Source organism: Epinephelus fuscoguttatus, linkage group LG21 (assembly GCF_011397635.1).
Source record: "Epinephelus fuscoguttatus linkage group LG21, E.fuscoguttatus.final_Chr_v1".
Lineage (NCBI taxonomy): Eukaryota > Metazoa > Chordata > Actinopteri > Perciformes > Serranidae > Epinephelus > Epinephelus fuscoguttatus.
Genome location: NC_064772.1, coordinates 31,102,930 through 31,247,108, shown reverse-complemented (window position 1 = coordinate 31,247,108; position 144,179 = coordinate 31,102,930). Strand labels below are relative to the sequence as shown.

The 144,179-nt window shown below is 42.9% G+C and overlaps 4 protein-coding genes and 1 long non-coding RNA gene across 8 annotated transcripts in view; 4 read left to right on the top strand and 1 right to left on the bottom strand.

The window, feature by feature from the left end:
* Window positions 1-44,807, top strand: part of ccny (cyclin Y) — a 45,593-nt gene extending 786 nt beyond the window's left edge. Inside the window, exons 2-12 of one of the 4 annotated variants that reach the window (XM_049564884.1) lie at window positions 27,920-27,994; window positions 29,324-29,344; window positions 30,559-30,593; window positions 30,765-30,788; window positions 31,333-31,433; window positions 31,548-31,583; window positions 31,988-32,045; window positions 32,456-32,575; window positions 36,225-36,391; window positions 39,106-39,268; window positions 41,493-44,807. In XM_049564884.1, the coding sequence (XP_049420841.1) occupies window positions 27,920-27,994; window positions 29,324-29,344; window positions 30,559-30,593; window positions 30,765-30,788; window positions 31,333-31,433; window positions 31,548-31,583; window positions 31,988-32,045; window positions 32,456-32,575; window positions 36,225-36,391; window positions 39,106-39,268; window positions 41,493-41,609 (917 nt within the window). In that variant the 3' untranslated portion in view covers window positions 41,610-44,807. The remainder of the gene's footprint in view (window positions 1-27,919; window positions 27,995-29,323; window positions 29,345-30,558; window positions 30,594-30,764; window positions 30,789-31,332; window positions 31,434-31,547; window positions 31,584-31,987; window positions 32,046-32,455; window positions 32,576-36,224; window positions 36,392-39,105; window positions 39,269-41,492) is intronic. The other 3 variants (XM_049564885.1, XM_049564886.1, XM_049564887.1) reach the window with 3 other exon arrangements.
* Window positions 44,808-50,866: 6,059 nt separating this feature from the next.
* LOC125881652 (gap junction delta-4 protein) lies at window positions 50,867-52,340 on the top strand. The gene is made up of 2 exons (XM_049564883.1): window positions 50,867-50,930; window positions 51,115-52,340. Exons 1-2 carry the CDS (start codon window positions 50,867-50,869, stop codon window positions 52,338-52,340), a joined length of 1,290 nt encoding a protein of 429 aa, XP_049420840.1.
* A 3,316-nt stretch (window positions 52,341-55,656) lies between these two features.
* LOC125881651 (cytochrome P450 2F2-like) lies at window positions 55,657-60,962 on the top strand. The gene is made up of 11 exons (XM_049564882.1): window positions 55,657-55,849; window positions 56,869-57,028; window positions 57,148-57,300; window positions 57,380-57,540; window positions 58,740-58,808; window positions 58,885-58,989; window positions 59,070-59,205; window positions 59,304-59,389; window positions 59,513-59,614; window positions 60,003-60,144; window positions 60,222-60,962. The coding sequence occupies exons 1-11, from the start codon at window positions 55,688-55,690 to the stop codon at window positions 60,407-60,409; spliced, it is 1,464 nt and encodes a 487-aa protein (XP_049420839.1). The 5' UTR covers window positions 55,657-55,687; the 3' UTR covers window positions 60,410-60,962.
* A 5,845-nt stretch (window positions 60,963-66,807) lies between these two features.
* fzd8a (frizzled class receptor 8a) lies at window positions 66,808-69,540 on the bottom strand. Its single transcript, XM_049565719.1, has one exon. It carries the CDS (start codon window positions 69,126-69,128, stop codon window positions 67,383-67,385), a length of 1,746 nt encoding a protein of 581 aa, XP_049421676.1. The 5' UTR covers window positions 69,129-69,540; the 3' UTR covers window positions 66,808-67,382.
* A 6,279-nt stretch (window positions 69,541-75,819) lies between these two features.
* Window positions 75,820-108,672, top strand: LOC125881805 (uncharacterized). Its single transcript, XR_007448257.1, has 3 exons — window positions 75,820-75,986; window positions 106,894-107,016; window positions 107,234-108,672. It is a non-coding gene; the product is annotated as an uncharacterized LOC125881805 (long non-coding RNA).
* Window positions 108,673-144,179: the final 35,507 nt, after the last annotated feature.

The window sequence follows — 144,179 nt, the reverse complement described above, 5'->3', positions numbered from 1 at the left end:
GTTATTGCCCTGCAAACACCCACACCTCTTAATATTCAGGCTGTATTAACAGATAATAAGAGCTTGCAACATCTGTGCAAAGGACCCACCCACCCTTTACACCAATCACTACAACCTCCCTTTGCACTTCCTTTCCAGCATTTTGGAAATCAGCCTTACAATAGAGGTTCCCAAACTGGGGTGCAAGAGTGCCAGTGTACTTTTGCAGGGGAAATACTGTAGGCCCAACTGTTAGTTTCACCATTATCTTCCACTCTTTGTGTGCTATACACCAACTTCACAGCGTCCAGGTTGGCCTGCTGAGCCCCGACCCTGATCTTGTGTCATCTCCACCTTGTGTGTGTGTGTGTGTGTGTGTGTGTGTGTGTGTGTGTCAGGTTGGCACAGTTTGTCGAAAGTGTGCATTTGTGTTCCTGCGGGAGGGGATGTGATCATGGGTGTCCATTCACTTCCCACAGGGCACTGACTAGGAAATGACGCAGCCACACATTGCAGTGCTCATTAACACCAGCACAGTCACATGCTGCTGTACATTTTGACTCTAATACATGCGGCACATTGGTTGGTTTTCGGGGCTTCCCCAACAAAAAGAGGAATAGTTCGGCTTGTAAGATGTTCACACAGTTACTGGAGACATAATATGGTTTGATCTGTAATCTACCAAAACAAATCTGTACTGACACACTCTAAAAACAGTTTGTATATCTCAATTTGTCTGACATGGCAGACTTTTCCCCAGAAGCTGTATTGCTCAGTGTAAATGATGTGCTGTAAAAAAAAAAAAAAAAAAAAAAGGCCAGTCAACCTCAGTGTACCCCTCCCTATGAGTAGTGGGCTTCCTGCAGTGAGTAATCAAGAAAGCCTCGAGCTCTGAGTCTGATCTGTGCAACCTTCAGCAAAGAGTGCAGGGAATGGGTCAAATGTGTGTTGATCAGTGTGTTGTTTGAAGCACAGTAGAGATATTTGTAGAATATTTTTTGGACTATAGCTGCAAATAAATAGATATTTGACACCAATGCATCCATCCATTCTCTGCAGCTTTTCTGGGTCAGGGTTGTAGTAGTCAATTCCAGGGCATTCCCAGGCTGTATGAGATATATAATCCCTCCCAGCATGTTCTGGGTCTACCCAGGGGTGTCCTCTTAGTTGGACGTGCCTGGAATACTGGCACAGGAAGGCATCCCGGGGGCATCCTAATCAGATGTCTGAGCTACCTTGTACCTGTATCTTGTGAAGAAGCAACAGTTTTGCTCCAAGCTTCTTCAGGTAAACCCAGACACCTTACAAAGGAAACACAAGTTTGGGTGCTTGTATCTGTGATCTTATGCTTTCAATCATTATCCAAAGTTGCAACAGAATTATATGCTAGAAAATTCCACATTTAGTATGGTAAAGCCAACATATAGGGCCTGTCCCAATACCCACACTTCCCCTAGAAATACCCACTTGCACTTGGTTGTGCGCGTTCACGTTTAGGTTACTGGTGTCCCACAACAGAATTGAGGTAGTGGAAGTGGTTTCCGACACTTAAAACCCGTCCTAGATTCCAAGGGAGCCCCGACCCACACTTTCAACGAAGTGGAAGATGAAATTTCCCAGAACACCTTGCTACGTCAGCAACTTCGGCAAATTTTGGAAAACAATTTGTTACTGTACGATCTGAATGTAGGCTATACAAACAACAGATGGTTGCACTAGCGTTAACTCATCAGCAACTCGGTTGAACACAGCGTCAAAGTATTTAAACAAATCGACTCACCCGAACAAAATTGATCAGAACTAGAAGACTTTGTAGGCGTGACGTATGCCTGCATGTCGGCCATGCCGATTTGCATGAAGTGGTGACTCATTTCTTCGGGAAAGATCTAATATTTCCCACTTCCCTCATCAAGGGTTATCTCGCAAACGAGGGCACTCAATACCAAGTGGAAGATTTAAGGGGTAGAAATGGGATTGGGCCTTAGACCATCATGAGACACTACTGTAAATATCTCATGTTGACCTCATGGCAGAGGAATTTCTAGAGTAGTTTAGAGCTGCAGTGATTTGTCAATAATTGATGATTCGCTCAAAAGAAATGAAATCAACTGCAGTCAGTGAATCATTTCAGGCATTTTCACGTAAAGATGGTTTTTCAGGTTTCAGCATCTTAAGTGATTATTTGCTGAGTCTCCTTTGCCACGGTGTGAGTAAAATACTTGGGTTACTAACCAGTTGTTTTTCTTGATGAAGTGTTTGGTCATTCAAATCAGAAACCTGTGACAGCTGGTCATTTGAATCTCCCAAAGTCCATGATGACGTCTTCAGATGTCTTGTGTTAAGATACTCAGTTTACAGTCAAATAAAAGAAAGCAGTGCAGTAAATCCTTACATTTGAGAAGCTGGGACCAGCAGCTGTTTGATAAACGACAGTCAAAGAGGAAGAATAGTCGATAGAATAGTTCATTTTCGGTCAACAGACTAACTGATTTGACTTCACTTTGTGCTCCCTGAAGTTGTGATAGATGCTTTCTTTTCTATTATTTTGACATTTTATGGATCAATGACTTGATAAAGAATGAAAATAACTGTTAGTGCAACAGATTGATGTGAAGCTGTCACGGTGAGGCAGGCCTTATCCAGATTGCTTCTCTTGTGTTTAAAACAGTCACTGGACAAGAGGACCGAATGACTAACAAATCCAAACACAAAGCTTGGACTTGTTCCTCTTGGTAAATGTGATGATGGAAGGAATGGGAGAGAGCAAGAACTGGTTTCAAGCTGTTTTTTTAGTGTTTGTCCTAAGCTGTTTGCACAAGTCTTAAGGAATGACCCTTTGTGTCACTGGACCTCTAATAACACCCACGGCCAGAAGACTCCTGAACCTATCCTGTGGGGTAATACTGCTTAATTTAAGCAAATAAACACAAGAAAGTCACACATACAGTCGGTCATCATGCCATAGCCTGGCTACTTTTAAGAGCTGGTGACTTTGTTGAACAGTAAACGTGGAAATGTGCAAGGACACAATGCGACGCAGGGTGATGTGATATCTGGAAACAGTGGGTCGCTCGAGTGTTAATCTTGCTTCACCATGTGAGGGCAGTTTGATTATAATGATATTTGAGTTGGTTGTACCTGAACAAATAGTGTTTTCTATTTGCTTAGAGTGCATGCCATCATCTGCTTGTGTTGTGTGTTTGTGTGTGTGACCCCGGCTGCCTTGAGCATGTGATTACAGAAAAAATCTGCCACGAGAACTGCTGACAGTGGTGACGACACACACAGCGCTCATTGAGCAGCTTCGTTACAAGTATGAGAGGGTCTTTCAGGTGGGCCCTTCTACAATGCAGCAGTATAATCTGATTTGCCTGAGTGATTGCTCGCTCTCTAAAGTGACCCCGTGTTTTCTCATTATAGTGTATACACCATCAGTTAGAGATAAAGAGGCTGGAGATTCAGGCTTCACTTGACAGTGTATCCATCTCTGTTTATGTCTGTTTGTGCTCAGCCTGTCATGCTAAATAGGTTGCACTTCAAAGCATGTATATCTGCTTGTAAGAACATAGAGTACCATGCCAATACCGTAGCACAGGCCTCTCAGGGTCAAGCCCATCACTCCTCTTAGACTGTGATTAAGACATGTCGACTGTCACTGATACACGGACCTGAAGGGTAGTTAAGTTTTATGGTTGCCATCAAAACAAAGGTTAAGTAATTGATTCCCAAGGGTAGGAAATCACTTGTGAAATACACCAAGCTCTGCACGGTCATTCCACAGTCAAGATGCTCTCCAGTCTAAATGCACTGAATATGAAAAATGCATAGGTAGTTACATAAAGATGTGTTTTCTAAAGTCTATAAATGGCTTTATGGAAATTGGGTGTTGTTGGCTGGCAGCAGTGATGTGGGTTTAACGGCTTTATGGGCATGGCTTCACAAAGCATGAAATATCTCTCAACACTTTTATTTGAACCTTTTTTTAAACCACTATAAATCTAGCAACAGAGAGTGGCACTGTAATTGAATTAATTTTGAATGCAAATAGACAGAAGGGAGTAATAATTTCTCAATTTATTGATCATAATCACAGTTTCACTTGAGCCATTTGCTATATGTTATGAATGAAAGCGAATCAGTAACAACCCTTTCCTATTCCCAGATCCCATCGGCTATAATCTGACAACGATAAAGCCTCTATGGGCAACGGCCAAAATATGGGGAGATCTGATGTAGCCAGCGGATATCCAGGCCAAGACTTCCTCTAATTGTTTACAGTTCAATTTGCAACTTGAGACAGGTTCAGACAATATTTCAGATGATCTCTTTAAACAGATGCCTGCTTATGAATGCAGACAATTAGTGAAAAGCTAATAAAAAGCTAAGTCATCGTCGAATGATAGCCTGGGGGTTCCAAATTGCATTTTGGCCAATGCATTCCTTTGCTCTCCACACAGACCTACAGGCAACCAAAACTGGCTCAGGCATGATTGGTTAGTACTTCTACTACAAACACAAACCAGAAGACTTATGATACCAAAATCTTGTAATAATAATTATAATAATAGTAATACATTGGATTTATATAGTGCTTTTCAGAGCGCATTCACACCAGGATAGTCTGGGGGACTTGATTGGGCAGGGAATACCAAAGAATTTCACACCTTCATTTGCACTTTTTAAAGCGGACCAAAACGCCTGGACAGCGTCACGTAGTTACAACAGCTGCTCGTTTTGGGGTGGTATTGCCCGAAACGACCACTGACCAGGACGAAAAAAAGCATGAGGAAGAGAAAACCTGCTTATGGATTGCCCAGGACCGAAAACGGAAATCCATCCCCTTCAGCCGGTTTGGTCACCAAAACATTGGAGCAACACCAAATATATGCAGTCTTGCCCAGTATGAGCAGCGGGCAAGGCAGTGAGCTATGTCACTTCCTCTCTTTGGTTCACTGGATAGTCGGTTTGCAGTCGAACCGCACCGGGGTTCACTTGCAAGTAAACCGAGACCCCCTGTTTTCAAGCAGACCAGGGTTCGCTCGTTTAGTCCGCACCAGAGTTCAAAGGAGCATTCACACCACTCCAAATGAACCGAACTATCCGTGGAAGCGGACCAGGGTTCGTTTAAAGCGTACCAAACAGCGCCAGTGTGAATGCGTCCAAAGACTCTTTACAGAGAGCAACAACAGCTATTAAGAAAAAAAGAAGATGAGGAAGATGAAATAATCCATAGAGAGGTAGAGAGGGAAATGATGCAGAAAGGGCGAAGTACACTGATTTTAGAGGTTGTAGGCAGTTTTGAAAAGGTGTGTCATGAGGGTTTTCTTGAAGGTTTTCTTTCTCATGTCTCCAGGGAGTGAGTTCCAGAGGGTGGGAGCAGCAGTTTTAAAGGCCCTGTACCATTGCCTACAGATTGTGCATGCATGTGCAGTTATCTGTGAATAGATATTACCCTTGTCATAGCTCTGTATGGGACAAAAAAGATGCAAACAAATCAAATGACTTGCTAAATTGAGGTTTTTTCAGTTTGCAAAAAGAGGATTTCCCCCTGGAAGACGAATAGAAGAGGAATATGGAGGATAGGATGATCAGAGATTACAGATTGTTATCTACATGTGCATGTGATCTATGCTGCTCATCATATCTAGGTTCACCATCATTGCAGTGCTCAAAAGAAAGAGGCACTTTTTTTTTTGCAGTTTCCAGGCCCTCCAAACCAACAGCTGAGCTATTTTTAGACTAATTTGATCAGAGAACATTGTAATGCTGTATTGCTGTGCTGCAGCTCTAAGTAAAGGTAAACTGAGGCCACTTACGATGCCTCAGAAATAAGAGAGACAGGAAGCCGAGATGGAAGATGAAACAGATGGATCTCTCACCCTGTTTGGGTTTTACTTAACATAGACATCTGTAAATGAGCAATGGCCCCAGGCCCAGCATTCGTCTCTGTCTCATCAGTGTTAAAGTTAGTTATTTCTGGAGTGTGCGCACACACACACACACACACACACACACACACACACACATATTGATGAGTCTTGCTTGCAGGCTAATTGAAATCTGGACATGGATTATTCATGCCTGGTTGATGAGCCTGGGGAGTCTCCTAACTATGAATTCCAGACGAGTTGACCTAGATGTACGGTGTATGATATGGTTATGTTTTGATTGTTGCCGAGGTGAAAATGCTCCTTTTTTGTGTCATCCCATGTCAAGATGTGAAAAAAGATAAACATTTGGCTAAACAGTAGAACTGATGATGGTTACTCAGTCAACATTTTGGCATATTCCCCATTTACAGGTTTTAACTGAACCAGCTCCTTTCAGATTGCCCCTTACTACAATTTGATGAGCTGTCTAAACCAGGGCAGCAAATGTTGCGTTTTGGTGTCAGCCTCTGAAATCTGGCAGATTCTTTGTATACCCATATTTTTATAGGCATTCAATCATCACTCTGGGACAAATCAGTCATGAAAGAGGCAGCAATAACTGTTTCAGTTTTGGGTGGTGCTTTTGATGGGGTGCGATTCTCCCTCATTTTACGCAACTTGCTCTTTCCAACACAGTGTCATCATCAATGCTGTCGCTATCACTTTCACTATTGCCCTCCCCATCCATACTATAAACAGCTACAACATGCATGCTCTTAATCAGCAGTTTGGAAAATGAAAGACATAAGTACACAAGATAGCTTCAGGGAGAGCTAAAATACAAAGAGCATTAATTGGACTATCGAACTGGATAAAACAATGAGTAGGTGGACAGAAAATACATCTGCAACAGTTTTTATTATTGCTTAATAATTACAGGCAATTTTGAAGCAAAAATGCAAAACATTTGACAGCTCCAGCTTTTTAAATCTGAGGATTTGCTGTTACAGTAAACTGAATGTTTGGATTTTGGATTGTTGGTCGAATAAAACAAATCAAATACTGTATGTCACCTTGGGCTTTTTAAAGTTATATTTAATTGCAATATTTCAAATTTTGTTTTTCTCCATTGTCTCACATTTAACAGACAAAAAATGAAATAATTGGCAGGTTAATCAGTAATGAAAATAATTTTTTAGTCCCACGCTTTGTAAAACAGTCTAGGGGAGCTGAGATCTTTACTCTTAAGTATATTGTATTGGGATTTTTAATGTCCAAATAAATGTACCTTCCCTCACAGTCACTGATTCAGAGCCATGGAGCAAAGGTGAAGGCAGCCATGTCTGCACTTTATGGGCACAACCAAAGCAACAGCACCTATAAATGTGTTCCTGTGTTTCGTATTTAGTATTTCATATTTTATTTACAGAAGACAGCGCACACACCAACTCAAGCTTGTAGCTTACCTTTAGATAGATAACAATGGCGGAGAGAGCCAAACGGTCAAAAGTGTGGCTTTACATTACAAGAGGTGATGCAGACACAGCGCGTGGCAGCAACGCAAGTAATTTGTCAAAACACCTTGTGAAAGTGCGTCATATTCAGACGTACAGGATTTGACTGCCCTAGCACAGCTAGTTCATTTACGTCCAGTCCAGGTTTGTAACATTATGCTAGCAGCCAACACGAAACGAGCCGTTCACATTACTCTTTGTGGCAAGTAACGGCCCACAAACCTCACCGCTCTTTAGGGACTGTTCGTTACTTATGGAGGGACTGTTCTTTACTTGTCAGAGGAGGAGGGCGGCTGGTTGATTTTTATTTCATTTTTTTTTTTATTTTGATCCCCCCTATGTTAATCACTTATTGATGCTGTTTTTGAAGTATGAATAAGTCAATAAGTAATTTATGCCATTGAAATATCAGTGATGTATTATAGAAAAGTGATTTATCTTTTTATAAATGACAAAAGGCACATCTGCCTAATTTTTGCTGTGGTATCGTGATACTACTCAGAAACATGATATTTTCACTGGTATCGTACCGTGGGTCCCAATTTTGGTACCGTGACAACACTATTATTTTATGTATTTTACATTTCAAGTTGTAAAGAGTAAAATGTTTTGTTAAAAAACTATTTTGTTGCATAATGAGAATTGAGAAAATAAAGCAATTTATGATCTTAATTTGTTTTTTGTTTTCCTCAAAAAGTATTGATAAGAGTACTGTTAAAATACCGGATCGATAAGCAGTATCGATAAGCGTAGTAGTACCGTTAAAATCTAAATCTAAACCTAAAGGAAACTGCTCCCGATGCCAGCAGCCATTTTATGATCTGATAATGGTGTTCACACTGTACTAGTCAGTGTAGTAGAACCCTGCTAACATATATCTATAACGCTGAAACCATTAGTAGTGCCCATTTAATGGAGTGATAACATTCAAAGTTGGTGCTAACACAAAAGTTGATGCTTATATCCATACTAGCAAGAGTCTTGGTACAAACATGTTAATCAGCACTGACTGGTTTTTTAGAGTTGCAGTTCCTGATTACTTTCCTTATTGAGTAATCTGACAATTGTTTTCTTGATTCATCATTTTAACAGTACATTTCTTTGCATTTTGGTGCACCTCTACCCCAAATGAAGTGTTTTGCAGGGTCTTGGATGCTCCTCTCTATCGCTAATGGAAAATTTTGTTTCCACCATAGACTTTCTGCTGGGATTATTTCCCTTCCCATTGCATTGTGCTAAATCACAGCAGTTGTACCACATTCAGTGGGTTATCTTATCAACGCAGGTGTGTGAAACTTTGTTTATCCTGGGACAGTGGGTGGAACACAAATAGCAGGCCTTCCTTCACAGCCTCAGAAAGGTCAGACATATGTGACATGTTGCTGACCCATGCAACCTCATTCCTGTATTGTACAGGTGGGTTAAGTTCCTCTGACAAATGCAGGATTATGTTTTATTGAACACACTGTAATAGTCTTGATAAGATGTTGTGTTGGTTATTTTGTATCTGGTAATGTTTCCAAAAGGACAAGACAGCCACAGAAACTAAAATAGGAGACAAACTGGAAGCATGCTCTCAGCTGCCAAACCACTTGTACTAGGCATCGTAGCAACAGTAAATAGCAAGTAGCAGAAGTGGTTGTGAGATTCTGAATCATGTCTGTTTGAGCGACTCACAATCATCGCCCTAAAAACAAATCCATCCACTTAACTACTTTTTTATTTGTACTCACAAAAGCCAACAATTTCTCAAAAGGAATAACAAATCATTTCACAGGGAGTGGGTCCCATTTCAGAAACAAATGAACTGATTCACAGAGTGTTAATGAAAACGCAATTGCCCGTGACAATCTCATTCTGGTGTCTCGTTTGGCTTGACTCGGTCTGTGTGTGGGAAGATGCATCTACTGCACCACAAATTACCTGCTCGTGTGTTCACTCATGGTGCCACTATCTCCTGAGAGATTCACATTGTAATGGTCTTCTGCCTTGTCTAGTAAAGAGAGCGGACCCAGCCTCTGGATCACTGATCAGGAACACACATTAGAATAAGAGAATGTGTCTCTGTTGGAAAGAAATTCATTCGTTTTGAAAGCTATTGAGTGCTCACAACTATCACACTTCACTGTTTGTGGTATGGAATCGTGAGATTCATAGGCTACATCCACACGTTGGAGACGCATTATTTTTGCTGCGTTTGCGTCTTGCATCCATGCTACTCCAAATGTATACAAACCACAAAAACAATGACTTAGACATTCACATTCACTTTCTGACTCGCTCTTATCAGTCACGAGGTGTCAAACCAAACCACTATAGCAAGGTCGACATACCTGTTATGATTTCCTCCTTCTTGCCTCGTTAACCCTTTCATTTACAGGGTGGCTGTGGCTCAAGAGGTAGGGCAGGTCGTCCACCAACTGGAAGCTCAGTGGCTCGATCCCTGGCTCCTTCAGCCTGCATGTCAGAGTTACTGAACCCCAAATTGTTTCCGATGGCTGTTCCATTAGTGTGTTAAAAAAGTAGTAGGTGGCGTAGCACCCCGTATAGTAGCCTTGGCCACCAGTGTTTAAATATGTGTGTGAATGGGTGACCCGCTAGAGTTGTTTTGAGTGGTTGGATGTCCGTTTACCACTTAACATTTACATCTCCATGGCTTCGTCCAGCAAAAGATAATGCTTCTAGTGCCACTCTAATAAGTTTCTGTATTTGCTTTGCAATGACCCCCAATCCTTGTTTTCAGCCAGCTTGACTAGGGATGGACTGATATGGCTTTTTCAGAGCCGATGCCGATACCGATTATTATTAAAACAGAGCTACCGATAGCCGATATTTACAACCGATATATTTCTGCTGTAAAAATCATAGTTGACACAGAATTAAAAAAATAAACACTGACAAAGCACTGCATGCAAATTATTCTGAGAACTTTTCCAATGAAACAACCTGTTGGATGAGTTTGCTTTTAAGACCCTAGAGTGGTACGTGCAGCCAGTGAGAAGCACGGCAGGGGCAAGACAGCGCAGCTAAGGAAAACAAAACTGTATATCGGCATATCAGTGGGAAATAATCACCGATACTGATAACTCTAAAAATTCATAATATCGGCCCGATAATCTGCCAGGCAGATTATCTGTCGACCCCTAACCTTGACAGCCTCATACTCGTGTTACTTTAGACACACAGAGCCGGACTTGTCTCACTTGTCATTTTTGTCAGGGATTGTGTTTGTGGAATTATTATTATTTTTTTATTTTATTTATTTATTTTTTTCTGTAAAAAAACAAACAAACAAAAAAAACAGAGGAAACGTAACTGTCGATTGTCAATTTCACTGTTTATTGACTGGTTTCCCAATAAACATATTTGAAAGAGAGACACACAGAGCCGGATTGGTGAGTTGATACGAGGTGCCCAATTTTTCGCCTCGTAGGGTAGACATATTGGCGGAACCCTTTTAGTTTAAACAGACTGAGGCGCCCCTCCGCAACGGGAGGAGCTGTTGATGACGCCGCGTGTGCGAGCCACTGGCGGTGGATAAACAGGAAACGGCTGATAACAGGAATGAGCAGCTAGTAGCAAGAGGGAAACGCAAACCTGAAAGACACTGTAAAGATGAGCAACTGAGGGGGGGCAAGGAATTTCGCAGCCTCCTTGCCCTCGCAAAAGGAAGAGGCCATTAACTGTCAAATGACGGGGATGGTGAAGAACGGGTCGACTTACGAGAGAAAGCACAGAGCTCCCGGAGGACTGACTAGCTGCAGCTTCCCTCCTATATCACTGTTTATGTCACACGCTGAGCTACACGTTTTGTTACTTGCTCACGCCCCCCATTACCCCGAAAATGGCACATTCTGTATGAACAAAAGTAGGCAGGTGGCATTTTGCTGCACTCCCCGATTTTGTTTTTATACTGCCAATGCTGAAAGAAGACTGATTGGGCCTTCCTGCATGCATTTCAATTAAAACTGAAATGAAATCATTCAAAATAACAAACAACAATAACAATAAATGAGTAGAATACTTGTGTGTACGGAAATCGTCTTGATTTTAAAATGCTGTTTAAAAATAAAAATGTATTAGTTCAGATTACAGGTGAATGAATGTAACCTGGGGGAAAGAAGAATGACAGCAAAGGCAGATGCTGGATGTGGAATGTCCACATGTGTAAGAGCTTATGAGCAGAAGACCTGTTAAAGTAGTCGAGGTCCAGCCATGTCCACACAGTTACTAATGGGTGTGTTTGAAGTCTGATGCTCCCCTGAGACGAAAGGGAGCTTAAATGGGTTTCCCCTCAAGCCTGCTGTTCCCCCTCTGATTGTCAGAGCAGGTTGATGCTGCTTAAGAGACAGAAAAAAAATCCCAAGGGTTTGTGCAATACAATTTCTTAACCTCTGTTTGTTTTGGTTTTGTGCTGTCAAAATATTAAGCTCGGGTTTTGCAAGACAGCTGTGTAGTGAAGCGTGGGAATGCCAGTAGCCTTTGTGATCCCAGTCTTACCGTCATTCGGAGCGTGGTCCCCAAATCCAGCTTGTCGAGACTGTGTGCCTCTTGTGAGCAGGTCAGACAGAAATGTGTGAATGAGTGTCTTTAAGTAGATTCCCATCAGTGCCCTTGAATGGTATAATCAGGAATCAGCTCACATAATGCAATCTGTGTGTTTACTCACCAAAGTGGTGCTCTCAACGACATGCACACTTGGGAACTTGATGGCAATTACATGTGGTGTTTGGGAGCTCAAGAGATCATTTGGGCACAGCTGTCAGCAGGCGACTTACATGACCGGCAAATTTGTGCTGCAGGATGGCAGAGACGACTTGTCTCGCTTTGAGCGGTGAGGACAGAGACATCCACATGCTACAGACAGATCGAGTTTACGGGGTTAGTCTTTGTGACTGTGTTTGACCTCACTGAGCTCTTCACAATAGGATTTAAGGAAAAGATTTACATTTATTATCTCTCTGTTCTGATCAAGTGAAAGAGACAGTGTGTGTCTGACCAAAAGCCACCTGTTTGAGCCTGAACAGATGAATAATTAGCATTTTACCTGCGTCATTACCTGGGTTGGAAAAACTCTTTAAGACACTTAACCCTGACTTAACTCCTGTGTTACCAAACAGCGCTTAACAGACGAGACAGTGGTTGTATTGGGCTTACTATTATGAGACACATGGTATGAAGGTCACACCTGTGTCTAAATAAATTCCAAATGAAATAAGGTATTTGAACCTCACTCAAGAAACAGCAGCTTCTTCCCTGCACTACAGAGATCTACAGTGTCATGCCGACGGCATTGCACAGTCACACAACTACTCTCATGACATTACATCAGCCCCACGGCTGCTGCTGTTGGACTCTCTGCATACACTGTAATGTGTGTATGAAACAGCATACATTTTTTCCCCTAGAAAAATAACCTCCTTGCTGAACCAATGAATCATAATTCTCCGAGTAAACTGATTAGTAGCAGAGGCCTTCTGCAAGTCAAGACGTTTATTTATTTATATAGCACATACAAGCGTAAACTCAATGTGCTTTTAAACGAGAACACTATTGTAGCAGACCGTAGTTCACGTTGAAGGGAATTCCAGAGAGTAGGACCATAATGTAGATAAAGTAGACCTTTATTTGATGATCTAAAGCCCTGTTCGGACGGGTTTAGTTTAACGTGGAGACGTGGGGTAAAGTAATTATTACCAGGGATTATAGTCCCGTCCGAACATGCCATGTCTGTAATCATTACGGATAATGTCAGTAAAAATTACGGCGCCTTTTACCTTCTGTAAAATGGTCCGGAGAAAATACCTCGGGTAATAATAATCCCGTGCGAATGCGATCCTCTGTAAAAATGTATGTAAATATTTTGTCATGTCCTTACAACCATTTTTCCGCATTTATAACTAGTTTTCCGTGTTTTTTCGGTGATGGAGGTGCTTGAAGGAGCATTTGGACACAGTGGACATTCTCCTAATGATCACGTAGCCCTACGTGGGAGACCAATCAAACAGGTGGAGAAGAAAGCACTTTTCAGAGCCATGAGACTTCTGGTTGTGTTAGGTAGGCCATGGGCAATATTTCATATTGGGCTGATCATTAATTATTATTATCCTTCAGCTAAACGTAACACATACAGGAAGCAACGTGGCACGAACATGCCGATAGGGAGGTGACGCCAGGGTGCAAACCGAGTTACCACTCCCATCTCTGGTAGAATTACGGGGATTTCTTGTCCCGTGTGAATCTTACATTTATATAACAGACATCCTGTGGTAAACTGACAGTCCACATCCCGATGTAAAACTAATCACGCACACAAGTGCACACATTTACATGTTTATACCAACATGTACTACTATACAATCACATTATGTCTCCTATAGAAAAATAAATCCCATCTGATTTAGTGTGGAAAGTATCTAGTGGAGTCTGGGCTCTTTTAGACAGATAATTGAGCATACAGCTATCCGACGGGACCACTAGAGTTGCTGGGGGCTGTTTGGTGAGCAGGTGTGGAAGTAATTATCTGCTGCTGATTGGCTGTTAGAAGTTGACCTGGTCTGCCAGCATGGCGCAGCAACACCTGATAGGCTGTACAGACAACAACAGATAGCTTGACTGCGCGTAATGGTTTATTGCAATGGATTGATTCAGTGTGATTATAGTGCAGCAAATGTGCTATCTGTTCATATTCAAAACAAGGGACAGTTGGAAATGCTGCTTGTCATTTCATTTTAGATTTTGAGTCACAAAATGACAGACAGGTAGGTTTGAACAACTCCCCTGGACCATAATAACAATAAGACTAGGTTTATTTTGGTCCCTTGGTAAGACCCTGCCCCAGGCTCCTGGCACACCTTATGAGTGTTGCCAGTCTGTGTCAGCTCCCCAAATATCTACAGTACTGATAAAATCCATTATTATTCTGCTATGCTGACTTGTGTTTGTGTTGATTCATGCACTTGTGCTCATGCCTGTATGGGGGCATACGTGCGTGCGTGTGTGCGTGCGTGCCAGCATTTGCGTGCGCGCATGTGTTGTGTGGAAATGTCAACACAGACGGAGTATGACAGAGCTTGGCACAGATGGCCTTCCTGTCATCCTCGGCTCCTTCCACGGCTTGACACCGGATGAACCTCGGAGAGGGAGAGACAGTGGTTTGGATTAAACAAGGACCTGCGAGAGGAGCGTAGGGTGGTGGCAGGATAATGCATCACAGCTGAACAGCTTTCATTGGTCCAGGAAACATGTTTCTAACCTGCAGGGCAAAAAACGCACTTCATAGATCCAGAATAGTTACACATTAGTATGAAAGAGAGTATACAGTAGTTACAGTAACGTGTAGTATGATTGGCTGTTATGTACTAGGTGCTGGATAGTGGCAGTTTTCTAGCTGTAATTCCTCTGCACTGCAGTTTGCATTTAGATACTTGCATGTAAATCCAGCTAAGGTTGCTAATGAGCATTACCCTGCAGTATGTGTGTCCAGTCTGTAGCCTGCAGACTTTTCTCCCAGATGTACTAAACTGATGCAGATTAGGGGCGATAAGGCCCTAAAATAATGTCATGATATAGCATGAATACTATACTAATAATCTCCAGGAAAATGTGATTGATTTCGAGCAACCATGTAAAACATCTGTGCGCTTCCTTTCTTGAATGTTGTAGCTCCTAATTGGCCATCTCTTTTCCATCTGTCAGCATGTGTAGGACCCTGGTACTGGTCTACCCGGCTGCCCCTTTGTGCCATAATTGCTGTCACCCAGTGTGTGTATTACTGATGGGAGTGTCTTCCCACTCTGTGTCTGTGGGTTTACGTTTGTAAGAGTGTCCATGTGTATCCGTCTGTCCATAAAGACACATTAAATGTTTTAAAGCTGTGACATTCCTCAGCATATTGGACAGTGAGGCTCGCTTTGTTATCTTCATCTCTGCACGGCCTTCGTTTTAGTCCTGGCTCTGTGTGCACACATTCCTTTTATGCTGTTTTACCAGACTGTGATTGTTAACACACAGTCCCTGACCCCAGAGCAGTGCTGCAGAGCTCTTTCAGCTCTTCTTTGCTACAAAATTTGAGAAATCCAATGATTCTATCGTCTTTCTGCAAACCATTATCAGTTTTCTCCCCCCCATTGAACAGGACTTCCTGCCTGTGCTAGTTGGACAATGTGTGAAGGTGTGCACATGGTGTAAGAAGGCAATGCAATGGATTCTGTACTAGTAATCTGTGTCGTACAGTGTCACCGCATCATCAAGCACAATAAGGCTCAGCTGCAATTACTACAGTGTACTGTACGAGCAGGTGGGAGAGGCAGACAGGGAGAGACAGAGCAATAGAGAGGAAGAAAAAGACAGCGAGCCTGGCTGCCTGTCTGTCTCTGCCTTTGATGGGCCTGCCTCTACCATCTGAATCGTTTCAAGCCGGCGTTGCCTAGTTACAGTGAGCAGACGATGCAGGGATGGGAGGGGAGAAACAGAGGGATGGTAGGTTTATGACTCTCAGCTGGGTGCAGAGTAAATGAGTCCACTCCCTGACCATGGGCTCTTGAACCCCTGACATCTCTTACCTGCCTCTGTGTCTCACTCTTGCTTTCTTTTGATTGCTCTGTCACAAAAACACACGCTCACACACACACACACACACACACACACACACACACACACACATAACGCTTAGAAAAAAACGATTAAGCTCACCATATCTTCTACTTTGGAGGAAGGTTAAATGACATACTTCACAAATATGAACGAGATGTTTTGATGGTGCTATGATTGTAAAGTCTGTAAACCAATCACTTAATTGACTTATCCATCAACAGAAAATTAATTGGCAACTATTTTGGTAAATTTGCTGTGTCTAGCTTCGTTAAAAACACCAGGGGTCTCATTTATAAAACAGCGTGTAGGATCCATACTAAAAATGTATGTACAAACAAAAGCCAGAAATGGCATACACGTGCCAAAGAATATTCAATAATTTCTATCCTCAGGCTTCCACCTTACCATCTGTGTTGCCAATTTCCTGTCTCCGAAATGTTCGTAAGCGTCCGTCCAATTCTCTCCCATTAAGTCTGTTTTTATAGATCACAACTTTTACTTGGGAAGTGGCGTACGCCTTTTTCAGGCCTCGTTTTGTGTGTATGCAGTGTTTATAAATGAGACCCCGGGACGTAAACTGAATATCTTTGGATTTTGGGCAAAACAAGACGTCTGAAGATGTCACTAAGGAAATTATATCAGCCATTCACTGCATTTTATAAACAAAATACTTAATCAACAAACTAATCAGCAGATTAAATGATAATGAAGATAGATCAGCTGACATACAACATTTTAAGAAAGTCAAATTTCATCAAAGCTACATGTGATTTGCGCCTTCATGATTATGCGTCTTGGTGAAAGTGGGATAATGTTTCTGCTCTGCACTTCCCAGAAATGACTTGTAAATTAAAAAGTTTTGCCACCACCGAGGTGTCTTCTCCCCTGGCACCTCTGATGATAAAGTTCTGTCTGTGACACTGATTTCATTTATCTCCTCACGCCCATTGCCATTTCTTTCACTGTGTTCCAAACCAACTGTTATTCCTGCTGAACAAAGCACACAAGACTTTTTCCCTGATAAACATCAGACTCTGGGAGCTCAGAACAGCAAATATAAAGGCTTACATAAGTAGAGGCTGAATCACCATAGATTCAGAGGTGAAAATAGCAGAGTAGAAGTTAAAGGTAGAAAACTTTAAGTCATCAGTGTTTATACATGGCTTCAACAAGCAGATGGAAGTATAGTAGCTGATGTTGCAATGTCATTATATTAAACTGCACTGTCAGATCTAAGTGCCTGGGGAAAAAAATAAGCTACTGGCCTCACTAAATGAAATGTCGATAATAATTTGTGAGTGAAGCCACTCTCTCTTTGCCTTTGCAACATCATCTGTCTGTTTTTGCAACATCATTCCCTGCTGCTTCTTTGTCCTCTTGGTTTATCAAGATTACTTTTGAGCATGTGTTGAGAGCATGGGTGGGAATCTTTGGGAAGCTTCAGATTATTTGGTGTTTGATTCTTGATTAAATGAGTATAAAAGGAGGCACAATTTTCAGGCTCTTTCTCCTGTTCACTGTGTGCCAAACCATTCACTGGTGTCCCTATTACATTGAAATACTATATGAAACATAACTGGCATTTAAGATAAATGGTCCACGGCTTTTTTTTTTACTTTAAACAAGTTCACTGCATATATTAATTTGGAAGCACCTTACAGTCTCCTGCCTGGATGAGAGTAACAGAATGAGAGCAGGAGAAGTAGTTGCACAGTACATGGTGGGATTGTTGGGGCAAGTTTGGAGGAGGGGTTGTGGTGTGTTCTGCAGTCTGTATATGCATAAAGTAGACTAGATTCAACCTTATGCAAATGAGTCCATCCAGCACTCAAGAAACTTGGACCAAGCTATCAAACGAGGCGAGTAGAGAGCCATAGACCATCAGCTAGTAGTGCTTTTATCCAGTCCAGTCAGGTACATTCTACGATAGGGTATGTCACCAGTGGGAAGCCCATGAAACGGCCAGCTGAGTGGATCACTGACCCCCTTGTGTCCTCGTCCAATATGGTGGAAATGCTGTAGTAGTCTCTGAGTGATGGTGCAGAAAGTATTTGAAAGTTACTTCAAATTTGTCCTGCGATCACTGCCTTATCTTACTATATAATGACAAAAACTCTGTCCTCCTCATGAGGAACAAATTTGCCTCAAGAACCCATAACTTCCGGTTATATAGATTTTCCGTCATTTTAAATTTTTTGAAAAACACTTAAAATTGATTTCTTCCTAGGAAGTTTGACCGATCTGCATGAAACTCGGTGAACATAATCTAGGGACCAATATCTAAAGTAGGGATGGGTCACGATTTTCGAATTTCGAATAGTCGTTTTATTTTTGAAAAATCGATTTTTTAATGCAACTATTACTATTCGCCGTCTTATTTCCCCCCTTTATTTGACATGCAATTCAGCTCCTAACCGCAAGAGGGCAGTCTAGGATTGCTACAGCGATGTGAGATGGGCTACCAGCTAGTTTGATGCTCTTCTACAAACAGCAGAAACATGCAGAGACACTACTCCGTGAGGAATGTCTGCAGTCATTCGGGCTTTCATAGTCGAGCACACTTCTGCGTTGTAGTTTCCTGTAAAAATGTCCGAGGACCTCCGCAGAGTCCGTTCCGCCCGAGTATGTTCGGGCCTTTAAAGATGAATGGATCTCTGTGTCTGTGGCTCCGGGGGGGCCGGGAGGGGGGATTATTCGAAAAATTGTCGAATAGTTGCCACGATTTTCAAATAGTGTTTTTGCTTGTGTTGCCCATCCCTAATCTAAAGTTCCCTCTTGGCAAAAGTTGGAAAACTTGCTAAAACTGAGCTTCTATAAGGCAATGAATATTGCGGAGGGCGTGGCACATCACATAAAGGTGTATAACATCTCTAGGGTTTCACCGATCACCACGCAACTTTGTAGACGTATGACCACACATAATCTGAATCTTGCCGGAAGACCCTGCAGCGCACATGCAGCGAATCCTACTGTGTACAGTAGTTGTTGTTTTATTTATGCTTCAGCTTAAATGTTTCTTTATTTTATAAAGACATTACTGGAAGATTTAAGAGCACTGAACTCTTTTTTTTTATTTGAATGTATAATAATAATAATAATGATAATAATAATAATAATAATAATAATATTCTACCTGTTCTACCTCAACTTTCCATCTTGTTTTAGTATTTTTTACTGTTCAATAAATGTTTCTTATTTTAAACTTGAGACCTGTAATATTTGTTATCATTGTGTCATTTTTTTTGATGTAAATTGAGGGAGCAAAAGCAGTATCAGCCCCAAATATCGGCTCAAGAAAATCGGCAGTCCATAATCAGTCATCGGCTAAGGGTGATGGAAAAAAATCGGCATCGGCCCTAAAAAAATCCATATCGGTCTATCCCTATTTTCTACTCACTGACATGGTCAATCTATGTGAAACTGCACATAGGCATTGAGGATTGGCATAGGTAGAAGGTGACAAAGCTACTAATGGGTATGGACTAGTATGAAGACTAATTACAAGGCTAACTTTCACCTGTATGTGCTTTCGATTGTCCAGGTGCTGCACTGCCTTCTCGGTTGAGTTCTTCCTTTTTTGTTCTGTCAACATCACATTATTTACTAACATTTAGAAAACTGATCTTTGATTCAATGCCAGATCTTCCATGTCTGATTTCGCAAAGCATCGGAAAAGTCTATTTTAACCCCACCCCTAACTGAGTGGTTTCCATGGGAGTAGTTTTCCTTCTCTTTACGCCTCTTCCACACTGTGTGCTGTTTCCTTTCAGCTTCACCTAATTACAGCCATCCGTCAAGTGTAAAAGTAATCAACAGCAGTGCTCCACATCTGACACCTAAGTATACATAGCCAGGTGCACTACCAGGGAATTTCACCTCAAGGAATCACTGTGATGGATTGTGGGGAGTTTGGGCTGGTTTGACTCTTGTCCTCTCAACACATAGCTGTAAGGCTGTTGGTTATTGTGGCTCCTCGCATACGAGTCTGTCTTCCCCTCTCAGGACAGGATGTGGCTGTGCAGGCAGACAGGAGGTGTGGTGTGTGTTTGTTGTTTGGTAATGTGTGACCTTTGGGTGTCTGAACACTTTTACTTTGTTTCTTTTTTTTATATTAACTATGATATAATGATGAATAAAAATCCCTCTGACTTTTCCTGTGCACATTTTTATCCAGTATCTCAACTTTTAAATGAATTGCTCACCAGTTATTTTTAGCGCCGTATGACTGCGGCTCAGAATTCTTCACATTTTCACAGTGAAAAAAAAAAGGCCCCTCAGCATTTCTTTTTCACCAGGCATTTCACTCAAGTGGCCCAGCAACACTTCCTACACTTGTTGTTCGGCCACTCTGGCTTTGACTTATCGACTGCTGCTTGTTATCTTGTACACATATGCCTCATCTTAAGACATATTGAAGTGACAGAAACAAAATGTTACGGCTTCTTTGTTGTGTCAAGTCGTATTGACTGAAACTGAAATGTTATGACGAAGTTTTAATGGTGTGATGCTTGTGAACACACACGCTTCTGCAATTGAGTTCTGCTGAAGTCATCAGAATTGGAATATTTTCTGTCAGTTCAGGTGAAATTTCCCCATCTCATCCCCTCCATCTTTTGGTCCCTGTTGGCTTTTCTTTGATAAAAGCTCAGCTCTTTCCCTCTGATGAGTCTGCAGCACTGCGCTGAGTTTGGCAGATATTGTCAATCAATGATACGAGCGCAGGGGCAGTTTAAGCTGTTGGGAAGAGCGGTAATGATGTTGCAGGGGGTTTGCTTCATTGTTGTGTGTGTGTTCATATCTTTGTATAGAGAGAAAGCTAAAAGGACGGTGAGTCATTCAAGCATTAGTCTTTTATTCACTTGGCTACCCATTAATTTAATCTAACAGCCTTTATCGCTGTCTCTTTTTTGAGCTTTAGAAACTTGAATTTTGCCATTTCAGAGTCCAGAATTAGGTGACAGCAAATTAAGTGACTCCACTTTAGTGATTGCTGAATATTGGGGTCATAAAAAAAGACTGTCTGATTTATCTTTTCCACCAAACAGAAAAGATTCCCCTGACTGTAACCACGGGAATGTGCGCAGATGGGATATTGCTATAAAGGTGTTTCTCTACATAAAATCTTATCAGTGCAGCTTTAACTACGGCCAGCTCCTTCTTATCGCGCACGCTGTTCAAATGAAAACACAGCGGCTGTATCATTAACTGATACAGCCGCAACACAGATAACAAACTTTCACAGAGGTGCAGGGTTAGCAGAGTCGACTCTCCTCTGTGCTCTGCAAAGTGCTTTCATATCCAAGGTGAGAGCCACTTAACGGTCAAGACCTGCCCTCTTGTCGCACATTTACAGCCTATACCTTCGCTAACAATGCCCACCGAGCCACGTTAAGGTCTGCGTCCTCTCTGTTTGACATCTCACTTTACTTCTTTCTCACATTACAAGACACAAACACACTTTCGCAGGAGCGTTATCAGGGCCTACTCACAGTTATATTTGGTGCAGCAGTCATAAAGGTTCTGCTGTGATAAGTATTACGTGAAAACTGTGTGCTTTGCTGCACCAAACTGCACTCTGGAGGCTGTTTTATACCAGGAAGCAGATGGATGAGATTCAAGGTGAGGCAGGAGCAAGAGCCAGAGAGAGTGATACAGTAGTCAAATGCAGCAGGGGTTTAAAGGTGTACTAGGCAGGAATTGTCTGTGACTGTATTTGCATTTTTACAGCGCTGTGTCTGTGATTTGTTGTAGCTTCCTCTTGGATGTGTGCTGCTTATGGTCTGGTGGCCCTGAGCTCACCTGTGCGCTCAGCCCGGGAGCATCCTGTACACAGCAAAATAAGAAGGAACAGTTGTTTTCACAGTAAACACTTGGAGCGACATGCTGTTGTTTGCAAATTTACTTAACATGTATGTAGTTCTTCTTAATGCTGATTCTTGAGGCACAGCTTGACTTTGCTTTGCTTTAAGGAAAAACATTTAGTGCGACAGTGTTTGAGTTAAATTATTTTAAGATCCCAAATCGTCACGCATCAATGGTCGAACCAGATTGCATCATTTCAAACAGCACCAAAACAGTATAGAAAAATAGACTCCAGTGTCACACGAACTGTGACCGTGCAGCAGCACGGTGTTCCATCTCATATCTATTTTCAAACAGCAGCTACATCTTGTGCTCTATTCTCAAACACCCCATTACAAAATGTGCTGTGTGCTTCTTATCTTAACCATGTGGGCGTATTGTTTGATAGCCTGCTGCTGACAGGCGGGCGGTGCCGTGCCATCTGGATCCCCTCAGGCAGGCATCGCAGCTGGGCAGCCAAAACTCAGCGAAGGGCCTTCCTGTCTGGGCTGATGTTGCAACCCGAGGCAGCCCTCATGACAGGAGCAGAGGGCAGGCAGGCAGCGTGCCAGCTAACCGCTAACCACAGTAATACAGATATTCTTGTTCACAATGTAACTTAGAGCAGTATAGAGTTTCCTCTTGTCCTGCAGGTGGTTGAGGTGCATGTCTCAGGGCTCTCATGGGTACAAATGAGGCACAGGTTAGATAACATTCGCCAGTTCCTACAGAGAAGAGAGGTGTGGGAAAAAATGTGTTAAAATGTTGCCTGTAAGAATTTCTTATCTTCTATCTAGAAGAGTCACTAGTTAAAAAAAAAAAAAAAAAAAAAAAGATAAATGTAAATATATAAAGAAACCGACTCTCTTTGCTGAATACTCTGTGCTCACATACAGGAAAAGATGGATCTCAGTGATGTAAGCACTGCATGCAGGCAAGTGTGGCAGCTAAATATAATGCTATGGAGGAGGAAAAATTCATTCCACCAACTCCATTTTGTGTTTGAATGAATTTTGAATATTGATAATCTCCTAGAGAAGAGTTGAGTTGAGCAAAACATTTACAAATAAATACACAGTTTTTTAAATATGATTTCAGTTTCATTTATCACCAGCAGTCTCAACACAAATGGTGACAATCTGTCATACACACATTTAAAATATGTATATTTTTAAACTGTTACACTGATAACAATGCGAAATCAATCGGCTTGTACAGTTTATACAGATTCCCACCTTTATAAATGAGTGTGGAAAACAACTGGATATAGTAATGAAGGCAACCCCTCTGTGAGGAGCAGGCAATATGGATAAATCCTTGCCATATTGATACATATTGTGATAGCGTACATGTTCGCGAAAATCAACCAAGACATGGTTTATGGATAAATAATAGAGAAGAGTTTCTGTTATGATTAATCCATGAATCCATTGCTGGATTAATCATTAGACATTTCCAGCTTCATCAAATTGATACAAAAATTATAGAAATATATAAAGCAGTCCTGCTCTTTGATTTGCAACTGGGACTGTCAGTTGATTAACATATTGCATTTTATTGCATGATTGTCCATAGTTAACTCATGATTAATCACACATTTATCTGTTATTAATGTACCTTTAAGGGATATTTTTAAAGTTTTTAATCGTCTTACCAACATGGGAGTAGATAAATATGCTTACTTTATGCAAATGTATATTTTTTATTATTACAGCAATTCAAAATTATAAGAAATACTGTCCAGAATATTTTCCAGAATAACCTCAAAGGTTCTGCATGCTCAAAAAAAATGCTGAAAGCATACCGTGGCAAACTCAAGCCCAACAAGCAACAACAGACGGACATATTAATCTGAATGTATCACAATCTAGTGTCCATCTTTATACTTGTAAAGGTTAACTAAACATCCCCTTTTTTTTTTTTTTTTTTTTTTAGTGGCATTAAAAGAGGTTTGCGTTAACTTGTGATTAATGTGTTAAAGTGACAGCCCTATTCCCAACATTATATAGCCTAGGGGTGGGAATCTCTAGGCACCTCACGATTCCATTCAATTCCGATTCCGAGGGCAACGATTTCGATTATAAAACGATTCTCGATTATAAAACGAGGCAATTAGAAAATTTACAGTAGATGTTGAAAAACATTATTGTAATAAAGCTGGGAATACATATCCAGTGCATACAAACTGTATTACTTACTGTGGTTGAGATGACTACACTCCACTGGTCCATCCTCCTCATCCACAAATCTCAACGGGACTCTCCTGTCCCTCGTCGACCTCCTCGACATTTCTCCTCCAGTATTTACAAAACTTTATCTGACTGTAACTATCTATGACCTAGAAAAACACAAACTATTGTGAAAAAAAAAAAAGAACGGTGGCAAAACTACAAACTATGGTGAAACCACGACGAAAACACGGCAAAAACACTCAAAACACGGCATAAAAAAAACTCAAAAGCTCTAAAAAAAAACACATACTATTATTTATAACACTAAATATTATTTACAAAAAAAAGCCACCTAAACTCCGCTAAAACACTGCTAAATCACTCTAACTTGCACTCTCCTCCTGCTGTGCTCACTTCCCTCCCCTCCTCCACAGGTAATGACGTCACTACCGCAATGTACCGTATATCAGCTTTCAGAATCCATTGGAATTACGTCAATAGCGTGAATGGTCGAAGAGTTACGGTAATTTGAAAAAGAAATATAAAAATGAAATTAAAATCGATTATGAGTTTTCCACATAGATGCACGCATCGCTCAAGACAGAATCTCGATGCATCTAAAAATTACTACTAAAATAGTCACTGATTATTTTAATAGTCGATTAGTCATCGATTAGTCGACTAATCATTGCAGCCCTACTCTCTGGTTGACAAAACTATATTGTCAAATGGTATCATCATGTTACCCAACCCTACCCTCTGTTTATTATTGTATGACTGTGCAGCCGCTTGACGCTGACAAGACAATGCCCAGGTGATGGATTTCCTTTGCTTTCAATGAAACTGTGAAATGGGCCTTCAGCTTGCATCGGGGAAACACACAGACGTGTATTCATTTATCAGAGCACAACTATGGGAATAAGTGCGATGTGCTGCGACTGCTTTAGTGTCCATCTTCTTTTGGTTTCTATTCTTACGTCGGTGTGTTCATGTGTGTGCTGCAGGCTTTCTGTAGGAGACTGAACAGTGAAACTTACAACACATCTGGCTTGCATCCACACACTGACCTATTCCCTCCACTCCTTGTTCAGCCTGCCTCCCTAACAATGAGTAACCGTCACCCCCTACTTAATTTCCTCTCCACTTCCTGAAACGCAGGAAGTTGGGTGCTTTCGTCTACCCCAGGTTGGAGAAAACTGGGGATGGGTGGAACCGCAGTAAATGTCGCTGACACGAGCCGTGTAGAGGGACACTCCCTGGGTCTGTGGTCAGCCGGCTTCCTGTGTTGAACATATGACATCATCTGGAGTCAAGAAAAACAGCTTTAGGGAATTTTAACATAGACATTTGTTCTGCTGTTATTTGTGACTGGTGTGTTGCAGATATGTGTACTGCCGACGTCACTAATGGATGAGCAGTGTGCACAACCTCATTAATCCACCTTCAGTTCTCCTCCGCTGCTCTTTGCTTCTTCCCACACACCCATCTTTTATTCAACACCGTGTGTCACATCCTCCTACATCACTGCAGTGTGTGTGTGTGTGTGTGTGTGTGTGTGTGTGTGTGTGTCCTTTGAGGCTCTTTAAGTGGCCCTCAAACACAAAAAGACAGTAGTTCAAAAGAGTTCGGACACAATAGCAGTGGCTCGCATGTGTAACCCGCAGTGTAGTGAAAGAGGCTGTGTGATCTGAAGTATGTTCTGCAGTCGTCATTACATCGTGTGTTTTAATAACTTAAGTTTAACATCAAGCATGCTAGTTCTTCAAGGTTTGCACTTCCTTCCTTACATCTTTCTCGACTCCTTTCCCCCATCTCTATTTTCTTTTATCATTTCTCTCTTCTCCCCTGCTGTCTTCGCTCTCCCCGTCAATCATGTTTGAAATCCATCACTCTCGTCACTTCATTCTCAGCTCTGTTGTCCTTTTTGCCCTTCTCTCTCTCATTATCAGCTTGTCACTCTTCTTCTGTCTCTGGGCATGGGTTTCTCTTTCTCTCTATTAGTCTGTCTGGGTGTTGGTCCCGTCTGACCCTTCCTGTTTCACTGACATCATCGGAGAAACCAGGAAGCTGCTGATGGGGTCGCCACCCCACACTGTTTTTGTAGTGGCTGTGTTGAGATTTTAAGAGTTACAGTTTTAGTCAATGATTAACCTCGACCAGAATATGATAATAATCATAACTTTATGTCAACAAAGATTTCATCTAAGGTTGTTCAGGATATTAGATCCCTTCACCAGGCTATCATAAAATTCAAGCAGCCGTGGAGATGTAATACCAATCAACTGTTCAAACAAAGCTGGTTCTCTGTGTCACGAGCCGCAGCTATGAAACACACAGTGCAAACAAGTGTAAATGTCTTGTTTAAAATTTAACAATAAAAACTTGCCTATGGGATTTAATCAGGGCAAAGAAGTAGGACACAAAGCTGACGCTGATATATTCAGTGGTTTTACATAGCAGCTGTCTGCCAGGCAACAGCATCTGTAGCTGGTTCTGGTTTGGCACATGTACATCTAACAAGGGAACAGGGTATGTTTACGGTAAAAATTAAAAGCTGGAAGGTAATCTGCTAAATGGAAAGATTTGTGACTCTGGGAACTTTGGATGGGCATTTTTAAATTGTGTTTTTGGCATTTTATACGCTAACAGATACATCAACTGATCAAAAAAGTCAATAGCTCAATCATTAAAGAAAATAAATCACTTTTTGCAGCACTGTCACACATTGGGAAACTCCAGTTAGCCTGAGGCAGTCATCAAAGGTTAAACATGTGACGTGCATTCATTCATTCATTTTCCGTAACCGCCTATCCTTTTGGGGTTCACGAGGGGGCTGACATTGGGTGAGAGGCAGGGTTCACCCTGGACAGGTCACCAGACTATCACAGGGCTGACACATAGAGACAGACAACCATTCACACTCACATTCACACCTACGGACAATTTAGAGTCACCAATTAACCTGCATGTCTTTGGACTGTGGGAGGAAGCTGGAGTATTCATTCAATTCAATTCATTTTGTCATCGGGAGTCTCGCCAACTGCGTTACGACCTGTGTGCACACCACAAGATTTCTCCATTGAGCCCTCGCCGACAGAGCCCCAGATAATGCGATGACGTCACCAAACGTGTCAGACTTCTCCAGTTTTCTAGCATGCCAGATATCCAGTCCCAGTCGCAGACGAGGGGGCGACTTGCTTGTGGGCTTGTTCACACTCGTTGTGGCAGACTATATGCCGACTCACCTCCGACCCAAGGTGGCTCTCAAGATCTTCTGTGACGTCAAAATCACGGTGGAAATCGTGTAATGTGAACTAGGCTTTAGACTCACACACACACACACACACACACACACACACATTAACATCTTAATCTGATAATATTCAATGGAGTTTAGTCACTTCAGTTTAGCGTCAGACTCAGAGTGTAGATGTTGTACAACCCTGCGATCAGAGCTCCATCGAAGGTCTTTCTCTTGTGATTTATTGCCGTCTCTCTATTGCCAGCTACTGTCTGATATGCCTGTTGATCCTAGGTGGTACGTGTGCGCAGACAATGATCTAAAACAAATCTATACCTTTCTGGTGTGTTTGCTTAGCACATCGATTTACAAACTGCTGTTTACACAGCGCTGGTGCAGCAAACTGTCGGCTGACAGATTGTTTTTCCATTCAGTTCGGTCCATTGCGAGAGAGGTGGTTAACCCCTAAAACCAATCCCACACGTTTAACCTCAGGATGAGAGGTTTCACTCCACGCCGTGTTTTAGGTATTCATATATTCTGCTGAGTATCATTTTGGCAAAAGACTGAAAAACAGATTGGTTTTGTGGCTGGTTGTGAGGTTTTTGAGATGGTTTACAAATCAGTTTTGAATTAAACTCTCAAAATCGAATGTCTGATTTGAATGCTGCCTGTTAAGGCTCATGTTTTCTCTCCTCTTTTTTGCAGATCTGCCGATGGAGTACAATCCCTCAGATCATCCCCGGGCCAGCACCATCTTCCTCAGCAAGTCACAGACTGACGGTGAGCATTATAAACACCTTGCTGCTCTCCCAAACCTACTTCTGAAGCTTTGACAGTTACGTAGGGTGTCTGCAAATGTTATGTTAAATATGTCTAGGGCCACAATAATTTTAGGAATACACAGGGCCTGCCTTGGTGAGGTCGATGAAGTGTGAGGCAAGGTTATTGTGTAATTGTGTTGGCTGTATTGAGCCTAGAAACTCACGTAAAAGCAATGGGATTAGGACAACACTGTAATGGGTGATTTTCAACCGCAGCTGCCTCAAAAGAGTTTCCGATCACCATTGCTTTTGTTTGATTCAGTTTTTTGGCCTCTGATGGCTTCAAGATCAGTGTGTGCATTCTGCCTGAAGACTGCAGTTTGAAGAATTTGTTGCCACATCCAATACCTTGATAATATATCACACGCAACAAGCACCAGTCTAATGCAAAATTTGTGAGGACATCGTACTGCTTGGATACAATTCAACACAGCTTGTAAGTGTACATCATGACACCTACAGTAATGTGGACGTCCCATGAATGCATCAGACACACACAACTCTTTAGTGTATTTTTCAGAATGTTTTCTCGCCACTTTACATCAACTCCTCCAACTCCCCCAGGGCCCGTCCGACCATTCATGCCGACTGAATGCGTTTTTATCAATTGCCATTGATTCTCAAAAACCGTGCTGAGAGACGTCATCCAGAGAGCAGCATTGCCATATGGCAGATTGCACATTAAGCAATACCGCAGCTTGCAAAAATAATTTCAAAAGTATCCTTATGTTTTCAAACTCAAGCGAGTCAAACAATGGCATATGCCGCCAGCTTCGCAGGAAGGCAAGCTGTTTCATTGATGCAGGGATTTCAGATGTGGAGCACTGTTGATCAACATATTTTTTATCCACCACAAAGGCTCCTGTGGAAATTTTCTACCAGCTGCCTTTGCGTCAGATTTTTTTGAGACACGCTGCGGCGTTTTGATCATCTCTATCAGGCAGAGAGACTGATCCTGGAGCCGTCCAGACCTTGAGTGACAGTAATGCATTTTAATCAAGCGAAATGTGATGAAGTTGGCTTCTGAGCTCCATTTTAGCCGTAATCTCTTTACTTTGATGATAAGAGGCTTGATATTGCTCCATTTTGCACACACTGGAGAAAAGCTGCTTCAGCTGAAGAGTTTGTAGCCTGAAGGCTGATGGATTGATCCGATATCAGGCGCTGATGCTCTTTTATTAGCCTTATCAAGCTCTTGTGTGAATGTCTGCTGGCCTGTTCTCTCAACATATTGTACATAAATACCAATGCAGGACACAGACACAACTTGGACTTTGTGTTTTTTCAGTTGCAGTGCCCAACAAGAGAGGTAAGCATGTGTGTGTCTGGTCTCAGTAGGCGGGTAGCTTTATGCTTACTGTGTGTTTGGCCTCGACTTTTTTATGTGGTCTCAAGCTTTATTGTATTTTTTGTACTTGATCTGTTTGGTCTTCTGTTAGCGGATGACGTGCCTCCACTGCTGCGCTGCTGATATCATTCGTTGTGTGTGTGTGTGTGTGTGTGTGTGTGTGTGTATGTTCCCATGTGCATGCCGATCTATAGGGTGCACCAGTGTGAATTGGGCTGCAATTTACTTGTGTTCGTGAAGTAAAAAGTCAGGATTCAAACGAGACACGAGCATCATAGCTCATCATTAAGGAGAATATTAAATGTGTCAGTACTGATTTGTAGAAAAGACAACACGATTTTCGCAATTATTATTTCAGAAATCCATGTTTTTTCACGCCCTAATTATGACGCAAGAGCCGGCTGCTTTACTAGAAAGCAGTGCTCACAGTCACGACTGCCCAGTGGAAAAAAAAAAACATGTGCATTAGAGCGTGTGTGTGTCAGAGAGGTGAGAGACAGACAGCGCCAGGATGAGAGGCGCCAGACAGCTCGCTACATCACTGTATGTGCGATGCTGCGCTCTGCATCTGCTCCAGTTTGCTTTGCCAGCCCCCCCCCCTTGTGTGTTCTGCTACATCACAGAGAACATACACACATAACCACACATGGATGCACACACAGACACAATCGTGTGACCCACAGCTGTGTACGTGTGTGTGAGCGCTATAAAACTAACAAATCATCACGTCCATTAAGCAGAATTAGCATTGCAAATGAGCAGATCTGTATGAAGCTCCAGTAACAATCTCCTCTGGAATAAAACAGCCACCATGCTTCAGTTAATTTCATGTAGGCCAAAATGATAAATGGATTAAATAATTAGCTCATACCCATTTCCACACATTAAAATACAAATTCTAGTGTCACAGGACAGAAAAGCTATTTGCAGGCTTGGAAATGTTCCTTTCTTCATGCTACAAATGCTGTTTGCCAAAGCTGCCATGCTTTGTTTAATGTAGTGTAGAATAATTAGAGGAGAAAAAGCTGCTCATCCAATATTTTCTCAAAATCCGCACTGATAGGGAACTTATTAACCCTGGATAAATGCTGCTCCCTGTCTGTGAGGGTTGTGTACTGCACTCATACCCAGCTTGAAGGCAGCACTGACTCTTGCTCTCTCATCTTCCTTTTCAGTTCGAGAAAAGCGGAAGAGCCTTTACATCAACCATGTGAGTACGATAAAGGACACTGTGTATGATATGTTAAAACAGCAGCAGTGGATCTTGCACAAAAGCCTGAAACTATGACGTTAATTTTGTCATTTAACTGTCAAGTGTGATACAGTTGTGAATTTTCTAAGGGTGCAACTGGTGATTTTAATGTCTTGTATTTTTTGCAAGTTCACACACATTTCGGAGAACAAGGTAAAATCCTTGAAATGACCCTCAACCCTTTAATCATTGCCCCTCCCTCTTCAAACCACACACTTACAGCTGTAGCCATATGTGCAGAGGATGTAGTTAAGTCATTATTTAGACGTAGAAAAATAATGTAGCCACAACTATTTCATCACATCGTGGTGTAGTCCATCTTTGTCCTTCACTCCCTCTGCCCCAAGTGCAGGAATTATTGAATTATGCTGTATTTAGTGATGAATCAGTGACATGTTTATCCCTAAAAATAATAAAGATTCATTTGATTTTGATCATGCAAATTACTTTGAAAGAAAGCTCATCACTAAATCAAAGTCTGGGGCCTCTCTGAAGATGCACTCCACCATAAATGCCATTCCTGCATGCAACCATGTCCAGCGCTGCCAGAGGACACACAGAATTAGTTTGTGGGCTCACAGGTGCCCTGCTTTCCATGGCTGTCAGCAGGCCTCTTGGCCGATCCGTGTACGACTGAAATATAGATTGACGCATATGTGTGTCTGTCTGTATGTCTGTATGTGCGTGTGAATTCCAGCATCATCCAGGCCCAGTGAGACGGAAGTACAGCTCCTGTTCCACCATATTCCTCGACGACAGCACTGTCAGTCAGCCCAACCTCAAATACACCATCAAATGGTAACTGTACTCGCCAAAGATGAGAGAATAATCATAATGTAATGATGAATATCTGTCCACAATGAGAGGAAATGTTTTGACTCTTTGTTGTGATGTCTTTTTTTCCTTTCACAGTGTAGCCCTCGCAATATACTACCACATAAAGAACAGGTACGACAAGTGTTTTCACTCATTTATGGGGAACTTTGTCTCTCTATGTGCGATTCATCTTACAATCCTGCATCAGATATCAGTGTCAGAGGTTAGCAAACAAAGATAGAAAGAAAATGGCCCCTTTTGACTCCCTAAGCTCACGTTGAAATGTCAGACTCTTTAGATATTGTGACATGTGAAGCCTGCAATAAAATGTGGGCTTGTTGAATGATGTAGAGACAACCTTTTCTTTGTGTCGTTACATGATAACCTGTAGGAATCCTAGCTGTTTAAAGCGCAGATAAATGCCCATAAATGGCGTATTGAACAGGCAATCTGACATCAAATGATATGAGTCTCATGCCACCTGTTTTTTATTTCTATCAAACCCTGATGTTCCTCCAATCTGTTTGTCATTCCAGAGACATCGACGGAAGAATGTTGCTAGATATTTTCGATGAGAAACTGCACCCGCTCTCGGTAAGGCCTCAACCAAAGATAAATTTCCACGATGCGAGCGCTGTAAAAGTGTCAGGACTCATCAGCAAGACAAACCGCACACGCTGATGAACAGCAAATACCCAAATGGATCACATAGAGGGGGGAAATCTGTCTTGTAATCTTGGGAGCCATCTGGATCATTGAAATGTATTTTCAGTTCTTTTTTTCTTTTTTTTTTTTTTTTTGGAAGTGTCAGTCCAAAACATTACATCACCACTTTGCCTGATGCTCCATTTCCGAAAACTACAAAGCACTCCGTTCAAAATTAATACACATTTGTAAGCAGTCTCAACTAGCAGCTTGTGTTTTCATTTTGGTCACAGTCACATCAAATGTTGCCAGCACAGCGACTCTTTCATTTTCATTTTGTTTGTTATCTTCTGTTGTAGAAGTCTGAAATTCCTCCTGATTATGACAAACACGACCCTGAGCAGAAGCAGATCTACCGCTTCGTCAGGACGCTGTTCAGCGCCGCACAGCTCACCGCCGAGTGTGCCATTGTCACGTTGGTAAGTGCGTGTGTGTGTGTGCGTTTCAGCGCTGACACCAGGAGGGAGTGTTGCTTCCTGATTCTCTTTCCCCCTTCCCTTGTGTATTCTTTTCTGTCGCCTTCCTTAGGCTCCTTTCTCTGATTTATTTTTGGACCTCATTTCTTCCTCCTGAATCCTGTGAAATGCTCGATAAATCTCTGCAGAGATTGTGTCCCCCGAAAATGTTGGAAAGTTAACTAATTCTCACAGGAGAGAGCAGAAAATTGGAAGGTGATACAAAAAAAGTGACAGGATCAGTTTGATCTGTGCAATTTCCTCTCAGAATTACCTTGGTGTGTAAAGTGTGTCTGCGCCTGTAGCAAGGATATAATTGGTGCTTTACTGTACCACAGGTTTTCGGTCCAGCTCACCTGGATCAAAAACGTCAAAAACGTCAACGCTTTACTCCCCGTTGCATTTAATTTCTTTCCTTATTTACTCCCTTACTTTGTCTCTTAATAATAGTAATCATTTTACCAGGTTAAGACAGACATATCTAATCTTAAATTGATGCATAAGGTTAATTAACTTGTGCTGTTTTTCCCAACTTTTATCAGCCACATTTAGTCGAAATTTAACTCTCCCTTCTCACTCATCTGCCCAGAAACATCTCTTTCCACACTTTGTCGCTCTGGTCAACGCGTGTGTCCCAGGAGACAGGGAAGTGCAGGGTTAATGCGCTGGCCCGGTGGCCTCGTATTGAGTTGCACTGCTTCCTGACAGATGCACAAATGTGTTAACTGCATGTTATGGGTGGACCCTTGTGGCCGGACGGTGATGGGAAAGCAAGCGAGCGAGCTGACGTACAGTGTCTGTCGTGTTTCTGTGTCTTTATCCGTGTGCAAGGGTGCTCTAACAAAGATGTGTGAGACAAAACTAAAACACACACGCACACACACACACACACACACACACACACACACACACACACACACACTGGCACATGTCCTGCCACTTCCACCCAGAGTAAAGTGTGGCATTCCATCACTAACTGAATAGCGCTGTTGGCTGGAGGTTGTGGGGTTAGCTTAGCTGACACAGCTAACTTTAGATAAGGGAGTCTTCCTTCTCTTCCCAGCAGTGACATCATCACAGGAGAGGAGAGGGGGTGTTTCTGTATGGGATGGAGAAGTCAGCATGTCTTCCTTTGTGAAGACGAATCATTGTTCAAGATTTCCACGAAAAGGCACCAAGAAAATGACACTCACTGGAGACACACTGCACTTTGTAACATGTGAAGCTGCAGCTCAGTTACCACAGCCATTTTCAGGGGGCAAAGGTCATTCACTGGTGTGTCACACAGAAACTTTTAGGCATTTATTAATTTTAGCACTCTGTTATTAGTTATTCCAGGAGAAAGTGTTTTATTGGTTAGTTGTTTAAATGGTTTGGAGTTTAAACTTGGGATGCTGACCTATGATTTAGAGTAGTTAAAACAACAACCACCAGTCAGGATTGTGGATATATTGAACCTATGTATTACTGAGTGAACTATAAAGTGCTTTAGCTTCCCATTGTTATGAATAATAGATGTGATTTGACACTCGCAGGATACTTTTTTTTTATTACAACATTTAGTCCAGTTAGAACATCTTCAGTTTCAGAGATTAGCCTGTTCCTGGGGTTAGTTCAGGGGTAGACAACCTGCAGCTCAGGAGCCACATGCATCTTCTCGAGTGGCTCCCTGTGACTTTGACAAAAAATATATGGAAATAATATAATTTTTTATTTATCATTGTTGTAGCCCTTACGTTACTCTTACATTCTCCAGTTGTGTAAATGTGTAGCCGATACACTGATCATCAACTATGTGCATCATATGTCTACGATCTGGTGCCTTTTCCTAAAATTTGCCGAATGACAACGGCTAGTGTTGTGTCTCCTGAGTGAGGTTAGCTTTTGATCCCAAATCCAAAAAAGAAATTTCATAGTGAGAGGACAGATTTGTTTGCCCTCACCTCTAATGCTGCAAAGTATAAGTACCAAATAATCCTAAATAGCTGCACCACAGAGTCACTACTTTGTTGTAAAACATATTAACGAATGCTCATTTAGACCTACTAGGAATGATTAAATAGGATGTATTGTTGTCACTATAGGGTAAATATATGTATTGCGGCTCCAGACAGATTTATTATAATTGTTTTTAGCCAAAAATGGCTCTTTTGACAGTAAGGGTCGCCAACCGCTTTGTTAGTTTAACCTCTGAGCTCCATAAAGACCAATTTCTCTGTGGCTTCAGCCCTACGATCACAAAATTAAACCATCTGGGTTTAATGTATTTGCGCAGGGCTGCTGTTTGCCATCCACACTGCCTCTGGATTATTTGTTGTGCTTGTTTGTATAGTTTCCCTCTCTGCTGTTGCATTCATATCGCTCAGCATGCGGCCTGGCTCTCATTTCATGCAGGCTTTCTTCAGTGTTTGCTGCCTGCTGCCAGATGAGTGTACAGTACATGTGGTGACTGTTGGCGGACTCTGGGCCACGACAGAGATAGGTTAGCACTGCCTGCAGGCACAAAGCCCAACCCTGCATGACTTGTCCAATTAGCCACCTGAGCTGTGGTGGTGGGCAAGTAAGATGAGATTATATTTTTATTTCTTTCTCAACCTCTCCTTTCTCTTTGTCTCTCTATTTGTCCAGGCGACAAGGTACCATTTTTTGTCCAGTAATTAGACAGTAATCATCATCATCTTGCAGATGTCTACTTTCCACAGTCTTCTAGGATTCTGTTTAGGTTTTTAAATCACAAAACACTGACAGTTCTGCCACTGTGCGGATCCAGACAGAATTATAATAAGTCGAATGCACAGTATATTCCACTCTGCCATAAAAAATACAGCAGCTCTGCAGAGTTTTTTTGTCAGACTTGTCATCTGAAATGACAGATTTTGGCGCTTTAAGCTACTGTAACTGGTCTGAATTCAGTTGAGCCTGCGGTACATTTTATTTATGGAAAATGAAAAATGTGGCCCCCCGTCAGCCAGGGGAAACTAACGAATAAGATTAATTATTTGTGTTCGACCATGCCTACTACAAACATGTTTAGAAAGTCTGCTGCTTTCATTAGAAAACTTTAAGTTATTCTGTTTCATATCCATTAGCAAGCCAGACATTTAGTCGTCTCCATGCAGCAGATCACTGCAGCTTTCATGCTCCACAGCGACTTTCTAACAAAACGATGATCAGTGGATCAGAAGAATCAGCTTCTGTACAAGAATTCCAGCTTGTAAGGAAGAGGTGCCTGCGGGCTCTGCGTGCTTTGTGATCTGCAGACTGTGTGGGAATTGTGGCTACTGACAATGGGAGAGAGAGAGGCAGACAGATGGAGTGCTTCGATCCGCATGGATATTTTAACGAGTGAGCTCCAGGAAAGCTGGATTCCATCAGCTGCTGACATGTTGTTATTGTGGTTTTTACCTGGAGGAGGAGGCAGGAGACTGTGAGACAGTCTCTGCAAAGGAATATAGACAGGGAGAGGCTGTTAAACACATGAACACAAGCTTTGTTATATGGTGGTTTATTATATGGAAGAAAAGACAAATTATGTGTATAAGCTTGTACGTTCAAAGAAGTGGAAAATATAGGTATTTATGAGACATTTATATTTGACATCTCTTTGCCTAAGGTGTATTTAGAGAGGCTCTTGACGTACGCTGAGATCGACATCTGCCCTGCCAACTGGAAGCGTATCGTGCTAGGAGCAATCCTCCTGGCATCTAAGGTGTGGGACGACCAGGCGGTCTGGAACGTGGACTACTGCCAAATTCTCAAGGATATCACTGTGGAGGACATGTGAGTTGCTGCATACACATCCACAATATTGCATTTTATTAATAGGGAGGTTGTCAAATGTGCACAGAAATGCAGTGCACACAACAGAAATGTCAGGAACGCTAAATGTTAGCAGCTGCTGCCAATGGTCTGTTTCCTCTTGCACAACAGTAATTATTAAACATTAAATGTGTTAAAGATAATTAAGTGTCTGTGTAATGAAGGTGACAGGAGATGTTTTTTATTATTATTTCTGCACTCAAAATGTTACTTAATAACACATAGCCTTTATAGCCAACTTTTCATTTTCATTGCTTAATCTATTGAGAGCGAGCCAAAATAAATTACAGCAGATAAATTAACTTTATAGCTAGCTGGCTCAGTTCGTGTGTGAGAGACGATAATTATCTGGGTGGCGAATGTTGCCGAGTGCTTCCCACCCAGGTAATTTCATTTTGTTTAGTCTGATGAACTCAAAGGTAAGTGGTTCACTCTCATAGAAAACTTAAAAAGTCTTTGTTACGTCCCTTTCCTGCCCTGTCTCTACCCTCATTTAGTGGGCCGGTTGCACAAAACACTTTTCTTTAAAGTCCCGGTTAAGGTTTCCTCAGAATAAAATTGGTTGTACAAAACACCCTCTTCTTAAGGTTTCATTTAAATGTTCACTTAAGTTTTTATGGTTTCCTCCTTGTCTTGGTCTTATACTTAAGGAATACCTAGACCGTTGCACAAAAGACCTTAACAACCAAAGTAAGGTTAATGAGAAAAAAACAACTTGCAGCATTGCAGTTTCTCCCTGTAATCGTTTTTTGTTTTCTGGTATTTGGGGATCAAACTTATTTTGTAGTTTGTGCTTTCTATGATTGTATTCCTCCAGATGTATAATCTTTTCCTCCTCTGACCAATATGGTCAGTCTGGTCTTCCTTTCTTCTGCCATTTTTCCACTATCTAACCATAAGCCAACTTTGTGAGACGATGACAGGCGTCACAAGCGAGTCTAAGCAAACAAACAATCTCCATGGAAACTTTTACCACGGTAAAATCTCTTTCAACGCAGTAAATGACTTCATGAAACCTTTTAAGGGATTCTGTGCGCCTCTGTGTGTTCCTCAGCTAAGGAGAAATTAAGCCTTAAGTGGCATACTCAAGGTGAAAACTTAAGGTGTTTTGTGCAACCAGTCTTAGTGTCTTTCTATGCTTAGAATAGTCTGTGTGTGTGGGGTCAACCTGGGTCCACGAGGTGCTCAGAGTCACATGTGTGTGGCCTGGACACGCTCAGGGCGACCTCTGCTCAGTTTGTCTGACACCCTTTACTGCTTCCTGTTGCGGCTTTAGATTGGTCCTAAAAAAGCAGGAATACAGTAGGTTGGCTCAGTTAAGTACAACTCAACCTTATGATAAACCTTATTAGATGTTGTCTTACTGTGTTGACGTGTTGATGTTGTACTTACAGCGCCATAGCTGTATCGATTCGTGGTGTTTACAGGCCTACATGCATAAATATCGCTCTGTTTATTCGCTGACAGAAAGAGATGCACGGCTTTAACTGGATGTCATCTGAACTTACAAATGAAATTGCCATGTGTGACACAGGCAAGAAGCATCTTGAGCATGAGGACCCACTAGTCTGCCCTACATCCGTCCTAAATCCACAGGAATCTTGGCTGGATTATTCTGAGGGGGAACATGATGCTGTGGACGTGTTGCCGCTGCCGAGACCTTTGAGCTTCCTGCATTCACATGCTTCTGCATCAGTGGCTGTATATTCTTGTCCCTGGGCTCAGATTTTACAGAGCAATGACTGTAATCCACCTGTTCGGGACTCTTTCCACTGAGAGAAGCCCAGCATGTGGTTCTGCTGTGCGCCCATATGGCATTTTCACCCGACGGTGACTCAGTGCTTGACCAAAGATTGCCTCAGATCAATTTTACTCTTTTTAAATCCGTTTTCGGGAACATGGCCTGCTGAATCCCCTCTCCACCCCCCAGCAGACTCGAGCTCGACTGCGAATTAACTGCAGGGGAGTCTGGGAAGAATTGTGAGGAGCGGAGACGCACAAAAAGAAAAAGATGAGAATAGCTGAATGAGTGCCACAGCGAGATAAAAAAGAAGCAGCATTATTAGGCTGAGTTTGGCTACAGCGGAGTCTAAATTTAGCCCGTCTGTTGCTGCATGCCTGTAAGTGTGCGTGGGTGGGGAACAAAGGCTAGGAAGAAGGGATGGGTAGTGCTTCTTATGCAGGTTACAATGCAGAATGAATCGGCCGTGACTGGAGATAAACAGATGAAAGCATCTGTCAGCGCGCTGCAGAAGGGATCATAGAGCTGTGCTGCATCAGGCAGAGCATGACAATAGCATTTTCAGGATGTGGGATTAATTTTCTTTACACATAATGCTCAGAGCCCTTTTGCCTCGATATCATTCATTCTCAGTATGAGGAAAGGCTTATGTGTGGTGGGTGTACTGGGGATTTACTCGGTGCATGTGTATTGGTGCAGTACATGTGAACATAACACCCACCGTCTGTGTGAGGTGATGGATTTGCCAGGATGGTCTCATGAGCACTAACACCCCGTCTCTTGTCTCTTTGTCTCCTTCAGTCTCTCTGTACTGAATTTATTTGTAGACAGACAATTCAATTTCAAAGATCTATCTTAATTTTATTTTTAGTCTCAGTTAATATCAGATTTTTTGAAGCTTCTCGACTCACACATCTTCTCTCTCTGACATCAGGAATGAGCTGGAGCGTCAGTTCCTGGAGCTGCTGCAGTTCAACATCAACGTGCCGTCCAGCGTCTACGCCAAGTATTACTTCGACCTGCGCTCCCTGGCTGAGGCCAACAACCTCAGCTTCCCTCTGGAGCCCCTCAGCAGAGACAAGGCCCAGAAACTAGAGGTGAGTTATACACACACATACGAAACACTGGAAACAGTTTTTAATTTCAGGTTCAGGTCACACAGAAAAAAATTAAAAGCAAAAGAAATCGTAGAATCTGAACCCCATTTATTGTGGCCTGAGGATGTGCAACACAATGAACTGAGGCCATGCGGCTAATTAGTGTTTTGAAGCGCCTCAGCTCAACACACACACACACACACACACACACACACACACACATACTGCAGATCATCTGCAGGATGAAGGACGGGATGTAGGACTGTGCTGCTGTGTAATTATCTTCACTGCCTCAACATCTGTCTCTCCCTCCTTATCTCTCTGCCGTACTACAGTCAGCAAACTAGACCTTTCTCACAGAAAGAAAAGCACAGGTGTAGTAAATAAAATGTCTAGTCTCAAATCTAAAGACGGTGTGAGTTTTTAGTCACACACTGTAAGATTTTGAAAAGACTCGGGATCTTACAACACAAGAGCTAGATTCCTTTTGAGATTATTTTCCATCCTCCCCCTGGTGGAAAATAATATGCCAAACTCTCTTTAAGAAAAATATTAAGGAATATTGCTGCTTTAGAGAGACACAAATACTGAGAAGACGGACACTTTTGCTCAAGAGGAAGGGAAACGTACATGTGAACACGTCCCATTTAAATAGAAGTGGCCAGCTGGCAACAAACGATTCATTCCTTCACAGTTAAACAGTAAGCTAAAACATGTTTCTGAAAACATTTGAGGTTAGATATTAGAAACTCAGTTACAGAATCTTGGTCTATATTTGATCAGCACTGCAGAGTTTTACAATTTCATCTTTGTTTCTTCGGCCTCTATTTTCACTGCAGGAAACAGTATGGCACCCACTTCTTGTTCATAAACGCAGGCAATACAGTAACATATTCTTGATATGTGTTTGATCAGTGCTGCTTAGATTTACCGTTTTATCAGATTTTAGTCCGAGTTAAAGAGAGAGGGGTGGGTCTGTCTCTCTACCTGCTGATACTCTTTGTGTCCACGGCGACAGCATCGGTGGTGAGCAGTATGAAAATGTGGAAGTACAGCCTGTAGTTTAAGCAACACCCCCGAGAGCTTTGCCAATGTTCATGTCATTGAAATTTAGGTAGACTAAAAACTAATGACAATATTAAACATGGGATTTTGTTTGAATGACAAAACAAGAAAAAGATTGATTAAAGAAAGCTGGAGTTTTATGACAGCCTTACACCAAACGATCAAGATCATGGGAGCGTGCACTGGCTGAGGTAAAACTCTCATGATTTTATTCCTACATTGGAAGTTTGTCTGTCATTTGGCGTAAGACAGGTATTAGTTGTTTCACACTAAAAGGTGCAACAAGAGGAGAACTTAAGACTTGAAAATGAAACTCCTGATTTGTAGGGGGGAACATTTGTGTACTTCATACTTAAATTTTGGATTAAAAACCTCTTTATACTTTGTTTTTTCAGACAGAAATTAACATTTGTTTATTTACTTTTAGGGTGCAAATACAGTTAGTTTCCATTTGATCCTTTTAAAAATATGTGTATTCTGTGTGTTTAGGTTCTGACTTATCACTTCAAACTGTAATTTACAGTCATTTCATGTTGCTAATGCTGAGAAATTGTCATCTTTTTTATGTTATATTTTCAGTTTTGACAGGAAAGTCATAAGAGAGTAACGGTAAAACAAAAAGAACAAACACAATTAAAGATAAGTAAAATAACTAACCATTTGAAAATAAGTATAAGAAGGAAGGGGTGAGCTGTCTCCATAAAAATAGATTTAATTAAAAGGATCAAAGACAAATCTAAAAATAGGTCAGAAATAATCCAAAACATCTGATTAACCGAAGAGTAGAACTTTTTGCGACGGTGACAGCGCGCCACATTAATGCTCGTTGACGGATCTTTGTCGTGTCAGAATTACAGAGTGCCAAGAACAAATCTGACTGGATTTCTTTTTCAAATACTCATGAAAACCATCTGAATACTTTAAGCCAATAATCACATAAGACAGGATGAAACCAAAATAACTGAGTGAGTGACCGTCCAGCCAAAAGACTTTTTAAAGCTTGATTATCTCAATTAAAGACGACAGTGCTTCTTGTGTTTTGACATATTTGCTGTTTAGTTGAGATTGTCGTCTCATATCGTACTCACAATTACAAGGAACTCAACACAGGGTACGCCTCATTATCTCTGTCTGACGTCTGATATGTTTCGTCCTCCAGGCCATCTCACGGTTGTGTGACGACAAATACAAGGACTTGAGGAAACAAGCGAAGAAGCGGTCAGTGAGCGCAGACAACCTGACGGTGGTGCGGTGGTGTCCGGCCATCATTTCCTAACACTGGCCGCCTGCAGCACAGAGACAGACCTGTCAGACATACTGTACTGTAATTCTGCCTGGTAAGCGGGCACACCAGGTGGGCAGCAGTCCTGTGGATCAGCACACACACACATACACACATATACACACAAGCGGGCACTTTTACAAGTGTGATTGCACCCTCTCTGGTTGTACATAAAAGAAGTCCCACTGGCTGCCTGCACTGAACCAAACAGAGCTGAGCTGAACCAAACTGAAGTGTGTGAGTGAACGTCTTGTGAATGCAGAAGAGGAGGCCGAACTACAGAAGAAGAAACACAGCTGGCAATATGAGAGACTGTGTGAAGTTGGGGAAAAAAATAGGAACAAGCTTAATGCGAGAAGCGACAGACGGTAGCGACAACAGCGTTCCACAATTCCCTCTTAGGCTCCGCTGGCTTGTACGGTCGATCGAGGGAAGCCGTGTACATTCCTTTAATTTTTAACCTTCTGACTCAGTCACTTTCTTAGCTGAAGCATGAGATGATTTTTTTGACAGCTTACAGGCACATTTGAATTTTTAAAATGCTCAAATCCTCGATTTGTTTCAGTGTTTTGTTGGTGTTTATCTGTTCCTTTGCATTCCCATGCAGCAGAAAGCTCTGCCGGCAGATCCAAGCGAAGACGTGTACATTCCACCGCTACCTTGAGTGTACAGTTCGATTCGACTGGACCACATATCGTCGCATCCATTTACACTGTGGCCATTTAATTGAAGTTTTCATTCGGAGAGCTAACATTGAAAACGCAAGTCGGTGTTTAGCTCAGGGGCGCTTTGGCAGGACCTGGGAATTAAACGTGTACTATGTTCTCACAGCGAGGCCATCCAGCCGCCGTTCAGACACTCACTTAAAGCAATATCCATGCATCGCTCTGTTGTTGTGATCGAATACGATGAAGCATGCATACTTGGGAGAAGACTCGACCGGAAGACAGTGGTCCACTACTCTCAGTCAGACGTGAGACATACTGTAGAGCTTTTGTTGTACTTAATTCACTGCCATTGTCCTGACCTGTGGTGCCTGTAATAAGCTACGTTAACACCTCTCCCCTTTCTACTGGAGGAATAGAACAAATAATTGAAGTATTTTTTTTTTCCTTTAACATTTTTGTATGGTTCTTCCAGCTTACAAAGAAACAGCACAAATGGACCATTGACATTTAGGTGCCACTAAACGCATGACTCTTCAGGGTTGTTTTGTGTTGTTCTGAGAGGAGCGGAACGAATGAGGAAGCATTAAAGTGACGATTCAAACACTGCTCACGAAAAGATCGATTGTATACATTTTGCTAAATTGTCTCTGTACAGTGTAAATACAGCGCAGGTGTGCAGATCTGTAGACTGAGGTCGTACTGTAAAAAAAAAACAAAACAGAATGATGTTAGAAGATTTATATTGGGTCAGTTTTTACTGTACATGACGGGGATGGTAAATATGTCGGATTCTTGTTCCTATGACAAATCAAGTAAAGACAAAGTATTAAGATTTAAAATGGGAGACACCACTTAAGAGTTTTTGTCTGTTCTCTTGTTACGATGTTTTCACACTGCAGAAAATGCCAAGTTTTTTTATGTGTTACATACTGTATATGGTATATAGATAATACGAGACAATTCAGCCTTGTTTTATTATTTGTTGTCATTTTTAATTTTTTTTTACCCCAGTCTGTGGAAGCATTGCCAGATTCATGTGTTCAACGATGCCTGTGTTTATACGGAGCCTCGTAACTGGGAAATGATAGGAAAAGGTGATCAGGCAAGTCAAAAATACATCAATGAATATTTTTGTTGATGAAATAATTACAATTGAGCTTTTGGAAAAACCTTTAAAGCTTTGACAGTTTCCTTCGATTGATGAAGTAGATTAAAATTTAATTTGTTTTTGGTTTTGGCACACATTCAGTCAGTTAAATGTTCCAGTTTTACCAACATCTCTCTTATAATGGTGGTCTATTGGGAAATTGCTGCTTAAGTACTGCAAGAGGCTACTGGGACAAACTGGCAGCATGGCTGAGTAGCAGCTGGGTATCAAGCTCTCTTAATTCATTCATGGTTTAGCCATTCGTGTTTTCAGTTTAGCTACCTAGCTACACAGTTGTTTAGATTAGACTGATAATAACGACAGATGACGTTTCTCTCATTTGCAAAAATGAAGCCAAAGTATTCCTGATATGGGCGCTGCCATCTTGTGCTGGTGACGTCATTTGGAGACAGAGTATGCGCAGTAGCAATCGGGATGTGGAGCCATGGTATCAAGTTGAAAATTAAAAATTGAATTTCCCCTCGGGGATTAATAAAGTATATTAAAAAAAAGTTCCTGCCACACACCCATCCGACCCAGTCGCAAGCGGCGCCATTGATTGGGAACACACCGGTTGACACACACAGCTGTCAGTCATGATGCCACACCCCCTTTGCATTGCATCAGATAACTAGTTGAAACCAAACTTGAGAAAAAGGAACACTTCAACATAGGTTAGCATAATAAGAACTACCTAAAATGGCAGAAAACATCTTTGCGAAAAATATTTGACTTATTAGTTTGGCCCATGTCCCATTCCCTCACATGCAGGGGGCAGGGTTTATGATCTATACTGCAGCCAGCCACCAGGGGGCGATTGAGATGTTTTGGCTTCACTTTTGGGGAGCTGTCATGTCATCTATCTTTATATACAGTCACTGGATCTTACACACACAGGCACAAGCATACAAATGCTGGACCAGTCACATGCTGTGGACATACACAGTCAAGAACATCTTCTTTTCTGCATCATGAAAATAAAATACAGTGAAATAAGTGGGAGATGTTGTGTAGAAAAAATAGAGAGCAGAAAAATGATTAAATGTATGCCGAGACCAAACAACTGGAAAATGATTTGGTGAAAGATAATAAATAAAGTGTCAATCAACTGAGGTTAGAAGAAAGTCCTCAAACTTTATATTTCTTTTTATCTAACTAACAATACTACTGTATTTTTGACTTTTCTGATCTCCTTTTACAAAGTTTTGTCAGTTTTGGGGCTCCACACTTGTTGTATTTACTGGAAATCAGCGAAACTATCATAAGCATTTTTCTCATGAACAAATCACCTCCTGATTTGCTCCTTTCTTGACATTTCTCAAATCAGAACAAGGAAAATGTACAGGGATGTCGTTGAAAGTAAACCTATAAAATCACTGAGTTTAATCGGTTTGATTCATTCTAGCAAGCTGATGTATTATTCACACTTCGACGGGTTGATAAAAGTGTGAAGTAATGTTTTGATTATATAAACTTTATAAGTGGTTGTTTGGCTTATGATCAACTGGACTCACATTTCCTCTGTTACATAATTAAAAATGAGGCACAAACGTAGATTTTTAAAAGCATTTTTCTATATAACGCAGAAGTTAAGATGAAGGTCCAAATTCAGACGTGACATCAATGTACCCTCTTTCTAGCCGAGCTTATTTTTCGCCTTTCATTGGCAACTTCCACGTCTGTGACTTCTGTTGTCTGTCGAGCTACTAGAGAATCAACCCGTCAGTAAGTTAAGTGAGATTTCCGACCGCGAGCAGCAGGTGTGAGAAGGGACAGAACTGTACCAAAGTCATGGAGAAATGAAGGACGATCCTGTTGGACGTGTCGCTCTGAGCCAGCCCTCTTGCACATAAAGTATATGAACAGGTGTTGGGACTTGGGAAAGAGAGCTGTTGTTTTGTATGGTGCTTTGAATGAGTGAAAAAATGAAGTGCAAAATGTGTCTGTAGGAAAGTAACGTTACTGGAGTTGCTGTTGTGAGTTCAAACTGTTAGAGGTAATCAAAGATTGTATATCCTATTTATTGTATGTGTGTGCATACAGTCCAGTCTGGCGTTCTCTAGACGCAGATGTGAGCGTTGATGCCATGTGGTCGACGATGGGGAGTCCTGAGGTGGAACATTTGCTCCGACAGCAAAGACCGTGGGCCTGTGGCGTCCTGTCGGCTGGTTACTAGGTGTGTCATAGCCTTGTGCACTGAACTCTACCTCTGCATAGAGTTTTACTTTTCTCGACTTTTCTTCCTCTCTTCAACGACACTTTTTTGGATTTCACACATTCAGCTTCGATCATGACGACTCCCCCGTGCTAACAAACGTCAACTGCTGTAGCTGTGACCTTTTTTTTTTGTTGTTTTTCATTGATTGATATTTTCTACATGTGCTGTGTTCTGTTGTTGTTGTTGTTATTGTCAGCGTGTTATTTTCTTTTCAGTGAATCATTCTGTTCCCGTTCTCGGTTTGCCAAACTCACATCTGTTCTCTCTTTTTCTCTCTGTTCTCTATGATTTGAAGATCTGCTCCCAATTCTTCTCTTACGAAGCAATGTTTAGAAAAATCTGTGCAAGAATTAAACTTTAAAACCTTGCAGCAAACCCAGCGTGTGTCTCTTGTTTAATCTACAGAATCAACTCACCCAGACACTCACACATTTACTCTGAAACCTCAAACCATCTTTCAGAGTGCTCTCCCCGCTGCTATCACAATATTTCAGTATGCACTGTATTGTAGAGCTGATGTGACTCAGCAGGGTTTCTTCTGTCAGACAGAACCATTTAAATGGCTTAGAGCAAGTGGTAATACAGAGATTACACTCTGCCATATTGTCACTGAGGGACACATTTAATCCTCCGTGTTGGCCTTGATTTGCATTTCAATTGCTGCTCTGGTAATTGCAATACAAGTCAATTCAATGCAATGAGGAGGTGCTGTGAGTGTCAATGAGAGCAATTGCGAAACATCTCTGCTGAACCACATCAAACATTTACATCTAACATACTATACACATAAACTGAGCTTTGAAATCACATCTTTTGGGTTAATGAACACAGACAGCTTAGACTTTTGTGTGTTCAGCTGTCAGATCATTATTTTGAGAGAATTAAATGAAGTCCAGTTTTATTCTGTTTTTAAAATGTGGGCCAGAAAACACAGGTAAAAAGCACTGGCAGGCATCTATAGACTGTTACACCTCATTATACACTGCAGTTAAAGGTGCAGTGTGTGACTCTGGAGCAGGAACCAGAATGTGTATTTAACCTCTGCTGTTTATTATTTTTTTTCGAGCTGCACACGTTCTTTTGGTCACTTTCACTTCCTGTACTTGTAATTAGCACGGGGGTGTGGCTTCACAGTATTCTACCTGCTCATTCACTGTTGTGGCGGCTCTCAGACAAAGAGGGTGAGTTTTTGGCTCCGATGTTTTCCTTTGACCGTTATATAATGCAACGTAATATTTCATTTCATCTCATTTTACCAGTTCTTTGTTTAATTAACTGGACTTAAGCATGAATTTCTTTGAATGAGTCACAGTTACAAGCCTACTCAGCCTCCTAGCGGCTTTAGTCATTGATAGTCGCCACAGACTATAAAATATGGGATGTTGCATTGGTTTGTGGACTGTCGTTTTGAAGCCTCGAGTTCTGCATTTTGGCCTTTCCCATCTTGATTTAGAGTGAGGAATAACCATTTGGATGAGAGGGTAGAGCTGTGGATAACCAAGGCGTCCAGTTGACTCACAGACTTTAGTTACTCCTTGCAGAGAGCACGTCACTCAAGCGGCCCTGCTGTTGAACATGCACAACTTTAAGCCTTACAACCATTTAAACAGGTGAGCTATATAAAAATGTACCCCACCCCCACCCCCGTACAGGTGTCAGAAAAGGGGAGATTAGCCATTGAAACCAAAACTGTTTTTTTGTACCAGGCTGTAAATATTTTTGCATGTTTTTGTGTGTCATGCATGTATACTTTTGCTTTAAATTTGAGTGTTTTAACATGGACGTCTGTGGGGATTGACTCGCTTCTGGAGCCAGCCTCAAGTGGCCATTCAAGGAACTGCAGTTTTTTGCATGTCCATGTTGGCTTCATTTGTCAGCCGCGTATTTTGCTGCTGGTTGGTAGTTGGACTGAACCACCGACCCAGAGTGTCAGTATTTGACGACCTGAGAAAGAAACCTTCAGCTGGGGTTATTTTTCATTCGAATTGCATAGAGGAGACCGGGGTAAGATGAGCCACTTTTCATATTCAGGATCACTACATCAAGGCTATTATAGTTTTGTTGCTAACTAATATATGTGCATATATTTCAGGATGTTGTGCATCCCTACAAAGACGTGAATCCTAGTTTGGTGTCCTTGCTAACAGGAGGGCCAATTGTGGAAATGACGGTATTATAATAATTTGAACTTGTTTATTAACACATTTGAGCATTCTGAACCGAAACTCTCGTTCTCTCATCATCCTTCCTCTATATGTCCTAAATAAATCTCTAACCACTTAACTCATGTGGTTCTTACCTTCACAGACTCCATAACATGATGCCTTCCTCCTAAATATTTGGTCACATGCTCAATTTTATTTACAGTTTCCTAGCAACAAGAGGTGGCTCAACTTACCCTTTGGCTCAACTTACCCCAGTCTCCCCTACTGCACCTTTAAAGTAATGTTCCATTGTCAGGCCCAGGGTACGGCAACCGTTACTATCACAAGAGCCAGTTTTAGCCAAATAAATGTTTTTTAAAATTTTGTCTGGAGCTGCAGTGCATATTTGTGCCTTACAGGGACGGCAACACAGCCGGCACTGTGCTGTCGGCACTGTGTAAATTTCACAATGAGTTCATCATTTCGAACGACTCCTATCATTTTACACATTGTCATCTGGCCCAGTGTTCATATAAAAATCTTTTGTGTGGCTTTAAGATGATGAAACCATGTGTGATCCCTTAAGACTGCAGCATTACAGTGTTCCATGACTGCCGAGGGAAAAAACAATCCATCACCAGCATCTTGTTTCTTGTGATTGCTTTTCAGCCTCAAGTGGTTTTCTGTAGTCCTTTGTTGGTAAATTAGATCACGAGCAGTGTGGCTAAAAACAGACATGATAGAGAGGCAATAGTGAAGGGGATCAGTTTCTCATTCTGCATCATGAAGTTTAATCAAATCACTGCCTCCGTGCCCTTCATTCAGTTGGGATGTTCTGTGTCACACCTGTGCATTGACAAGAGAAAGGCTTTTTAGGCTTAACAGAGATGCACCTTAATACTTTGCAGATTTTCCACCCTTCTAATTGGGAAATGGGGACGATAAAGTAATGACTGAGGCAGGAAATCTTCCAGGTAGCAGCTGCTAGACTTGTGGGAAATAGCAATGCCTGAAATGAAAGGATAGTTAGTATGCATGGAAGTGGCACTAATGGATAAAGTTTTAATATTGTCAATGTGGCCTCAAACACAGCCATGAAGGGCGTTCACACTCCGTTATAGACACAGTAATCCATGAGCTGAGCGGCAGGTATTACTCTCTGAAAATAAACTAAGGCTCAGATGCTTTATGGGAACTATTACTACATTTCTTTTGACTTTGACGCAGCTTAAATAAAGATAAAAATGAGTCAAAGCAGATGAGACAGCAAGGACAAAGAGTTCTTGCCTTCTTGCTTTGTGTAACAATGAGGTGTGCAGATCAGTCACTGTGGTTGATATCTACTCTACCGTGACACTGTGAACATCTAATATATCTCTACTCACAATCACAGACATGTCTACTTGCTGGTTCATAGTTATGGGTCATAGCTACAGGGGGAAAACAACTGTGGTGTTGCAGGTCATCTTCTCAATCAGTGAAACTGGAAACAGGTGTGCATCATTATCATGTGAGCAGTAACAGGGCCCTCCCAAGTAGTTGAGGGACGGGGTAAAACCATTTCATTGATGACACTGTATTAAAGTTGTTGTGCTTGTGTGTGTGCTAATTGCTAGCTTAATATGTTGATATCACTGTGACTACGTATCTTAAATTAGCCGTGTATTTGTTGTTGAGTATTCTTGGATTAGTTGCACCTGTTTTGCTAACCCTGGGCTCATTTTAGCAGGTGGTACGTTCCAGTTTAAATGAGGCTGAGGAGGTAACAGTGCCAGTCACTGCTCTGTAGTAGGGGTAAGGGTGGCAGTTTGTTGTGGGTTTCATTTTTAGGGTTTTACTTGATGACTCCAGCAAATAAAATGCTCGTCATTCCTTTCAAACTTCCCCAGTGCCACACATCTAACGCCTATCTATGCAATGTTAGCCCTACTGTACACATGTAAATGAACTGTAGGTGTAAGTTATTTTCTGTCGTGTGTTATCAAGCCAAAACTTCAATTTCCCACACTATTTATTTTCAGCGGAATCCATTATACATTCCCAATCTTTGCCTTGCAATCCATTCAAAATGAGCCGCGTGGGATTGGTACTGTGAGCCAGTATGGAGGTGCTAATGACCATTGATCTGTAGTGATTATGCCAAGCCAACTGTCTTTAGCCATGTGTCCCAGCAGAGACCTTGTCCATGAGCGAAGGTGGATACAGTATGTGGGAAGGGAACTGATGTCCAGTGTAAAATCATTTTTATAAGGGAGAACGACACTAGGTGAGCATTTGTGGAAGTGCAGAAGAAGAAAACTTATTGTGTAGAATCTATCTAATCTTCTGATGTATTTAAGATTAACAGTTAAAGATAGTTTTACTTCATACCCATTTCATATACACAGTAGGCACCTACCGGCCATAAACTGGCATCAGCTGTGGGGAAAATACAATTTACAACCTACTAACCTTTCACGAGACCTAATCCACAGCCTGCATATCTACGTGCTACCTTGATTCATCATTGGAAGACGCAGCAGTAAATGTTTGTATTTTTATGATGCAGTCAGTTTGAACATGCTTGCCCATTGTGCCTGAGAACTTAATACAGCAATTTAGAGTGAGTAAGCCTGGAGGCTTGTTACTCTCCTGTAAGGACGACCAGCAGCACAAAAATATCTCTGCAATTCCAGGATGGCGACGTGCCTTTGGAAGTGTGTTAAGAATAGACCTACAATGGGGCTCGCTCCCGTCTTCTGTTGTCTGAGGACAGACAGTTGTCTGCAGGGGGACAGAGGAAGAGGTAAGAGTATTTACATGGGTCTGTCAGAGACTTGAGTGAAGACTCAAATGGATCACATTGGATTTTACCCACCGGAACTTGGCACATGTTCCCTCAAGGAGAAAGGTAGAGAATCAGCCTGCTGAGGGAACACTGTGCCCATGAACCTGGAGGTTATTGTGCTACTGGAAGCCACTGTGCCCCTTGGTGGAAAGGGTCAGGAAGAGGTGGCTGGATAGAGGGTGAGGTTTAATCTGTGGCCTGGAAGCGGAAGACTGGAAGATTTTGGAGGGCCTTGGGCGCAGCAAGCATGGCAGGATCAAGTGCCTCTGAGGTCATCTTTATCTCTGTCAATCACAACATCACTTTGATGGGTGAGTTGACTTCACTGGTTTATGTTTGTGTACAGTGACATGGTTTGGCTTTTATGGTGATCTATAAACCTCAAGGTGAAATCTCAAGCGCTTTCTGCTGATTTCTGCAGCCTCAAGTTCTCACCCACCTTTATTCATGATTCACTGTCAAATCACTTTTAATCCCCATGTCCTTATTTTTCAGGGAAGGTGTGGCTCATTGTGATGATCTTCCTCCGTCTCCTGATCCTCCTCCTTGCTGGTTATCCTCTCTACCAAGACGAGCAGGAGCGATTTGTGTGTAACACCATTCAGCCTGGCTGCGCCAACGTGTGCTATGATCTATTTTCTCCCATCTCTCTATTCCGCTTCTGGCTGGTGCAACTTGTCACCTTGTGTCTCCCCTCCATCATCTTTATCATCTACGTGGTCCATAAGGTCTCGAATGGCCTCAGTGTGGACCTGAACTCATCGGGTCACCCCAAAGCCTTGCCGCTGTTCAAGATCCACCAGGAGCCGTTCAGCAAGACATCTGTAAACAAGATGCCTCTGGTGGCTGAGCGAGGGTGGGCACGGTTCTTCACGGGAGCCTACTTCCTCCATCTAATGTTCAGAACATTGCTGGAGGCAGGGTTTGGGGCAGCTCACTACTATCTGTTTGGTTTCTACATCCCCAGGAGGTTCCTGTGCCAGCATCCGCCGTGCACTACCCAGGTGGACTGCTACATCTCCAGGCCAACTGAGAAGACAGTGATGCTCAACTTCATGCTCGGTGTGGCTGCTCTGTCCCTTTTCCTGAACGTGTTGGATTTCATCTGCGCCATCAAGCGCTCCGTGCAGCATAAAAGCAAGAAGAAGATGATGGTGGAGAAGGTATATGAGGAAGAGCAGTGTTTCCTTTCAGCTAGAGGAGCCTCCACAGGAATAGACCCAAACGCCTCCCTGGCCCGGCAGGATTTAGAGGCAGAGGCTGGTCACAAGGGGAGTTTCAGGAAAAGGCAAGGCAGCAAGGGCTCTTGTGGAGGGGGAGTGCTTGCTTTAGGTCAGGAACCCCCCTGTTTGGAGCGCTCCTCTCTTCCACGCTCTCCAGGACCTTCAGGCTGCAACACTAACGGGAACAACGGCTACTCTTTCTCCCAAGAGGAGGCTCCAGAAAGGAATGGCAGCGAGGTGGCTCTCTGCCCCCCAGAGCCAATGGGAACACCAAGATCCATCCGTGTTAGCAAACGCAGTCGACTCAAACCGCCGCCTCCGCCCAGACGAGACCTTGGTTCATCCCCTAGTGAGCCAGCAGTGCCTTTCGGGAGTGTTTCAACAGCGACAGCAATTTGTTCCAGAAAGGTGGGTCAGTATATGCTGGTTGAGCTGGGTAGCGGCGCAGAGCCACAGCCCAATGATGATGGGCAAGATAAAAGATCAGAGTGGGTGTGACGGTTGGACTGATTTATTTCTAGGTTATTCCGCAACACAGGGATGGGACAAATAAGTGTGGGAGCAATATGAGAAACTGACATGGAGATGACCCAAGGCTCACTAAGTGGCAGCAACTGTTGGAGCTGACACCCTGCCATGCTCACTACCTCATTTCAAAATGCAGACTGCACTGCCACTTGAGGAGAATCCAAAGCGGCAACACATTCACCAGACACCTTACTCTCATGAGGCGTAATCATATTTGCTGTGATGTTATCACGCCATCAGATCACATTGCCTTTGAGGAGCGGTAACAGAGTGATGCAGAGCGACAAGAATTCAAGTCCTGAACAGCAACTCTTCGTAACAAAACAAGTCAAGAATGACGGGACACTTGAGCCTTAAGTGTCCTTGACCAAACCTCAACCTTGAGAAAATCTAAAAGAGTGCATCCCACCTGTTTCTCCCCTTGTTGGCTTTTCCCCCGACTCCCCGGATACACTGTCCATAAACAAAGACAGGCCTTGACCTGCCTCAAATATACAACCCCACCCTCTGCCACAGTCACTCTATATGACACGACTATCTCTTTTGTGTTTGGGTCACAGAGGTCAGGGGACAGGGGTAGCCTCTAGGCCTTGTGCTCAGGTGTTCGGCTGACCTTTTGGAATACGAGTGTCAGGCCAAAATGAAAGGCAATAATCTGGCTAAGGTGGCGTTATCGAGCTCATAGGATGGAATAGGATTCCTCTGTCAGAAGTGAAGGACACTATGAAGGCCCCGAAAGCCGACATAGGCTCACAAAGCAATTACGTTCCCCCATAGGGGCTCTGTATTTATGGAGACGGCTTGTCACTCTATTTCAGGGTCTCGCGGAGCTTAGGAGGAATACAAGCCTTAACATACACTGTCACTAGAAATAGAGCACAGCGGAGCTCTGCAAAGGAGCAGTGCTGCCTGTTGCCCTTCAGGATAAATGCTCTCTGCTCGCTGTGGCTTCAGTTTCACCTTGATCAAAGCTCAGATTAATGCGGGTCAGACACACTGTGACACGTGTCAGTCACAGACAGTATACATAATGGCTGCTGTAGTGTTTAATCAGCTTGTTCCTCTCCAGTATTTTAGTGTCAGTACTGTATTTTTGAAATCTCTGAGAACACATTTGGGTCTCTTTACACAGGTGGTTGTGAGGAGACTCTCACAGGAAATCATCACAGTTGCACCTGCTGCCCTCTAGCTGAGGGGCCACTCTGTGTGTAAACGGATAGCTCTTGATCTTCCTCCTTTTGTGGTGTCTTTGAAGGTGACACCAAAAGCTCCCCGTCCTCATATCTCACCCATCTACTAAGGGCTGCACCCTGACCGTCATAAGGGATGACCACGGGGGGGTTTTCATGAAACCACAGGAGGTCTAATGGTGCCGCACCTCCTATACATCCAGCGTTAGGTGTCGAAGCCAAAGGTGGACTCAGTTACACTTGTGTTTACTGGTATTCTGTGCTGTAAAGTCTGGGTAAATGTTCATTTGTCTGATGATAATGTAAAGTGGACCTAACAGGAAGTGATTTCCTTCAATATATATTTAGTTAAGTGCTTTTTTTGTTGTAATAAATACACATACAACACAATATTAAATTGATTCATGTACAGTTTCATGTCATTCTATGTAAAATGTTTCTTTATAAAGTGAAAGCTCTTTGATAACTTGTTTGATCTCATGTCTCATTGACTCATGACGATTGCACTGAAGATGATGTTACTTTTTTGAGCACTTTACTGTAACTGTTGTTGTCTGGTGCTGCAGTTGCTTCACCGCCACTGTAGTTTGAGATCATGCTGCCCCCCGGTGACGCAACCTGTGAAATGCTGCCATATGTTGAACCCTGAATCAGAATCCGTCTGGCATCTTTATATGAGAATATCTGTGTCTCAGTGAAGCATTTGGTTAGTACACTTTCCTTTAATAAATCAGGTGCAGAAGGGTAAAACTAAGTTGCATGTGCTGCAGATTTTCTAAACATTATCGTGCAGTGTCACTTACTTTACAGTTTCATTTCAGGCCATCCTGAGCAATGTTAACCTGTTCAGCACAACAGTAAATTTTGGAGATTTAGCAGCAAGACACTCAGCTGAAGCACAGTGACAGACAAGGCACACATTGAGAGGTTTTGGGGTGCTAACAGCTGTGTTTCAAAATGCAGACATACAGGTCAGACTGGCACACAGGGCCGGATTAACCAACTGAGGGGCCCCGGGGCAAAAATGATCCTTACCTCCTTGTGATTGAACCTTTGTCTTGGGTGAAAGTGGGTATTTTTGTTCAGTGGGAAATGGGCTTGAGAATTTATTTTTTCTTTGTAATTGAGCAGTGTCTTAATTTATAAATGTTTCCTCAAAAAATTGTTTCCAGCAGCAATGAATTTTTCCCAGAACAAACTATTTGTTTAGTACATTTCATACACCAGATTATTTCATAGGGCTTTTTTTGCAATAAAATATAAAAGGTAAAAACAAGGATACAAATATACAATAGAAGAGCAAAGAAAAAATATTTATAAAAGGTCAAATTAATTACTAAATAATTTACAATAAAACAAAAATCACCATTAAAATTGTAAAAATGCAGACAGTGTAAAAAGGAATAGTTTTAGCTTTGACTTAAAAGTGGTCAGAGTCACATCATGTGGGAGGGTTACACCAGGTTTGTGCTGCATGATAACTAAATGCAGCTTCACCGTGTTTTTTTCTTAAAGTATATATTATTTTTATTTCACAATTTTGATTAAACATTAATTTCTGGGAAATTTCTTTAAGAATAAGCACAATTTAAGGCTTGTTTGAGTAATTTTCTGGCAGACAATTATTAATTTAATTTAATTTAAGTTATTTTAATTTAATTTAATTTAATTTAATTTATATTTTTTCCGTTAATGCCCTGTTTATTTTGCAGTGGTTAACGTCCACCCTTAGCAACCATAGCAACAGTGAAAATTCATATGTTGTTACGTTTTCCAGGCCCTGAGCACGTTGCTTCATGTAACCAGGAATGCAGAGAAACATAGCTTGCCTGCTGTCACAGGTGTGTCCCATGCTGCTGATCATGATCATGCTGCCTGACAGAAAACACAGCAGCAGCAGGGAGGCCAGGTGGAACATAGGGGCTGTCACAATGCACACATACAGTAGTTGAATAAGCAAAGCGAAGCCTGTCAGAACCTGCTCTGTTGTGTCTTTCCACGTGTCTTAACAATGTAGAATAGGCTTACATTTAGACAGCCCTCAGGAGGCAGGACTGAGATTTGAGCAACTCTTTTTAAAGCCAGTCATACAGCTAGTCTCTTTAAATCAGCCTAATCCGTTCCACCATGTTTGTGTCTTTCATTCTGCTATGGATCTGTGTGATTTTCTTCATTCTCTGTCTGAAATGCCAGAGACCAAAGAACTTTCCTCCAGGGCCTGCTCCATTGCCGATACTCGGGAACCTGTTGAGCCTCAGCCTGGACAACCCCATCAGGGATTTTGAGAGAGTAAGACAAACACAGACATGGGACTCTTACATTGCCTTTGAGTGTTAAGGTGCCGAGCAGCAGTAGCATAACCACACTCATTCACATGCACACTAAGGGACTGTTCTGTATTGATCAGAGGAGGAGGGTGGCTGTGGTGTGACTTGATTTTTCTTTTCTATTTTGACTCTCCCCGAAGCTACAAATATTTTTCCTTGAGCCTTGCAAGACTAGCGGAAAATGCGTGACCCTCTCGCCATCTTGAATGAGATGTTACATTTTTAAATTGATGTTTGTTGGTGCAAACAATTTATGTTGGCCAAATTTTAAATGATGAGTAGAATAAAATGATTTAGATGAAATATCACTGTTTTAAGGTCATGTTTGGTTGTTTTTTCCTGACAAAAGCATTTGTTGCACATGATGTGTCCAAGAAACGTCAGGATATTTCAAAATCCACCGATACTTTCTGTTATCGTAACTTGCGGCTGTGATAAATGGTGTCATTTTGGCAACCCCCCGGGCAGGCTTGGAGGGCATGTCTTCTTTAAAAATCTGCTGTTAAAAAAACACAAAATACAACCATTTAAATGTGTAAGCCAAAATAAAAAACACCAGTCCCTCCCTCATAAATAACAAACAGTCCCTAAGCATTAAGTGTGAGTAAGTAGCGCCATGGCAGAGTGGCTTTTAGCATGTTGCGTTAGCTAATTAAACTGTGCAGATTACGCATTGCCTCAAGGCTACAAGTGACACTGATTGACAATAATTGCTGGTTATTAGTTCATCTAGATGTTTGCAGGTATTTTATTTCTATGGGCAAAGTTTGCTCAGCAGTGATAGGCTAATGTTTTAATATAACTTCATTTACTCCTGTTTGCACAGCTTTAAACTATACTTGAGCAGTCACTCTAGAATATTTGAATAAGTTAGACATGTCAATACTCTTAGTAGCTGACTTTTTTAAAGGAAGTCATCTTTATGGGGGTGATTAAAATCTAATACATGATGCATTTTAAGATCTTCTTTCTGTGCTCTAGCTGAGGAAGTGCTATGGAAACGTCTACAGTATCTTCCTGGGACCCAAACCGGCCGTCATCATCAATGGGGTTCAGGCCATGAAGGAGGCGATGATGACCAAAGCTGCTGATTTTGCAGGACGACCCCAGGACATATTTGTCAGTGACCTCACACAGAGTGGTAAGACAGAGATGAGGCGTCAGAGTGTATGTGGCTAAATATCACTTGAAGTAAAATAAAAAACACCCTTGTTTAATTCAGCACACTCATGGGTTAAGCAAAAGCCTCACCTGTTGTAGGAATGGTTCTGGCGGACTACGGTCCCAGTTGGAAGGAGCATCGCCGCTTTGCTCTGATGACCTTGAGGAACTTTGGTCTGGGGAAACAATCGATGGAGCAGAGGATTCTGGGAGAGATGCATTACACAGTGGACACACTGGAAAGGAGCATTGGTATGCCATCTGTGGGAGCGCTCACTGTGACCTTTAATACAGCGTTAACAACGTAACGTCATTCTCACATCTGCCACAGGTACAACGATGAGTCCTCAGGTTATGTTCCATAACGCAGCCTCCAACATCATCTGCCAGGTTCTGTTTGGTACGCGGTACGACTACGACGACAGCTTCATCAAAGTGGTCATTCAGTGCTTTAAAGAAAACTCTAAGATAGCTAATGGACCCTGGGCTATGGTGAGTCACAGCATGTTTGTAAGGTAACAACTTTAGCTCGGACATCTTGCTTCTGAGAGTGGTAGAGATGAAATGAAGAAATTAATACAGATATTCAAAGTTCATACAGCTCTGATAGTATGCTGTTCCAGTGGAAAGAAATTAAAAAAGAAAAGAGATGCATGTTAATGACAGGGATGCAGGGATTACTTTTTTTTTTGTAGGCCAGTCTGGAAGTTGGCATCGCTCTGGTTCCCTTGACAAAAAGCCAGTGGAATTTCTCCTCTGCATTTTGGATTATCGCAGAACATTATGTAATTAAATGTTGCGAGCAAAAGTTTATTAAGATATTTACAGGTTTTCTTCAAGATTACCTTCACAGACAAATACTAATATGAATTAACAAGCAGGCATTTACTGACGTATTTTATGTTGTAGAAAAAAACGTGAACCGTATTTGAGGCATGTAACTAAAACCCCATCAAAAAATCCACTGACTTTGAGACAAGGGAACCAAAAAAGCAGGAATGCTGATTAATTTCCAGGTTTTATAGACTCATTGCTGGAGCAGTCTATCGAGCTTCTGTAAAATGTGCCGACTCTTTCTTGTATTGATGCAAGGATACATCAGATCTTATCTGTTGGGAGATGAAAGTCATAAAGCCTTGAATCACATTCCCTTCTTTAGTTTATCACAGTTTTTAATTTCCAGTGTTCATAAACAGCCTTTTATTTCACAGTAGCTGTGCAGTTAAATGTTAGCTGAATGCTAGCTACATTAAGTAGTAAGAAATTGGGTTCCCAGGCTTTTTTATGCCGAGGGCACTCAAGTAGATATTCAAGCTTTTAACTTAAGTCCGTGATTTTCTGTTTTCACACAGCCAAGTTACCCAGATAGTTTCCTGCTTAGTTTTAGCTACTGTTGGCTAATTGGACGTTACGTAGACTAGTCAGGAAGTGACCCTCCTGTATTCCTTATAATCATTTGAATAGGAATGGACAAGCCTGCCTAATGCTATTCCACAAGAATAACAGTGTTTAAACTGACATTAAAACTTTCCCAAAGGAAAAACTGTTAATTTTTTTTTAAAAAAAGCATGGCATATCACCTCTTTGACGTGCACAGAAGTGATCGACAGCCAAAGTTTAAACATCTCACCTCTTTCCTTTCCACTGTTAAACTGAATGCACCTTCACAAAAAGTTTCTCTCTCCTCACAGCTGTATGACTCCGTTCCAATGATCCGAAACCTGCCGCTGCCCTTCAAGAAGGCGTTTAAGAACATTAAGGTGGGCCTGGAACACTTCATGTTATCCTTATTTATATTCCCACTGTTTACATCCTGTGTCTTTTCACCAAACTCAGACCTGTAAGAAACTCGTAACTCGTCTGCTGACTGAGCACAAAGACACCAGGATCCCTGGGCAGCCACGAGACTTTCTTGACTGCTATCTGGACGAACTGGATAAGGTGTGTGTCATGCAAATAAAGTATATTTAAATGAGAGATAAGGAAAGATAAAATCCAACCGATCCCTTTTCTTCTTCCAGAGAGGAGATGGCTCCTCTTTCTGTGAGGATCGACTCCTCATGTTCATTCTGGATCTTCACTTCGCTGGGACTGACACCACGTCCAACACCCTGCTCACCGGCTTCCTCTACCTCATGGCCTACCCACATATACAAGGTACATGTAACTACTGTGCTTTTAATCCATCATTTCTGGCATCTGTAGTCTTCTCTTATCTCATTTCTTGCTCTGTCTCCTGTGTCTCTTTCTATCAGAGCGATGTCAGCAGGAGATAGACCAAGTGCTGGAAAAGAAGGATCATGCCAGTTATGACGACCGACACAACATGCCCTACATGCAGGTACATCATCAGACAGATTTCTGTGTGTTGTCTTGTTTCGATATTTATTGCATGTCTGGCAGCAGAGTACACGAGTAGTTTGATAAAGCAAAAGAACATGTTGTCTCATTTCTTGTACTCCAGGCTGTGATCCATGAAGTCCAAAGGGCCGCCAACACCGTCCCTCTGAGTGTCTACCACTGCACAACAAGTGACACAGAGCTCATGGGATATTTCTTACCCAGGGTGAGACTGATGATGGTTTCCTTACGTCATTTTACAGCCTCCAGGAGATGCCTTCGATTGCTGATGTGCAATGTTGCAAACAAACCTAGACTGAAAGCAGACTGATTAATGTTTTAAATTAATTTGCAAGCAAAAACACCCACTGTCCTCTCTGGTTCCAGCGTGTCCAATATGAGGATATACTGCTTTTCTCTGTTTGATATCACTGTAAACTGACTACTTGGGTTTGGAGATTTCCGCATATTGACCCAAGGAAACTCACTGAACATCTGACCTCAGGAAAAACATTACTAAGAACATAAAACCCTTTGAAAGGTCTTCATGAGTCATATTAAGAGGATATTGAGCCAGGAACGTGGGAATATATCTGCCTCCTTTTCCTCCTCAGGGTACATTGATCATCCAAAACCTGAACTCGGTGCTGAACGAGGAGGAACAGTGGAAATTCCCTCATGAATTCAACCCTGAAAACTTCCTGAATGACCAGGGAGAGTTTGTGAAGCCAGAGGCGTTTATGCCTTTCTCTGCAGGTATAAGAGACACCATCTATCATCTTCTTTTCCAAGAAATGTACGTGACTTACTGATCAAAATGTGCAATGTCTCAGGTCCTCGTATGTGTCTTGGCGAGGGTCTGGCTCGCATGGAGCTCTTCCTCATCATGGTGACTCTGCTGAGGAAGTTCAAGTTCGTCTGGCCCGAGGACGCAGGGCAGCCAGACCTCAGCCCCGTCTACGGCGTCACTCTGTCTCCTCAACCTTACCGCATGAAGGTCCAGCTCAGGGCCATGCAGTAGACAACACTGAGGACACAGTGAGGATTGATTCGTGGAAACAAGAGGTCTGGAACAATACACCAAATACAGTAAAAAATTATATTTTCGTAAATTCACCTTAAATGGACAAAATATAAAAATGTTTTGCCTGTTTCTTGACATAATAAAATTACATGACATTGTCCATTTGGAGAGCAAAGACAACATCAAGTGATTGGCTCCCTCAAGTGGACAAAAATGTGTACTGCATTTAATAAAGTTTTATTTCTGAACATGAGCAATAGGGCACAGGCTGCTTCAAGAGGGAAAATATTAATGTCGTTGTTACATGAGCCAATTTGTCTTATATAATGTGTTGGAGAAATGCATTTTATATACCGTATATTATCATGAAATTAAAAGCCTTGTCCTCTGATATATTACATGACTTTCAGCATACTTGTTAAAACAATTTCACTGGGGCGTCAGTGGCTTAGTGGTAGAGCAGGCGCCCCATGTACAAGGCTGTGGCCGCAGCGGTCTGGGTTCGAGTCCAGCCTATGGACCCTTGCTGCATGTCATCCCCTCTCTCTCTCTCCCCCTTTCACACTTAACTGTCCTGTCCATTAAAGGCAAAAAACCTTTAAAAAACAATTTCACTATGTGCACAAAATTTCATATTAGCAGAAATTAAAATTGTATTTTCTTTTTTTTTGTGAGGTGACCTATTGAGACTGCTAGGAAGTAACGAACTGACTAACTACAACAATAATAAGCTTTATTTATATAGCACTTTTCATACAAGAAATGTAACACAAAGTGCTTTACAATAAGGGCAGTTTAAAATCAAGTGAGATTTTAAAAGAGTTGCAGCTGTGTGAAGAGTAAAAATAAAGAGTTTCAGACCTGGATTGGGAAATCAGAGCTGGTTAAAGGCTACTTTTAAAGATATTCAGCGAGCAGCTTCCCTGATGTACAGGTAGTGTGTTCCATAGCTTTGGGGCGAATGATTTATGAAAGCTGCAAGGCCGATGTGTTCATTCATTAGATCAACATTTTATGTAAATAATCGTGTAAATACATTTTATTGTGTAAGGAGCCTGAGGTTTTTTCTTATTCCCTGGTTCGTTTGCGGGGTATGTGACACATGGTGCACAGGCTGTTGTCAATCATTGAGAGACACACCCACAGCTGATTAATTCACTCACCCCTGTGCACACCTGTGAAATGGGTGGAGCAGTTTCTATATAAGCTCAGCGTTGGAAAGAAAGGTGTTGGACACTCTTGACGAAGGTGCAGGGAGACTGAAATGTTAGTGTTGCTGATAAACTGTTTGCAGCAGTGTGCAGGATTTTCTGTTCATATTGATATTTTCCAACGCACCTGCATCTGACACAGCTGTATGTGCAAATACCTTTCTTCAAACAAATCTGAATTTGAAAACTAAACTTGAACACACTGGGCGTCAATTAGTCATAAGTATATTTTGTTATTCATTAACGAAAGGTTCAGAGAAGTTGTCGGTGCAGTCCTCCCACCTGGACTCTTAGATTTCTCCCCACATGATAGCTTTGCTGTAGTTCAACCTCCTCCCATGTGATGTAACTGGTATCCTGCAAAGCTGTGTTTTCAAAGTAGCTTCCCCAACACTGCATGTATGAACACATGGCACTGAGCTGCAGAGCTGCAGGTTGTACGCAGAAGTAGTTTCTGCACATCATCTGATTGTTGTGCTGCTGTTTGTTTATTATCAGCACGGTGACATCACACCCATTTACGATGCTGAGTGCGGGCATGTTTGTTGGACTAAGATCCTCACCCTCTGCCCCCCCTGATGTGACCGTACCCACAGTGAATCTGGCAAAACACTCAGCGCTTCAGATGAAAGAAGTTTTTCCTTTTGTGTACATGTCAGTCAGTCAGTGAAGGACTGAGGGAACACAGTGTTCTGCCGCTGTGTGTGTGTGTGTGTGTGTGGAGGTGGGTGGTGGTGGGGTCCTTGGATTGGATGAGGCAGCAGGGGTGCACTGTAAGGACTACTAAACCACAGAGGCATTGTTGCTGTGCCAACAGGGGAGCCGGCCATTTATGCTGATATCTTTGTCAGGGCTCGGTCATAGCGCTGAAGTGAAGCAAAGACTTCAGCATGTTATTTTAGTTTGACCTCAGCTATCTTCCTACATTTTTATACGTGCAAACCAAACTGCAACAGCTTCAATGACAGCCGAGTCCCTCAGAAACTATAACCGTGAAGCCTGAGCGTCAAGGCCCTCTATTTTCCAACATCTGCCGTCTCAAATGGCCAGCTGGGAATAATGTGCCTGAGCTGCAGGTCAGGAGCTTCAACATTAATCTAAACGGGTCACAGGAACCCGAGGTCACCGCTATGCTTTATGCACGGAAGAATACACTCATGGAAACTCTGGGGTTTTAGTGCTGATGCTCATCTTCCTCTAGCGAATGTGGAAAATAAAGAGAATAGTAGTAACTGGCATATTTAGGAAATTAATGTAGGTGCTTTAGGCTTCAATTTTTTGGCACATTTGATTCCCTATCATTGTTAACTCATGTTTTTTTAACTTTAACTAAACACAGTCAGCTGTCTGTTGTAATCTTTAATTAAAACAACATCTAATGCACATCACAAGATGCCTCCACAGCTGCAGCATCGCCTCTCGTGCATTAAAAGATAAAAAACAACAACCTTCTCCCAGATGCATCACAAGGATCAATAGTATTAAAAAGCATGAGCTGCCCATCATCCCTCTCCGCTGTGTCTGCCTCCCATCAAACGCCGCCATCAATATTTGATGGGCAACAATGTGTGAACGTTCCTCCCGACCCCACAAATCAGGCTGTAACATCTGTATACAGAGAGAAGACAATTCAATCAGCTGCACAGACGATCAACTCCTGGATTCGTGCGCTGATTTGTTTACCTTGCTTACACCTCTGCACCAGTTGTTAAGGGTCAAGGGTGGCGGTGAAGAACAAGCCCTGACAAGATCAGACGAGCAGCTGTAAAATGCTCCCTCGTAAAGTCAGACTTGACCCTGCACTATTACCAGTTAATACCCAGCAATTCTGCGAGCCCTGCCCTGTCTGTGTGAAGCCTCTCCTAATGGCACTCTCATACTTTCTCCTGTAAACTGCACTGAGTCGGGCCGGTGACCCCTGTGGTGACCCCTGCTGAGGAAACAGGCCGTTACCTGTTAATTACAATGTGTGCAGAACAGCCAAGCCAGGACACGCTGCTTTAAAGACCTGGACAGTTGGTTTGTGGAGCCAGGTAGTCCAAGATGGGTCAGGGCAATGTGTTCAGCAGTAAACATTCACTTTAAAATGTCTAATAAATGCTCTTAGGAGTGGCCTAAACTTTGGCTTGTGTGTCATAAAGTTGACGTTAAGAGCAGGACGTTAGTGAAGTTAACGTGGGATTCTTCAGGTAAGCAGAAGTTTTGATTGACAAGGACTACAGATCAGTTTTCAATTTGGAAATCCAATTTGGGATGCTATTCATAAAAAATAATACACTTGTGATTTTAAGTGATACTCATCTGTCAGGGCTCTATTGTTATTTCCTTCTGTGGAGTTTAATTGATTCTGTTTTGAATCTCTGCAGGTTATTTTTCCGATTAAAAATGTGTCTCACAACTGTAGTTGACGATTTTTAAATGTCTGGTTTCACATCTGAGAAGCTGAAACAGGGGAAAGTTTGTCATGTTTTCACTATTTTTGCTTGACGATTATCAAACTAACTGATGATTATTTTCCTATTGACTGACCAATCAATTAATCACCAAATCATATCAGCTGTGAAAACCATACATTTCCACTGACGGGCAAGTTCATGTGTAGATCTGATTGTTTTCATGCTGAATCCATCATGCCATGTGCCGATACTTTGCTTGTATATAAAATTCTTCCTGGCCTTCATTAAACAAAATCATCTACCAGATCTCATCCAGGGGGGATTGTAAAATACCACAGAGAAAGAGCAACTTTGGACAGTCAGACTTTTCCAGTCGAGCAGCACACACCTGGAACACTGTGGACACAGACCTCAGGAACATCACATCTCTTACGTCATTCTCCAAATTAATAAAACAGCGGTTACTGGACGATCAAACGTGCTTTTGTCGAGTACCTTTTTCTTATTGTGTTTTGGTTTTATGGTGATGTCACTGTCTTGGTAATTGTGCTTTGCTTTGTGCCTTTGTGTGTTTGTTTGTGGCTTTAGTCTATGTTTTGTGTTTTTGCATAGTATGTTCATAATGTAACAGTGCTTATGTCTTGTTTTTGCTTTGTGCTTTTGTCTATGGTTACGTGCTTGCTCTGTGCTCATGTGCCCCTCTACAGACATGCCATCAGTCCACTTTTATCTGTGCGTCTTTATGTCATTAAAACGTCTTTTTCTTATTTACACATGTACCATCAACCTGACAGGGACTGCAGATGAAAATAAGCCTGTGTGGCTAAATCTGGCACATTTACGTGGCTCATTTGATCACGTTAATTAATGTGCACTGTCCCTTTCTAAATAAAACAGACATAATCATAAACATATATAAGAGCTTAAGAGTATTGGAGTTTCAGTTTATCATTATACACTGATGGAAAGTGTGTAGCTGAAACCACCCACTTAAAGTTGCTTGACAGCTGTGGGTGGGCACAATCAGTGTCAACACTGCACTGTCCCTCTTTTTCTTCACTTTAAAATGTATTAAAAGTGGTAAACTAAAATATAAAATAAATGTTACGAAGGCTAGATCACTGATGACTGTTACGGTTCTTGTAAAGTGTTAATATTTCATAAAAAAATGTCAGGAAAAGTCAGTTTATGTCATAAAAATACCAGAAAAACTGTCATAATTTGTGCACTTTTACTGTCTGGCTTCGATCATGTGCTCGCTCCCTAAAACGGCACTCACTAACCAAAACTTTGAGAATGCCTGTGCCAAGATTTTGCTCTCAAAATGCTCTAAAAATGGTCCGTTTAGGTGTTCAAATTTTCCCAGAGAGATAGAAATGCTCCATGATCCCACCCCTGGTGCCAAACAAACCTCTCTCTTATTAAAAGCAAAATTACATCATTCCCAGACACTTGTGTGGAGACGTGTGGAGGTGTACAGCTCTGCTTCGACCACTAGGTGGGGCTGCACATTAATGTCACAGCAGAGGGGCTGGCAGTGAGAGCTGGAGCTGCACACTGACTGAGGTTTCTGAGGTAAACACCAGAAAAGCAAGCTACAAGACTGAAAGCAACCGTAACTATTTGATGGAAATATAACAGCGAAGGATTTAGAGCATGAACTTGTGTGATAGAGCGATTCAAAGTTTATGTTCTTATGAAGATTTACACTTCTAAACGTGACATTTAGTAAGTTTACACACACACTTAAACTACTGATGAGCTTTGTGGAGGCAAAGAAGAAGAAGCCGCTCTTCTGATCTTAAGAAAAGCACATTTTTGTTGTGACTTCCATCTTCATTGCCTGGTGTCTTCACTGACAGCACTGATGCAAGATTTATATGGCTGATTTACACTCCCAACAGATGCACGTCTGCACTCCACTGAAAAGAAGCTTTGGGGGTTTACATCTACAGTCTGAGTGTGAAGGAAATAAAGCAGGAACAAAGCAGTCACTACAAAACCCACTGTCACCATTGACCACCAAATCAAAGGCATTTCTACGCTGGGTTACAGTGTATCATCTTATGCCAGCGCATTGGGTTAATTGGGACCAAACCAGATACATTTGTGGCAAAAAATGCCTCGATTAGGGGGCCCTAAGATGTGAGATCATGTGAACAGACCACCTGTGGGGCTTTCATTGCTATTTCAATATCATTCATGTCAAGGCCCCTGCACTCGCTGACACAGCTTGAGCCGAGGGAGAAGATGTTTCAATTGAGGCTCTGCGAAAAAACCAAACACAAGACGCAGGGGCTCTGGCAGGTTTCAGCTCTGACAAACCCAGAAAGGCGAGGGGTTCCAAAATGCTCTTTCAATTGTAGGACGTCCATCAAAGCATCCAAATGGGGACGTTTAGGGGGAACCTTGGCACATCAGACAGACACTCCTAATACACACCACCTTTATTCTAGCCTGTTAAAAAAGAAAGATCAAAGTTTCTGCAGATGAAAAGGGTCTGTTCCCTGCATTTATACCCCCATTCACCCACTCCCTCTTTTACTAAATTAAGAAAGCGGGCTTCGGCAGGCATGTGAAGAGGACTTCAACAATTATGGAGATGCTCCAACTCAACCCCTGCCTCTAATTACTGGTCTCTGATGGTTAAAAAGGGCTTCCTTTTTAGCCGGGGCTCTCGAAAAGCTGCTATTGCTGCTGCCATCCTCAACACGGTGACCACAAGGAACCACAAAATATGCCTGAAGAACAGCCTCCCTTTTTCTTTTTCCTCGGCATGGGAACACACTGCAACAGATGTTTGAGATTTATCAAATGTTTTATTGTCAAAATAAAGGTCATATTTGCTTTTTTTTCTCACAAAAAGAGACATCTACACTTTGTACAAATTTACAATAGCTTATAAAGTTTTCTTTTATACACAAATGTACAGGACTTTACATAACTTTTATATAAATACATTTGAAAATTACAAAAAAATGAACGACCCGTAAAATACTTGGGCACTATTAAGGCTTAATTTAAACCATCTTTGATGTGATTGAATTATACAATGTTGTCTGGCACTGTGTAGATAAAATGTCAATAAAAAAACCCAACTGCTCTTTGTATGAAGCTACGTAGGAACAAAACTGTCTCTGTAATGCCCAGTTTGCGTAAAAAGCCTCAGTCTGCTCCTCTAATACATATAAACAGGGAGGAATTAACCTGTGTGAATGCCAGAGGTGTGTGGATGTTTAAGGGGGGGGGGGGGGGGGCACCTCAGCAGCAGTTCATTACCATGCAAATTGCTTAAGACAGGGAGTGATGGGTTATCTCCCAAACAATTAGCAGTCCTCATAAGCTGCTTTTTCCCCCCTTCATTCAAACCTGGGACAATGGCATCTGCTTGGGGCAAGACACGGAGCTGGCCGTGCCTGACCTCCACGTTAGTCCGGTGCTCACGTCGCTGTACATGGAGCCGCTGGTGCCTTTACTGCCCCAGCAGCACCTGGTGCAAAAAGTCCTCCAGGAGTCCAAAGTTTTCCCAGACCAGATCCACACTCCGGACGTGATGCCCACCAGAAGGCACATAAAGTACTTCAACATAAAAACTGCATAGTCCGGACTCCTGCGGTCCCTCTCTAATAAACAGTTGGAGCAGTTGTGTGTGATCTCCCAGCTCTGCCTGTTGTGCTGCTCATAAAAGTAACAGGCGACTATGATGGTGGCTGGCACCGTGTACAGCACCGTGAAGATGCCTATTCTGATCATCAGCTTCTCCAGTTTGTCAGTTTTGGTGCCACCTTGTTTGATGACGCTGCGGATCCTGAACAGAGACACAAATCCGGCCAGGAGGAACATAGTGCCTATGAATAAATAAATCACCAAAGGGGCTAAAACGAAGCCCCGCAAGTTGTCCAGGTTCTGGTTCCCCACGTAGCAGATGCCAGCCACAGAGTCCCCGTCCACGGAGCTCAGCGCCAGCACCGCGATGGACTTCATGCTGGGGATGAGCCAAGCTGCCAGGTGGAAGTACTGGGAGTAACTGGCGATCGCCTCGTTGCCCCACTTCATCCCGGCTGCGAGGAACCACGTCAGGGACAGTATGACCCACCAGATGGAGCTGGCCATGCCGAAAAAGTAAATAAGGAGGAAGACCACGGTGCACAGCGCGGGGCCGGTGGTCTCATAGTGGATGTGCTCCAGGTCGAACTCCCGGTTACACGCCACTTTCTCGTGTCCAGCGATCAGTCTGACAATGTAGCCCACTGACACGAACATGTAACACGCAGAGAGGAAGATGATGGGTCTCTCTGGGTACTTGAAGCGCTCCATGTCGATGAGGAAAGTGGCGACGGTGGCAAAAGTTGACACGAAGCACAACACGGACCAAAGTCCTATCCAAAAGGCGGTGAACGCTCGCTCGTCGTGCGTAAAATACGGGTTGTGGCACGGCATGGCGCAGTTGGTGATCTGACCCGTTTTGACACGGTTGTAGAGCGGGTGACGGTCCGTGTTCACCGGCACCATGGGCTCCAGACACTTGCACCCCGGCTCACATGGCGCGGAGGGCGGCTTGTATTTCCCAGGCGCGCCGGGTCGACTCGGCTTATTTTTAGGCGGATTGTAACCCTTACCGGGATGGTTGGTGGGTTTAGACAGGACAGGGGACACTGTGGTGGAGTCGGTTCTGTTGTAGTCCATACACAGAGTGTCGGGGTTGCCTTGCACCGGCAGCAGGTCACACTTCATCCTGTCCGGCCAGGGGAAGCCGTACTGCCTCATGAGAGGCGCACAGCCGGCCCGAGCTCTCTCACACACGCTCCGGCACGGCGGGAGAGGTTTCTTATAGTCCTCCAGGCAGATCGGTGTGTACATGCTGCACAGGAAGAACTTCAGGTCCGGTGAACACTGGATCTCCACGAGAGGCCAGAACTGGTGCACCTCCAGTCCAGCCTCGTCCTGCGTGTCGTGGTTAAACTGGTTAGGCATGTAGGTGTAGTTGTAGCCGATGCCTTTGCACAGGGGCACGGCTATCTCCTGGCAGGTGATCTCCTTGGCCGTGGTGCAGCTGGATCGGGGAAGGAGAGCGAGTGAGAGGAGCAGGTAAATCCCAAACAGGTCCATCCCTCCGGCGCGTCGTGTCCCCCCTCTTCAGCTCTGGTACCAACAGCGATAAATCCTCTCAGCTGCCGTGTGCTTTCGCCTCTGCTCCGGTTAGATGTTGCGCAGCGAGCCCATCTCGCTTCTCTCGGGATCTTGCACAGAGTTGCAAGCAATGTGCAAGCCGTGTTTACTTTCAGCTGAAGAGGAGGAGGAGGAGAGAAAACAGCCTTCAGGGCGGCGAGCAGCACTCAAGATGGCTGAGAGGAGAATCCACCTTCTTCTGGAGAGCGCTTTCTGTATCCTCACACAGTCTGGGGAGAAACACACAACAAGTGCTGCTGTCCGATCGCTGCAAACGGAAAAATGTGGGCCTTCTTTCTTTCGTCAAAACACAGCGACTACATTCAGTCGGCTCGTCCCACCTTAGACCTGGTTCCCATACAAATCAACGGCTTGGAGACGAAGCGGTGCCAATATATACCAGAGCCTGACAGGCTGCACCCCCACAGCCGCTCCTCCAATCACACAGCAGCAGGGGCGGGGCTTTGTAGAAGTCAATCAAGTTTTTTACCTAACGATGTTTTGTTATATCGCTTATGATCACACTAGTTGTGCCAGTGTGTGTGGCACCGGGATACAGGATGCTCATGTGGATGAAACGCAGCGATGGCGCATAACTTCACCTCCTGCTGATGATGACCACAAATCAAACACCCACATATTGAGACTAAATAAGCACTTCAACACACTTTTCTTTCAAAATAACCAATTTTCATAACAGTGCAGATTATAGGCAGCGTGTTTATGGAATATGTCAACCCCACAGCCACGGCTGGGCTAAAATAAACTATAATAACCCTGCAATAAATCCCCCCACAAACCTGATCCAAATACCAAAACTGTCATTTCAAACATTATAATCAGAGTAATATAAAGTCATTATAAAGACACACACCAGGCGCGCAGCTAGTTGCAATAAAAACCTACTCATTCCAGAATCTGTCTCAGTGACTGAACTTTCTGTTCACCGTCTGGTAACTTCCTTTAACAATCTTTGATAGTGCCACAACAATGGTCACACCAGGCAGAGTGAGGATGCGTCTAGCTCCAGATGATTGTTTCTCTGTGTGTGTGAGTGTGTGTGTGTGAGAGACAGGGAGAGAGAGAGAGAGAGAGAGAGAGAGGGGGAACAGTTTGGTAAATTGGCTAATTTGCGCATGATAAGACTACCCAGGGAGCTGTCTGTCCTTGTGAAAAGCTGTTTTATTTTTTAAATGAGGTGCTAATGTTTCGTTTAACGCTTGCATAGAGCTCCGCGGGAGGCGTAATTGCGCGAGGCAAAGACCAAGCAGCACGGCACACTGAGACTGTGGCAGCAGAGCACTCATATCAGTGTTAACATGCTTACACAGGGTGTCTGGGGACCTCGGGACTTATTTGACAGTAATCTCATTGTAGTCATTTTGAAAGTCTGATATTGTCCTATCCACTGTGAGCTGTAGAGAGTGCCTTTATTAAACTTATGGCACTCTTATCTCCTGTGAACATATTCATACTTTATGGATGTTTGTTTACTTTTGCAGTGGTGGGAAGCTGGGCATACTGTACTTTTTACTCCACTCTAGGTTTCCAACAACTATATTTTCTTTACAGATTCAGTTTCACACACACAAATGATGCTTTGCTACACATTAAACTGCACAAAATTTCAATTCACCTCAACCAGCAACCAAAATAAATGACTTCCTACATGGTAATTAATCAGTAACGGAAATCTAATAATAAAATGTGAATAAAAATATAACTTAGAGGATGTTTTGCTTTATGATTGTTTCTTTTACTTTGGGTGGTGTGTAAGAGGTGGACAGGTCAAACAAACTCTGGGGTTTGACAATACAGTTTGCCTAATCTAGCAATGTATGTCACTTGACATAGCCTATGTGACATATGCCAGGTAACGTTACATTTATCAGTGACAACTGAACTTATTATCGCAACCAGCTGAAATGTTTCCTGGTTAGAATTCCTTATTTGTTTATTGTTCAGGAGGTTTTAAGTGGGAGCTGAATTATTCACAAATATCTGTACGTCTCCAAAACCAACCTGGTCTCACTCTGAAGTCCTCAAAAACCGGCGCTTGGGCTGTGACCTCCAGCGTCAGACACCAACGAAGAAAGCTGTCCCTTCATGATTCGCAGCCAGTTGCCATTATTGTTAAACATTGTCTGGTGGCATCAGTGAAAGTTAAGGCAGCGAAAATCTGAGTTGTGGTGGATTGGTCCAAGAACTACTGTTGGTGGTCACCTCCTGGAAGACTGTAAAGCCAAACCCTGCTCCTTTTATTCTAAACCCAACCATGTGTGTGTGTTGTTGAAGGAAAAACACATCAATTTGCTGAGTTGTATCGACGTAGTGAGTTTATTTTGAAAGAGACTGTATGTAAACTGTAAATTTCCTGTGAAAAGAGAAGTGTATTTTGGGAAAAGACAATGCATGTAACAGGTAGAACTTGACACGGTGTCCCAGAACGTCAACAAGCAATCGTATCTGGACGTGGAAAATCCATGACCAAACGTCAATGTGTGACGAGGTCGGAGTGAGAATGTGTTGGCAAAACAGATGGACCGTGTGATTTAAACCGATAAAAACACTGAATAAAGCAGATTCACGTCTCTAGAACCAGTGTTTGGTGTGTCCGTTCTGGGCCACTGTAAAAACATGCTGATGCAACATGGTGATTTTTTGAAGATGAGGACCTGCTCCCTATGTAGATTTAAACAGCTCATCCTGGGGTCACAAACACACAACGATTCTTATTTTCAGGTGATTATAAACTCATGAAAACATACTTTCTGGCAACATATCCCCCTAAATCTTCCACACTAGACCTTTAAGTACAAGTCCATTATTTTTTCAGTGTGGTATTCCTACTTTTATTTAAGTAACACTTTATCCTCTGATGAATATTTATCTAATGCCCCCAACTTGTGTTACACAAATACTAAAGTGCTTTCAAACATGAGCAGAACTTGTGACTGCAATAATAACACTCATCACTTTAGCTTAGAGGGGGAATTTACAATGAGTTACTGACACTTAATAATCTTTGTCTGTGATGTTTAAAAGTTGTTTCTACACACAATTATTTATATTTTTGTGATTTTTCTCAAACATCCTGCAACATTATGGCACAAACAAACTTTTCCGTGGTAGTTTGCAGACAGACAACTGAGAGCAAACACAGCATCACCATTATTATAATATTATCTGGAATATTATTATCACAGACTGTTCAAGGATGTGAAATCATGCAGCTTTGGTTAAAACGAGGCATGAGAAGCCAGCCATGTGATCAGCACATCTGTTCGACACTCAGTATTCATTTCACCACTGAGATGAATGAGTTTGAATAGATATTTTGTCCTCTAAAATGCACACACTTGCACGCACACAGTTCGTCTGTTTGGAGGCCAATGTGTGGTCACAGAGTGTCAAAGAAAGTATCTTCCTCCCTGTTTCCCATCCAAACATAATGCAACACTGTGTGCAGAGGCCGTAGTCTGCTGGTGTTGGAGTTTAAGTATATTGGTATTGTGTTTGGAGTGGAGCCAGGTCTTTATCATGTGAGGCAGCTTTTTTTTTTTCAGGCCTCCACCCTCGGAACGAAAGAAATAACCCACAGTGAGCTGAGTATCAGGAGAACACAGATTGATTAAGTGACTCGCCGGTGTGAGATAACAAGGAAGGAGCTCTGTTAATGGCTGTTTGCTTTTGATTAGGAAACAAGAGTTCGGCTCGCCAGTGCCACGGAGTCAAGTGAGTGTATATGTTTGTGCACATGGAGGATGGCGTGATATTCTCTCAATAATAAACCCCAGTGTTTGGGTGAGTGAGAAAGGACACATGATAAAAAGGGAGTTAGGGTAAGGTGGTGGTCACAGTGTGGGAGAGTGATGGAGGGAGGGCAGACGAGGGCAAGGGAGGGCGTCGAGTCTGCTCTGTGCAGAGATAATGATTTACTCTGAGGAAATCCACTCATCTCCTGTTTGCAACGCAGAGCTGCCCGCTGTGAGAAAATATCTCCCCAGACCAAAGCCTTACACAAACCCACTGTGACCAATGAATAAAATCCAGAATCACATCAAGATCCGAAGTTAATGTGTTCAGTTTAAAGCCCCATTCTGTCCGTCAGAATCAAGTGCTCCCGCTGAAGAAAAGGAAGCCCATCAAGTGTGACTGCCTGCCAGATCCTGGACTTACCTCAGAGATGGTGAGACAGAGATATGCTAATGCAACTTTATCTTGTAAAGGAAAGCTTCGAGGAGATTTAGCCAATCTGCTGGACACAATTCCAAGAGCCTCGGTGGCATTTAGCGGGCTCGCGCTAACCCGGGGCTGCTTGTTAAGACTTCATTAGCTGTGTTTGCTCAGGCCTCTTCTCTCCAAAGAGGTGGAGGAGGGCTCCCCAGGCTCCAGCCTCAGCCCCACTATAGACTCTCCATATGGGGCTTGTTTGCTCACGGCTGGCCTGGTAATCACTTTCAGGTGGAGCTGGAGTAGACGGAGCAAGGCTGAGGGGATTTTGGAAAGAGCCAGAGAGCTGGAAACCTTCCCCTCCAAGCCCCTGCCCCCACCGGCAAGCTCCTTTTCCACCGGGGTACTCCTGAGGTGACAGAGCGTGGAGCGTGTACCCTGTGAATTAGCTCACCTAGGGCCCATTACCTTAACAAACACAGCCAGCCCCTCCAATCAGCCTACTGCTGGGAGGACAGGCAGCCCCTGTAAATCCTTCCTTACAGCCACTGTCCCTCTCTGTGAGAGCAGGGAGGACTTATGTGTTTGTGTGTGTGTGTGTTTGCATGTAAAGTAAGTACTATAAAACTGAGTGAGAGAATTAAGTCTTGTCTTGAATTAGCACAGGGCAGCTTAATGATAGCAAAAGGCAGCTGCCTGGGAAAATTGAACTCCACTACCCAGAGGTCATACAGGACTTGGCATCAGCAACCTACACACCTTACATTCATGTTTATAGCAGTATGAGATGTCTTGTACTAAAGGAGACAAAAGAGATAAGAGACACTGCTGCTAACATACTGACACTTGGTGAGTAGCCTTCAGTGTCACATACTGATGCAGCGGGGCACCCTTTAGCAGCGGTATAAGGCCCTGTTTATACAACAATGATTTCAACTGAAAACGGTAAACTTTAGTTGCGGTTTGGCCGATCGTTTACACGACAGCGGCGTTTTGGGTGCCTGAAAACGCAACGTTTTGAAAACGGGTTCCAGAGTGCAATTTTTTGGAAACGGCACTGTCTAAACTTGCAATATGCAGTTCCTCTGAAAACGGAGACTTTTCTCACATGCGCATTACGCTTCCAGTCACTAGGCATGCGCGAGAAAGTCGACCATCACAACAACAACAGTGGACTCCCGAGCTTTGCTTGTGCTGCTCACCCTATTGAATTTATCAACGCTTCCTCATCATAGTGTAGATTTACTGTAGCAACTCCACCTCTTCGTCCGTCCAAACAAACATGGTTGCCATTGTGATTGTTTATACATCGCCACTCTGTAGAAGGAAGCGTAAGCATCACACTGCCAACTATTGGCCTGGCATGTATACTGCAGCGTTTTTGGTCATTTTTGCGGATCCGTGTGCACGCCGATTGTTATCAAAACGTTGTCGTCGAAACACGGCACTTTTTTCAAAATGAAAATGAGAAATTATTCTGTTTTTCAGTGGATATCGACAAACAAGTTAGCTATGGTTAGCTAGCATCAAACTGGTACCATGGTGGACAACTTCACAGCTCTGTACATTTCATCTGTCCAAAAATGCGCAGTGTTGGATGTAGATCTCACCATGTTGTTACCAGCTTCTTCTTCATCTGTTACGGATTTAATACTTTCTACTTCTGGATCAAAGCCCAGGGCGGACACTGCTGGTGAGAACCTCGGCCAGTTTGGGTCTGAATGACTTCACACAGGAGTAATTTGACACCCAATCGCATTATCTGGGTGTAGGTGTTATCTAGTCTGACTTTGAGAAATTTGATTTTGTACAATTTCTGTCAGACTAACATGTTAACACGTATTTTAAAAGTCTGGCTTTCGTCGTGCTAACACAATAAGTCAATTTTTTTTCTAATGTCATGTTAACGTACTGAGTGACAATACCAAATAGAAAAGTTTAACACAAGCCAAAGGCATTTTTGACAACCTGACAACCCCGAAGCTGTAACTATTATTTGTTTATAACTGATCTTTAAAGCATTAGTGAACAATTTATTAACTAATAAAGAAATTAGTTACAACATACTGTACTTTACCTGTAAAGGGTGCCTTATTTTTGTAATGTCGGTGAACCAACACTTTATAGTGCTGATAAAACACTGCATTGTTTCAATTCCTAGCTCAGCTTTAATCCTGTGACAATATATTTTGTTTTAAACTGGCCACTATTATGTTCACATAAACTGTGAAACTGAATATAAGTTGCGACGCAGCCATGTGAACCTCTTACATAATGTGACAAACATCTGTAGGATGGGTTACACCTAAAATCTGGAGAAAAGCAGATCCACTATCCACTCGCACAACTAATTAAAAAACAACATTGCCTCCACGAGGAGACTCTGTACCACTCTCCTGCAGCCAAAAAACTGACTGTTGTTGGCTGCCATCCCTGAGCCCAGTAAGTGTGTGTGCGTGTTATCGTGTGATTGTTTGGAGTTTTCAGCCATCCGATGCCACAAGAATCTGGCCAGCCAGCAGAGGTCTGCTTTTGGCTGCTATGACGCCTGCTACTTGACACTCCCGTCAGATTTATCTCCGCTCTTGTAAAACAGCATGCGACTTGTTCTCTTCGTCCAGAAAGGTAAGCGAGCCCACAGAGATTTCTCCTACTCAGGAAACACATACATGCACACACACACTGGCCCATATAATAGCGGGAGCTGATTTTTTTAACCCCTACGTGTAACCGGAGAGGGGGCCTGCGTGCCTGGAATGACACATGGACGGCACTTAAGCAGGTAGACTTGCCATCTGGTTCCAACACATGGGGTGGAACACTTGTCTTAGGATCCTTAAGGTGGTAATTTCATTTTCATGCTCTGCTGCCTGTCGTTGCTGTAGCACACAGCGGAGAAATACTGCGGAGGGGTCAGCCTGGTTGTGTCAGTACTGGCTCTGACCGGACTGCAGAGAGGTCACAAGGTGTCTGCATACATATCTACAGGGAGGAAGAGGAAGCGAGCGCTGTTAATTAACTCATCTCATTATTATTCATGCAGTCTTTGAATACAGTCTCTACCTGTGCTCCAGCTTTAACCTCGTGTCTCCTTGTGTCAGCTGCTATCGGCTCAAAATTCCCTTGTTTAGATCTTGCTTTGTCAGCTAGGACTCTTGGGATGTTCGTCCAGCTCTATCACGTAATAACACTACGTTTAAAATACCGCAGTGGAAGAATTGACATGCAGCTTTCCTAAATTCATAATCTGCAGGCCTCACAGACATCTGACATATTTAGTTGGGAGATTTTGTTCTAGTCTTGTGCAAGCTCTGGTGCAATATAAAGTGGTGCCCCTACCTTTGATTCAAAATGAGCTATGGTTGATTTATCCATAATGTAATGGAGACAAAATGGAGGCCAGTTTGTAGTGTACTGTGTAGGATCCCTGTGTGGCCTCTGATACATCCACAAGTTTGAGAATAGCACCATTAAAAAAACAAGTTATCTTTTTAAATGTTTGCTAATAGTTTCGTAGCATGTTAAATCAACAGCTACATTTAGCCTCACACATAAACAAACCTGTGTGTGTAGATTACCATGCAGCTAGCCTGGTTAGCCAGCAGGTTACACTGGAGGTAGATTGTTTGCGGTTAGCTACATTAGCTGATCTTGTGATGTAGACAACAGGTGCTGGTTTCACAAGATATGCATAAGACTAGTCTACAAAGTTAAAGAAATACTTCACCCACAAAATGACCAATTATATCAGTTGCTCACCCTGTGTTACCTTGGAATTGTGATAAAGACTTACTTCTCACTCATACAGTATAATCCAAGGGCCTGTCCCAACACCCACACTTCCCCTAGAAATACCCACTTGCACTTGGTTGTGCGCGTTCACATTTAGGCTAGTGGTGCCCCAAAACAGAAGTGAGGTAGTGGAAGTGGTTTCCAACACTTAAAACCCACCCTAGATTCCAAGGGAGCCCCGACCCACACTTTCAATGAAGTGGAAGATGAAATTTCCCAGAACACCTTGCGAAGTCAGCAACGTCGTACTTCCCAAACATGAGTTTTTGTTTTCTAGATTAGCAAAGATATGACCCGCCCTACTCTCTCTTTGATTGGCTAGTACTTGTTGCCTTCATTGGCTGGGTTGGTTAGGTTTATGCAAGATGAGTGGTATGGTTAGGATTGAGGTAAGAATGTCAGGGTAAGCCAATCAGAGGCAGAGTAAGGGGGCGATCACACAGAAATGAGACGCTAGAGACGCGGATGCTTCAAAGACGCTTGAAACGCTGGAAGCGCTTATTCAATGCGTGACTAGCTACTGGCGTCTGACGCTCAAAAAGTTGAAAATATTTGAACTTTTCAGTGTCAAAAAAAACCACACGTCTAAAAAGACACCGGAAAAACGCCCGTCTAAAAAGATGTTTGAACGCCGGTCAGACGCGCCGTATCATAGGAAAACAATGGTTTTACTGGCGTTGTGTTTCTAGCGTTTTATCTCGGTGTGATCGCTCCCTAAGGCAGAGTAGGGCAGGTCAGGACTTAAGTGTGCGCTCTCCAAATCTATGCTTTTTCACTAAAACCTAACTATTTTGCACCTCGGCAAATCAGTGATTTGCACCAGCAGAATTCAAATGCATGTACTTTCTGTACTTCCTTTATTTCTCTTTCTTGTCTCTTTTTCTTTCTCTTTCTCATCGTAGCAAACCACAACTCAAACTGAATGTTATAATCAATACACAACTCAAATAAGAGTGGTCTAACACCAAATCTACGGCTGTCTTAAAAGAATACTTCATCTGCAAAATGACCATTTGTATATCAGATACTTAGCCCATGCTACCTTGAATTCATGAATAAAACTTTGTTTCTCTTGCATGCCTCTGCAGTGAACGGAGAATCCAAAAAAGGCAAACATTCTTGATGAACTGGAGTAAAGAGGGACCACATTTACCAACAGCAAAACTACATCCAAACATCCATTTACAAACTCTCACACAACTCCTGCACTATAATCAAAGTCTCATTTACCAGTGCATCGCTAAATCTTTGCTATTTAAAACACTTTCCCAAAAGTCCTTATTAATTGTCTAAGATCGTCGAGAATTAAACGTCTTTGTGCGACAGGCAAACTTAGATGTCTTGTCTTTATGAAAGCAGCTTGAGAACACGACCCCAGAGATTTCAGAATTGTCTGTGGAATCATGTACTGTATACCCTTCATGTTTTCCTTCCTCACTTATCCTCTCTTTAGCACCATCTCCCTCCTTACCTCCCTCCGTCTCTGTGTGTGGCGTACTGTGAAACAGATGGCGAGGGCAAGGATGACCGCCAGACAGAAGGAGGGAGAGAGCGAGAGGCAGAAAACGACATGGTAGGGAAGTGGGAAACCATATCCAGAGGGTGAGAGACAGAGAAGCAGAGAGGTAGCAGATGTGTAAAACACAAACGACCTTGTGGAGTTTGCGTCTCGTTCTTGGCGCGCTCCGATCAAACCCCCGTTCACTCTCACTGTGCACATCAGAGGCTGAGCGACGCCCCGAGTGTGCTACCCTGGGCATCCTATACTGCTCATTAGCAGTCCGATTAAGACATGTTTATTTATGTAAACACAGGCATTATTTGCAGTATTAACCCAGCCTTCACACTGGGTTTACATAGACAAGTCTCTGACAGACTTGAGATCTGGGGAGCAGTTCCAGGCGCGCAGAATATTATTTGAAGCTCTTTGGCAAACATCTGCGTCAGGCTGGGTGCATGTGGAGACTCTTGGGTGGGTGGTGTTTGTGTAAGTGTGTGTGAGATAGTGGGATACTGATGACCTTATCTGTTACATGCTTTTTGCTCCCCCATCTCTCTGTGGACTGCAACACCTCAACACCTCATCAGGCTTTACCCACGCCTTCAGATATAAACACTGACAGCCATGTCGTTGCCAGCTAAGTAATTAATATGAATTGTTAATGATCATCATAGCTACCAACATATGATGCTCACACAGTGACAGTCAGTGACACTTGGTCAGGCATTGTCTTACACTGTAATGTCACGTGTGAACTACCAAACCTTACATATTTGGCGCTCTAGGCAAGCTTCCTCTCGTCAACCCCCTGCCCCCCCAGTTGAAGTATTAATTATTTATTACAAACAAAAACACAAGCTAACGAGAAATCAGTGCAAATAAACAACTTGGGATTTATACTTATGTGCGGAATTGACATTGTACCTACAGAGTCCTACCATATATTGTAGCCTGACGTGCACCTCCACAGAAATGTAACTTCATGTTGCTGCAACGCAGACCTCCTGTCTATTTCTGTAAGCTGAAACCATTTCCCTCAGTGGAAGCAAAGCTTTTATTTACTTTAATTTCACAGATAAGAAACAATAAATTGTGAAGACAATAAAGCCTCCACAAAAATAGCATTTTAAGTCTTGTGTGTGATTCATCCTGGCTTCATATGAGCAGAGGAAATCTGCGCTAGTCGCTAGGTTAATTTATACAATGTAAAATGCCATAGGCTTGTGCTAATAACGTTAGCATGTTATATTTGTTTGGAAGACGTGTTTAATTCAAGACAGTTGTTTTGTCAGTGAACATGTGAGTTGTAATGGGACCAAATTTTGTAACATTACCTTTGTTAAATGTTGCTGTTGTCCCTGGCTTCATATGAGTAGAGGAAAAGTCCGCTAGCTGCTAGGCTAATTTATACAATGTAAAATGCCATAGACTTGTGCTAATAACGTTAGCATGTTATATTTGTGGGGAAAATGTGTCCAGATAAAGACAAGTGTTTGTCTGTGAATGCTGCGAGTTATAGTGAAGCTGATTTGTGTGCTTGTGTTTGAAATTGTTACTATTAAGCCATGTTTAATGTGTGTTTAATGTGTGTTTTGAATCAACTAAACTTAGAGGTGTAACTGCAGAGTGACACAGACACACCACCGCACAAGTATAAATGCTCACAACAGCATCAGCCATGTGCGTAGGCTATGGCGTAGGCTCTGCATAGAGCTGATGCACAAGTATAAATCCCACTTTAAAGTGAAATGCATTGCCAGGACAAGAGGTGGCACACCTGCAACATACTGGCAGTTAACACTGACCCCGATGTTCGAACAAAAAATGGGGGTGGGGGATTTTGGTGGCCCCAGTGTTGCCTATAGGAAGATCCACCACTGCATGTTTGCATTGAATATTAGAGGTGAGTCAGCATCAAAAAGAAAATAGTGGAGGTGCTTCTACTTTTGTGAGCCATGTGAAGAAATGTATCTGACAAGCCAAGTTAAATGTGGACAACTGCGCACATTGGTGCTCATGTTATGTTGCCACTTTGAAGACTATCTTAGCTGAAGAGTCACAGAGAAGACCAGTCTTTACCCGCACAGATTGTACTTTGGTAATGTAGCGCCATTTGATGACACTTAGCTGTGTGAATCCCAGTGTATGATAACCTTCGTCCTCTGTGTCCTTCTCCTTGTTACTCAGAACAAGGGCATTTTGATTATGTCTCACCACAGGAAATGTGTCCACACAATTAATGTTGTATTATTTCTATCTGATTTAACAGCTGCACCTTTCCATCCACTTCCCGATCTAACTGTGCAATGTGCAACAACACGGCAAGATAAAAGCCCGCTCCTGACACCCCCTTCCACCTCTAACATGACGGGGCCTCCGTTCCAGCACACGGTAATTGGATCAATTGAAATCACCGTGTTGCTGGAATGAGGTTAGCAGGCTTCACTGAGCTCCTTTGAGGGCACTTTGTTTTATTTTCACTGATTGCATCAGGCAGGTGAGGCACGGCGTAGTAATGCTTCGACTCTCTAGCTGGTGATGTTATCTCCCCTCATGTAGACTGAGGACGTCTTTATCAGTCAATGACACCATTAAGATCGGCATCTCCAGACAATGCAAGTGTGCTTAGCAGGCTGCTAAACTAATTGTGCAATCAGGGAGGATAAACATGAGGGTTGTGACCACATTCTTATTGAGCCTTTTCACTTATAATAGCATTGCCTCACAGCTTGCTTTGTGTGACCTGCTCGTTAGCATTTCCTGCTATTTTAGCTAATGAGTCAGTTGTGCTAATGTCTGTCATCTTGTAGAGTCTTATATTGACAACCACTGCCAAAGTCAACATAGCATGCTCTGATATTGTCATATAGGACTACTAATATATGGAAAAAGTCTGGTATTACACTTCAGATGTGAGTTCAGGGTGGTTTCAGGCCACGTAGCTGGATGCAAAATAACAGCTGCATGAAAACTGTAATAGATTCCCTCTGTCAAAATATTTGCAAATTACAAGAGGAAAAAGTGAGAAAGTAGGACTCTAGGTGAATCTGAGTACTTTTTAATGTGCCGTGAAAGACGTGTAAAGGTGAGCGGAGCACCAGAGGTTGAGGAGAGGGGGCAGTGCAGTGGAAGGGAGAGCCTCCCCTGAGCTATGCCGTATGATGTCTGATTGACAGGCTACACGCTAAGCTCACCTGAGCCTCTGACCTCTCTTTTTACATCTCTGTGTCGCTCCTCTCCTCTCTCCTTCTCTTCTTTTTTCTATTTTTGTGAGAGCGGGGAAACCTGAGGAGGGCCAGATACAGGGTGGAATGGCTTCAGGCTGCGACCTGCTCTAAGGGGGGTCACTGGGAAACAAAGGCCATTCAGGTAAACCGCTCTGAGCAGGCCTGAGACAGACAGGCTCCCAGTGCAGATAACACTGAGGCTAATGTACTAGCGTTTGCAAAGTCAACACCACCAGACTCAGCCACAGTGAGTGCTCAGGGTGGGTGAGGTGTGTGTGTTGGTTGTTTCAATCAGCCAAAGAAAAGGGACAACAGACTGACAGGAGAGTAAACACAATGCTCTGAAAGCCCCACTGAACATTCCTGAAATGACTACGCCAGTGTCGAAAATATTCCATAGAAAAGTAGTAATCCTCTTTATGGAGGCTAATCTTGGGCAAATTCAGAACTTACAAACCACATAAGAGGACTTGAAAAGCTCTCCCCGCACTCGCTCACTCCAAACTGCATTTGTAGACCACGCGACTCTCTGCGGGGAATCAATATGCTTTGTATTTGATTAGTACCTCTTCAGCAAAGTGCTGCAGACGGAATGTTGATGAGCGACTGAGACGTACACGTTAATTGCAGCAGGAAAAATTTCAACCTTTCAACTTTATCTTATCAACTTAACTGGTTCGCTCTTGTTCCTGGACTGAATAGCTACAGCAGGTAGGGACATATTTACAGAGTTGAGTGTCCTGGGTTCTGACACCACCACAGCCAACAGCAACCCCATCTCCAGAATAAATGTTGGCACAGCATATTCCTGCAAATCATTTGTACATTATTAATTCAACTTTACATTTCAAAACACTCCAGTTAACACGTGTGTGGAGGTGGGTGTGGTTAGTAGTCAGCTGCAGGGGATGGCTCATGAGAGTAGCACCAGGTGAGTTGATTGACACAGCTGCTGCTGGTTTGCTCTGATTACATCTCTCCCTTTTTCATGCTGACGGACCACTGAGAAGGACACTGCCTGAGTTTTTGGTTTAAACCTGAGTGGACTGAGAGACGTGTGCTGGAGGAGCTGAGCAGCCACAGGCACACGCGTGCTGGGCAGGAGTCAGTGACAGTATTGCATATAGACGGAGTGCTGAATCTGTGTGTCTGTGCTGGGGGATCTGACAGGAGTAGCAAGACAGCTACAATGCGGTTATGTTTTGGCACAAAACACTTCATTATGGTTAAGAGAAGATCATTTTTTGTGGCTCACCTGGTAGAGCATGGGCTGGGTTACATTTCACCCCATGGCCCTTTGCTGCATGTGATCCTTTCTCTCTCCGCACATTTCTATCTTTAACTGTCCTATTAAATAAAGGCAGGTAAGCCAAAACAAACAAACAACCTTTGGCAGCACAATCGCTGCTTGAAATGCCACCAGTATTTTGCTGAAAACACCCAGGTTTGGGGGCACAATTGCCACTGGAAATGCCACCAAAGTCTTGCTAAAAAAACACTCACTTTTGGTGACATATTCAACATTGGAAATACTGCTGATGTCTTCCTAAAATCACCTGCTTTTGGTGCTTCAATCAGCACTTGAAATGCCATTGATGTCTTGCTAAAAAACAACAAGTTTTGGTGACACAGTAACAGCTGGAAATTGTACTTATGTCTCGCTAAAAAACACCCACGCCAGATGGCACAATCACCACCGGAAATGCCGCCAGGTCTTGCTAAAAAACAACTACGTTTGGTGCCATAATCAACTTTGGTAATGCTACTGATGTCTCCCTAAAAACATTCGCTTTTGGTGCTATAATTAGTGCTGGAAATGCCATCAATGTCTCACTAAAACAACCAGTTTCGGTGACACAGTAACAGCTGGAATTGCTGCCGACGTCTTGGGAAGAACATCTAGTTTTGGTACGACAATCCTGGCTGGAAATGCTTCTAATGTCTCGTTAAAAACAACCGGTTCTGGTGACACGATAGCAGCTGGAAATGCACTCATGTCCCAATAAAAAACACTCACTTTAGAAGGAACAACTGGTGCTGTAAATGCAGCCAATGTCTAGCTAAATAACAAATGGCCAGGATGGGTCAGCTGCAGTAAACAATGTCCATGTGGGGACTAATGAAGAAAAAAAAAGAACTCAATATGTTCAAAATTTTCAAAATATTTTATATATTATACAGGCTGGCATTACAGCTTCAACCTATCTGAAGCATCATTAACTCCTAAGCATAGATTATTTGCTCTGGACACATATTAGGTTATTTCTTTGGGAAAGTCAGCCTTTTCTGTTTCCCCAGGTTTTCAGTCTTCATGCTAAGCTAAGCTAAACAGCTGCTTGCTGGAGCTTCATATGAGGCGTAGAGGCATGAAAATGGTATCAATCTTCTCATCTAACTATTGGCAAAAAAAGTTTATTTCCCAAAATGTCATTATTCCTTAAAAAAACTGCAACACTTTGCACAATTGGTGGGGTAAGGGTTTCGTCATGGTTATCCACCTACCCCAACGTGTTTGTAGTCACATTGTCTTCATCAAAAAGTTTCTAACTTCATTTTCTCTCATACTCTGGTAGTTCAGAAACTCTTGAAAGTGCCCAGAGGTATGAACATGAGTGTGAGTGTGAATGTGCATCAGTCCCCAATGAACAGTGAGTGGACTGAAAGCTGTAACTCCTGGTAAGCAGCTTCAGTGTTGAGAAAACTTTGACACTATATAGATTATCTCCTGTCTAACCCATCCAGCTAAACTGAAACCGCAAAAGCATATCGCTCCTCCTTTAAAATTGCTCCAGTGTGCGTGTGTGTGTGTGTGTGTGTCAGAAGTGTGTGAAATGTGAGAGGACTCTAGAAAGGTCTCCTCCTCGTTTGTGCCAGCAGATCCTGTGTTGGCTCCGAGCAATAACACTCGGCTCCCACGTGGACGGGACTCCAGAGCCCACTGTCCCATCTCAAAGGTTCTTTAAAGTGTCACCGCGGACCATTAGCATAGACTGGGCTTCTCACCGCGGGCTGCCTCCATATGTCAGCCTTCCCACAAAGCCACAGTGATGAAATGTTATCTGTAGCTAAACTGTAGGTTTGAATCTGCGTCTGCCTCCCCCCTCCTCCCCTTCCTCATCCATCTTTTCCGTCTCCCTCCTCCTCATTTCTCCAAGCAGGTTTCACTCTTGTGTCTGTCATTCTTCTGCCTTTTGTATCTCTGGGCCTTTTTGCTATTGAATGCTGCTTTCTCTCCCACCCCCACCCCTCTCCTCTCTTTCTCCCATCTCCTCCCTCACTCACTCATTCACTCTAGGGCCTAATTATGAGATAGCTTCGAATAAATACATGTATTTTTTCTCCTGCGAGGGGGGAAAAAACCTTGCTCCACTTTTTTTTTTTGACAGTAGGTTGAATTCTAGACTCAAGGAGGTTTTATTCGGCGAGGTCCTTCTGCAGATCGGAGTGGTCGCTGGGACGGGAGATTTCCTGGGTGCAGTAATTGTGTCTCATTAATTCTTACTGTAATGCTGGGTAGCTAAACAGGCTACGCAATTAGGGGGCTGAGCCCTGAATAGGCTGGCTAATCAGGGGACAAAAGCTGCGGCTCAGAGGCCATTAGGCCCGGAGGAAGTGCTTCCATTGTAAGGAGTGGTCTGTGATGCCTTCATCTTCTTCCAATCCGGGTGGGTAAGAAACCTTAAGGGGGGGTTCTTCCACTTCTAAACCTTTACTGCTCAATTCAGAATAATGTGCCAGGAATACCTTCAGCTTGTAGCACAAATAAGGTTGCATCCTGCTTGGGATTATGGAAGATCAACAGTGGATTTCCTGACTGTAACTACCCAAAACTTTAAATAAATTTCCCCACACCTTGTTGGAACTCCTGGACTGCGGGTGAAGAAATCACAAGTTAGGATCCAGATAAAGCTTAAACGCATCTATTTTTTCTGAGAACATTCTGACTGGCTGCTCTCAGAGACGTCAAGTGCACCCAGAGACGCCGTCTCCCCTGCCGTCCCTCCTCCACCTCCACCTCCTCCCCCTGCTCGGTATGTGCCCCGGCAGCCCGCACGCCTCCTCCAAACTGTCGACTCAGGAGTCTGCGAGACCTTTCTGCCATCTGGGAAGGGTGGAGGAAGGAAGAGAATAGAAGATCCTAACATTATCTATCCCCTTGCCTTTCTCCCTCTCCTCTCTCCCCCTCTCCCCTCTGCGAGCTTTATCTTTCATCCCTATTAATCACATCGTCAGGCAGCCTAGACGGAGAATAAATGAACTCTCCTGGTCATTAAAATTAAGCATTGAATTATTGACATGCAATTAGCCTGCCTTTTTTTTCGTGGGGGAGACACTGAAAACTTTCTCCCTGTGGCGAGAGGGGAGAAATAATATGACTGCTGTAGTCATCAGAACTAAAAAAAAAAAAAAAGTGGGAAAGTGTGCAAAAAAAATATAACATGCCAGAAAATTCTAACTCGGAAAATCCTATTTATCACATAATAAGAGCACTAAGCCTGGTTCCATCTCATTTAGCTGAGTTTTATTCCCATAAGGAGTGGTGTCTTGCGCTCGTTATCTGCTTCGTTATGGAGAGGCCTGCGCCGCCGCCTCTGGATTATGCTGTGGATTATGTTAATGTACAGAGACACGTGGACGCACTAACTAGCATTTCGGAGATCTCCCCTCGCTGTACGTTCTTGTGTGCTAAACTTGTTTATCTCGTTTCATTTAGCATTATGCAGATTCATATTCCATTATTATAATAACCGAACAGATTGATCCCTAACTCATAATCCTCCATCACTCAAAACAACTTGAAGGAGAGGAAGAAAAAAAGAAAGTAAACAATATCTTGGAGAGATGCGCCCGCGTATTCTCTTTTCACAGTCACTCCCAATTACAGTGACAATTGCCTCGGTAATTTTATGAATAGCAAGAAACACTTACTGTGCTTGTTAGTCAAATACACATTCTGCAGCCTTTTCATAGCAGCAGAGCAGGAGTTTGACAAGCTGTTTACGCTAAGCCTGAGTAAATCAAATTCGGAGTTTGCCTTCCCTCCCCAGTAATCTCATTTTGTTTACCGCTAACGCTAAGTACATTAGCATCTGCAAGGCCTGTCTGTATTTACTCTATTTACCCCTACTGTACTGGCTCTGAGCCAAACAGGGACTAATGTTACGAAATGAGGGTAACCAGCTGTATATTCATGAACAGCTCGCTCCTAATCTGACACTGAGGCAGGGATCCGGAGCAGGCAGAGCCGCAGCCGAGAGTATAAACTGACAGAAGATGTAGTTTCTTGCTTAAATGAATGGAGATATTAACTGCTTTTAAGCTGTAATATTTTCTTTCCCTCCTCTTGGGTGTTTATACGGGAAAGTGAGGCATGACAGGAAGGTGAAACTGCAAGGCTCCCTCTCAGGAAACCAAAAGATACACAGTAGGAAGCAGTGGCTTGGGTTAGATCATTCCACAGCAGTTTAGCTATTCAGGGTTTACATAGGAAGTAAGGGTAATTTGAACTTTTAAGTAAGGAGGAAGTTACATCAGGGTCAAAGACTGTCAGGTTTCCATGCCTCTGTAGTGTCTTCTCTCCTGGTCTTTCAGAATCTGAATGGGGCCAGTATCAGATCTCACCTGTTGTATGCGTCCTCCTGTTTGTCCACAGTTCCGGGGTCTGACCACGGCCCAGGTTCCCATAACCTACAACCTGGCCTCCACGCCTCATTAGGCGACCGCATCACAGGTGAACACTGGCCTGGGTGGCAGACAGATGCTGCATGTACACTCTGGCCTGATAATAAGATCTCACTGTCAGCATGTCAAACTGTGAATAATATCAACCCAGGAAAACCAAAAACTGGCAGTTAAAATGTTTTGCAGACCCCAGAGTGGACAGAATGAGGAACAGAGCTCCTGCTTATCCACTACTTTATTTTCTCTGAAAGGCTACACCAGACCGGAGCATGTTGACAAGCATATTTAAAATTCATTTTGCTAGATTTTGACGTCCAAGCTGTCTTCACCTCCACAATGGAACATAAAAGTCAGGGAAACATCCAGTCGCCTCTGGCTACAATACACGGCTGGCCATGCTTTGTCTAAACTATTGCACCACGCTACAGCTGCACACAGTTTAAAGGAATCCCAATTTTTAAACACTTTTACTTAAATGGTTGGTCCGCCTCTTTGCTGCAGGCTGAAATATCTCAACAAGTGTTAAATTGATTGTTATAAAATGTGGTGCGGACATTCATGGCTCCATTAAGATGACTCGGTGATATAGTTTTCCATCTAGCGCTACAAGCAGGTCAAATGTATATCCTGTCCAGACTGGTGCAGGAGTGAGTCCTAAAACCCAGACGTGAGTTAGCATTTTAGCGTTCCTGCTTCCCTCGTCTGGAGGTCAGTGGGTTTTTTGAATGTTTTTTTGGTTAGATGCCTGAAATAAGTTAACACAAGCTTTCATGTTTTGCTAAATACCCCACTTATGAATTTTGAAGCTCACTTTCTTAAAGGAGAAGTCTTGTATTTTGCACTTTGAGCCCCATTTCTGGGTTGTTTATGATGAAATAGAGTGCTTACGACCAAAATAGTGACGATTGCTCCTTTTCGGAGAATTTGGCTTTCCCCTGCCTGGTTTAACACTGCTGCCTATGGCCATGTGTGAACCTGTCCTAAAACCACCCTTTTCAAAGCCATGAAACTCACCGAGTGGTCAGTGGTGTTCGGTTGTTTATGACAAGGTTGTAGTCATTGTAGTCTTAGCTCAGCGAAAGTGCCAGCTCGACAGTGCTGTGTGCGCTCCTGGAGGAAGAATGAGAATGTTTGTAATAAGTTTAAACACCTGCACAATGGATTACTCGCTTGTAAACAACCTTCGCAGTACGATGCCTTTGAACACAACGCCAACCTTCTTCTTCTACTTCTTCTCTGTGTCCCATTACATTGCAATGGTTTCCTGCCGGTTGGTGACACCCACGTAAAGGAGCATTATCGCCATCAAGTGGGCTGGAGTGTATAACGCCTCAGGGTCAAACGAATGGTCAAGTGGAAGTTTACACACGGGTGTGAGGCAGCTGAAAAAATAGTTCCAGAATTGAGATGAATAGTGAAAACACAGATGGAAACCATAGTTTGCTACGATTCTTATGTCAGAACATCAACGAACACCACTGACCACTCGGTGAGTTTCATGGCTTTGAAAATGAACGTTTAGGGTGGTTTTAGGACAGGTTCACACATGGCCATAGCCAGCAGTGTTAAATAGGGCCTGACTGATATGGATTTTTTGGGGCCAGTGCTGATTCTGATATTATGGAATAAAAAAATCTGACAACCGATATATCGGCCGATGAAATTTTTAAGTTTTTCAATTTAAAAACCCCAAAATACCTGCTTTTGATGGCTTAAATATAGTTCAAACACTCGTTACAAAGATATAAATTGAAGGAAGAACATTTTACTATTTTCAAACACTTTTATTATCAGAAATTGTGTGGAACAAGCAGCGTCTGAACAATCTGAACACAAAATAAATCAAAAATATGATGTGCAAAAAGGCAGTAAATCTCTGGGAAATAAAATAATCTTGCAAAGTCTATATAAATTGAACAAATTAACATGTATGTTCACAGTACCAGAGTTCTTCTTATTATTGCCAATTTAACAGAGGTAGGTTATAGTGCAAAAAGTAACACAAGGACATAATTTCTAAGTAAAATACCATATTCCCTGCATTTTATTAGTGATGAAAATATAAGTGCTAACATCGGCGTCAATCGGCCAACTTTTGGCCGATAAATCGGTCGGGCCCTAGTGTTAAGCCAGGCAGAGGAAAGACAAATTCTCCGAAAAGGAGCAATTGTCACAATTCTGAACTTAACCACTCTATTTCATCGTAAACAACCCAGAAATGGGGCTCAAAGTGCAAAATACCGGACTTCTCCTTTAAGAAGATGGTTGCTAACACGTGGCTAAACGAGACTACAGAGTGTCATCATACTGAACATTGACATCACAGCCTCGTAGTGGTGATGTTAGCCAAAGTCATGCAACCACACTGTCATTCGTTTATGGCCTAATGTTAGATTTTTCCTTCTGTTGATTGCACTTATGCTCCACAAAATCACAAGAGTGGTGTTCATCTGTAAAGAAAAAATGCTGTATTACAACATTTTGTTCACCACAGAGCTTATTTTTTAGCAATAACCCAAAATCCAATTGAAAAATCCCATTAGCTTTTTGACGAGGGAACAAGGGCGACACTGACTTTCACGTCCACCGACAAAAATCATCCCAGCAGCACTCCATACCTACAAAACATTAGCATGTTAGCATTTTCAGCATGAGCATATGAGCAGGCCAATGTTAGCATTTAGCTCCAGCCCCACAGACGGCTTTGTAAGGCTCCCCAACACCTGTAAACAGACTTCGATGTATAAAAAGGGTGAAGTCCTCCTTTAAAAAAAGGTAAATAACAAGATCAGGCAAAGTTGATTTCAATAATGGTCTTAACTCTGAGAGAAGCACCTTATCACTCTGTAATTGTTTGACTGCCAGTGCAAACAAATGATTAGCAGGAGTGTTAACGAAGTGCTTCATGTAACACTGCAGACATGACGTATTGTCTTGCCAATGTCGCTGCCCAGTATGAGGAGATCACACATTTCACGTCTCCGTAGAGATGGGCAACACTCAATTAACACAGTGCACAGACACCTTTTGCACTGCTCTGTTCAGAAGTGCTGATTCCAGAGTACAAACATAATTTCCGCTGCTCTGCGTCCCAATTAAAGGAGGAAAATACTTGTTTTTTCCTCTCAATGTTAAAGTAGTTGATCAGCAATTTCTTCACATCTACAGGAGCCAGAACTCTTCATTCTCGTGTTTTTTTCTTATTATGCATTGGTATGTACACATGTTCATCCAGCTCACATGTTCTCCAACGATGAAAGCTTTAATAGCATTTCAGCACTTCATGGTTGTGCTTGATTTTCTCCCATTTTACGAGGATCAAACACAGTCTGACTGTAGCTGTCTTTCTAGGCTCAATGAGCCTGCTGCAGCGCTGAGAAGTTTTAGCGATGGGAGTGTTTCAGCCCCGTGGCAACGCAATCTCTATATCCCAATGTAATTATCAGGATAAGACATTCTCCCTCGGTGGTGGAGGCCAAAGTTTCCTGCCATGGTGCGTGGAGATTTGATTTGATTGAAAAGGCTGTGCTGCATGCTACGTCCTTGCGGGGCTGCGGGGGCTTCTGCACCTCATGCATTAAGCCTCCATGTCCTCACACAATAGTTGTTAAATGCATGACTATTTTCTCTTTCTCTGAATCGCTCCTGCATAGAAATTTGAGAGGAAGCGGTGAGAGGAGCTTTCACACAATCACCGCAGAAGCGTCCTGAGAAATATCCAGTGAAATTAAACGTGTGTTTAATTTTGAAAAAGGGAAGAACTCAGACATTTACTGTGGGGCTTTCTATTTCTCTGCAGCCAGTGGAATCATCTCTGGGTTACCTGCTTGTCAGTTGCTGCTTCCTGTGACAGCACGCTGAGGTATCTCATTGCATCTGCTTGAGGCATTTCCCTTCGCCGCGTCAGAACACAAACGTGTGTAAAAACAAAACATCGAGCCAGGGAGGGACGGTGTCGCACTCGAGGTCACTGGAATATCTTCTGGTTCACTGGCCGCTGGGGTCACACACACACACACACACACACACACACACACACACACACACACACACAGATACACACACACACACGCCAGGATCTGACTGCACAAAACAACAACTGACTTTGCTTATTAATAAATGGTGTAATGTAACTGTTGCAGCATAACGCACACATTAGTTGAACGGTGCAACATGTCCATTTGGACGTGTGATTAATTTTTAAATTCCCTGCTTTCATGTTGAATCCTAATTCTATATGCAAAACCGATTCCAGAGAACACACCACTGAATCCCCTGCTCAGCTGGTTAAAAATTAATAGGAATGTCAATGCCTGAACATTGTGTTACCTTTTAACCGTGCGCTTCGTTAAATATTCAATCTCAGGAAGGCAAATATTACATTCCTTTACCTTTGGTTGTGTCTCTGCCTTGTTGTGTCTTGTTGCTTCCCAGCTTCCCTCTTTTCTTCCTTTCTCTCTTTCTCTCCTGTTGACTCTGATGCCCAGGCTTCCGCTTAATTGGTATTTTTGTTGAGCTTTTCTGAGTGTGAAACAACAGAGCCTCACACCTCAAATACAGTATTCATTCATTATTTTGCACACTGTCGTCTGACAGCGGGAAACCTTATTAGCCGAGCTAATTTAAGGGGTGACTAGCAATCCAATTAGGTCTAATTGGAGGCTGATAGAAAAGCCTTCAGAGGTAACCTGCGCTGACTCCGGCCACCTCTGCGCCCTCACACATCTGGATGCCTTCGTCCTCCCTGCGTGAGCATCGCCACTGTCTTGCCGTGTCTGTGTCATGACTCGTGAGTCCAACTTCTGCAATCACGTAATAATGAAATTGTTACATTATGCAGTGCAACAATGGACATCTATTCATGGTGATGCGGCGGAGCAGAGGGGGCTGTGAGAGGTGGCAGAGGCTAATTCGGCGAGGCCTTCTTACAAAGCCTGGGACAATGTCCCGGGTATAGAGCTGTTGTCTCAGGGCCGAGACCACCCCAGCAAACCTTCACTCACTCACACACAATGGACGCTGGTGGCCTCGTGGTCGACACTTAAGAAACATGAGCTATAAAAGAAAGAAATTCACATCATAGAAGGTGCTGAACACATGTCTTAAAAATAACAAGTGGAGCTCTGGTGTTGCCGTTTCTTCAGTCGCTTCAAGAGCTAAAGCTGCTGTGTGAATCCATCATGAAATGTGAGGATTATTTTGCACAAACTGCTTCATTCAACATCATTCTCAACATATAAAGGTATAATCTCCCCATAATACTCTTCACATTTTTTAAACATCTCAATGACCAAGCATTCTTCCAGCCTGCAGGATAATAGTGCTCGTCTCTTAGTGCTTTTAAAATACTCTGCATGCGTCTCTGTGAGGGCGTCGACCACTGAACTTTTAAGACTTGTTTGCCAACAGTTAACTGCTGCAGCGACACACTCACAATGAGCTCAAAACCCCAGTTGACTCAACTCTTCTCTGACACAGTGTAAATAAACGCCAAAGACATTAAACCTCTCACATGATTTATATCTGTTGGATCAGACGGCACTGTGTTGTACAGCTGTTCATGATGTCGTATCCACCCCTTTATAGCATTACATTGTTGTCGCTGATCTGCAGCAGTTGGACGGGGGAAGAGCTCCACTTCCATCTGCTGTTTGCTTCACTGTGTGCAGAATATCGTCAGCAGATACTTGAGAAAAGGTTGATCATCAGGCAAAGATGAGCTCTTAAAAGAATACTTCAACCCCCCAACGACCTTTTGTATGACAGTTACTCACTCTGTGTTACAGTGAAACTGTAAAGAACACTTTTATTTTTCTCATAATGAACTGAAGTCATAGAGGTCTGAGTTTAACAACAGCAAACTATATGAACATATCTGTTTACAAACTCTCATATAACTTGTGCAGTATAATCAAAGTCTCATTTATCCAGTCATACGCTCAGTTTCTGACATCTATGCTCTCCAAAGCCAGACTCCATTGACAAAAATAGTAATTTTACCTCGCTGAATACGGGAGCTGCTGGTCTACCACTGCCTCCATTGCTGGTTTGTTTGTGTTGAGCCCAGTTCAGACCAAAGATTCACGATAAGATGAGTTGAAGCAGGCGACATCTGCAATGCACCGTTCTGCAACGTTATAAAAACCTGCCAGCTCAACTAGATGAGACGGTGTATCATCTCTATGCAACAACTCTTTGTTCTTCCACTTTGATTTGCAGCTTTTCAGGTTTATTTTGTGGCTGAATATAATTTGTAGCTTCTTAAAATATGAATGAGGATAGTGATAATGTGAGAATGTGATAAGCACATGCAGCGAGCAGCAGCAGTGACCCACCATCCGACACTGGCACACCATGAGGATGGAAACAGAGGGCTTGGCAGGAACGGACCACCTGCTGCAGCTTGAGTCTAGCTCAGACCAGCCAGTTCACACCACTGCAACTTTTCTCTACAACGTTCTAAGACAGTTTCGTCTCCTCACAATTTTTTGGTCACAGTCACCATGAACAGAATTAACATTGGTGAATATTCAGTGTGAGTGAAGGGGCAAAAAAATGTACATCCTCACATTCAGCTTCAGTGAACTTTGATGAACCTCAACCAACAGCAAAGAAGTATATGTGTAGGACACAATGATTGTGGCCATGTGGAACAAGCCAGTATTGTATGATACTAGCCATGAAAAATACAAACTGCACCCCTTTGAGAGACATTGCCTGACTGACAGGCTGCAGGAATAGAACGTAAGAAAATAGAAAATGTCATCCACCAATAGCATCATATTGCAGGGTATTTATTAGCAAGCTAGCTTAATGTGTGCGTCACATCTGGCACTGCCCACATTCACCTTTATTGTGTGACTTTGGTGTTTTAAAGGGTTAGTTTGGATTTACAGAAGCGTATTGCATTCACTTGACAAATAAAAAAAGCCCTGTTTGTCTGAGTAAATTTTTCTGTTTCTCGTGGTAATTTTTTTTCCTGAACGAGGAGACAACATACTTCAAAATCTCGCAAAAAGCTCCCGCCTGGCACCTGCAAGTGACCCCTGCATCCATGGTGACTCCTGCTCATGGATGTATTTTGCATCCATGCTCCTGCTCCTAGACAATTTCAACTACAGGATCAATAAGGGTAAGGCACGTAATTAGTTACAGACAGGGTATGATAATCTAGCTGTGTTTTCGACTGCATCCTTCTAGTGTAGGCCTATCGCTCAGTGTAACAGGATAGGTTAGTAACAGGTTGTAACAACGTTAGCTGACAAATTTGTGATGAGTAACAATGTCCAGCATGATGGAAAAAAACTGTTAGCTTAACGTTACCTGACAACTGCAATCATGCCCATACACGTTTTTGTTGCAACGTTACTAACCTAACCTGTTACACTGAGCGATAGGCCTACACTAGAAGGATGCAGTCGAAAACATAGCTAGATTATCATACCCTGTGTTTACGTGCCTTACCCTTATTGATTCTGTAGTTGAAATTGTCTAGGAGCAGGAGCACAGATGCAAAATACATCCATGAGCAGGAGACACCATGGATGCAGGGGTCACTTGCAGGTGCCAGGTGGGAGCTTCTCGCAAGATTTTGAAGTATCTTCTCTCCTCGTTCAGGAAAAAAAAATTACCACAAAAAACAGAAAAAAATTACCATGAAAAACAGAAAATATTACTCAAGAAAATAAATAAATTACTCCGAAAAACAGAAAAAAATTACTCATTACTTATTTGTCAAGTGAATGCAATACGCTTCCGTATGGATTTACCAAAGTCTCACAATAACAGAAACAAACAAAGAGTGATAAAAGACCAACTGTATTTCACAGGTATATCTCAGGTCATACTTGCAGTCTCAAGAAGTTCGTGCATCACCTGAAACAACTTCATGACATTTGGACATATAGAATATGTAGACACTTACACAGTGCAGGTAGAGAGTGTGTATTCTAGTTTAAAGTGTGCACTCAGTTTATCACCTGGAGCAGTTTGCAAAGGGAATCCACTCATCTGTCATCATTAGTTGACTGCATTGATGTTTTATCCTAATGAGTTTGATATGTTGTTGAATAAACATGTATTTAGTTATGGGTATAAAGCCTAGATGTTTTTTTATTGAATAATTCAAAACAATTTCACCACAAAGTTCATTTAGTAGCTGGTCTGGAGCTTTTGATCATATATCATCAGTGGTTTAAGGTAGTTACGACGGGCCCCAGTGCATGCTAGTTACTAGTTATGAAGCTCACACACACCATTAGGTGTATATATTTTTTACAACAATGTGTTGTCCTGTTCGTTTCTCATCTTTTCTCACTGCTGCCTTTATCTTGCTCGGTTTGCAGATGCAATCAGCTTGTCAGTCTTGACAGATTTTGCACCTAAACTAGCGCCTGTATATCGTCACATGATCAAATAAAGACTTGACATTGGAAAACGTCAACACGCAATCATCATGCCATGTCTGTATGTGACAGAAATACAAAAGAAAATAAGAAATTATTAATTTAATTGAACAGTACCTAAAGTTTATTTATAGTTTTTAAAGGTTATGTAGAGTAAGCATATGATTTTGTAACAGATACAAAAATAACTAAATAGAAAATAATGATAATATGGAGACCATGACAGAGCTGGGCACATATAGCAAATGGCATTGTTTTTATTTTGACATGAGCTCTTTGAGCACAGCTGTATTTCCCAGGTGGCAATCTAACTCACCTGCAAAGGCCCGTTTCCTGCCCAACACCTTGTTGGAAAGGCCCCAATGCAGCCGCACTCCGTGCATAGTATATATTCATGCTCCTTGACACAATATTCCAATGCACTCTCATCCTCATCAAATATTGTTGCTGAGTCAGGCTAGTCACGCCATGTTACATTACATTTTTCACAGGAAATGTTCAGTTTCTACTCATTAGATGCATATAAACTTACAAATGTGGTAAAACACCTCATTTTTATGTTTATTTTCCACATGCAACAAAAGAATGTGGTTAGATTTAGAAGAAAAACAACATGGTTTGGCTTAAAAACTCACACGTGCAGCCAACAGTGGGTCCTGGGTGAAAGTGTGAGGTTTGTTGGACCCATCCACTTCCTCTACTGCTTGCCCTATAGGGACTCTCCAGCTCCTTGTATTACATCGTTACCAGCAGCATTTAAAACTGATGCCTTCCAGCTGTGTAACACACTGATGCTGCAAAAGGTGTCTTTTTTTTGTCACTGACAAAGCTGCGGTATTTTCTGAGTACGGAATAAGAACGGGCTGGATATTCCTCAGCAGACTGAGACTTGAGGATTGCACATAGATGTTTAAATTTCCTCTTCACTGAGCACTTTATGGACTTTTTCGCTCATCCATCTTAAGGTGCGGATACACCAAACCGACAGCAAAGAGCTAGCACCGACGAAAGCCAACTGTTGCGTCGTCTACGTCGCCTAATGTCGCCCTGTGTCAGCTGCATCTGAACGCACTACACGGACTACATCCAACGGCCAAGTGGCACGTACGTTCTGCGCCTGCATGAAAGAGAGTGGAGTGACGTATGGTACATCCTGTCAGCCGAGGGGTTTCCTATCTGTGCAGGTGAGCACCGCAGCACCTTCACAGACTATTACATTCAGACGGTCCCGGTGTTTCCTCCGCAGGCTCCACTTCACTCAGCTGCCCGATAAACCCGCTGCTTCTTCCCACATTAACCTGAATAACAAACCAGGGCTTGGCTCTCCGTTTGGATTCCAACGGCTGAGCCGGGGCTAACGTTAGCTGGGAAGCTAGCGGAGGCTAACTGGAGGCTAACCTGAACAGCCAATCAGAGTGATCTCTTTCACCGACTAGTTCCGCCACCGATTCAACATGCTCAATTGGCCAAAAAGCCGCTGACGCCAACGCCGAAGGGCCGACGGTGCAGGACACACCGCAAAAACTAGGCCTACAGATGCTCACCAACGGCCCGACTTTGGTCGACGTCTGACTGTCGGCTTAGTGTGTCAGCGCTTTTACAGGTTGAAAGCTTAAGGTCAGTTAAGTAGCTGTTCTAAAGCTTTCAGTCATATAACACAATTTTTTTATCTCATTGTTTTAGGCAACATGGACAACAAATAGTCACTACAATGAAAATTTAAAATTCCATGCCAACTGAAAATACCAAAGGAAGGACCTGGTAACCTACAAGTTTAAGATACTGACCGAGTAATCACATAAAGTCTCTTAGTCCAGCTGAAGACCTCTCACTATCAAATAAGATACAGAGCAGAAATTAAAGGATGGTGGCGTGTAAATACTCAGTTAATTATAATACTAGCCTAATTGTGTTTTAAATCCATCCATATGCACATGTGTAGTGGTTCTGCGCTCACATCATTCCTGAAACCAAAATAATTGCTCCTGTTCTCATCACAAATGTCTAATAGACCATTAGCTAACACTTTTACCCCGGCAGAGATGGTGGAGCGCTCTCATTTGTTGACACATCCTCACTTTGATGATCCACTCCACCGATCCATATGTAGCAGGAACAAAAGCAGATGAAAGTGGCTTTTTGTATGAGAATAGCATCAGGTACCCAGGGAAACACACACCAGCAGCACATTTGAGCCCTCTAATATTTGCTCTTTAGGGGAATCTGGTGTGTATACGGGTGTGAGAGATCAAGACGCAAATGAGTGGGGGTATTCCCCTACCTGATTGGCCACTGGCTGGGTTTGGAACGTGATGCAAATAGACACAGGCTCACTTTGAAATACCTAATGCGCCATTTGCAATTCTAAACATCTCGGTATACATTTACTGTGTTTTTTTTTATGGGTGTTTTCTGTGGAGTCAAATCGGTTGAACTGAAGCTGGTGCTTAAAAATCAGGAGTGTGTAGCCTTTTAACAGACCTGTCGTGTGGAGGAAAGCAGAGACGTGAGAGAAGAGAAAGACAGACACAGGATCTTTGCAAAAAATACGCTGTTTAAAGTACTGTCATCATAATTCACCTCCGAATTTGAATTGACAGGAAGCTGTAAAGCGTCGAGTACATTCTCAGAGCAGAGCCATGAATCAAAAGAGCTGCTGTAGTGAGTTCTTGCAGGATTTTACAACACTGAGGGTGGACACCTGTCATTCTCTAAGTATAGCTCTAACACAGGAGTACTTCACCTGTGGTAAGCCCCTTACAGAATGATATAACGATATAAGTGTGGATAGGAATGTGAGAAGCTAGATTTTTTGCTTACGTCTCTGTTTTTGGATAAACTTTTTTATTTTTGAGTTCTAATTTTCACAAATGTACAAGTATAATGAACCAGTGCCCAACTAGTACATCAACTTATCATGATTAGTGGAACAGGAATAGAGATTTTAGCAATTTAGATTCATTAAAATGGCTTCTGGGAATGCAATTACCAATGCAAACAGTCCTCAGACCGGGCTCATTGGAATTCCTGCCGTATAGACACATGCGGCTCCTTCTCACTTCGGCAAGGCAGATAGCAGACAGACAAGCTGTCAGAATCGTTATCGTCGGGACTTCATCTCGTTAATTTGGTAGATGGGAGCGCAAGTATTTGCCCTGTGGAAAACTAAACACACTCGCAGGGTTTCTCCCCCCCCCTCCTTCTCTCTGTCCATGGAGAAACCAGCCAAGCAGCAAAGCAGCCAGGCCCACACATAGCCTGCAGTCATATCAGACCCAACAGCCTGGCTGGAGTCAATATGACCGCGGGCGAAAAAATTGTGGTGGAGCTGGTCCCCCTCAATCTGAGACCTGGCTCGGGCAGCAAACAGCTAGCGATGCGCTCATTCAATATGAGTGAGCTTCTCGCCCCCGTCTTCCTCCTCATCCTCCCCCTCATGCACACCAGTGCACATTTCAAAACTTGTTCTCACTCAGCCCGTGTCATTCCCCCCACCACCAACTCTTTTCAGCTCCCACTCCACCAACCCTAGCTCTCGGGCTCTTGCTCAACCTTTCCTTGTTTTTATTGTAAGATGATTTTTTTTTCATTATTATGTGAAAGCGAGCGGTGATGGTGTGTGTGTGTGTGTATGTGTGTGTGTGTGTGTGTATGTGGGGCACAACATTCTGACAACCAGATTTGATTTGACAGCCTCTCTTTTCCCCTCTCTGCTGACCCTGCAGACCAGAGTGTGGATAAGGGTGGATTTGGGCTAAAGTACCTTTTTATTTACTGGAGTTTGCTGGTTGTTACACGCCTCGCTACTCCTCCACTCAAAAATTCACCTAACATTCTCCACCCTCTCTCTGAGAGCTAATCAAAGTTCAATTGTGGCAATCTGGAGAAGAATAATAATCAGGAGTAGGAGTCAGAGAGGAGGCACCTTGTGTCTCAGCATTTCACCCACCACACATCGCGCAGACACACACACACCTTGTGTTTGCTCACTGAAGCAGGGAAAAACACAATTAGTGTCTAACGCCTGAAAATTCCAGTGAGCAGATGACTTATCGGTAACATGACAAAAAGCTAAATGAGACGAAACCTGAATAAAAAAAGAAAAATAACAATAGGAGTAAGTGATATTCAATAATTAAACAGTACCAGTCATTATTTTGAGGTGGTCATCCACAGGGTCAGACACAAGCCCATCCTGTTTTGTGTATCTCCCCCTATTATTATTCATTTTGTCAGCTGCATATTTATGACTGAAGCACACATTTCACGGCAAAAAAGTGTGTATGCAAAAGCTCCCCACGTCGAGCCCTGCTTAGACATCTCAAAGAGAATACGCGAACACAAACTGCTTTATTGCAGTGTGTGTGAACAGCCCTGTCAAACGTCTGTTTACCATCTCACGTTCCCAGAGGCACAAACCTCTCGACAGAGGCTACATCTATTTTTCCTGCTGAAAGATGTCTTTAAAACAACAGCATTTTGCAGTTTCTGCTTTAAAGGCAGGATCGATGTCAGTGTTAGAACCTCAGAGGACAAATTAGAGTCAAAGTAGCGTTGCCTTGTAAGAGATTGTGTATGTGTTGTTCTGCTAAACAAAACCTCACATCTTACAGTAGGGTGGCAGAGTCTCCGTTTAAAAGTTTCTACACTTCCTCAGCAGACAGAGCTGATGTTAAAAGTATAATTTGATATTCTGAGAAATATGTTTATTTCCTTTTTTCCACCAAGATTGAGATGTGAAGATAGATACCACTGTCTAATATGTACCTGCAACCAGGAGGCCGTTAGCTTAGCTTAGCTTCTGTACAAAAGCTTCAGAGTTAAAATGACAAGTTGTGGTTTAGTGGGGGCTATGGGTGGAAATATTTCATGGTCTGTACCCCTAAAAAGATGATAGTTTGTGAGTTTTAAAGGTATAAGCAGTGCATTTTTTAAACCATGCTTGTAGCATTACTCTAGGGACTCTGGCAATATCAGTCTGTTGTTTCACCACTTTTATCCAGACTAAAATATCTTACAAGTACGGGACAAATTACGTACCTTACCTTGAAACTGGTATGTCGCTGCAACCCTGATCTAGAACCATGATCAGGTCAAAATCTTATTTCGTCCAATACTTTAAATGAATGTCAATACTAACATCTGCATGCTAGCATTGTCATTGTGAGCATGTTAGTATGCTGAAGTTAGCATTTAGCTCAATCACCTTTGTGGTTATAGCTTGTTCTCACTCCCCTGGTATCATGAAACGCTGCTTGGGCAACCCGGTCCCACTCCAAAGTTGCTGAAATCTGGCGCTTGGGCAGAGACTTGCGGCGTCAGACATCGACAAAAAAAAGCTGTTCCTTTAACGTCAGCATGATATGTGGCCTGTCGCTGTTATAGTTTAACGCCGCCTGGCGGCTTCAGGGGGAAATGCAATGGAACAGGAACGAAATCAAGTTGGCAAGAGTCTGAGTAGGGCGGGTGGGAGAGGTGGTGGATGGGTCCAACAAAGACTGATGCTGTGTCTCAAATCACATACTTCCGTTACTACAATTCCATGGAGTGTACAATTGGCGTAGTGCACGAATTTCGACAGGGTAGTGTTGTCTCAAACCAAAAACCGCCATTGTGCACTCACCGGAAATGATGACCTCAAATTTCGACCTCTTCTTCTTCTTTTAATGCCTAATGTGCAGCTGTTAGCTAGTTAGCAAACTAGCATTAGCATTTGCGTTATCATTTGCGGTACCAAATCATTACAGACTGCTAAATTAACCCAATAAACATACTGCTGACTTATATCCGACAACAGTATAGTGGTGCTTAGTGCAAAAAACACATGTATTTGTACAATGCAGCGACGTTCACGGCCGCACAGTCCTGGGCCACCATTTCCAGTTTGAAAAGTGGTCCCTCCCCTTCCGCTTCGTAGCCAAGATGGCGACCATTGAGGGCGAGAAGTGTCCATAGTTCCACACTCAACTTCTTGACCGTTTTGAATGCACCATCCAGGTACTCATAGTGCACTGCATTTTTCCATGCTTCTCAGTGTGAACGCACTCAAAATATTAAGTGTAAGTACGCGATTTGAGACTGGTGTTGGTGCAACATGTCGAACTACAAGTCAGGGTTGAGTTGTTTTGTCATGTCAGTTGTCAGCAACCATTTCTTCCTAACGCTAACCAAGTGATTTTGTTGCTTACACCTAACCACAGACCCCTTCTGTGTCAAGATCTGCCAACTCTCTACATCAAGACACAACGCAAAAGCTGGGGGGCTTCTGCCCAAGCATCACAATAAACAAGTAGGGATGAGATCACATTGGTAGTTCAGTCCAGCCTCTCTTAGTCTTGTTTAACTGTAGAGCCAGGTTAGCTGTTCCTTGTCTTTATGCTAAGCTAAGCTGACAGTCTACTGGCTCCAGCTCCATGTTGAAAGGACAGGTACGAGAGTGGTTAATCTTCTCATCTAACTCAGCAAGAGAGCAAATAGGAGCATTTCCTAAATGTCAAACTGCTCCTATGAGGTCAAGTTAAACAGGAAGTGGGGAGATTTAAGGTGTTGTGTGCATACTTCACACTGCAAATACATGGGCGCAGATAAAAGTGATGTAAAAGTGACTGTGTTCTTGGCTTGGATGCCCAGCTCATTTGTTGGTCTCACTTTTACTGTAGTGAGCAAAGTAAACACACAGCAGATCACTGCCTCATAGCCCAGCATCCCAAATATAGATTTCACTGTCATCTTTAAGTATGCAAACGATCTGTCTGTCTGTCGGGAGATGGACGGCTCATGGCTGCATTCCAGGCTTTCTCATTTTAATACCCAAATTGACGTTGCGCTCCGCCGTCCTTTTGTTACCGCGCTGCGCTGAGCCTCTCGCCGGCCAAGAAAACAAAAAAGTCAGTTATACGGCGGCAATTGATGCGACAGGCATTTAGTAAGGCGATTTCTATGGTAACAATCCTCAGGAACATTTTCATTTTCAGCATCAAATGGGTAAAAACGCAGCCGTGATAATTAGCACTGTGTGTGTAGCTTAATATGTGTGTGTGTGTGTGTGTGTGCGGAACCTGCTTTAAAGGACTTCAAAAAGCCTGGAGGAAAAACACAGTTTGGTGTTTTACGACATCTCGCCACTCTCTCTGCTGTCAGTCAGCATTAGGGGCTGTTTTTGCCTGTTGTATTTTCTTTTGTAATCTAAAGCACCGTCCTTTTAAAACGACTCTGCTAATTACTTTATTTAATCGGGCGCCAGCCGAGGAATTATTTTTGTAGCCCGGAGCTAATTTTGAACCTGTAACAATAGCTTTTGGAATATCAGTTTAAGATAAAACGCTTTTATAGTTAATCCTGGAGGCTGTTATATCTACACATTTCGAGTCGCACTTTCATGTGGACCCTTCAAGATCATGAGGACTCTGATATAGTTGTATTGCACCTGAGGATAATCTGAAAACCAATGTAATTAGTGTGACTGTGCACAAAACAGGGAAGAGTATAACATTTAAGAAAACAAGTCACAATAGCTTTTTTTCTTTTTGACAAAATATCCCGAAACCACAGTCCTCTCCTTCTCTGACCCACACCTGTTCCCTTCCTAGCAGCCCCTACCCCTCTCTTCTTTTTCCGTTTTGAATTAGAGAAACCAAGCACAGGGCAGCAAATGGTGTTTGAAAGAGCAAAAAAAAAAAAACAAAAAAAAAAAAAACAGGGATGGGGGTTTGGTGGTGGTGGAGGGGGGTAAAAAAAAAAAAAATCAAAGCGAAATCGGCAGAATGCGTACTTTCAGAGGCTGCGGCACAGTTGAACTGAGCAGGCCCAAGCCCTGTGAAAAGAAATGGAGACAGCCTGAATGCAAATTAAATCCCCCTCATTCCTGCAAATATTGTCTTAGCCATTAGTGCGGGCTTGACTAGAAAGGAGTGGTCCCACTCATTGTCGCTCGGCCAGGGAGAAGTCAGGGGAAGAATTCTATTCAGTGGCCGTCTTGGGGGCTCGGTGCACTTGGACGCTTGTTTGGTACCATTCAAACGCCACAGACCGTGGCAACAAAGAGAGCTTTCAGCGTACCTCACTGTAAAAGCATGTGAAAAAGAAGAAAGGAGGTGGATAGGAGGGGAGAGAAGGAGGGAGGAAGGGAGTTGGTGGGGGTGAAGAGAAGGGAAAGCAGCACTGGAAAAGTTTAGGTGTAGATCCTGAGTGGAACTGGGCCTGTATGTTGTTTTTTAATCGTCCGGTTTATTTTGCTAGGTGGGATATTGGAGCGCTTCACGCAGCTTGCGCAGTTGGCTCCACTGGGTGAGGAGCTGTGGATCTTGCACACAAACACACACACACACATATACACAGCCTTTGAGTGGCCCGCTTGGCCTGTCTTCAAGTAGCACCCATGAGGGACAAAAAGAGCCGTTTCAGCACAAAACCATACCTGTCTTGTCTCCTCTCAAGTTGTTTGTGTGTATTTACAGACATTTTTACAGCCGCGCTCTGCTTTGTGCATCATCTCTTGTTACTGCTTTGCTCTCAAACTCCATCATCAGGCAGGTCTGAAGTGCGCCGCTGACCCAAAGTGACTTCATACACACAGAAGACAGGTAATTTTTTAAGGCAGAGCACATATATCTGAATGGAGGGCCCCCCTTATGTTCAAATTCCAGAGCCTTCTGCTGTATCCATCGGCTCTTAAACCAAACATGACTGTTCACGAACAGATTATTTGTGTTTGAATCCACATGAGAAAGTTCAATGTGCAGTGCACAAGTGGATGAACACTCACTGAGCCAGCAAGGTTATACTCTGCCACAGGCCTCACACATTACCCAACACTGAGAGAGACTATTACGGGGAGATATCTCGTGAAGCGCATACACAGGAGTGAAGAAGTCAGTAAAGAAATACCGCACAGGTTTGTGTTTGTGTGTATAGGTGGAGCCGGGGTGTGTGCAGAAAGCAGAATAGCCCTTGGCATCCCAGATTTGTTTTGACTGGTGCGTTTACAGCTGCTGCATAGCATGGGCAAGGAAGGGCCCGGCCGAAGTAAAACAACCAAATTCTTACTTTTCTTCTTCTTCTTTTTCTTCCACTCTTTCTCCTCTCCCGTCTTTGGAGAGATGGCTCCCGGCCAGCCAGCTGTATAATCAAGCCCTTCATTTCTACTTTATTGACAGATGCTACTTCCAGCCTTGGTTGGGGGAATACGGTTTGTTTTTTGAACCTCTGGGAAAGATTGAATTCCATGGCAGGGTGATATATGCTTCGGAAGGCTTTGTTAATGTTGGACTACAGCTGCACGGTAGAAGTGCTGGAATGCTTTCCTCCATTTCGTCAAGAGGGAGAAACCTCAGAACTTGGACTAAGTGAGAGAAAAACAGTATAGGAAGCAATGCAAGTTTGGCAGGAAGCTGTCTGCTGCAACTTAAAGCTGTTACAACATATTGTCTCATTTCGAAAGACACCAGGATTACTCATGTCAATTATACATGCAGGTTGTGGCAAGTTGGGACTTGAGTATCGCAAGTCCTGACATGTTTAATGAAAATGCTCATGTACAGTATAGATGCCTACATGTTCATTTAGATCAGGGATTTTCAAAATCTGATGTGTGGGCCCCCCTTTAGTATTCATATCCATTTTAATGTATTTTGTCACTCCTGCTATTATTATTCTTTTGGCAGATAATCATGCTCTAATTTTTCTAACTACAGTTCCCATAATTTTGGGGCTCTAAACAGGAATTTTGATGTTGCCATGAATTTAGTGAGGTAGCTGCGTGCCACAACTTGTGCCCAGTTTTTCTTCTTAGCCTATATTAATTTATATTTTGGCACATTAACACCATTAAATGTCCAGTGTGTAGGATTTAGGCGGATATATTAGCAGAAATAAAGTGTTTTCTTTAGTGTATAATCACCTAAAAAATAAGAATCATTGTGGTTTTGTTACCTTAAAATGTCTACATCTAATCTACATAGGGAGGGAGTCTTGTTCACAGAGACTGCCATGTTTCTACAGTAGCCCAGAACAGACAAACCAAACACTGACTCTAGCGTTTTTGCGTTTTCATGTTGGCCACCGAAGTAAGAGGCCCCTCTGTGACAAGCAGCATTAGAAAAACACAATTTTTAAAAATAGTTTTTCATGTAAAGCTGCTTTATTCAATGTTTTTACCAGTTTAAGTCACTGTGTCCATTTGTTTTGGAGAGGAGGAGACCTCTGTGGATAATTCAGCTCCCGGTTAAAATCTCCTGAACGTCTGGATCTTAAGTTATCAGAGAACAAAGGTGAGCACACGTTCAAGATTTAAGATTCAAGATTCGCTTTATTGTCATTTTCACTGGGTACTAGACACAGAAAAAACGAAAAACTGTTTCTCCATCAGTGCAGGCAGTACATTAAAAGTCAGTAATAAATTTGAAAAAGCTGGGCTAGCAGCCTGTCTCGGACGAGCCGAACAGCGTCAGAGAAACACTGATTTGGAATGTGAAACTGCATTATTCAGTGTTTTTATTGGTGTAAAATCACCTGGTCCATTTGTTTTGGAGAGGAGAGGAGACCCCTATGGATAGTATGGCTCCCGGTAAAAATCTCCTGAACAATGAACACTGGCAGAATCCCAACGGGAAGAAGTTTCAACTGTACTTACTCCTGTAACTCCCCATAAATCTTATACACTGTTCTAATAAAAGTATGCTGATGTAGCCATTGGCACTTCCTGTTTGTAGTATAGCCATGGATGTACAGACAACTATCACTGGATTACTTCCGTACAGAGGAGAAGTGAAAGACGTGATGATTCTCAGGTAAGTTCTGAAGATGAAGCGTGTTGTTCCTATGGTTTCTTATCCAATTTATTGACATCTTTTACTGTTGGCAATCAGTGACAATGATATCCATTAGAAGTGCTAGTCACATTGGATCTATCATGTCTGTGTGTTTAGATATGACTGACTCAGAGATGGAGGACGAATTCTGATTCAAGTTGCGGCAAGCGGGTGAAAGTATTCCCTCCTTGTATCCACGTGTCACAGCCACTGCAGCAGCTCCAGCTGTGGCCCATGTTGGTGAGTGAATCAGATCAGCAGGACAAACTACAGTGATAACTTCCTGCTGTTTCCAGAACGCTACCATGCACCTGTCCCCTTCACCTTCAGCTGTATCTGCGCCTCACATCTCTGTTGATCCTGACATGCAAGCGTAGATTTGTTTGTAAATGTGCACAATGTACCAATGATGGCAAAAGCTTAACATTCAACTGTCACCCATCACTTCTCATTCCAGGTTTATCGGCACTCCAAGAATTTCCCATGTGCTACAAAAACAACCGAGGAGACTGAATTACTGCATGTGCTCTTTAGTTTAGATTTGGCTAATGCATGTCAGCCAAGAAAATCCTCGCTCACACGAACAGAGGAAAGCAGAGGGTGCCAAGACAATCTGAGGCGGAGGAGACGGCAGGTTGGTGTCGGTGACAGATGGGATGGAGAGGCTGACTTCTTTATTTTAAGGACGGTATCTTCTATCTCTTCCTGCCAGCCTGTCGGGTCCCTCTTCTATCGGTGCCTCCGGTGTTTTACGGGTGGGACAATCTTTCCCCTTGTGCAGTTGCTAGGAAGTCTGATGCATGTTTACAGCACACAGTGTGACAGGAGAAGGCGCAGACATATAAAACAAATACATTCGTGGTGTTTTCCATATGCACAAATACTACCACAGGCACAGGCTTGCAACCTCGCATAGCAGCTCTGAATTCCGGGATTTGGGGGAGAGAAAGAGGTGGAAAGGATGGATGAGTAACATCCTCCACTCGAGTAATAAATGTATCCCTCAGATACTCAGTGACATAATTAAGGTAGTGTTGATGTTCCTGGGAAAAAGGAAGATTTAAAAATCTGCCTGGACTCTGGCTTCAAAAAAATCCTCTGAATCATATTATGTAATATTTGTCTAGACATCCATGATTTGGTTTCAAGACAGAAAAACAGAGCTTTTTTTAATTCATACTTCATTTGCAGGTGTTCATTAGCCCACTGGATAACAGAATACGTTTAATTAATCCTGATATGGAAATTAAAATAGTTTATTTATCAATAACACTTTGCAATTCCAGCACAGAGAGGAAATGTCTTAAAGGGTCATTGAAGTTAATTACAACTTGGATCTCATTTTGGTTATCATTCCTCCTGGTAATAATCATATTTTACTCACCAAGTTCATTAATGACATCTGGGAATGCAATGAAATAGCTAAAACAAAACTGAACAGGTGATAAACATGAGCAGTCAAGTTTGAAAGAATCCCACAGGTAAGACAAACTTACTAGTCATTTTTCCAGGCAAAATACTAACTGCAGCTCATTCTCATTCCCAGGGTGTCACATATGGCAGCGTGGTCAGTGGCTGCAGCATCAGATCCTAATGCAAAAGTCACCATCAAGCGTCTGTTTGAGATGTACCAGGTTTTCAGCTAACTGTAATGTAAACCCCTCTGTGGTGATAGTGCTTTATAAAGAGCAAGATAGTCTGTGTAGGGCAGGAGGGAGTGGTGGTGGATGGTTCAAACAAACACAGGACTTTTACCCAGGAGACAAACCCGGTCTCACTCCAAGTTGTTGAAATCTGACGCTTGGGCAGTGACTTGCGACGAATAAAGCCACCCTTTAACATTGGCATGATATGTGGCTATTATATTTTAATGGCGCCCAGGGGCGTCAGGAGGAAATGCAGCGGGTCAAGAACAAAAATAAGGCAGCGAAAGTCCGATTGGGGCGGGCGGGAGTGGTGGTGGATGGGTCGAACAAACACTGACTTTCAGCCAGGAGAGCTGTGTTTGTGTCCCATGAGAATATAAAGCCAAACCCTGTTCTTTTTTTCCCTTAACCCAACCACATGCGTTAGTTGTTGAAGGAAAAAAATGTCAACTGACAGTGGTGTACCGACATAGTGCATTTATTTAACCCCACTATTCATCAAATTTTATATGAAGTCACAGGCTGTAAATCAATGTTCTAAAATTTTTAACCTTTTTTGTATCAAGGACCCCTAAACTGACCCCCATTTAATACGATTTGGCTTCAGTTTACATGCTGATTTGTTCTGTTCCGCTATTATTTAAATTTCTTTGGCATCTCAGATGGTCATATCATGTTGCACTGCCTCTATGATCTCTGGTGGTACTGCTGTTTTTTTTCTCCTATCCATAAGCTTTCAGAAAACGTGCACAAATACAGACGAAATGAACGAATCCATCCGTCTCTGCTTCCTTACCTAATGTTGAGCATAAATGAGTCCTCATCCATATGACTCTAAAGTATTCCTTGTTTTTCTGGAATCCCCCTGGAACTCCCTTAAGGACCCCTGTGGTTCACTAAACCCCTGGTTTAGAAACACTAACATAATGTTATGTGACAGATTTGATAATTGACTTTAAGTTACCTAACAAATGTACTTATTTTTAACGCACACTGTAAACTTTTTTGTAACCATAACCAAGAAGTTTTGGTGACGGAACCTACATTTCCTGGCAACACAGGAGTTTATTTTGACAAGATTTGACTTCCCCGAATGTCCTGAATATGTCCAGAAGATGTCCAGGGTACCTAGAGCATCACAGTTTGAAGCATAGGGCCACTGACCAAGCTGCTGTCTTTGACGAGGTGTGAGTGAGAATGTGCTGAACAACAGTAGTGTTTTGTGCTTTAATCTCATTAAAGCTAACGTGATAACTGAAAGAAAACGAATGATTAAGCAAAGAAAATGCTGAGAGTGGACCTAGTGTTAAGAGATATGTAGGTTTTTATTTTTAATTTAGTTGTATTCACACATAATTTTCCTGTTAACCACCAACATTAGGTGCAATCACTTAAAGTGTTTTAGATAATCTGGTGGCTGGTGACATCTCTGATTGTACGGCTCATGTCTCTTGTCTCGTTGGACTATGTGTTATCAAATACTAAAATAAAATGATGTCAAAAACTGCCAAAATAAAACCCATGTTATGATAAACCAGAAATGTATTTTAGCTCTGCACACAGTCTGGTTTGGAAATTGTTACCAACGTTAGTGAGAAAAAGGAATGAGGTGCAAGATTCCAGAAAAGGCTTGTTGACATCTGTGTTTTTCCACTTAGAGAGAAACTCTGCCAAAACACAGGAACACCTCAAACCCACATCCACTATCCACTGCTACTGTGGCTTTGTGTTCTCAAAAATACAGTTATACCCGCCCCATAAATGCCAGCAGACTCTGGGTTTGCACAGGATAATTCTGCTTATTTCTAAATATGTCTTTGGTACAGGTGTGTGGCGGAGACAGCCACACCTGGACATATAACCTGGAATATTTATCATCTCTCTACTTCTCCTCTCTCTCTCTCTCTCTCTCTCTCTCTCTCTCTCTCTCCGGCGTGCTTGCCTGCCGGCCTCGACTATTTCCCCTCCAGCAATGACAGGATTATGTCTGACATGTTTAAGGAAGTGGCTTTGGCAGGCGCTGTAGAGGAGGCAGGCAGTAAGATAAACACATACATACATGCATACACACACACACACACACACACACACACACACAATACACACATGCAGGTGCACGCACATTCCTGATGCCAGCCTTGACTCAGTAACCTTGTACAGCGGGGCAGGTTTCGACGATGCGTCTGTCTATCAAGCCGGAGCTGAAATTAATCTGCGTGTAAAGAGAACGGGAAGATGAGGCAGGGAAGCTTTAGCATTAACTCTGTTATCATTACAGATGTCAGACGGGATGACAGGGGAGGGCTGATGCTGTTGGTAAACCGATCGCCGGTGCTTGATTCAAGCGGGGAATTAGCCTGGTTTCGTTTAATGGAAGTGTTGGGACAGGTGAGCTATTTGTTTACACTGCTGCTGCTGCTCCTGATGGTGATAATGGCGTTTTTTTTTTTTGCATCGAGGAGGCCTTCACTTGTCTCCTCCAGAGCTGCATTTGTCTGCCAAGAACATGACAAATGACACTTTGGAGGAAGAGGAGAGTAAATGCACTCCAGCTCTGGCTTCGCACGGCCCAACCAGACCGGCTCCATCTTGCGTCTCAAGACTGCGGAGCCAAATTCCTGGAAAATGACTTAATTGTGGGGTAGATTTCCAAATGATGATTCGAGGCAAAATGACAGACAGGAAAGAAAAGAAGAAGCCAGGGCAGGGTGGGAGTCTCGTATGACTGCTCGGTTTTCTCAGCAGGTGAAATCACCGAGGCTATAAGGGAGGTGAGGTTGAAGACACAGAGGGGAAAGAGGAAATAGAGAGGAAGCAGGGATACCTTCGCAGGTTCTCCCAGCAAGAACTCAGACGATAATTGCAGACAAACGTGTCCAAGACGACGGGAGCTGTCTACATCCGACATCCTGTGCTTTCAGCCGGGTTTTTATCCCAGAGACGGAGAACAAATGGCAGGAACTGGAGTGCCAGGACGTGCTGAGGGGCTCCTTGTACCTGCTTTTAAGTCGACGTGCCTGAACACGTCGTCCCCTCCGTCACCCCGGAGGTTTGCTTTTTCCACTGTTGATGCAGACAGGACGCACTCTATCTCCCTGTACCCACAACCCCACTATTCATCAAGTTTTATATGAAGTCACAGGCTGTAAATCAATGTTCTAAAAGGAGGAGATGGAGAGAAGATGTTCAAAGGAGTTCAGAGCGTCTTTGAAAATCTCGCATCGTCACTAACAGGTGTTTTGATTTATAGTGTTTGTGTTTAATTGGGGCATTTCTCAGATTCACATGAAAGGGAAGGTGAATTGATATTTTTCAGGCTGAGAGTGGCTAGGTTTGGGCAATGAGAAGACACAGTTGATGTTTTCCTCTGAAAAATGCATCCCCCCACCCCCCTACTGTGCACCTGGGAGAAAACATGGTAAACGTTCCCTAGTGGTATCTCAGGAGTTTATCCAATATGTGGCCTTATGAAATCTCAGAGAAGAATTAGCAAGCAGGTAAGTTACCTAGAGGTTTGGTTTTTTTTTACATTGTTGAGGTGTGTTGTAGGTGTTTTTTTAAGCCTGGTTAGCAGCAGACTGTTGACAACTATTGCATGAATTGCCATGAAATTTCGTACATTGCATGGTCCCCAGAGGATGGACCTGACTTTCCCCCTTTAGATCTACCATTAAGAGGGATTTATACTTATGTGTTGAATGGACGCCATACCCACTGCGTAGGCTCTGCGTCACGTGAAGCCTACACCTTACCCTACGTTGTAGCCTGACGTGCACCTCCCCAGAAATGTGACTGCGTGCTGTGGTGATGCGGACTTCCTGTCTGTCTCTGTAAGCTGAAACCATTTCCCTCAGTGGAAACAAAGCTTTCATTTACTTTAATTTCACAGATAAGAAAAAATAAATTGTGATACCATGGCTAATTTATACAATATAAAATGCCATAGGCTTGTGCTAATAAGGTTAGCGTGTTGTATTTCTTTGGGGAATGTGTTTAGTATAAGACAGTTGTTTTGTCAGTGAACCTTGTGAGTTGTAATGGAGCTGAATTTAGTAACATTACCTTTGTTAAATGTTGCTGTTGTCCCTGGTTCATATGAGTAGAGGAAATCTCTGCTAGCTGCTAGGCTAATTTATACAATGCAAAATACCATAGGCTTGTGTTAATAACGTTAGCATATTGCATCTGTTTGGAAAACGTGTTTAGTATAAGACATCCGTTGGTCAGTGAACCTTGTGAGTTGTAATGGAGCCGAATTTAGTAACATTACCTTTGTTAAATGTTGCTGTTGTCCCTGGCTTCATATGAGTAGAGGAAATCTCTGCTAGCTGCTAGGCTAATTTATACAATGCTAAATGCCATAGGCTTGTGCTAATAAGGTTAGCGTGTTGTATTTGTTTGGAAAACGTGTTTAGTATAAGACAGTTGTTTTGTCAGTGAACCTTGTGAGTTGTAATGGAGCCGAATTTAGTAACATTACCTTTGATAAATGTTGCTGTTGTCCCTGGCTTCATATGAGTAGAGAATATCTCTGCTAGCTGGTAGGCTAATTTATACAATGTAAAATGCCATAGGCTTGTGCTAATAACATTAGCATGTTGTATTTGTGGGGAAAATGTGTCCAGCAAATTGCAGCAAATCCTCCTCACCCCTTCATTTATTTTTAAGCTAAATATTTTAACATCTACTGAATGGATTGGCACTACATTCAATATAGACATCTATGATTACCAGAAGATGAATCCTAATGACTCTGATTGCCTTAGTTTTCCTCTTGCCACCCACATTTTTTGGTTCAGAGTGACTGGATAAATATGGGATAGATTGATGTTCCCCACCGGATGAACCCTAATGACTTTTTGATCTCCTGATTATTCCATTATAGCCTCACCATAACGTCACTTTTAAGAACTACTGGACAGATTGCCATGAACAGATATTCATGTTCCCCAGAAGCTACATGCTTGTGATTTTGGTGATCCTCTGAATTTTCATCTAGCGCCATCATCAGGTGCATGAATTCTCCCAAGCTGAAATAAAGACTTCCTGTTCTTTCAGTCATGCTGACATGGCACGGCTGTAGACCTTACTGTAAAATGGGTTGTGAACAGCAGACTCCCACACACTTCTCAAGAGTTGACTGGTATGACATGAGACAAAAAAACAAAAATAAAACCATTCTATGACCACAGCAGCACACCAACAATCTAACTTTTAGAGGCTGATGACTCAAATGTTACGGAAAACAGGATTTAGGGTCCCAAAACGTCTCAATGTATGGCTCTAAGATCAAACTCTCCCATAGATGATTAAAAAAATAGCAACCAACCTCACCAGTCCTCTGTGATCAGTCTTCCTTGATTGCCTATTCCTCGTATTTTGCTTTTAAAATTTTCCCTCTCTTTGGTTCTGGTATATGAACAGCACGCCATATAAAATAAAAACTAATTGCATACTCTCAAAGCGAGCTATGTTGTAATGGAGTGATCTTTTTCTATTTTATGGCTGTTATTCTTGGCATTGTCTTTTATTTTTGATTTATTATCTAATGGTAATAGATTGTGGTTCTGGTAAATGCCACAGCTGTCCGCTCAGAAGCGCGTGTCCTCTGGCCTGCTCACCAGCAAGGCTAAAATAAGTCTCGGTTTGTTATGCTTGTTTGAACAGAAGCTGTGGCCTCTTCATTTTGTGGTTTCCAGCAGAGCTCCTGTTTTTTTTCTCTAAATATAATCCCGAACGCCACTACCTCATCTCACTCTCCTTGTGCCATTGTAATAACTGACCAAACCAAACACATACAGTTTTACGTTTTAATTTACAAGGGGAAAAAAAGACGTTGGAAACTTCTACAGGACATTAGTAATTGACTGATTTTATTTTCTCAAGCCAGACGCCACTGCGCAAGTGGTGCAATTCATCATAGGAATCCACATCTGCCAGCTTTTGCTCACAAATGTGGGAATTGTCCAGTGTGTCAGCAGTGTGTCACCAGCTCCATTGCTGAAGTCATTAACATTAAGGAGACCTCTAGAAATGGCCAGAAACAACACATATTGTTTGGTTCCAGTGAAGTGCTGCGAGCGCTACACACGGCGAGGAAAAAACTCGGAGCCCTCAGCGAACAGCTTCACATGAAAACACACTTTATAAGTGAAAAGCTGTGATAAAACAGTGAAGCGCTAACTAATGCCTTCAGCCGTCAGCCTAATAATGTACTGCTCCGGAGTCGGTGCTACTTTAATGACCTGAGGCGTGGACAGATTATATGCAAAAAATGAGAGCTCGCTGTCAAAACTGTGCCAGGGCGAGCGTATCAGCAGCACCTCATCTGTTTTCCACTAACACGCTGAAAGAGAAATCACAAGTCCATGTGTCTATTGGAGCAGATTGAACTTGGCGGATGTGTGTTAAACGGCTGGGCCCCTGGAGTACTGAATAATGATTCCCAGTCGCCCCTCGCTCGCTTGGTGTGGGAGTGCAGCGCAGGGGAAGCCTGAATGGAAAAATCTTCTGTCCAAACAACGGTCTGCTGCTTTCTCCGCCGTGCGCCCTGAGCGTCTGTCATCAGCCGTCCACATTGTTTTTGGACAATTGGCACTAATTTGCCATCTGGTTGAGGGAGCCTTTGTTGCGCGGGAAGGGAAGCATTGTGTAGTTATCAATGGCGAGTCCACTTAGGGAGCCACCGGTGGACAGAGACAAATGAGGAGACAATGCTCTTTATCTCGGCTCTGCTCTGGTTCACTTTAGTGGCATGACTGTTTATCAGACGGTTTTACAATAGCGGAGGATGTAAATTTTATGTCCAAACCAGACTGATGTGAAGAATTAGCTGATTTTAACACATCTACAAAACATCACTTTAGCTTCAACTGGATATTTTCAGCAGCCCTGGAGCTTAATGCGCTGCAACACGTGCAAATAGACCAAATATAATCAAATCTGACGATGCATATGCAGGCTGAAATGTACTGCAGATATAGAGAACACAACCTCGTACATAAATGTGCTGCAAATTCAGACAACACAAGCAAATAGTCATAAAATAAAGAGTTGTTGCCATAGTTTGTGACTGGCTGTATATTTGCTATACCATAGGTATTCAGTAACTATTCGCAATGTTTTCTTAAGTTGCAGTGCACTGAGCTCTAAGGGCCACCGTAGGTTCTTGGTTGAGGACATGTTGAAGAACTAAAAATCTGTTTCTTCAGCTGAAATAAAAATCTGCCCTCTCTTGGGCTCAAACAGCCCAGTATTACAGACCTCATGGGTTGAAACTCTCTTTACTGCAGGATGCCCAAGAGGTTAAGAAGACCAGGAAAGTAGCTTCTTAGAGCAACAGCCACTTCTCTCCTCGCCTCAACTTTTTTATTTTTCTTCCCTCCTCCTCTCCACCCCCATCCCCACCTCCACCTTCGCCCTCCACCTCCCCTCTCTCTGCTCCGTCCTCCGGGAAAATGCACAGTGATGTCACCGCAGCTGAAAGAGTAACAAAGCACCGGTGCCTCTGTTGTTTCTCCAGTTTGTTTCTCTCTCTCTGTGTCTCCTTCCACCCCCCTGCCTTCCTAACACCCTTGCACCCCCTTCCTTGCCCTCTCCATCTCCCTCTGTTTTTTTGTTGTGTATCACCCCCACCCCCACCACCACCACCACCTCCACCATCACCACCATCCTCTTCACTCCAATCCATTTTGCAGCCGGGGCCTGGAGAAGATGAGAAGTGGTGCTTTCTGTCCACAAATCAATAGGCCTTACTCACCTTTGAGTCAGGCTGCAGAGGCAGCATCATCACTGTATTCGCCTGTACAGTATGTGTAGAGGGGGAGAGAGAGAGAGCGAGAGAGAGAAAGAGAGAGGGGGGGACCCAGGGGTGCTAGCCTGCCTGTCTAATGCATTATTGAGGAGTGCATCTCAGTTGCAGGTAGAAGGCTGAAATAGTCTTATTAGCTGCTGCAGACTGAAGTGTGGTGGAAAACACAGCTGACCGCAGCTGAAATCCAGCGTCTGTGAGGCAGAAGCTGATGTTACTTCATGTGGGGATGCTCGGGGATTTGTCTGCTGGGACTCTGGAAAAGTTGACTTGCATTGAAATACTGCTTGAGAGTTATTTTGATAGAGACAAATCATCAGATCCTTTCATCAGCCTGTAAATATTATTAAAGGTCACGAGGTAATACATCTCTGTTTACTGTCGTTGTCTGAGAGGAAATGTTCAGCCTTCCTGACATTTAAAAGAAGTCCCAAATCCTGAATCAGTCAGAAATCAGCTCATTCTTTTGTCAGAAGAATAACTTCATTGTCCTGCTGTATATGGATCCATGTTTTATGAACCCCCATCTGAGTGTAACAGTGGATTCATATCTGTATCTGCTTAATTCATAATGTGTTGGAGGCTGTTTTGACTCCATAAGCACGGGTCCTTTTCATTGAATTTTCAATAAACATCTCACCCCGAGGTCGGCTCTTGGAAAAATAATCTCTTCAGGCCCTGTCAGCACAGAGATCCAACAGCATACTTAAAATATTCTCAAGCAAAAACCCAGAAAGCAAGTTTAATTTGGAAAGTTAATTCGCACCCCAGTGGGTCTGTAAACGGTATGAAAAACCAATGAGCATTGACACACTATTAAAAATGCATGTCCCCAATAGAAGCATTTGATTCAGTCATCTGTGAGCGAAATATGGGTGCTATGCTAAATGTCTGACGTGTAACTTATTCATGTAATGTTTTGAAATCTATGTAAATGGCACCATGCCAAGATGATTGGAAATGCTGCTACGCTGCCATTTGAAAAATAAATGACAGCTACGTTCAGCATGCTGTAGAGTTTGAAAATTAAAAGTCAGAAATATGACTATGTTCTTCCCTGTCTCTTCTGTGTTTTAGTGATAGTGAACAAACCACAGCAAAGCTTTGACAAATCCAGCCTTCTCCTGCCTTCGTTAATATTAATGGCTTACACTCAAAAAGCAAACACATACACTTTGTGAATAATCCAAACAATGTCAGAATCGCTTGTAAAATAATCTCATGCTGTGAATGTGTGTGTGTGTGTATTTGTGCGTGTGACAAATCAGACCGGTTTGAACAATCCTGTCAATTTGGTTTAATTGGTTTGTGGAGTGTAGTGGAGCGTGTGACAGCGTTCAGCAAATGGCATTTCATAGATCTGAATCCTGACATTCCTCCATAGATAATGAACAGAGCTGCATCTGCTGGTACGCAAAGGTCCCTTTTGTCAAAGCATGATATGGTCTCTCCTTGTTAAAATATGAATGTGCAACTTTGATCAGCAATAAAGGCGCAGGTGTTGCGCTGTCTGCCTCATCTGTGTCGTGTATACAATACAGTGACTGTTCCAAATGTACATGCTCTGTGTCTGTCCGATGAGAGCCTCGGTGAAACCTCAGTAATGTAAGGCTGATAAGACTTACAGGAGGGAGCTGTTTTTGTCTAATTAGGCAGAGCGGAAAGGGAACTTTAACTGGGGCAAAGAGAAACCAGGCCAAACCCTATTATATTTAAAATACCTGATGCTGTGAGACAGCACTGTAATTACACCAGCTAGCTAGCTAGCCTCAGGACGTGCTGCACAGACCCACCTATCCTGCGATCGCCTGGCTGGGTTTGGAAAGAGCAGCTACGCAATGTTGCTTAATTACATCTCGCAAGACTAACTTAATTAAATCTCCTCTGCCTCTCACACTTGATGGTTAGGCCTTAAAGCTGAGGATCCAGATCCATGAGAGTAAAGCATGTGAGATTTGGGGAAAACAGCCATCCATTCAGTCATGAGTAAATGGTAAAAGGCTGATATTTTAATCCCAAATTACTGCTGGGATGTGATTCCCACCAACAGGTAGGCCTACCTGTACCTCAGGGGGTACTTCTGCTGTTGCCAGGGGGTACTGTACATGGAAAGATTGTGGAGTAGCTCAATTATTAAAATACATACATACATGCATATTTATATACCACATGCTGAGTCAGTTGCAATGCTTAAAAAGGCCATGTGTTTCAATTGAGAGTGCATGAGCAGATGAGTAAAATGTGTGTATATATAGCTACATGGCATTGTCTGTTATAGCTAAAAGTAGCCTACTGGATAAATGGTAAAACAGCTCAAAGTAATTGTTAAACTGTTGAAACAACTGCTAAATGGTTATAGCTAAATGTACTACTGCTGTTTGACAGCTAAAATAGTTAGCTAAAATAAATAGTTCAACAGTTGAAGCAGTTAAAAAGAATGGATAATTAGGACGACAGTTGAAATAGCTAAAACGAATGGATAATGGTTGAAATTGTTAACTAAAATGAATGCAAAGAAATGGCTTGTTGACACCCAAAGATGTGAACACTGATATACATCATATTTAACTCTAACATGTGATAGTGCATTTTGTCTGTAACCGTATTATATGCGATGTGTTTTTGCCATCATGCAATATGTTTTGACCTGTTTTTCATGCTGTGTTTTATTTTTAAATTTTCTAGGATGCCTTTTTACAGCTGGCGAAGGGACTGCCGATGAAAACTAGCTTATCATTTAATTCGGGTGCAGTTACATTTGCTAAAGTGTTGATTCATGCACACTGTCTCTTTTCTTAAATGAATAAATAACAATAATGGTAGTTAAAATAATGGATACATTTTGAAATAGTTAGCTAAAAATAATGGATAAACAGTTAAAGTAATGGATAAATGGTTAAAGTAATGGATAAATGGTTAAAGTAATGGATAAACAGTTAAAGTAATGGATAAATGGTTAAAGTAATGGATAAATGGTTAAAGTAATGGATGAATGGTTAAAGTAATGGATAAACGATTAAAGTAATGGATAAACATTTAAAGTAATGGATAAATGGTTAAAGTAATGGATAAATAGTTAAAGTAATGGATAAACGTTTAAAGTAATGGATAAATGGTTAAAGTAATGGATGAATGGTTAAAGTAATGGATAAATGGTTAAAGTAATGGATAAACAGTTAAAGTAATGGATAAACGGTTAAAGTAATGGATAAACGGTTAAAGTAATGGATAAACAGTTAAAGTAATGGATAAACGGTTAAAGTAATGGATAAACGTTTAAAGTAATGGATAAACGGTTAAAGTAATGGATAAACATTTAAAGTAATGGATAAACGGTTAAAGTAATGGATAAATGGTTAAAGTAAAGTATAAACGGTTAAAGTAATGGATAAATGGTTAAAGTAATGGATAGATAGTTAAAGTAATGGATAAACCATTAAAGCAATGGATAAATAGTTCAAGTAATGGATGAATAGTTGAAATAGCTGAAAGTAGTAAATAAATGGTTAAATTAGCTAAAAGTAATGGATAAATAGTTAACTAAAAGTAATAGATAAAAAGTTGAAATAGTCAGGTTAAAGTAATGGATAAATGGCTAAAGCAGAATTTGGATAAACAGTTAAAATGTGATGGATAAATAGTTGAAATATTTGACTTCTACCACAAGTGATTGCAGCATGAATGCAAACTTGGTCTGACCAACTTAAACATGGTTCAAATGTATGAATACATGATCATCCACTTTTATAATAATGCAAAGTGTTCAATAACATGCAGTGTAAAACCAACTAAAATGGACATCTTTGGAGCATGGCAGGTGGTGTCCATGCGGGGTACTTGAGTTCAACCCGGTTTAAGGGGTTTAATGTTGGTTGTGATATAAATTATACAACTGTAGTTCATAGAGAATATTCACGGGCTGCAACTTGACTGAACGGCGTCAGCCCACGCTGACAAGTCAGACTGCATTGCTGCTCGCATTAGTTTGGTCCTCACCAGCCTCACAGACGTGTCACATCCAATTACCCAAAAAGTGAACTTAAGTCATTTGCATCTGGAGCAACCGCCATCTTACAACTACACTACATAATATTATGTGAATTGATTCACTGGCCCGTGAAACAATCTCTTATTCACACACAGGCAGATGCATGTATCTCTGTCTTTCTCTCTTTCTCACACACACACTCACACTCACACACACGCACACACACACACAAACAGACTTGCTGCTGCTCCACTGAACTGTGTGCATCCCCTAACAGTGGAAGTGAGGATTCCTCCAGATCACTCCCATGTTTTGAACAGCAGCTCATAGTGACATAACTGGACACAAAGGAGCTATTGTTGGCACCCGGCGATACTGAAACTGCCTTTGTCATTCCTTCTATACATGTGAGAGACTCACCACGATACTGAGGCAGATTACTGTCAATAGCCTCAGTGTTTCATACGTTCATTCAGTGGCCTCACATGAAACGTTAGAGGCTGGATAACCTGCTAAAGCCTGTGTCAGAGACCATCAGATAACACCAGCGAGCTGTATTCTTGTCGTCCAGTTTCAACCAGCCACTAGTGGGGTTTTTTCACAATACGGCACTGGATGGTCTCACATTCCTTTGCACTGCTTTAATACTGTAGGTAACTTGCAGACAGGCAGTGTGCCACGCCTTGAGGCTGAACCCGGAGTGACCTGATAGCTGCCTGCCAGGTCAGGGGAGGGTGTTGTCCAGGAAATGGATAGTTGTCCTCTGCCCTGCTGACCCGCAGCACTGTTTGCAAACCACTATTTACAGAACATTGCGCTCAGCTGCATGTCCTTGAGAAGTGAAGCAATGAATAAAAACTGCCAGGAGTCTGTGGCAATTTACAAAAATCACTTGACAGGAATGTGGCGCAGGTGGATATATGCTCTTAAACTGAATGACTTTATCTGATTTGTGTCTGACCATGAGTGCAAACAAACACCAGCCAGTTGGAATTGGCGATGCTCTCCTTCCCATTGTACTTTCAGTCTAATATTTCTAAAGGTAACTTGTCAATACAATAATTTCTGACGTCTTGTTCAGCCTTCTCAGTAGCTGTCGTGGCACCTTCAGCTATTCCTGCTGAAAAACAAAAATCAACACAACAACTAAAAGCCCCTCTAAAAGTTTTCCTGAAGGGGAGACACTGCATGTCAAAATGAGTTTTATCTCACTTTCTGAGTCAAAAATCTCACTGCAGTTGCACTTACATGAACCGAACTTTCTCGGTTTATTCCTTTTCTGAAAATTTTGACAGAATGGTTTGTTCATATATCATTCATAGCCTGATTTACATAACATTTTATTGCTAAAACACGGCAAAAATACATTTTTTTATGGTTCTTGGCAGTATTTCCTGGTTTATGGGGTGATGACAGAGATATCCAAAATCCCCAGATAGCACACATTTAATTAGAAAATGCCTCATTACAAGTTTTACGCCATTCACCAATGGCTACTTGTTGAAAATGTATATTTGCAGCACTCATTCAGCTGAATCCCATTTTCAAACAAATCCTCCAAACACCAGGGCAGGCACACTGAAGAGACACGATCCTGCACACAACCTCTGTGTCATAACTTCTTCCAGTGCTGATGATAACACTGATAAACGGCAAAGCTTACTCCTTACATCCTTACATCCTCACTCTGTGTTACAGCCATGATTCAGATGGCATTGTGATTTAAGGAACAGAATTCGTGGACCCTTCCCTCTCTGCACGGTGGTCTCTGGTTTGAACACTAAGCAGGCCTGTGGAGGTACAATCCCAAAAAGGGGCCATTCAATCAATCAGGGACGTCCAAATATAAATAAACCTGTATGATGGCAGTGGTGGGTGGCTGGGTGGCGTCCTCGGCATGGGGAACTGCAAGCCTCGGGGAAATAGAGCAAGAAAAAGCAAGCAAACCGTGACCCGGAGTGATTTGTACCTCTGGAGTAACTTCATTGGGACCCTCGGGGTGCCATACAATGCAGCGTATATTGGATTTGTTTACACCTCACTTGGCCTCAAAGGCCACCACAACGGGTGGTGGTAGAGGGAGGGTCAAAGACGGGGATCATGGCTCCATTTGCAGATTGAGGGCGAGGAGGGAGAGCGCTGCCTCGCTTTTGAATACAGACGCGAGGTCAGCGGACTCGAATCCCGATTCTATTTGCTCCAGATGGGAGGACAGGCTAATAACTGTTTTGGGATCAGAAGGAGATGAACGCCCGTCTCAAGGCAGACAGGACACACGCAGAGGCTGCAGACAGGACTTGACTTGTGGATCACATTAATCCCATTGGTGCAGCTTAACTCCTAAATTGATGTCAATCTTCCTAACCACAATCTTAATGTGCACGGAGGAGACTCGGGCAGACAGGGAGCTGGTAGTTAGGAAAATGACAGAATGTGTGGTGATGTGCTGTAACGTGAGACAAGAAGGCCACGCAGTTATGAGCAGAGGCTTACCAGTGAGCTAAGGTATGATGAGTGGCAACAGAACACTTCCAACTGCCTGTTTATGGTTTTTATTGTAAGAAAAACTTGCAAATTCTTGGGGATATAAAAAACTGGAAACCCTCCTGTAAAATCATAATTTTCAGCCCCCATTAAGAGCTCACCAGATGACCAGCAGTCTACAGAGTAATGACTGAACTGTCTGACAATGTTGGTACTGTACAGCCATGGACCCGAGGCCGTTGTCTAGTTAAGGGGATCTCTGTGTGTGCGTACAGGGCCAGGGAAGCAGGGAGCTGCCTGCCAGCACAAATGCAGCTGCAGGGCTTAAGGAGCCAGAGGCCTGGCTGTATGAATGCATCAAGTAGATGTTAATTGGTGGCCCCGCTTTCTGCCACTAGTTGAACTCCTCCCCCTTCCCTCCCTCTCTTCCTCCCGCTCTCCCTCTTTTTAAGAACAAATGCCACATTCCTGCCATCAGTTATCTGCTCTGCTGACAGCCCCAGTGGCCCGTGGAGGACTCCCCCCTGCAACCTGTCCACTCCAGGAGGAGGCCTGTTTACACAGCGCTGATTGGGAGCGCCCTGCACTGCCCTTGTGACCTCTCCCCCCTCTTACGCCCCCACTCTTTCTCTCTTCTCCCTTTTTCTTTTCTACATTCCTATTCTCTCTTGGCCTCTCTCTCTGCTCCCCCCTCTGTGGTTCTTGCGCCCTCACAACCCACCCCTCCGTGGTTCTCTGAAGCACCCACAGTGGGACGGGGGGCGGCGCTGCTCTGCGGAAGCCCAGGCAGCGGAGATGTAAATCAGTCATGGTTTTTACAGGCCTTCCTTAAGTGAGCCCAAGGGCCATGGTGGGTCTCAGCGGTGGTTGGCCCAGATTTGCAGCTTATTCATAGGGAAGAAGTGACTTTTGTTCTGCTTATAGACACTCAGTTTCAACACGCCAAGTTGCCCTGATTAAAAGGGATTTCAAACCAGACTAATGTTTCCATTTCAGTAAAATGAAAACTAGACTGCAGTAGAAAGTAATTATCTATCAGGAGTGTGATGACAGTTGTGGTGCGTGTGATTGACTGGACATTTTATAAAATAAGAATGATACTGCTGATAAATCTTTCTGAGTTTTGAGCACTAGGTAAGTCAGTTTCTGAGTCAGAGATTTTGTATGTGACATTCAGCAATCCACTATTTGCTATGTAAACACATAGTAGTGTCCTGAGCAGAGAATGAAGTCACGCTCCCTCTGTGTGTGCTGTAATCTGAGCTCCTCTGTAGTTTATTGTGATAAGCCGGTGCGTGCTGCCACTTTGCAGCGCGCTCATACGGCAGTTACCTCTGTTATCGGAACGGCAACATCGTGGAACATCCACCCTCTGTTAGCGCTGTCAGCACTGTTGTCATTGTTTAACACTGTTTATGAAGTTAGCACCATAAGCTGCTAGTTGTCGGCTAAGCTGCCTTGGATTGTGTCCAGACAACTCATATGCTGAATTTTGCATAGAGACCCTTTAATAGTTTTGCATCCACCTGCTATTATGAGTGTGGGAGTGCTGCTATTAACTTATTGTTTGACAGCTCTCAGGCACAGCTGTGTTTTAAGTTAACATGCTCACAATGAAAATGCTAGCATGATTATGTTTAGCAGGTTTAGCAGGTATGTTTTGCTAAGGCTGATGGGAAATCCAAACACCACCTCCTCCTGCCAGCTTAAGCAAGCCTTGTAAAAGTTAGGTCACTTAGGGCGCATTCACACCATGATAGTCCGGGGGACTTGGTTCGACTGGGCAGGGAATGCCGAAAAATTTCACACCTTCATTTGGTTCAGTTCACTTTCACACTGCACTTTTTATAGCGGACCAAACCGCCTGGGCAACGTCACGCAGTTACAACAGCTGCTGGTTTGGGGGCGGTATTGCCCAAAACGACCACTGACCAGGACCAAAAAAGCATGAGGAAGAAGAAAACCCGGCTCATCGATTGGCCAGGACCGAAAATGGAAATCCATCCCCTTCAACTGGCTTGGGCACCACAAAAACACCAAACACCAAATGCACTCTATGTCACTTCCTTTCTTTGGTTCATTTCCTCTGTTTGGTTCGCTGGATAGTCCGTTTGCATTTTCCACTGTGAACGAACTGCAACAGGGTTCACTTGCAAGTGAACTGAGACCCCCAGTTTTCTCGTTTAGGACGCACCAGAGTTCTAATGAGCACTCCAAACGAACCAAACTATCGGTGGAACCGGACCAGGGTTCATTTAAAGCGGACCAAATAGTGCCAGTGTGAATGCGTCCTTAGTTAGCAAGTGTTTTGTGCACATCTGCACAAAACGTTTTTACAATCCATTTACAAGGTGTAGCAATATTTCATTAAACAAAAATGTGGACTTGCTGGTGGAGCAAGAGGAAAAGATGGGATCATCAAAGTCAGTAGGCTTCATCCTCTAGGGACTGGACCAAAGGGGTGGACCAGTTGACCGACTGACTGACATTATCATCCCAAGAGCCATAGCATAGCTAAACTTTACAAATACATCTAGTCAGTCAAGCAATCAGACCAGCTAATTGTTTATCCATGTTTCAGATATTTGACAAACATGATTACATATATTTGGGCTGTTTGCAGATCGATGATCATGTGTCAATGCTCAAATAGCCACACAGCATGTCATTGCTAACACAAAGTGCACTGCACAAACCAAATGTATGCTCTACTTTCACTTCCATACATTCATTGCGTTTGCCCTGCTGTGAAAACACACTTCAAATGAACTGTTAAAGACTTTGAGAGAGAGGGCGTGCCAAAGTGAAGCAGGGGAAAAAAACAGAGGCAGAGCGAGAAGGGAGGGGAAAAAAGTCAGATAAGGAGGGGAAGAGGGAGGGAGTGGGAGGGAGAGGCGCAAAGAGACAAAACTGTACATCGGCGTGGTTCGTGTCGAGGGGCCGGGCGCACGCCTCTGAAGACTGGGGCCTCCCGAGCTTCCAGCTGTGTGAAGGGTTTCTCTGGAGCTTGTCATCACATTGGGAGGAGGCTGCACAGAGGCGGCTAATATCCTCCAACAGCAACCGCCCCGTAATAAGCAGAGTTCACTACACTGCACTGAAGAGAAAACAAGGGAGGTGGAAGAAAGTCTGAGCTGCCTTTAGTTGTTCATGTGTAACCTGAACTCTAATTCTAACCCACTGAATGAATACAACATTTAAATACTTGTTTTCATAGCAAAAAAAAGAGAGAAATTCTATCAAGTAAAAAAAAAGTTCAGTATGTTTTTGTCCGTTTCCACTGTGAAAAGTTGTGGATGGTCCCAATGGAACCGTTCCGTACCGTCCCCATGTTTGGTCCCCCCTCTGTTGGGGTACCTAGCACACAGATCTGGTACTAAAAGGTGGCGCTGTGAACACTGCAGTCTGATTGGTCAGTAGAGGACGGTCACTCTGCTCAGGGCTGAGTTGTGTCTGGTTTTGAGGCTCATGTAACCACTGTTCATACTGTGGAGAGTTTTGTTAGTAAACTGTAACTATGGAAGGATGTTTTGCTGCCTCTCACAGCAGCTGGAGTCGGAGAAAAAATTACTTAATTCACCGGACCGACTGCCGGGAACTTTTGAGGTGGAACATTAACTTATAATGTTACTCTATGTATGAGTTGATGATATGAATCCATCAGCACACCTTAAGTTCCACTGTGACAACTTTGACCATCACTTTAGTTTTTATATGACAAACACTTTTAGTAATGAGTGGATCTTCAAGCGTTTATATCATATGAACTGCATATATTCTAATCCTTACTCTGAGAAAAAAAAGTGTTGTGGAGCATTGTTCCTGTGGGCTACGGCAACACTAAACCCCTGAGCTTGCCTGAGAAGGACTAAATGCACAAACCCACTATGTTTAAATATCCCATGGAGAGAGACTCTCACTGCAGCCTGTTCTATTTTGCTCTGAAAATGTCAGCGTGCAGCCTCGTTCTGTGGACGATAAACGAGGTGCAGACTTCCCTCTGTGTCATTGGTAATGAGGAAATACAGTGAGTGCTGGACGAAGCAGTGAGTGACAATAACCCCGCCCACATTTAAGAGTACTGTTTGCGGTGGAAACACTAGGGTCTAGGTACCATGTCTGAAGGGTTACTGTTGGTTCCAAAGGTACCGTACCGGGGCTACTGTGTTGATTGAGAGTGGCTGCTGTTGCGCAGTTTTCTCATGGCAACTCATAACTTTTACATTAAAAAATAAAATGATAAAAAAGTGAAACACTGTGTCTCTCTGTCTGACTTGGCCCATGACTAGTTTTGTTTGAACAACTAAAGGAAGTGTACAAAGAAAGATACTGCTCTTAAAACCTCTGTGCAGTGGACATAGTGTTTATCTATATTGTACATAAAATAAATGGTTATGCAGCAAATACTGAATTTTTGTGTGGAATATCTCCTTTGTCCTTTAATTATCAGGTTTATTTTACAGTTGAATTAGTAATTTTAGTCCAGTGTCCTTTTCTTAATCACTTAATTTATCTTAAAAAATAGACTGTTTCAGTTGTGTACTCAAATTTGTGCTTCACACTTATGATCTGGGTCTAAGTTACTATGATAATTGTATGTTTATATAGTTTTTAAATGTACATGTATTTCTGCTTGTGGTTTTGTTCTGGCCATGTGCTTGTTTGGTGATCAAACACAGGTGTGCCCTCTGCTTGTTCAGAGCTATTGAACACAGGTGTGTTTCATTGCATCCTGGAGGCAGTGAGTGGACACTGCCAAGTGTTGGAAGAAAAAGGTAAACCTGTTGCTCAGCAAATAACAGTCTATTTAAGTTGGTGGACTCGTGTGAACATTTATGTGCTCATACCTAACCGCAGTTGCCAGCAATACCAATCCTTGAGTGTCAGTAGTTTTTGTAACTGTGTGGTGTTTGGCATGTTTAAGTCACCCCTATGCTTACCTGAGTAGATGGTACCTTCCAGTTTAAATGAAGCTGAAGCAGAAGCAGTGCCAGTCACTCCTCTGCAGTGGGACAGAGGGTGGGAGTTTGCTGAGAGGGTTTTGAGTTTGGTTTTTCTTTTCTTTCCTGGGGTTGCCTCTGAAACAAACTCACTAATTTTTCAGTGGCAAAAACATTCCAGCATTTATACGACCATGACTTAACCCCAGTGCAGTTTTATTTCAAGGTGTGGCGAGGTTAAGACGGGGCAGACCGGGTCAGTCACTCCCTCCAGAATCATGAAAATTACAATTTGAAAACAAGATTTGCATCGCAGACAAATGAAATGATCTCACCCCCCTGGTTGGATTTGTTTCACTTCTTTTCAGATAAAATCAGATTTCACTGCTCAACACCAGATTAAATGACGTGTTAAGCAGCATGGGTGGAATTGTTTGTGGGGCTGAGGAATATTGTTGCTCATGGCATATTGTAGGTTGAATGGGGACACAAAGGGGAGGGACGGGGGGGTGACCTCAGAGGCAGTGACCCAGAGTGAGTCCCATGTGCCCTAGTGGCCCTGCCCCGCTCAGCCCCAAATTCCTGAGCGTCTCCAACCTTCGGACAGCCTCCTCTGCAGACAAACAGCGGGGTCCATGTCCCATTTAGTGAGCTTCTTGGAAAGCTCTTTTATCTTGTTTAGCGCACGCTGCCCCATGTTGGCACAGGACCAACACATTCATGCAATCACGAGCACGAGCACGCGCACGTGCACGAACACAAACAGAGATTGAGGTTTAGGTTACTGATTCACAAAGTGTTTTCAAAAGCTGTCATTTACCCCATTGGTCTGTCATTAAATGCATTTGAATGAGATCAGAGCAATTATAATTTACAGTGCTTGATGGTAAAAGGGAAAAGACGAGAAAGGAAAACAGTCAGTGGAATAAAGCACACACTGCCTTCATGTGGTTGTGCTTTTGAAAACCCCTGTGAACCAGAGGGGTGTGTGTCTTGTTCTGTGCTCAGTTGAATCGACAATACCTCCGGGGCTTAAATATTTATCTTGTATGCAGTTTTCCCACTGGTCATGGAATTTCTGGAATATTATGGAATTAAGGGAGATGTGTGCCAGACAGAAGATGTCAGAGGATTTGACAAATAATGTGGGTGAGTCAGGGAATCTTGCATTGCATTAGATGGCTTTCAGCCAAGCTAGAGTAGGAGCCAGACTGTTCACACTTTTAGGAAAACCACATTGACAAACCAAGATGGAAAAACACCTTTTGGAACTGAAGTGTGACAGTAACATTTTTTATACTGTGCTTTTTAAAACAAAAGTTACAAAGTGTGTCAAAATAAAATCATTTAACATCAATCAAGCAAGATAGCAACAAAATATAAGTGAGTCTTGATTTGTTTTTTCTTTATTTAAGAATTTGATGATGGAAAGCTGCTTTTACACTGCTGCACAGTATCTGCCTACCCAAAGATTTCCATATATTTGAACAATATACCAGTCGCCTGAAGTTTGGAAATGTTGTCTCAGGCCCAGTTTTATTTCTGGTTGTCTTTATAAGTTGCTAGTGCCATATCTCCCGGCTTTATTTTTAATGTCATCAAGAAAATTCACATTGCGATACTTGCGATATTTCGACTTGTTGACATGGACATCATATTGTTACCCACGGCAACAAAAAACATGGCTAAAAGGGAATTTATTACTGACTCTGCAGTGGTTCCAAAAAGAGGAGCAGCTTCAGTAGTGTGGAATAAACTGTGGCGTCCTGAATGTTTTATGAACAGCCCTGGACTTCTCAGACTCTTTTAGCGACTTACCGCTCAGAGGGAACTCATTCAGCGGCTCCTCTGGCAGCAGCACAGCGTCTCTCCCTCTCCTCTCTCACCGTATGCACACAGGAGTCAGTGCCGTCAAGTGATTTTGTCATAAACCTTTGGTAACGTAAACCTACATGACGCTCGCTGCTCAACAATAAACTCCATATATGTGAGTGTGTGATAGTTGTGGTATCATAACAGCCTGTCACAGGTTACAGCGTGATGATTAGAGGAGAAATGGCAGAGCATAAAGGTCCAGGTGGGAAAAAAAACAATCATTTAGGATTTTACTAAAAGAAGGAAATCAGCTGTTGATTTATATATATACAGATCCCAGGGGACATTTTTTGTATCTGGGAGCTGTTTAAATGTGTAACTTGTGGTAGCTTTTATTTAGATGTACTATTAATATTGTAACAGAATCTGGGTTACTGTTTTTGTTTAATTTTTACTAAATATTTGAAGGCACTCTGTTAGGTTAACATGTAAAACTGCATCACTTATTTTGTTGCAAGTCTATATTCTTAAATTATTAATAAAATATTTTCTACTAATTTCTCATATCATCAAGAATATTGTTATCGCAAAAATACCCTGATTATCATGATATTATTTTAGAGCCACATCGCCCACCCCTATCAGACACTAACATTATCAGTTCCTTCATTTTCTCTTTTCCTGCTTTCATGATGCCAGCTATTTGATCGGCCAAAGTCAGGCGGCAATCGCCAGAGGTTCAGCACGGTGACCTCTGCGCGTTCACTTAGGCGGATACCACTTAATACCCCTACGAGAGCGCTTCTTCTCTGCTGCCTTCCCCTCACTGGAATGACTGGAGGCAGCGAGCTACCCATAACGGTATATGTAAAACAATGCTGAAGTTAAGGAGAAAAACTGCAAATGCTGTCTCTTCTCATATTAAGTTTAACTCTGGGAACATCCAGTAGACACTGGTTAGCTGACCCAAAAGAGTTTAACCTACTGTACTGACAAAATGACTTAGAAATGCATTCCTTGTTCCAAACTAAATTGATTTAAATTAGGAAAGTTTGGGAACATCCAGCTTTTGAAAGCCCAGACTGCTGAGATCATCACACTTGATGGACAAGTACTGCCACATATCATCTTCTTAAAAATGAAAAGACAAAACAATGAATTAGCAGACCCAGTGGCAGCATATGAAAAATAACGGGGCCAGGAACAGACCCTTGAGGCACTCCAAAGCTCAAAACAGCATCAGGTATCAGAACTACCACAGAAAATGTGAAATAAAAAACACCAACTAACTCAGAGCAGAACCAGACTGACCAAGCCAGTAGCGTGTCAGTGAGGATTATATGATACACTGCACTGAAAGCTGTACTAAGATTCAGCAAAACCACAGAGAAAATCCTGATCTATAGTATGTGTATGTGCGTGTGTGTGTATAAATATATATATCATGCATGTAATTACATTTGTTTGCCGCTGCTGAGGGTTTCAGACAAAATCTGACCCGGTTTACACGATAACACCATAAGTGGCACCAAAGTTGAATGGAAGCGATTTGTCCTGGAGCAGAGAGCACACACTGATGTCATGGTGTGAAATGCTGGAAAAAAAGGCGTGTGATTGGGGATGAGGGCTCTGACTTTGCCCCGCTGTTGTCTGGGTAATGTTAAGAGGTCAGACGGAGATAAAGGCCTGACTGACAGTAAGGACAGGCCTGGTGTTGGACAGGTCAAGGGTCAGGCCTCCGCTGAAACACCCCGATTTATGGCTCCTCGGACTGCTGGGTCAGGAACTGGGCATTGTTTGGGGATGTGATCATTTCCATAACACTGTGTGTGAGCTTCTGTGTCCATGTGAGGGAGAAAGGAGCTCTCTGAGCAGCTACAGAGTTTGTGTAATCCTTAGGAGATCGGGATGGCTGTGTGTGTGTGTGTGAGAGAGAGAGAAAGAGGCTGGTGTGTGTGCTTGAGACAGAGACGTGGTGTCTGGAAATAGCAGCGAGGAGGCTTGCTCTGCTGTTTGCCTTCCCAAGTTTGATTTGACATCCTAATTGCCACATGGAGGAACAAAATACTCTGAGGTTCTCCAAATTGAAGTCGATGTTGAACCAAGCAGGCTATGTTTAGCGGCCTGGGCTATCTGTGGAGGGCCTACATTTACTGTCGCTCACTCTTCCTCTCTATGCTTCTGTATTTTTTTTTTTCCTTCCTCTGTGTCTCTTCCTGAAGGAGGAAATATGGAGACAGAAAAAGAGAAGATTGACTGGAGGGTGCCGGCACAAGAGAAAAGTAGGTAGAAAGAGAGTTAAAGATAGAGGGAGAGAGAAAGGACGAGCAGCAGAGACAAATTGGAAGATCACTGCTTTTTATGCACCCCTCCAGTGAAACTCCCCAGCCAGGCCGAGCGTGCGCGCACACACTCACACACCCACACACACACACACACACACAGACGCACACTTTTTTTCCCTTTTCTCTTCCTCTATCCATCCCCTTATCTACCCCTCCCTTGCTTTCTGTCTCTATACACCCTCTAGCAGCAGCAGGCAGCCCAGGCAGGTAGCTGACAGGCAAACTGAAGCCTGGCAGACTGGAATAATTACATGTGGCTGTCTGCGTGGAACATGACAGCTCTACCTTCAATTAAGCCCGCAGAATGCATTTTCATCACCTGCCGAGAGCTCCCGGCCTCGCCCGCCCACCAGCCTGCCAGCCGGCCTGCCTGCCCGTCGTCCACCACGGCGGGGCACGGAGCTGCAGGATGGCGGGGAATGAGGAATGAGGGGGAGGTTTGGAGGGGAGGAGGGTGTACACTATTGTCGATACAGCATCAGCCTCCCTCAGATTATGACAATTAATGAGCACCAAATGCAATCAGCGCGAAGCCTTTTTCCGCGCCAGTCAGAAAGTGAGGGGGGGAATCAAAGTGGATGGAAGCTACACGTGGAGTAACAAACCAAAATACTGACAATTAACCTCTGAACCCAGCTTGAAGCTGCCCGTACCCAACTCCTGCACCCCCCCCCCCCCTCCTCCACCACCCCCGCCAAAACTGAGCCATCAAAGGGTGACACGGCTCTGATGCTGATGAGCGGTAACAACAGAAGCAAAGTGCTGGGACAGGAGTCGGCACTTGCTAATAGCGGACACACACTTATCGTGACGAGAGGAAATACATTCAAAGAGACTGCGATGAGAAAAGTAGTGGTGTGGAATTTTGGATGCAGTTTCTGTCACTTGCTCTGAGAAGAAATAAAGTAATGAGAAAAACAGCCCGTCTGCAATAAAGTACATTAGTAGCTGACGTCCCCTCTCTACCCGTCACTTCCCTTAAAAAGTGTAAGGGGTTAATTATGAATCTGACCCCTGCGTTCCAGCCATAGCTGCGGACAGACGCACAGATCCCGGGGAGTTTTTACCTCACAAAGGACACAGAGTGGAACATCGCTTACATTTAGCAAATCTTAATTTACATTTAGAGTGATTACTTTCCCCCCTCAAAGCAGTTGGAAGAAGTCTCCTTCCCTTGCCTCTGCAAGAAATGCTGCGTCCAAATTAAATATGAAAAAGTAAAAATAGCAGGAAAACTGCCATTTTTGGTACATTGCAGCCATCAGTGTCACTGGATGTTGTTGAAATCTATAGAACAGATTGGTACCCAAGCTGACAACAGCTGAAAACATGGGACAAGGCGAGAAAAAACAATTAGGTTCTGTTGCCTGTGTCAGCCTGGATTAGGATGTATGAGCCTGGCGTGCTCTATGGCGCCACTTGAGACAAGCACTGGAGTATAGATTGAGCAGCAAGGTCAAGAAGGTGTGAATTAATGGTACAGATGATCAGTGGGTTTACTGAGGCAGCCCTTCACAGGCTTCCTCCCCTGCTGTGTAACCCCAGCAGCCCCTGGCGTACTCCAGGCTCCCATGGCAGCAGGGGTAAACATGTGTGTAAATACTCTTTTGGCTTTGTGCTCACACACACACACGCGCGCATACGCACACACGCATGAATGCACTCGTGCACAAACACACAAAGGACAGATAAAAACTTACAAACACACTGTTGGTATGTGCACGTAGCTCAAATACACACACCAACACACACACACACCCATAATGGAAGAATCTGAGAGGGAGGACTGACAAAAATGCCTCAGGTAAAATGAATTGAATCCAATGAGATGTATTGGGAGGATAGATATGTAAAGGGCTGCTGCTGACAGCTGCTATTGCTCCCTCGGTGGCTGGTGCCAAATGACAGGCCTGCAGAGAAAGGTGCGTTTGATAACACAGCCACTACAATCCACCAGATCTTCATTCCCTTCAGTCTATTTATATTCCGTTTTTGCATTGTTGTCGGCGCTAACCTCGAGTCAAAGCATCTCGGGCTGTTTTACAAGCTCGCATGTGAAATGCACTTTGTTCCTTTTTGTGGGCTGTGAGTTGTTGTCTTAAAAATAGCTTATCATCAACTTTTGGCACTTTCAAATAACACCGTGAGACATGCACAAATACACAAATCTCACTTCCGCTCTCCTCCCTCTTCAACTGCTACCCCCCCTCTCCCAGATGCCTCGTATAAATATTCAGGCAGGAGTGGGTGGAGGGGCTTTTTCAGCTCGGTGGGGCTAACATGTTGCATTGGGCTCCTTGAGTAGAGAGGACAATGACTAGGTCCACAGTGCCCCTATTAAAGCAGCAGCCTCCAGGCTAGCGGATTAGCCTGAATAGGCTGTGCTCCCCAGGTACAGGATTTGGTTTACATTAGCAAGCTTTGCCCTTGGCTGCCACTGCTAACTCCTGTTCAGGTCACTTAGCTCTGACTCACCACACAGGACACTTTTTTTCTTCCTTGCTAGTACAATATAATTAGAAAGAAGAGCTTAATTGACATTACTTTGTGCCACAAATATGTTTACTGTTGTCTGAGGAAGCACTGGCTGTGCGATTGTTACAGCAGATGCTCGGAGGGGAAGCGGCGCGGGAGAAGAAAACGTCTCACTTTCCAACAATCTTGTGTGCATGACAGTGAGAGGGCATGTAGCTTGGGGCAATGGGACCACTTTAAATTTTAAACACAATTTCAGCTTTGCCTCATTTCAATGCAGTACGGCTGGAGGTGGAATCAGAATGCATAAAATTGACTGCATGAAAAGATAATGTATAATAAATGTATTCCGCGTTGGGCGCCAGTGGATCGAATCATTGATTAGCACTGGGCCCGCCGCTGCTAAACATTCTTGTTTCATACATATTTCATTACAGCTCTGACAGTGGCTGGGTCTGCTGTCGTGGGACTGTGACAGATGTCCATTAGTTGGACCCAGGTCCAGTGGAAGGGAGGTCCTGGTAACCTGTACCACCCCAGATCTGGTGTCCCCATCTGGCTGGCTGCACGGTGACCGGGTGGCCTTTCTTCCAGATTATGCTTCCTGTCCAGGATGTCAAGCCTGACTGAGAAACACCAGTTCTTTTTGTTACAGCTGCCTGCATGGCCTCGATGTGTCTCTGGCTACTTTATCTCCATGTTCTACCTCCTGAGCAGAAAGGTCAGAGGTCAGCTGCATCAAACTATGCCACGAGTTCTCCAAACCTATCTGCAGGGCGAGTGTTTTGAAATGAAATCTGAAGTGACTAATTTCAAAAAATAGACTCTAGAAGACAGATTGAATTAAACTGGCCCTAGACTTCACTCTCTCAATATTCTCATATGTCAAATCAAAAAAGAAAGGAAAACAAGTTTTTTAAGTTCACTTGGTCTTGTTTGACCTGAAGAAATGAAATGAGCTTTAGCAGCTGAGGCCCCGATTGGTGGTATTCCCCACAGGGAAGGACTTCCCACGGTGGTCCTGACACTGAGGGCAACATGCGGATAACAACATGGCCTGCAAACACAAATATCCTGAAATCACAGAACCCTGAGGGACCTCATAACGTTCGCATGAGGACCCCACTACTACTCTACCATGCTGTATTTACCATCGGCCAAACGTAGGAACTGTCAAATGTGCACATTTAAAATACTCCTTTCCTTTCTCTTCTGTCTCACTCTAGTACAAGACAAGTCGTGTGATTTGATGGATCTTGCTGAGAGCCTGTTTACACCTGGTATAAACACGTTACGGTGATCTGAACACAAGTCGACAGCAGAGACACTTTGCCATTCTCACCTGCGTCTATCATACATCTCCATCTAACCACTTGTGCTCAGAATTCGTTACTGCCTATGTCACTTACGCAAGAAGGTCAAAGGGCCCAACGCACAGTAGTTATGCCCACACTCTTGCTAGCTGCTCACAAACATGCTCGCCAGTCATGTTAGTGCTTAGAGATATCGCTGTCAGCAGAATCCAACACATCTCCTTCCATAGGGCAAACCGGCAGACATGCAACACTTCGACCAACTTGAGGTAAAACGGACAAGTTACAGAGCAATAGTGTGCTGTCACCAAAACAACCACCAAGTCCTCTTTTGATAAAGCAGTCCTTGTCGGGGATGCATTGGGACGCATTATCGCTAACCATGCACTTAATTATGCGTAACTTTAAGCCTTAATAAGTTTCAAATGGTGAGTCATATAAAAATTAATCCCCTGTAAAGTTGTCATGAAGTGGGAAATCAGTTCTCGAGACCCAGGCAGTTTTTTCTTTTCATGTACCAGGCTGTAAACATTGTTTATTTCTGCTGTAAAGCTGTACATTTTAACATGGGACTTCATAGGTATCGACATCCTTCTGGAGGCAGCTTCAAGTGGCCATTCAAAGAACTGCAGTTTTTGGCACTTCCATTTTGACTTTGTTTTTAGCGCTGGAGGTTGTCGCTTGTTTTCGACCCACATGTTTTGTATACTGTAGTTCATTTTTGTTCACCACTGAGTAGTTTTTGTACGCAAATAAAATTATCTTTGGTATATTTGGTAACGTAACATTTGCTCTTAAAATGGTGTCTCCCATGACTTGACTGGCTGCTGTCAGATTGTTTCAAATACATGGGTTATCTGGGGAATTAAGTGTCAGCTTGCTAGGAATGAATAGCATTAATGATGGTTAACTCAGGAAATGAAGGGAAAATAATTGTTTAATGACACACTTTTTAAACAACATAATCATTTTTTTAATGCATTGTATTTGTGGAAGGTATCAATTGTTTTCGAAGTCAAAAGGCTATAGTTCAAGTGAAGTCATGAGTCACAGGGGTTAAAGTCCAAATCAGGTCTTTGTGACTCAATTCTGATTTGAGACCACGTCATGTGACTCGATATCACATCTCTGGTATTTGGCGCTATCGACTTGTGATCTGATCCCCAGAACACACGTTAGATAAACAGGGCCCGAGATGTTTGTCTTGCTTCTTCTCTAAGACGGAACATGAACATAGTTTTTGTTTCCTCTTTCGAACCCGCCTCCCAACAGGAAATTGGATCAACCAATCAGCCTGGTTTGTTGAGATTTGGGAGGTGTGTGCACAGACTCCCTGTGAGCCTCTGCAACTTATGATTACCCATTCCATCCCTCTGTGCGTGGATCCACAGAGACGTTAATGTGCGCCTTTGCAGAACTGTAATTTCAGCCCTCATTGAAACGCTGTCATTCAAACCCTGAGATTGAAGGGTTCACCCACTTCTGTGAGCACCATGAGCGCAACCTGCCAGTTTGGCTGTCTACTGATATGCATATGTCTATTTCAAAGGCATATGCGATGACAGTCATTCAGAAAATAATGTATGGGTAAGAAGTGTGGAAAGAAAGGTCACCACATGCCAGAAAACAACCAAAACATCAAACTACATCGTAATCCAACCAGACTGACAACTTCTGTAACTTTGTAAACTTTACATCTGCTTATATCGGCATCATCATATGGGGTAATTTGCAGTCTTATCCGAGGCGCATGTTTCATGTCAGAAAACAATGTTGCATGTCTAATGATCTTCTTAGCATTTCCAGTTCAAAGAGATGCTTTAGACACATGTATGCTCTCCTCAGTGTCTGCGCTTTTTACAGCGTGAATGCAATTTGTCAGGTGAAGACGGGGAAAAAATGAGGCCAGCATATGGGCCCCACTGAGTGTGTGTGTGTGTGTGTGTGTGAGAGAGAGAGTATGAGAGAGAGAGTGAGTTTTTCCTCTCTTTATTTTGGGGAACTAGAGCGTCGTCTCAGCGCTTCGCTATTCCCTACTAATCAGGTGCTGCCAACCTGCCAGCCAAGGCGGGACGCGAGGCCTTTCAAAACACTCTGCTAATTAACAAGCCCCCAATGCATCCCTTCCGCTTTTACAGCGCTAGCACATCTGCCATAGAAACTCCGGAGAAGAAAAACTACATTATCGTCAGCCTGAGTGGATCCCTTCACTTTGCACACAGCCTGAATAGATGTGTGTGTTGTGTTTGTGTGTATGCGTGTCAATCGCAAAGGTGCGCACAAAGTTCTTCACACGAGCTCCCAAAAAAAAATTTTTTTCTTGAAAGTGTTGGCTTTGCATTGGTGCGCTTGCTTGTGTAGACATTGGCAAGGCGTCCTGCATCTATCAGGCAGCTGAAAAGCATGAATAGCGTTCCCACCGTCTTAATGACTGTTTACATGTCCCCAGTGCAGATTAAAAGATGTTTCTGGTGTCGCCTGGGGTCTTGCTGCAACACATCTTTGACAACCCTCTTGCATGATTAACTTCAAAAGTGTTTTTATTTTCCTCACTTTCTTTCGGCATTGATTTGAGATGCTGTGAGACATAAAGGAATCAGAAACCGAGAAAGCACCGATTTCATAGGCAGAGAAGAGTTATTAAATGAAATCGAGTATCAGCTGCAGCTATATAATAAAACATGTTGATTTACCGGGGACCTGGTTTGAGGAGCGGTGAGCTAGTGACAAAATGGTCAGCGTGTAATCCCAAGCTCCTTTCATAATCCAAATATTGACTTAAATCAAAACCTGGTGGAACTTCTGCTCACACAGGTAGAGAGGGCTTTGATGTAAAATCAACACTTCTCATGTTAACTGTGGGTTGAAAAAAAGCCCTTTTAACATGGAGCGTAATTTACACAGGACGTTGGTCTTTGAAACCCCCCCGGAAAATTGGACAAAGCAGCCACAGTGACCTTGTTTACTTTGGAAAGGTCTGCCAGGGCTCTAAAGGATCCATACATTCACAGTCGTTCTGGAGTTATGACTTTTTCCAGGCCTGGAATTCCATCTCCTTTACGTTCACGCCAACCAAAGGCCGGCCGCGGCCCAGGAGATCCTCTCAGCTCATTTCCTCTCTGTCAGAAAGCCATACCATGCTCTCTCTCTGCCTCTGATGGAGCCGCCATGTTAATTTACTGCTACTCAACATCTGCCCCCTCGCCACCACCACTAAGTCACACACTTGATGAAATGGTCAATGAGCTGCTCCAAAGTCCTGAAAATGAGCAAAGTGTACATTTCTGGAGGTCAAATGTCTCAGGTTCAGAGGAGGATCTGAAAGTGAAGTGGCTGGAGGCAAAATGCAACTTTACATTGGATGTCACCTTTAACAGACTGTCTTTGCAATTTTGAAGTGTACTGTTGAACTTTTTAAATGTTTTTAGTAGAGCTAACTCCATTTTAATTAACTGCAATCAAACTTGGCCCTTGGAGCTCACTGAATGAAGCAAAAGAAGTGTAACGGTTCATGAAATACACGGTGTGGTTTGATACCATACTTTGGTGTCACAGTTGGTTTAGTACATTTTCGTTGCGTCGGTGCGTCCTTGATTTTTAAAATTTTAAACGTATGAAAACTAACTTAATTTCTAACAAAATTTCTTTTTTTTGGTATAAATCGGGAATTATGGTCTGGCTGAAATGGCCTTGTTTAAGTCTGGGTAAAGCAAAATCAGTGATTCTTTCTGAACCCATTATGCATGTTAAATACTTGTCCAAAATATGTGGAAATACTGGGAACTGTGTAGCATTGAATTGTGGAAACTATTTTTCACTATTTCTGTGTCCAGGATATTTTGGGTGGTCCTAAAAGCCTGCTTGATGACACACTGGAGCAGCCCTAAACACAACCTCTTCCCTACTTTATCAGAGCTATATTACTACTGACATCATAGTATCGTTGTTGTTTCTTTCGCTCACTGTATCAGTGGCGAGTTTACTATAACCCACAAGCTCTCTCAGCTCTTTCAGTTAAATAAAAACATGAATCGACATCTCTGTTAAATGCCACAATCATATAAAATCAAAGAAAATAGCCGACACATACATACCTTTAAGTCTTTTTGGGGAAACAGCTACCCAGCCCGTCAGCAGTTACTGCTCACTGCTGTGGGTGTGTGCCTTGTGCTAACGTTAGCTGCTGAACGAGAGGCGTTAGCTGCTCAGTGGCTCTTGTTACCTGGTTCGGAGGGGTTTGTGCTGTGCAACCGTGTGTGTTGATGGCTTAGCTGTTAGAGTCTGTGGCCGTGCAGCCCCTCATGTTTCAGCTCGTGGGTCATGTATGTTACTGTGCTACTAGGGTTAGCTGCTAAGGAGTTTGTAGCTGTGCGGTGGCTTGTTCATATTTTGGTTCGGGGGTGGGAAGGGCAGAGAGCATGTTGCTTGTTCCATTGTGCGGGCTGCCTTGTTGAGCTCAGTGGCACTAAGGACATTATATTAAACACATATTTAGCTTTACATTTTTTTTTTTTCCAAATGTAATCGGAAAGTTAATCATATCGCTAAACTGGGAATGAGAAAATGGGAAGTGCTATGTCTGAGTAGGACTACAGTGGCTCAGGAGGAGATTGCTTTGACACCTGGCTACAAAGCATAACGAAATGACAATCTCCGAAAAATAGAGCCAACACGAAAGTGCCAAAAGCTGCAGTTCCTTGAACGGCCATTTGAGGCTGGCTCCAAATGCAAGTCAGTCCCCACAGACCCCCATGTTGAAAGGCCCAGATTTACAGCAGATATAAATATGTTTACAGCCTGGTACTAAAATGGTTTTGGTGTCTGTAGCTAATTTCCTTCGTGACAACTGTATAGGGGGTGATTTTTTTTAAATTTTTTTATAATTGATCTGTTTACAATTTTATAAGGCTCAAAGTTACGCATAATTAAGGATGGGCCGCTTTGAGTGACAGGCTGTGTGCCAATAGTGTCCTCGGCTTCTCATTCAAATCAACCCCTTGCTCCTCCACAGTGCCAGCATCTCACCCAAAAATGGTCACCTTGGTTATGGCTCCAAAAAACGAAACAAGACGATGACCGCCGAAGTGCCAGACTTGAGAATTTAAAATAGGACTCCAGAAATCAATGTGTGACATCACGGTAGCAACAACCATTATTTTCAAACAGTCAATGCACGTAACACTAAAGCAGTGCTTTGAGCTAAATGCTAACATCAACACATGAACATGCTGATGTTTAGCAGGTATAATGTAACAATCCTAGTTGAGCCTGCTAGCATCCCACCATTTGCTCATTAGCACTAAACACACTCATGACCTCAGTATCTCTAGAATCTTGGCTACTCTCCTTTTTCCCAACCACCCATGTTCCCCTTAATCCTGGTTGTTTCCTTATTCTTGACATGACATCTTACCTCACACTATACCTTACACTAAGGAACATCAGCTGCTTGTTTTCAGCGCTTACCCACCTTCTTTAGTGTGGTCTCCATTTTACATCACCATCTCATTAGCCTCACTAGCGTTACATAACACTTTGTTAACTAGAGTTTTGCAATACGTCGTTAAATGATGCCAACAAACAAAGCTTGCTTGCTCACTGATTTTTTTCTTAACTCAGAGAAAGTAGAAATTGTGTATAAATGCAGTTAAGAGATCCATACAGCAATTGCAACCACAGCAGGAACAGCAGCAGAGAGTGTGGCAAGTGTGTTTTAGTTGAATCCTGGGCCTAAGCATTGTAGACAGAAATGTATTTTTTTGGGAGGGGGGGTAAGACTTGTTATTCTCCCCATCTACAGCGAGGAGGCCCTGGCAGAAAAATGCCAATCGGAATCCCATCATGCCTTTCCTGCCTAGAACACCTTCACTTTCCATTTGCTTCAATATGCAAACCAAGCTGTTTAGGGATGAGGAGAGAGGCGGCTAATGAGCTGCCTGCATCAACCCTGCAGAAAAAGAAAGACCCCTCTTCGTAGCTGCTCAGGAGAACACCTCCTCTGGGCATGCTCAGAAACAGCATAACAACAACAACAACAACAACAACTATACAGCCACGGCAACACAAATTGATGTGATTAACCAGTGGGAATGACAGTTATTGTGTGAGGGGCTGGATGCAGAGCAAGCAGATTTGGAGTGCTTGAGATTGGATGCAGGCGGAGAGCGTGCAGCTGCAGATGACTTGCAATGTGGAAAAGTTTACATGGTGAGACGTCAGCTGTTGATGAGATGTGCTTGACCTCTGAATGACATAAAGTTTTCTCTCTTTACTTACTTCTTTCTCGCCTTGGTGTCTAATATTTCCAGTGCAGTGTGACACATAAAGCTGTAGAATAAATGACAGTAGGGCTGGTTGGCTCTTGCACCCAGGAGATTGGCTGGCATCCTGTACTGTAAATCAATCTCTGTGAGAATAATGATCCATTACAGGGTCTAACAGTCTCTGCTGATTGTTCATCTGCCAGAAAATCCTATATAGATTATACCGTGTCCTGAAGACATTGTAAGATGGGGAACTCCTACTTTCTACAGTCATCAAAACAAGAGCATATTCTTTAATTCCTGAGGTAAAAGTTGTCTAAAACTTTACTTTAGCTCACCCAAGAGATGCGTCTTTAAAACAGTACGACTTCCAGTGTCCTCTCAGAATTCCCAAGTTGGTGTCGAATGGAAGTAAGGGTCATTGCAAAGACAAACAGCAAGATAGGTCCCTGCTGTGTAACATAAGCAACGCCATTGCCAGAATCTCAAAATACTATACAGTATGCAAATGTCATTGCACTGAGGTCCAGCTCGATCCACCGTCCAATACACTGAACTTTTGCACTTTCCTCAGGCCGGCCAGCGTTTTGCTCCGCCACAAACCATCACAAACAAAACACGAGGGCAGTCTCGTTTCACATAATTGCTCAGCCAGAAAATGTCCATTACGCTCTTGTTTTCCTTGGCGCACAGAGTAGAACTTTAAACCATGAAAGAAAAGCAGTGTGGGAAGTTCAAATGGTATTGTCATTAACGCCTCAACACAGTGATCATTCACAAGGGGCTTGCACGTACAGACAATGCAGGCCTTTCTTGCTGTGGCGCAGATGGCATCGTAAAAAAAAAAAAAGAGAGGCCTTCTCTGCAAACACCAAAAGCAAACACACAAACAGTGGTGACCCTCCGAGTCCCCAATCCATCTTTCTCCTGTTGGGTGCTTGTTGTCCCGGTAAGATCAAGGCGTTTGCACTGAACTGATGTTTTCATGCTGTTATGCACGCTCATTTCGGGCAACTCTTGAAATGTAAATGGAAACTTTTTTAAATGTTATATTTCATCCAGCTTTTGTTTTGACTTCATACTTGTGTAGATTTTCGGGACTTTTATCATTGGAGTTTGCCAAAGCTTTAATGTACAGGAATTTTATTGCAGCTCATCAATCTTCGTCAGCGCTACACAAACCTAGTAGGTCAAGTTTCAGGCTAATTAACATGCAGTTTCTGTCCTCTTTGTACCTATTCTACTCTACTTTTTTAGTCAGTGGAATTTGTTTGCACAACCAATCACCACAGTGTTTGGTGAATACACACTGCAGCACAAGACTGTGGTTTCATTTGGTTAAAGGCAAATTGGCTAACCTTTAGAAATGGCTAGCGCTGGAGCTCGTCTCTCCTCCAAGACCGTTGGGTATCTCGTGGACTGCCCTTCAGAAACACAGATGTTCCGTCTCCTGAGTAATGCAGCCTTCCTTGGGCCTAATCCCTGGATGCTGGCACTGCTGCGGCAGAAATATTTCCAAACAGAGCTGCAGCACTTCTGTGTGCAGCTGTGCCTAAACATTTGTCAAATCTTGTCATCAAGTGGCGGAAACAAGGCTGAAGAATTCGCTTGTGATTACATCTTGCACAAGTGCACGTGCATGCACACTCACGCACGTTCACACACACACATGCACAAAACAACACCAGCAGACAAACACAAGAGGTGTAATGTAAATATGGAGTAAATCTCACAATACTCTAATGAGAGCTCAAACTGCAGCTGATGGTTGATCTCACATATTTAAGGACAGATTCACACTACGGGCAGTTCATTAATCAGTTCTCTTAAGTCGGCTTTGTTTCAGCAGGTGAACACAATGCCATCTAAACTCTGAAGCTGCCAAGTAAAACAAAACAAAACCACTGATGTGGCTCGCTCTAAATACCTGGCTGTTGGTGAAGGATTTTAAATGATTATCTTGAGCAAATATTACAGCCAAGATGAGAAAATGAAGAACTGATTCTTCCTCTGCGGGACCTAATGTGCTCTTTGTTTATTTACAGCCAACTACAGGAAGCATGCCTCAGATGCAGCACATGTAGCAGCTTGTACTTGTTTTTGTTTTTTTGCCATGATAGCTCTGTGGTTTGGGGGACAGCAGCGTCATCCATCGGTCAGTCCATTGCTTTTGTCCAGGCTGAAATATCTGACCATTGGATGGATTGCAAAGTACATACATACTGGGTCCCCAGAAGTTCAGTCATAATGACTTTGGTAATCCCCTGACATCTCTCTAAGCTCACATGGCAGGACAAAGGTTTTACCTACCCTGTGAAATATCA

What these genes read in the sequence shown, in the direction of transcription:
- LOC125881652 (XM_049564883.1), top strand. Translation starts at nt 50,867, where the DNA reads ATGGCAGGATCAAGTGCCTCTGAGGTCATCTTTATCTCTGTCAATCAC. An exon ending in TCACAACATCACTTTGATGG is followed by an intron (nt 50,931 to 51,114) that starts GTGAGTTGACTT and finishes CTTATTTTTCAG; the next exon opens with GGAAGGTGTGGCTCATTGTG.
- LOC125881651 (XM_049564882.1), top strand. Translation starts at nt 55,688, where the DNA reads ATGTTTGTGTCTTTCATTCTGCTATGGATCTGTGTGATTTTCTTCATT. An exon ending in ATCTGGACGAACTGGATAAG is followed by an intron (nt 58,990 to 59,069) that starts GTGTGTGTCATG and finishes TTCTTCTTCCAG; the next exon opens with AGAGGAGATGGCTCCTCTTT. An exon ending in GTTTATGCCTTTCTCTGCAG is followed by an intron (nt 60,145 to 60,221) that starts GTATAAGAGACA and finishes GCAATGTCTCAG; the next exon opens with GTCCTCGTATGTGTCTTGGC.
- fzd8a (XM_049565719.1), bottom strand. Translation starts at nt 69,128, where the DNA reads ATGGACCTGTTTGGGATTTACCTGCTCCTCTCACTCGCTCTCCTTCCC.